The sequence below is a fragment of the Phaseolus vulgaris genome, chromosome 5 (assembly GCF_000499845.2).
Source record: "Phaseolus vulgaris cultivar G19833 chromosome 5, P. vulgaris v2.0, whole genome shotgun sequence".
NCBI lineage: Eukaryota > Viridiplantae > Streptophyta > Magnoliopsida > Fabales > Fabaceae > Phaseolus > Phaseolus vulgaris.
Genome location: NC_023755.2, coordinates 236,317 through 376,863, shown reverse-complemented (window position 1 = coordinate 376,863; position 140,547 = coordinate 236,317). Strand labels below are relative to the sequence as shown.

Below are 140,547 nucleotides of genomic sequence, written 5' to 3'. Positions count from 1 at the left end.
CAATAATTTTTTTATTCATCACTGCCAGGACCGAAAGGAAGGTTCGTTTGTGTGCGAAACTGTTTGATTTTTTTCGTTGGCTAATACTCATCCGTTTGACCTGAAATTTGTCTCGTTTTGTCCCAAATTCGGTGGAGATTCTTACGTGGAATTTCAGGAAAAAACTATTTCGGGAGAATTTTTCAGAAATTTTGTGCAAACCAAGGCTATCCTCTACCAAAACTCGTGAAATTTCGCCCTACTTTCTGAAATTTTATTCTGGGTCCGTATTGCGCTGAAAAAATTCAGACAAGTACTTTCATATGTTGTTTGCACCCAGGTAAGGAGGCACGTCCATAAACAAATCACAAGAAGAAGATACGGGGGAGAAAAGCCAGGACGTTTTGTTTTCGGAAAACCAGTTTTGTTCACTCCGGGTCTGGGACTTAGTGCGCCTTACTCCTTGGGTATTTTGATGTCAAATTTTTACCAGACATTCCTTACTGTGTCTATTTAGTTTTGGCTTAGATTTCAGCTGCAAATTCATCCCACATGATTTGCAATAAATTTTTTATTCATCACTGCCAGGGCCGAAAGGAAGGTTCGTTAGTGTGTGAAATTGTTTTATTTTTTCCTGGATGAATAATAATCCGTTTCACCTGAAATTTGTTGCGTTTTTTCCCAAATTCAGTCGAGATTCTTACGTGGAGTTTCTGGAAAAATCTTCTTCGGTATAATTTTTCAGAAATTTTATTGAAAACGAAGGCTATCTCTACCGAAACTCGTGAAATTTCGCTCCACTTTCTGCAATTTTATTCTTGGTCCGTATTGCATTGAAAAAATTCGCACAAATACTTACATATGTTGTTTGTACCTAGGTAAGGAGGCACGTCCAAAAACAGACAACAAAAAGAAGATACGGGGAAGAAAAACCTGGACGTTTTGTTTTCGGTAAACGAGGTTTGTTCACTCCCGGTCTAGGACTTACTGCGCCTTACTCCTTTGGTATTTCGGTGTCAAATTTTTACCAGACATTCTTCACTTTGTCTATTATGTTTTGGCTGAGATTTCAGCCCCAAATTCGTTCCACAGGATTTGAAATAAATTTTTTATTTATCACTGTCAGGGCCAAAATGAATGTTCGTTTGTGAGTGAAACTGTTTGATTTTTTTCCTAGGTGAATACTCATCTGTTTGACCTGAAATTTGTTGCGTTTTGTCCCAAATTCAGTCGATATTCCTACGTGGAATTTCAGGAAAAAACTATTTCGGGAGAATTTTTCAAAAATTTTATTGAAAACCAAGGCTATCTCTACCGAAACTCGTGAAATTTCGCTCCACTTTCTGCAATTTTATTTTGGGTCTGTATTGCGTTGAAAAAATTTGCACAAGTACTTTCATATGTTGTTTGAACCCAGGTAAGGAGGCACGTCCATAAATATACGACAAAAAGAAGATACGGGGAAGAAAAGCCAGGACGTTTTGTTTTCGGAAAACCAGTTTTGTTCACTCCCGGTTTGGGACTTACTGCGCCTTACTTCTTGGGTATTTCGGTCTCAAATTTTTACCAAACATTCTTCATTGTGTCTATTGAGTTTTGGCTAAGATTTCAGTCCCAAATTCAACCCACAGGATTTGCAATAAATTTTTTATTCATCATTGCCAGGGCCGAAAGAAAGGTTTGTTTGTGAGTGAAACTGTTTGATTTTTTTCCTAGGTTAATACTCATCTGTTTGACCTGAAATTTGTTGCGTATTGTCCCAAATTCAGGTGAGATTCTTACATGATATTTCAGGAAAAGACAATATCGGGAGAATTTTTCAGAAATTTTATTGAAAACCAAGGCTATCATTTACCGAAACTCGTGAAATTTCGCCCTACTTTCTGCAATTTTATTCTTGGTCCGTATTGCATTGAAAAAATTCACACAAGTACTTTCATATGTTGTTTGCACCCGGCTAAGGAGGCACGTCCATAACAAATCACAAAAGGAGATATAGGGAAGAAAAGTCAGGACGTTTTGTTGTAGAAAACCAGTTTCGTTCTCTCTCGGTCTGGGACTTACAACGCCTTATTCCTTGGGTCCTTTGGTCTGAAATTTTTACCAGACACGTTATTGTGTGTATCTCAAATACAAATCCATATTTTTGGATTTTAAGTCCAATCCATTTAATTGGATTTGAATTAGATATAGATTAGATACATTTTTGGATTATCCAAAATGGATTTTAGGTTGGATTTTGAGTCGGTCGGACCCCAGGTTGAGCCGAGTTAACCCATATCCATTTCGAACTTAGTTGGCCCGAGTCCAGGTCTAGCTAAGTCGACCCGCACCTAGGTAGAGTCGAATCGGTCCAGCCCAGGTCGAGCAAAGATGACACAAAACCATGTCGTGTCAAGTTGACCAGTCCTAGGTCAAGCTGAGTCTATCCATACCATATTGATTCTATTCGACCCGGACCCAAATCGAACCGAGTCGAGCTTGGACGCAGGTCAGGCTGAGTCGACCTTCCAAATTTTACAATTCAGAAGTCATTTCTAAATCCAGGAAATGGTTTCCAAATTATAAAATTTGGAAGTCAACTTTGTATTCCAAATTCTACAATTTAAAATACAAAATTGACTTACGAATACTACAATTTAAAAGTCATTTCAAAAAAAATCAAAAATCAACCTTAATTCTATAATTCAGAAGTCAATAAAATCCATTTTGAATTCTATAATTCAGAATCCAAATTTGCATTTCAAATTATAGAATTGGGAAATCATGTAAAGTGTCTATTGCGCATTGCTTGGGCTTTTTTCTGTCAAAATTCATAATAGTTTTTTTTTTTCTCTTTTTCCTTGTAATTTGCTATCTCTCCTAGTTCATACTTTAAACATTTTACATAAATGTTTTCTTCCACAAGTTCTCCCACAATGTAGTTCATGGTTGTTCCCATTCAACGAAGAAGTTTATTGGAGTGCAAGAACTTAAGAATCATTTTTTATTTTCAATAAGGGTAAAATAGACTTTTACTTAAAGTATGGAGGTTTAGGCAAAAATGATAGAGGTGCAGGAAGAACCTCCCTTGGAAGAAAACTTACACAAGTCATAAAATAATGGCTCCCAACACATGCATGAACATGAAGTTTTACAGATAAAAAAACTTATTGTCATAGTAATAGGAGACAATTATGCATAATCTCATCAATGTTGTTGAAAAAGAATAGAGACTTTAAAATTTACAATTCTAAATTCAAATTTTAAATTCATTAAAATAAATAGATTCTAAACTCGTGTCTTGTGTACCACAAAGCAGCCTAAGAAGAAATTAATAAAAAGAGAAAAAAAAAATACAGACAAATGAACTTGGATCCTTTTTAAAAAGTAAAAAATCTTAATTTTTATCTCTAAATCCTAACTAGAAACTATTTCAAAAGGGGAAAAAATAGTACATAAAGTAAAGTTGGTTTAAACTTTTTTTAGCAGCAAATTTATCTGTATATTTAATAAATTTGATTTAGTTTATCAAATATTATGAAGATAGAATTATACTATAAGGTAATTATAAGTTAGTAGCTAATTTAGTAGTATTATTAAATACATTGAAAAATTTCTATTTAGCTACATTTAAAAAAAATAGAAAAGGCACCTAAAATTATAATATCAATAGAGATAAATAATTTAAAAAAATGAGTGAAAAATATGAGGAGTTAATATTTGCTGAAAAACAAGCTAAACTTGAGAAGTAATTGAAATTAATTAATTTTAAAATATAAATAGTTGAAATTCAAATATAAAATAAAAGGTTTGAAGTAATTAAAATTGAGCTAGTTGGAGAAAAAATATATTACTTTAGATCTTTTTGTCGACAGTCATATATTTGCATTGATGATTGATTTGACTTTTTATTTATAAATATTAACCAAACCAGATTAGCAGCCATTATCAAATAATAAAGCTTTAAATACATTATCATATTCACTAATTAATACTAAACACATATCCAAAGTACATTAGCAAATAATTATAAAAACCAGAGATTAATTATAATAACCAGTATTTTATTCAGGCTCAATTTCTTGAGCAGCAATTCTGGAAAATCAAATGCCTTAGAAAATTCAAATCAAAATATGTTTCAGCTTGTTGACAAAATAGCTTCTGCATGTTCTCTACTTCAATATTCTACCTTTTCATGTGAACATGTTTACACATATGTATGTGTATAAATGTGCCTGAATAATGAAACACACCAAAGGTAGAGAAGAAAACATGCAGATGAGTTATCTAGCAGTGTTTCTGATACTGCTTCTTCCAATCTCATGTGCAGCTTCTACCTTGGTTGAGAAGAAGTTCAAGGAATGCTTGATAACCCAACTTGATGAGAATTCTGAATCCATTGAAAAAATAATCTTCACCAAATCCTCCTCCCAATATCCCCAAGTGTTGGAAGCATTGGAACAAAATCCTAGATGGGTGAATTCATCGAGGAAGCCTCTTCTCATTCTAACACCTTTCCATGAATCAGAAATTCAAGCAGCCATTCAATGCAGCAAAGAACATGGGTTGCAGCTCAGAGTCAGAAGTGGTGGCCATGATTATGAAGGGCTATCATACCTTACTAAGGCTCCATTTGTCATGGTTGAACTTATCAACATCCGTTCCATTGAAGTTAACCTTGCTGATGAAACAGCTTGGGTTCAGGCTGGGGCATCATTAGGTGAACTTTACTACAAAATTTCAAAGGAAAGCAAAGTGCATGGATTCCCTGCAGGCACCTGTCCAAGTATAGGGATAGGTGGGCATATCAGTGGAGGGGGACAAGGTACCATAATGAGGAAGCATGGCCTGGCAGCAGACCATGTTGTTGATGCTTACCTCATTGATGCAGATGGGAAGATTCATGATAGAAAATCAATGGGAGAAGATGTTTTCTGGGCCATTAGAGGAGGTAGTGCTACTAGTTTTGGAGTCATCCTTGCATGGAAGGTCAGTTTGGTTAGAGTTCCACCTATTGTTACAGTGTTCAACGTTGAAAGAACATTGGAGGAAGGAGCCAACAATCTCATTCACAGGTGGCAATACACAGCACCTGAATTGCATGAGGATCTTTTCATCAGAATAGTTGCTCAAAATAGTGGTGACAAATCAAAGACATTTAAAGCAACCTTCAACTCTCTTCCTTGGAGGAATAGACAAGTTGATTCCACTGATGAATGAGAGTTTCCCTGAACTGGGATTGCAGGCCAAAGACTGCACTGAAATGAACTGGATTCAATCAGTTATGTTCATTGCTGGATTCAACAAAGACGACCCTCTAGAGCTCTTGCTCAACAGAACTACCACATTTAAAAGCTCTTTCAAGGCCAAGTCTGACTTTGTAAAGGAGCCAATACCAAAAACTGGTCTAGAAGGAGCTTGGAAAGTGGTTGTAGAGGAAGATACATTAGCAATGCTGATAATGGAACCATATGGTGGTAGAATGAATGAAATTTCAGAATCTGAAATCCCATTTCCCCACAGAAAGGGAAACTTATACAACATACAGTACTTGGTGAAGTGGGAAGTGAATAGCATGGAAGAATCCAAGAGGCATCTACATTGGGCCAAAATGATTTATAGATACATGACTCCTTATGTCTCAAAATCTCCTAGAGCTGCCTATTTCAACTACAAGGATCTTGATTTGGGAAAAAACAAGCCTCACAACACAAGCTATTTAGAAGCTAGTGTTTGGGGCAAGAAGTACTTTAAGGGAAACTTCAAGAGATTGGCACAAATTAAGACAAAGTTTGACCCCCAAAATTTTTTCAGGAATGAACAGAGTATTCCTCTCCTAAGTTCCGATCATTATTCAAGGGAGTGACATTATGGGAAGCGCCTTAAACATTTTGTAGTGCATCACTGTTATGTTCATTTTTCTGCTTTGTGTCATTGCTAATAACCCAATCTGGAATTGTATGCTGCTTTTGCAAACATTTCAAAGGTAGGGGATGCAAATTCAAAATGGATAAGATGTGTTTTCATAATGGGTGTAGACTTGTGTAATGTCATGAAGTAACAAAATCTCATAAGAATGCAAAATATATATTGCACATGTTTTGCAATGCTTATGAACTCTCTGTCAAAAGGACGGTGTAATTCCTATTATCATATTAATGCTAGACTATGGGCATCAGACTATGGTGCGATATGTTGACAAGCATATTGGAATGATGTTTTGATATATTTTGTATCTTGTTTATGATTTCAGTCTCTAATGTTCATTATTTTACTATGATTGTAAAGCATGAATCAATCCTTAAGAAATTCTTGAGAAAAAAATAGTCTTTTATTGTTTATGAACTTATAATTGATTAAGTTAAGTTGATAATCGATTATCTGAATCAAAACTGAATTTGACTTAGTTCACAAATAATTGATCAGCTTTACTAATAATCCTCTAGTAATAGTCGATTGTGTTGATAATTGAACTCTGTACTTTTTCATGTTTGCATAAACCATTTCTCCCACTAATTAATTCTTTTATTTAATCTTCACCACATGGAAAAAACATTAAGGATATCTTTTATTTAATTTTTGGCTGCAAATAAATTATCTGCTTTCAAGGCTCCCTGCTAAGGTTTTAGATCCATTTGAATAATGCAGCAGGGATGATGATGGCATGCATGAGCAGTCATCACTTCAGGAATTCATTTATGTATTTGGAGTGATTTGAAATGATGGAAAGGAAGGGCCATTTTTACCCTACACATGTTTATATAAAACTGAAGGTGTCATTCCCACCACTCGGAATGAATATTATATTACTATTCATATTAAAAGTTACCATACTTAGAACTTATAATTGTTTTCATATTGCAACCAAGGAATAAAGGAATGAAGTTATTCTCATTGTACCAACATGAAAATGCCCTACCTTAACATTGGAAGACTTATATGTACATTGTTTGAACATGCAAGCATTATATGTAAATTGTTTGGTGGGTAAACAATTGTCAACTTAACCATTGAGTAAGGTCTTGGATTACCCTTTGCTCGAGATTGTTCTCTATTGATACACACACATACACACATATATACCATCAATTTTGAGTAAAATTCATAAAGCATTTTAATTCCAACCAATTATAGATAGATATATTTTTACTGTCTCACTTTTCACACCTCACCTCAGGAGTCTAGTCTCAAGTTTATTATTCACATCCTACAATTTGGTGTTTGATATTAATAAAGCCAGTTTCAAGAGTTGATTGCACAGAAAACACTAAGGAAAAACTCAGATTTAGTGTATTTCATTCCTCTTTTGAATCATGGAGTCATTCATTGAAAGAACCATTTTCAAATGATATTCATACCAAAAGTCCACATAATCTCCTTCCTGCTATCAAAGAATTAAAACAGCAAGTGTCTTTAACTTGACCTGCTGGTTAATGTTGTATCTATCTTTGTCCAAAAACACATGATGCCAACATTCATTCAAAATGTTCATCATCCTTAACATGTCGACCTGCAAACTTGCTTAGCCTCAGCCAACAGTATCTAAATCAACATCTGCATCTGTCTCGCCATCTATGATTCCAGCCTCGACTTCGGCTTCTGCTTCCAATTGGCCTGCTTCCTGTCCTACATCAGTGTCTGAGCTATGCTTATGAAGTTCTTCAGGTGTTGGGGTTCCACCTTGAGTACCAGGGACACTGGCACCATCAAATTCCATAGGTGTTGCTGTGGTATCTGTTCGAATGCCATCCCCATCCAACTCAGTAGCAGTTGTGGCAATCTATTATTTTAAGAGAGAACAAAAGATATGAGCTAAAGTGATTTCAGGAACTCATTTTAAGCATTGGATTCGTCACTACAGATGCAAAATAAAGACAAAACGAGAAGAATTGAGACTACAAAATGATGTGTTACAATGTTTTGGTGTATTTGATATGTTAATAAAACAGAACACTGACCCTTATTTATTATACTAATTATGATCCTAACTAAATAAGGAAACAAATCCTAAAGAATAATGTAAGATACAATAATTTCTCTTTTATATTTTCATATATTCTAACACTCCTCCTGAACTTTAAGCTTGTTACAAATAAAACCTTTTAAATAAAAGCAATCAAACAGTATATTCGTTCTTAGTTTCTCTCTTCTCAACATGATGTTAGAGCAGTACCATCCTCCAGGACATGTTTTGTCACTAGTCCTTTCAAAAAGGCTTTTATGTGACACAAGAAAATCAACAGCTTAGAATATGCTTAATTCCTAATGCATTAATCCCAATTGCCAGCTCACCTTAAATATATTAGTTGAACTAGAAAGAAATACAGCAACACAACCAACGAGCAACAATTGGAACTACCAAATTCTACAGTACTCTATAAAAAGGCTCTTGAGCTGATGTAATAAATAAAGAAAAATAGAAGGTGGATCTTAATCAAGAAACCTGATTTTCCTCAACTTGATGCGCAGAGCCTTTTGTTTCTTCCTTTTTGCTACGTTTACTTCTGTCATTTGGTTTAGCTTGGTACTTAGATCGAACATCAGGTGGCAAAAGCTCTAGTGGGACAACCCCTTCAATGCCATGATCAGTAAACTGCAACCAAAATCAATTAACTTTCACACAGTCTAAAAATAATAAACATACTAAATTGCAGATTAGAAAAATCGCTATTATGTTACCTTAGAAAACCCCTCCAAGTCTTGTCGTGCTGCAAGCCGAAGACCTTTCCAACAATAAACCTGAATTGAAAAGAAAAATAGATTTTAAGATGTATATCTTCAAGTTGAAGGCTAAAGCCATCAGACAATAAATGTGCACCAACAAAATTTGAAAGAATTCTTCTGTTCAAATTTTATTCTGTTGTATGCAGATGTTTTGAGACTTTTGTTACAAAATCTTAAGAAATGGACTTTAAACTTTAGTCAACCTTACAAAACCGGCTTGTAAAGTGAGGTTTGCACCCACTTGCATACTATGTATTGACCTTATCTCTAGTCGACGTGAGATTTCCAACACAACAAAATACCCATATTTTTTAATGAAAAATGTTTCTTTTCAGACTCACTATAACATAGGGATGCTGTTGCGGTGCCCCTCTTGTGATCAAAGGGAGTTTCACAAGGATGACTTTAATCTTTGAAGGTTTTAATTTCCTGTTTTTCCATTGGCTTTTCTTTACTCTTTCTTCGATATTCTTTTACCAGAGAGCACTCCTTACTCTGTTTATTTGCATTTTTTTAATGCTTTCCAAGCAATACAACTTAACAGAACGAATATGACTAATGTAAACGATTTGCAACTGGGTCCAAGTTACTTTACAGATGAAAATTTGAAGAGATATTTAAAAACCTTTGAAGCAATGAATAGCAACCAAACATGTCTTTTGTAAAATAAGTATTAAGTAGTTTTGAACAGGCTTATTTTTTGCTGTCATCTATTCTGCCCATGTCTGTTTCAATTGTCAATGGACTTTTCATCTCTAAAATGGAGAAAAAGGCAGTCTAGCAGCATTATTAATCTCCTTGTTCTTTGTCACTTTTTATTGTTGAAGTTTTTCAGGATATCTAATTCTCAAATTTCTACTTTCTTTCTTTTTCTTAAATAAAACTTCTTTTTCCATCCAAAATAAAATTTTAATTAGAGGATTACCCTGTTATTCTTGTGATGATATTCAGCTTCTATTCCAGCAGAGGGGTCCATCTGTAATTTCAAAAATGCAAAAGAATTTTAATATTCAGTAAAATGGTAAGGGGTGGAGGGGAGGATAGGAACTAAACATCATTATGGGGAAAATTCATAACAACTAGTCAGGAAATAACAGGGGTCTTGAAGGAAGGAAGGGAAAATCAAGATGCTCATTGCAGAAGAATATGCAAGCTTACATCATCAGCCAAGGGTTTCCAGTACTCCATAATTGAAGGTGTTTGAACACGTTGAGGATCAGTTAAAGCATTCTGGTAATTCAAAAGTTTGATAATAGAAAAGAATCAGTCAATATAATATGAGCAATGGAATGGAAATAAAGAAATGTCTTTTCACCATGAAAAAGAAAACCAAGTAAAACATAAATTCAAAGACAAAAGCTAATTCACTTTATGATTTTCATTTTACTTGGAATGACCAAAGTATATCATAACAACCCAGTCCCAGGCTAGCAAATTTAATATAAAATGCTCAAAATTATAGCTTCTTGAGATGAGACATAAAGCATGTCTAACAAATCAATTTAAGTACAAAACAATGTTAATCCATAGATAATCTAATAATAGTTGCTATAATTATAGAAATAAAAGGTTTATCTATATAAAAGGAATGTTGTTATAATTATAGAAACAAAGAGTTGACTCTATATAATCAGGGATACAAGATTTTATATGCATTATTGTAACTTCAAATATATGATACTACAAATGCTTCATTTCCATCAGCTAGATTTGACTTGAATGAATTATCATTAGAAAAGGGGAATATCTATACAGATTGTGATGGACTGACCAATTCAAAACATACTACCAGGGGCAAGGCCACTTTAATTTTAATGTACAGAATATCATGACAATATCTAAAGAACCCTAGCGTTTAGCATCCACAATCATCAACTTCCACAGAAAGGCATTGCATGCTAGAACTAGTCACAATTTCTGTAAAGAATAACCTACTGGATTTTGATCTGCCCATTTCCACAACTGAGATAGTTCTTTATTACCCAGTCTCCATCTTGGCCTACTGAAAATAGCAAGACAGAACAAGGTAAGCAAGACAATCATAGCATTGTGAAAAGAATCAGCATAAATTAGTAACATAATAATAATAATTAATAAATAAATCTGCAGTGGCTTATGGTCAGATTTTTGTTTCTAAATAAAAAGAATCTCACATGCCTGCCATTTTAGCCTAGTTGTATCCTGTGTCCACTTGTCACCCCTACCCAGAAGTGGTTTTCTTTGTTGTGAGCAATATATATTTATTTATCCTCTACCCAGAAGTATATTATATTGTAAACTGACATGTACATTGCCCTATGTTTCTAAACTACGGCCTTTAAAGATTTACAGAGTTCAGTTCCATGGCAGCTCTAAAGTAAACGTTGACGGGTGTTTTTTCCCACAAAAAAAAGTGTTATGGACTTCTTTCATTCAACTAGCAACATTGAAAATGCCATCAGTAGTGGGAGTGTATATTGCATGTAATCGCCGAGCCAAACAGAGTTACACTGCCATTCAATTGGTTGTTTACTGCAACGTCCATGTATAGATAACAAATATTTAATTCATAAACAATGATCTTAAGAAAATAAGGAAATATTTTTTCTTATATTCTTCAAGATTCTAAAATATTTATATTCTATAATCTTAAAGCATTATCACATGCCAAACATTTTTTGTCCACAGCCATACCGCTTCTTGGATCCCTCCGGTACTGCTTTCTTCTCTATAGGTTGCTTTTCATATGGGAGGCAGCCATCACGTTTCCACCACACCTAAAAAGTACAGAATGGGATTATATTAAGCTAAATACTAAACATAATCTTCAGGTTTAGTGATAAAAGGCACATGTTTATACAGAGGAGGAGTTAAAGGAAGATGCTTACCCAATTCTTTTCTCGTTCCAATATATGCTCAATTTTGTGAAGAAACTCTGACCCTTTTGGTGGTGTCAGTTCAAGAAGTTTTTTAACCCGTTCCTCGCATGATGTGATCTCTTCTTTCTGAATTAAATGAGAAAACATGTAGTCCAAGGTTATATTACACGTAAACAATTTGGCTTCAATCAAAACGTCAGTTTCTATCAACACATTTAACAGGAGACAAGCAGTTTAAACAAATAACAAGCTAAAAGAAAGTTCCTCCTCCCAAGATTGTTTGTTTGACAGACAACTCTATATCTAATAACATGCGGGAGGATACTAATGTCCAAAAGAAATTGAAACATAAGTAATGCTAACTGCATCTCGATACAGCTACTTTCAAAGAAAACTACGTATTGAGCTTGAATACAAAATGGCAAACTAATACGAACTTGAAACCTAAATATAAAGAGAAAATGAAAATAAACTCAGCATGGTTAAGCTAATCACATCCTGATCATGATTCTATAATAAAATTTTGTTCAGTTATCTTTTGATTTTCTTTCACTTTCTAAGGTGAACATGTTATTCAAGCTTTAAAATGCTAGTTCAAAGATCTAAAGGGAGTTTTGGAACCATTACTGTGTCTATAAACATTTATAGATATTTATAATATGCATAGGGATTGGATTTTCCCTTTTTCAAATTAATAATTTTCTCTTTTTGTTTCCCTTTTAGTACACTTTAATAGCACACAGACGATTCAAATGCTCCTATTTTGTGTTTTTTCTTACTTGATAAAGAATCCAAGTTAAAGAAAAGAAAAACTGTGAAATGTATAGCCAGTAGGATTCTAGCAAGGAAGGACAAACCTTAAATTATAAAAGCAAGAAATAAATCTAGATATAATCCGTTATGGTAATTTATGAGGAACAGTATAAATCATGTCTAGCAACAAGGCAATGATAGCAAATACACAACTGTGTATATTCCATAATCTAAAGAAATCAAGGTAGGCAGCACTGACCATGTTTTCAGATGGCAAATCCTTGTCACCTTTTCCAGGGGCCTAAATGCAAATGAAGTTTAAACCATAAACTAATATAGGTTGTGTTTGATACATCACAAAGAAATTAATCTGTTAAAAAGTATTACCTTCAAGTAATCAAACAATATAAGACACTGTACAAGAACGTGACGTCGAAAACTTGGATCCTTTAACTATTAAGCATTCCACCAACAAAAAGAAACAAAAAAAAAAGATGTGATGATGAGTCAAAACAAGAACATGTTAACTAAAATTGAACAGTCAAACTGCTTACCTCTAGACCCATTAGTTTGCTGCTTGTAAGATATTTTATACTAAAATTAACTGCCTCTTCCTCCAAATTATTAGCATCTCCTTCTTCATCACTCAAAGGTTGTGCTTCAAATGTATTTAATACAACCTTTTATCCAACAAAGTAAAAAAGCAAGAACTGCAGCAATATCATATTCAAGAAAAAATTGCATATACACATACACAAACAATAAAATACGAAACAAATCCTTACCGACAAACTAGATGTGAATTTCTGCCACTTTACCGGAGCATGACTAATGGAAGTAGGGTTAGAAAAAAATTCCTACATCAAAGAAAATAAGACTGGTCAAACATACATGTTTTAAGCTTTTTTCCAAAATAAAAAGTACTCAAAACGGTATACTCAGGCTTTAATATGAGAACTATTCGTTAGAAATTTTGCCATTTAAAGATCATGAGGAAACAATGTGTTTCATCCACTTGTTTCACTTTTCAAAATAGATTTCAAGCTACTAATTATATGATTGTCTAAAATACTATCGAAGTACTTTCCCAAAGAAGTAACCATTTTGTATGTTTTACAGAAACAAGGACCATCGGGAATTTCAGATTTTGTCAAGATAAAAGAATTTTTTGAAGAAACTAACAAAAACAAAAAAAATAAGAACAGGAATTCTCCTACCAGCAATAATACAAAAAAATGTATGCATATCCAGTCCCTTTCAATGTGCAACAAATACCCATTACAGATGACACAAAGGGATAAGTATCAAAATATGGTACGAAGAGTGCATATGAATTAAAGGTCTCCTCTCAACGATTAGATAGAAGGAAGTTGTAAATGCAGTTTATAAGTTGATGATTTAACTTTATTTATGATAAAACATATTATAAATATGATATTGCAAAACAAGTAGAATAATTGTGAAATAGCGAGACAAGCTTCAATGCAGGAAAATGAAAAGGGTCAGTTTTCCAACTTCAAGAACTAAAATTTCAATGAAGACCTACCTGAAGACCCCAAAAAGTCTGATAAAAATTGAAATCTATGCATATGCCTGGAAAGTGAGGAAAAATAAATTATTAGCTGGAAAGAAAAATCAACCTTGTATTAATAAGGTATTAAAATTGTCAATGACATGTACCTTCCAAGGGTTCTTTCTCAAATTTTGTTTCATTTGATGTGTTAAAAACACCTTTGATATTTAAAGCTGCAAATGTTTATCAAAAACATCAAAGTGACAAAGGACTCAAGAAAAGGAAATTGGCACCAAAAGTGAATATAGGCTTACATTAGGTTTGTCGAAAACCAACAAAACCTATGTACACCCCTAGCTTATATAATTATACCTGATCGCTCCGATAACGGAAAGAAATGAGCTAAAAACATGAGAATTCTTCCACAAAAGACCACGTCATTTGCCTATAACATAAAAAAAAAAAAAAAAAAAAAAAAAAAAAAAACACATCTAATTCATAATAAGAAAAACCAAATACAGTCATTCCTTCACACAGATATATAGATCCTCTGCAAACCTTATTTAAAACAATACTTATTCAATACTATAAAGCCAAGAAATGAACAGTTTATCCTATAGCGACAGCTTACAATAATGAGAAATAAAGAACCTTGGACACGTCAATACATCAACTGTCCAAGAGGCAAGAAACATACAGCATGTAATTTTGTTCCTTAACTTGAAAGCAAACAAATAAACCTTTGCAACAAAATCATCTCGTTAATTGACTATGCAAAATATCCTGTCAGAAGAAGGGTAATTATGAATATTATCAAAAAGCAAGGAAGCTGGAGAGAAAAGAAAAGGAAGCAGGGAAACCAAACTTCAAGCATAACTTTACTTTCAACACAACGTGTTGAAATCCCACTTGAACCACTTCATAGCTGGAATAAATGGTTACAAATGAATAAGGTTTATATTCGCATGACCTCCCCAAACCCTGTTTTGGAGGGAGCCTCGGTCTAGAACCGATTAGCAATATTCAATTTTTAAAGAATCCAATGGGTTAATGGTTAACAACTAACTGATTTAATAACCTGGTATAGAGGTTAACTAACAGTTTCCAAAATAGATATTTCTTTTTTCCAAGACACCCTGTTTTAATTTTTTTTCCAAAATGATCATCCTATTCCTTTGCTTGCAAGGATTTAAATTGCATACTGCATATGATGGTATGAATATAACAAATTCATCAAGCAAATGTCCTCATATACCCCCAAATATGCATACAATACATGTCACCGTTCACTCTGAGGTGAGAACATAAACGACAAACAAGAAAGCAAGCAGGAAGATAGGAGAGACAATAAGCACACTTGATGTCGAAATATAAATCTAAAAGAAGCAGGACTAATAAAATCCATTTGTTACAGCTTTTTTACTAAAAAACACTTTTTTTTTTAAAAATACTCACTTTTAAAGGTTCTTCACACGTTTGTTTAAGTTTTCCCAAAACAATTAGAAGTTGAAAAGAATCTATAATCTAACTAAAATGATTCTCATAAAACTCACCAATTCTTTTAAGTGATTTTTATGATGGTAAACAACAATAAATTAGCTTCTACTCTTTTGTTAAAATCTCCAAAACCTAATCACTAAATTATTTTACATCAAAATACTTTTTTTTATCTGTAACAAAGAGCTCACAATTTACTACAGCTATTTTTTTATTAGACCATGTACATGTGCTAAATGTACCTTTGATAGACGACGAAGAAGTTGATTGCAGGTTCTCAGCATCACGAGTTTTCCTCGAGCAAAAAGTTCTTGCTGTAAGTCACACAACAGTTCCAAAGTAATACAGATCATGATATGGTACTTATGCAATAAATAATTAATACACAAGCACAAAGGGCTAAAAACGACTGAGAAATATACTTTGCCTAATATATCTTGTTTACTCTCTATATAGCCAAAAACATCTTTGCAGTTTTTCATTGTAGACATTTCTGTCAAGTCTTCCAACAGCTGAAAAATCATTCCACCTTCAATGTGTTCTTTCTCACACAGATATAGTACAATATCTGAAAAGTGAACACACAGCATGAGTAGGAGAGGAACACATAACTTTGCATACAATTAAAACATAACTGAAACTCATTAAGCATTTCTGGAAAGACCAAACTAACAGGTTCTCAACGATACAGAGCTGGTTAGAGGGTGAGAAATCCACAACAGAAATGGGAAAGATAAAAAGAAAGACAAAGAAAGGAAACCCCTAAAACTAGTTAATTTTGCAGCTTTCCCAGTCTCGTTGCAAATTAAAATAATGAAACCCTTAAATAAACATGTGTGAACACCAAAGAGAAACAAATTTTGTCTCCATTTAACTTCAAAATGACATAAACCTGCCCTTAAAACATATATCATCTCTAATTCTAGAAAGAAAAAAACTTAAAAGCGCAAAAGAGTACATATAAAGTTGGCATTAACATGTGCTATAATTTAAAATATTAATTTGATGTTGTTATAAAGGATGCCAATCACAAAGATTACCATGGCAAACATTTAATGCTAAGCTCCAGATGGCAAACTACCACTCTGCACAAAATAACTACTTGAATAAACAATCAAACAAATTGTCTTCTTTTTTTTTCTCAAATTATTTTAGCATGAAATTCATTAATATTGTTGAATGTGTCTGTCTGTGTGGAAATAATAGTCTCATGCTTTACATATACGTAATTGTATACATGTAACACAACAAATAATATGCTTAGTCCTAAGTTTTCTTTCCTGGTTTATGGCCATAATTTCTACATATAATTTTCTTTCATTTTTACTTTCCCAATATTTATATTGCATATGTGCTTTACAAATTCCTATAAATGCTCCAGTCAAAGAATAAAACTTCTTGTACAAGAGCAAAATACACACTACATCAAAATTATAAGAACAATTGAATGTAAAGAACTGGAAAAGAATGTTTTCTGAAAAGTGAAATGGTGCACATACCAAGAAGGCGAGGAATGTGGCCCTGAGTAGTTTCGTTAGAATCAATGGATTGCCCAAATTGCATTATTTTCTCAGCAGATACTGCCGCGGACTGAAGCATAGGTAAAAGAAAAATAATTCAGATCATAAACAGACATAACCAAGGCAATAATGATACAGAGAAAGGAAAAGAAACAAGAGCAGCATTAGATAGACCCAATTCTTGAATTATATTTCTTACAAGGAATTCGTTTTTGTAGAATTAGATTGTTGTTATACATTCAACAAAGACAAAAAAGATATATGATGAATTATGAATAAGGCCAACAGTTAGACATACCACAAACTCCTGAAGCAGCATGCGCAAGATATTTTCTAGGAATTGGTTCTCATCTTGGGCCAATTTCGTTTGTTTCTGTTGCACACAAATGAATCAGCGGCTAGCAAAATCACATGAAAACTACCACAAAGGCAACCTCAGGCCAGCATTATCAATCAGTCACCATGCAAACGTCATGGAAATGGAATATAAGATAGACAATGTAAGTCAACATAGAGCTGATTTTGAACTAGAGGGAGAGATAAGATCTACACCATGAAGAATGAGTTCTTCTAGAAGAACTCTCAAGTTCTCCAAAATAATAAAAAATGTTATATTTTAAATTCTTTTGTGTTACAAAAAATTTCATTATAGGACCTAAAAGAAACTTACTTCAGATTTTAAACTGAGTCTACAGATAGCACATAACCTAAAACCCTTCTGCAATCAACATGGAGTAGTTAATAGTAAGTACACTATCATGGTATCGTACTCATCCCAGAATGACCCCACTCCTCGAAGCTGAGTCACACTGTGCCTGTCTATGATGGTAGAGAGCATGATTAAATGATGCCATCCGGGCTGTTTGTGGCCTTCTATTTTCAATTAGCCTCTACCTGAGAGTTGTTTCAAGCTTGGCCAGGGAGCAGGGGAATTGACAATGGAAAATCACATAAGTTCTTTAAGTTGACCTTTTCCAGTTCCCCTTACATTAGCTCACACATCCCTCCAACTGCAAGCATAGTCACCGTTGAACACTTACTCCTCAACCAATTTCCATCACTGCTCACCACATTCCATGCAACTCATTTCCGGCTAATATCTAGTATATTCAGGCTCTATTCTAACCAGTTTACAGAGATCCATCTCTTCTCCAACGAATTTACAGCTGTTTAACCACTTTTGTGGCCTACCCACTGCCATTTCAACCAAGTATCTACTTCTTTCTTCTCTGCTCTGTCTCCAATCTCTCTAAAACGTTGGAACAACAATAACTTCTCTTTAACTTTGGGTATTTCTTTGTTTATTTTTCAGCATATATTACATGATTAGTGTAAATCTGTGTTTTAGGTTCACAGTTCAAAATAGTGGTCATACCACTATCCCACTATAGCATTTTTAGGGTTGGTTGCTCCATGTCATTATTTGGGGTTGACTACTATGAATCAACAGTCGTTCCACTCTTTTCCTTAAATTCAAAGCTTATGTACCTTTCAGGCATCACCCCACCTAACCACTATCACTGCCCTCCCGGAGAGAACCCAAAGAAGCAATAATCAGACTAATAGACGCATACAAATTCTAATAACTAACCACCACCACCTCCAAGGTAACTCCAAGAATAAAGAGCTAAAAGCACTATCATATCTAAACTTTTACAAAACAAGTTCCACAATTCTCATTACGAAGTACGAGATATGAGTTAAATTTCAAAAGAGTACACATACCTGAGGCTTTATTACTTCTTGGACTGTCTTCAAAGCAAAATTCTCAGGTGGCCCTGGTTGTAGTATGGCCCTTTTGAATACCTCCTAAGAACAGCAACAAAAGCAGAAAAGACACAACCAATGAAATTGAAAACAAAGAGAAACAAAACAACTATTGGGGAAAAAACAAAAACCTAACAACATTAAAAAATTTAAAAACTCAACAGAAGTGTAGCTCAGTCATAATTTCTTTCTAGTTTGATACAATAACTATGAGATTCAATAAATAAAACACCCAGTTGCATTACACGATCGAGCAACTAAAAAAAAATACACAGAGCACAATTTAAACCATAGAAACATATTGGATGTAACGAATTCATCATGCCCTTCGAGAACCAAACACCCGGAACACAAAAAGGGGTGCACAGATTTGACTTCTACCCTTTAAAGATTGCACCTTTGTGAGAAACACAAAAACAAAAGCTTACCATGATGAAGTTTGAACACAAGTCTCCTTTATTTTTCTACTGAACCACCAAACTTCAACAATAACTGGGAAAAGAAAAGGAAAATTACAGGAACACGACACCCCTATTGTGATTCTGCAGAAAATGTAACATAAAAAATAGAATAAATAAACAAAAATACCATTCAAATAAAACTTGGAAAATCGAACGAGGAAGGTGGAAGCACTCACTCACATAAAGAGTATAACTGCAAAACCAATTTCACACAAAACCTCTGAATTTGAAAAATGAATTCTTTGTGAGATGTCGTTCGGATTTAGTCACAAGCGAAGTGACCCAAGTTCTTCCTACCAAGGTAGAATCACAACACACAAGTAAAAACCCTTAACATGGGTCTGGTTCTCACCCAAAGGGCTGAATCTCAAACTTCAAATTAAGTTTATATTTGGATAAGAAAATTTAAATTTTGAGTCATTTTTATTTTTCATATATTTTGAATCATTTTTCAGTGATTTAATTCAACATAGTGAATTGGGATTGAGAAAAAAAAAGATAAATTTTCATATGATTGTATAAATTGGTCTATACTTATTCAATTATTTCTTCAAAAAGTTCATCCACAAATCATCAAATGAAATTTAGATCATCTAATATAAAATCTATTATTATTTATAAAATTTTGTACTAAAGAAAGAGTACAAGGGCTCTTAAGATTTCTAGAAAAAAAATGTTATATTTTAAATTCTTTTCTATTAAAAAAAATTCATTTTAAGACATACAAAAAAATACTTAAAACCTTAAAGTAAAAATTATTATTAGAAAAAAAAATTGAATAAAATGTTATATTTATTGGAATACCCTACCTAAAAGTAGCATAAAATCTTCAAATAACATGTTATGTTAAAGATGTTCTTAAAAACTCATTCAACATATATATTTAAAATTATCAAATAATGTTTTCTTAAAAATATTATCATCATGTGTAGATCGTACCCACGTGTATTTAGATAAATATTAGAAATAGATATTATAACAATACTAATTTTAAAAATAATAAAAAAATATTAATATTAACTAGGTTGATATTAATTTAACTAAATATTACAATAGAAAAAAACTAGTTAAATCAGTGTTAATCTACTCTAATTAAAAATTATTTGAAAACTTGATAACTGATTAATGTGGATTTTTAAGTTTGAATGTGATTGTTTTTCATGCACCTTCTTTGTTTTCTAGTTTTTTTCTTATGAAAAGAAATTAATGATTAAAATTGTCTAAAACTCTGATAGTAACATCAATCAAGAATATTATATGAGCTCAAACTTTGCTCTTCCTCCAAAAGTTCAAACATTTTATTATCCCTTTTTCTTCTTCATAGCGAGTCATAAAATAATTTTTTTTTGTTTAAATTATACAAAATTATAATTTTGCAATTATTTATTAAATAATATTTTTATTGTTTAAATTATGTAAATCGTATATTTTAAGATAGTATAAAAATTTAATCAAATTTCTAAGCTCTTAAGTTTGAAAGTAAAATTGAGTCTAAACATTTATTTATTTATTTATTTATTTATTTATTTATTTATTTATTTATTTAGTCATCTTTTCCATTCAGGAATAAAACATAAGTATTTGACTAACTATTATTGTATCAATGATTTTTTTTTTATACTTAAATGATTTTGGAATGTGAAAGGTGAGAGGGTTGACCATTAGGGTGTAGTGAAAAATATTTTATATAAGATTTTGAATTTGTAACAAATTAGACTTTGTCATAGTAATGACTTGGATATATGATTATGTAGATTTGTTGCTAACTTTAAATAATATAATAACATTATTTAGAAATCTATAATTAAGAGGGTGTACTTATCAACAAGATATTTTTTGGATATTTTTTTACTATTTTGGATTAACCTTTAATCTTATTTTAACTTTTGATCTTGCAAAATTAATACTTATATCAAGTATTTTATCCGGTAGAAATAAATAAATAAATAAAAAACTTCTCAATGCAATAAGATTATATATCCATCAATTTCATTTTCTAAAATTGATTTGATTTTTTCACAAACTTTAGGCAAGGTTCATTAGAGAAGAGTTCAATTTTGACGACTCTTTATCACAATTATTGAATTAATATAGATGATGAAAAGTTTGGTTATGAGAAAATAATATAAGTCATTGTATAGTTATTCAAGGTTTAAAATACATTTTAATGTAATACATATGATAAGTAAGTTATAGAATCTTAATATTTTTCATCTTTGTACTAAGAGTAAAATTTGTCTAATTATTTTTCATATATGAAGAGACAGAGAGATGGTTAAATAATTAATTTATTTATTTTGGTCTGACTTTGTTTTATTTCTTTGTTCTTATTCTCTATTTCGACTCTTCGTCGTGAAGGCATCTGTGAAATGTGCTCCAATATTCAAGTAAGAATTTGATATTTGGTGTAATAAATGTATAATGATGACATACATTTATCTTGATTGTTGTACCTATTTATACCATTGTGATGAACCATGTTACTATTGGGTCGATATTAGTATGTGAATTGTGATTAAAGACATATTACTTCATTTTTCATACGACTTAAGCTTGTTAATAATTCTTTAATCTTAATGCATTTAGGCATGTCAGTCGATTAATACTGAATATCGAGATATCCGAAAACCATCCAATTTCGACTGGTACAATTATTGACTAGTTTTGATTTATTCCTACACCTCCATGCTTTCTTCATGTACCTCCATAAAAGACGTGAAATGACAACTTTATCTTTTTCATCATCTTCTTCATTGATCTCTCTTCTCCCTTTTCCAAATTCTAAAATTTTGAACTCTATAATTCATAATACAAAATTTTGTATTCCAAATTTTAGAATTTCAAATATATTTTTTAAATTTTAAAATATATTCTAAACTCTATAACATAAAATACTATTCCTAATCAATAGTTATGAACATAATTTAATCCTAATGTATTATTTAGTGGGACATAGTATAGAATTCATAATATATGCTTAATGAATATTTTATGGTTATGAATATAGTTTAATCATACTCTATTGTTTAGTGGAACGTAGTTATTCTAGAAGGAGGGGATTTGAAACAAATTATGTCACTAGTTTAAAGAGGTTAAAGGTAATATTTAACTATAATTTTTTTTGGATATTTATTATCATACTACAAAGTTTTACAACTTACTAATAATATGAAACTTAATAATAATCTCTCTAATGGACCAATTTGCAACAAAAAAATATCAGTGAATCAGTTTTAAAATTTGCAAGTTTTTGAATAATATTCAACAAAAATATCTCATCTATTTTGTTTTTTTATTATTATTTGATTGATTCTGTTTATCCTAATAGAGTTGAAAATTAACATTATTTTTATTTTAAAGAAAAAGTTATTATAGCTCCTAGTTTGAAGAATATTCTTAAATACTTTTGTCTAATTATAATGATTTAAGTAGTACAAATTATGCCACAAATATTATTTATTAAGATATTTGAAATTTTTTTAATATATTTTAAAGTTTTTATTAGTTACATTTTAATTTTTTAATATTATTAATTTAATTACTTATTTTATAATTGCGTGTTATATATCATTTTATTTATTTAAATTTTTTTTACCCTGCAAGATAAGGGTATCAATCTAATAAATTAATAAAAAAAGTAAATAAGAAAAATAAGATATTAATACCCTTCATTGCTCATTAAGTTTAAGGTAAAGTTGAAGTGTTTAGAATTTAGATAATCTCTTTCCAAATTCTGAATCAATTAAAAAAGAGAAACTATGAGAGGTATATTAATATTTAAGTGTTTATTTTATTTTATTGCTTAGTTTAATTTCAAAATGTCTTTTTTCCTTATTATATTATCATCATTATCAACCACGTACACAATCTTATAATATTCTTATAACATTATCACAGAAGAAACTAAAAACAAAAATGTTTACAAGTTATAAGAACCAAAACAAAATATTACGAGGCATAAAAACAAAAATTGACTCAATTAGAGGGCTTAAAAAATATTCCTATACAATTACAAACTGTCTCATTTAAATGTTAAAATAATTAAGCTTAATTTTAAAAATTAGGTTTATTTATATTTTTGTTACCAGTTATTTCGGTTCGTCCAATATACTCTCACATCACCTAGAAAGATACATCCAATATAGTCTTACATCGTTTATAAATCAAAACAGATATATCTAATGTAGTTTCATATCGCTTAGAAATTGAAATCAATGACAATTTATATACATCTTCTTTTTTAATTTTTCAATACATTTTTTTTAAAACAAAATCGTGACAAAATTTCAAACTTTAAAGCGAACAATACATCAAATACAGTAATTGACTCTACCAAACAAACTTAAAGTCAGAACACTGATATTTAAAATAAACTTGCTTTCATTCTTCAAATGTAAAATTAACTCTTTTTATTTCAGTAACTAGAAAATAAACATGATTTAATTATATGCACAAACATAAAATAGTTTTATTATAATACAAAATGAAAATAAACTGTTATATAAATAGCTTAGAATTCGTTAACAATGAAAGTGAAATTTTGAATGATATTTAAAATAAACGGAGTAAAACAACTCCTTCTAGATTACAAGAACTAAATTAATTAATTTTAAATTCAAAAAACTAAAATTCAACTTACCAAAATTTGTCAAAGAGTAATAAAACACATTTAAATCAAAATAATAGATCCAAACAGACCCTATCTTGAGTCATTGGAAACTTTCGTTATTGCGTGCAATTTTAAAATCATTGACATTTTATATTGATTTTTGCTTACTTTTTAATCCTATTTTTCAAGTATATATCTTTGAATTTTTTATAAATACTTTTTAATGATTTAATTTTAAAGGTTTTAATTGTATTTATATTTTGCTTCTTCAGCAGCCATTGTGGAAAAAACAACAAAGTCAAACTCAACAACTGTTTCAGCTTGTTCACAAAATAACTTCAGCATTATCTGTTTCAATATTCTATCTTTTCATATGAACATGTACTACACATAAATATTTGTGCTTATAAATGTCTGTGAATTATGAAACATAACTCAATCAACCAAAGGTACAGAACAAAACATGCAGATGAGTTATCTAGCAGTGTTTCTGCTACTGCTTCTTCCAATCCCATTTGCAGCTTCTACCTTGGTTGAGAAGAAGTTCAAGCAATGCTTGATGACTCAACTTGATGAGAATTCTGAATCCATTGAGAAAATCATCTTCACCAGATCCTCCTCCCAATATCCTCAAGTGTTGGAAGCATTGGAGCAAAATCCTAGATGGGTGAATTCATCATCATGGAAGCCTCTTCTCATTCTGACACCTTTCCATGAATCAGAAATTCAAGCTGCTATTAGATGCAGCAAAGAACTTGGTTTGCAGATTAGAGTGAGAAGTGGTGGCCATGATTATGAAGGGCTGTCATATCTTTGTAGGGTACCCTTTGTCATGGTTGACCTCATCAACCTCCGTTCCATTGAAGTTGACCTTGCTGATGAAACAGCCTGGGTTAAGGCTGGAGCATCAGCAGGGGAACTTTACTACAAAATTTCAAAGGAAAGCAAAGTGCATGGATTCCCTGCAGGAACCTGTCCTAGTATAGGGATAGGAGGGCATATCAGTGGAGGGGGGCAGGGCACCATGTTGAGGAAGCATGGCCTTGCAGCTGACCATGTTGTTGATGCTTACATCATTGATGCAGATGGGAAGATTCATGATAGAAAGTCAATGGGAGAAGATGTTTTCTGGGCCATCAGAGGAGGTAGTGCTACTAGTTTTGGAGTGATCCTTGCATGGAAGATCAGGTTGGTGAGAGTTCCACCTATTGTTACAGGGTTCAATGTTCACAGAACAGTGGATGAAGGAGTCAAAAATCTCATTCACAGGTGGCAATACATTGCACATGAGCTGCATGAGGATGTTGTCCTTAGAGTGATAGCTCAAAATAGTGGTGACAAGTCAAAACCATTCAGAGCAACCTTCAACTCTCTCTTCCTTGGAGGAGTAGACAGGTTGATTCCACTGATGAATGAGAGTTTCCCTGAACTGGGATTGCAGGCCAAAGACTGCACTGAAATGAACTGGATTCAATCAGTTATGTTCATTGCTGGATTCAACATAGACGCTCCTCTAGAACTCTTGCTCAACAGAACCACCACACCTAAAAGCTCTTTCAAGGCCAAGTCTGACTTTGTGAAGGAGCCAATACCAAAATCTGGTCTAGAAGGAGCTTGGAAAAGGCTTCTAGAGGAGGAAAAACTGGCCACAATGATCTTTGAACCCTATGGTGGTAGAATGGATGAAATTTCAGAATCTGAAACCCCTTTTCCCCACAGGAAGGGCAACTTGTACAACATCCAATACTTGGTCAATTGGGAAGGGAATAGCAAGGAAGCATCCAAGGGACCTCTAGAATGGGCTAAAATGATTTACAGATACATGACTCCTTATGTGTCAAAATCTCCAAGAGCTGCCTATTTCAACTACAAGGATCTTGATTTAGGCAAAAACCTGCATGACAACACAAGCTACTCAGAGGCTAGTGTTTGGGGCAAGAAGTACTTCAAGGGAAACTTCAGAAGATTGGCACAAATTAAGACAAAGTTTGACCCCCAAAATTTTTTCAGGAATGAACAAAGTATTCCTCTTCTAAATTCCCATCCTTATTAAAATAAAGTGCATACATCATGACATTATTGGGAGAACCTAGAACAATTGTGTTGTACTTCAATATCATGCTGATCTCTGCTTTGTATGATTGTTATATACCCAAAACCTTAAATGGTAGCCTGTTTTTGCAGGCATTTAAGAGAAAGGGATACAAATCCAAAATGGATATGATCATATGATGTATTTTCATAATGGGAATGAAGGTGTAACACATCACATCAGAACTAACAAAATTTTTAAAAAAAAGTTACCTAAATTTCTATCATGTTAGTCTAAATTCCCTTAGTAAGATGTGTGTTTTCAGGGTTTAGTTCCTTTCTTATATCTTCATTTCCTTTTTCTTGCTCATTACCTGCATAAAACTCCACACCAAAGATAAGCTACTACGTTCACATTCTGATACAATAAAACTATAAATCACATTGAAACTGAGGTAGGAAAATTTTATAAGGAAATCACTAAGGTTATACAAGAAATAAAAAATACAAAACTGGGCATTCTAATGTGTAATCATCGTATTTGAGATATTGTCTGCTTTAAAGTTTGAGATTTATTTTATCCTTGAAAGGTCATATGATTAATAGAGAAAGATGCATTTAAAGTTGGATCAAGGACCATTTAAATACACCATCTCTTATTAATCCTATGATATCTTTTTTACAAATAAAATCGTCATCCTTCCAAGGTGTCTTCGAGAATTAATGGAAAAATATATATTTAAAGTCAAGATAAAAAATAATTTAAATATATTATCTTTCATTAACCTTCTAAAATATTTTTTAAAAATAAAATCATAATAAAATCGTGATAAGAATCTGATAAAAATACCTAATACCAGATGTGGTGGTTTGATCTTAATGTGGTGGTTTGATCCTAATAACATTATAATGAGGTTGAAACTCAAATAATGTATCTTCTTACTACAAATAATACAAATAATGTATGTAGAATCACTAGATTTAGATGAAACACACTCTAATTATTTATCATTTTACCCTTTTTTTTATCATTTTACCCTTTTTTTTCTTTATTTAAGTGTTAAAAATAAATTAATTTATTAAAATCATTAGATCAGAAATAAATAATACGAAGAAAAAAGCCTAAGTTATTTTTAAAATAGTTTGATTCCTTTTAACATTTTTTTTCCAATACTATAATATACTACAAGAATTCTTTTACATGGTGTGGGGTATTTTTTTCTTATTTTTCTCCATCAATAACATATTCATGTTAAATATATACATCACTCTATTTCATATTATTTTTCACCAATTAACTTTATCACATTCTTGACAAATAATGCATACTTTTTTTATTCAATTAACTAGAAAAATGCAACATATTTCTTAACATTGTATGTTTTTTTAACAAAAGAAAATAAAAAAAGTAAGTATACATAAAAAAATGCAATGTTTCAAATCCCATGTGGAGATTAACAAATATCTATTATATTACCCATCTCTCTAACCCTAGGTTACCAAAACTATTAGCATATATATATATATATAGAGAGAGAGAGAGAGAGAGAGAGAGATAAGAGTGATAAAAAATAATTAAATTACTTAATAGAAAAAATTATTTTAAACAAGTGATAAACTTATATATTAAAAGGGTTTATTTTAGAAAATGAGTAGGTTTGTTTATAAAAAAAATTCTATTCATTTATGTTAATTATTTTATTTAATGAAATGTAAACTAACAAATAAAAGGTTTAAATTGAATGAAGGATCCTTTGTTTTAGAGCAATCACAATACATGAACCATTCTGCATAATTTACACCAGAACTGTCACAAAGCTACTCTTCTAAGTTTCTCTGTAGAATGATAAGAAAATTAACTAAAACACAGACAAATGCAAAGAAAAATGGTAGTCAACAAGACTATAAGCATTACATAGAACACAGCCTATTGAGCATTTGGAGTTGAATTGTTGGATTTGTACTCCATCAGTTCAGTTCTATATCTTTCCTTATCTTTCACCCCTTTCTCTTGATAAACCTGCATCAAATTCACACACACAAAGAAAAAAGCATGAGAAAATCTAGGAATAGATAACACCTAAGTATGATTAATACAAAACCTTTTTTCTGACTATTACTACAACAAATATGGTCCTTTTCTTAACATCTTCACTGACCTATATCAGTATTCAGTTTACACCTTAATTTAATCTGTTGATAACCCTTTATATAACTCAGCTCTTAATGAAAGCACTAACTGTTAGGTCTCAAGCATAAGAGGAGAATCAAATCCAAAATATTAGTCTATTAAGTGAGAGAACCTCAAAGCTTAAGCATCTATCCCTTATAGATTCCTCAAGCATATAGAAAAACAGTTGGCTATATAATATAGAGGGATGGTATATTGACAACCATGCACCAGATTACAACTGGAAAGAGAAACAATTTTATACTGAAATGGAATAATATTGAAATTGTATTGGTCAAATCACAGTTGTAAACTAGTGCATTTCAATTTGCAGTTGTCAAAGTAGCATTTTCCTATAATATAACACTTTTGGGGAACATTTTCTCAAATGTAGAATTGATCTTAGTTATATGTTGGAATATGAAATAGCTAAGCATCTAGTCATGTGTACAAAAAAGAGAAAAGAAACTGTTTTGAGACCTAACACATCCAGATTAGGAACCCTTTCAGTAATAGGTACATTAAATACAAATACAACAAGAAACAAAGTATGTAGCATCAAGGTAAGATTGCATGGAGATTCTAAAGTAGAAAAGGTCATTAATATTCTTAATCTTAAAGCAGAAGTCAATGCAACATTTGCCTGGTTAGTAAGAGATAAATGGAGGCAAAAAGAAGGAAAATAATCATGTCCCTGAAAAACTAGTCCAGATAGATATAACTTTTCCATTTCTTTCTCTCCCTCTTCATTATGCATGTCATTGCAAAAGGGAGTGCTTCTGTACCTGTCTTTCTGCTTCTGAGAGATTGTTCCACAGAAACCCAATCCTCTTACTAATTGCTCTCTCTTGCCCATGATAAGAGGGCTTCAGCATGGCATAATTCTCAGCAAAGAAAAAGTTGTAACCACTCCTGTTTGATTTCGGCCGGAATGGATCACGTGGTGTATATTTCGCTCTCTTTCGACTCTGTGACCCGGATGTGCCTTCACCATGATTCTGTGAACTAGGCCTGCCTTCGGTATGAGAACTCTGGGACATGTTATCAGGAACATGAAACAGGACACCTTTCAGCTCCTCGGAACCCACAGTCACTGTGACTATGTATCCACCGGCAAATTTCAGATCAATTGTTCCAGAAACCACACCATCATATCCATGCACTGGAGTAGCTGCATATAAGAAAGCAAATTCATGTCACAATTATGCATGAAAAGTATTTTAACCACATAGATTAGATGAACATAAAGCTACAAACCAAGTAATGTGAAAATTGAAGAAACAAATTGTCTAAGAATGGTAATTTGTTCCATAACTTACAATTTCAAAAGAACAGAAGCAGATATTTGCTAATATTATTTGCAGGACAACAACAAGTATATGAATTTTAACAGCACATTAAAATATTCCATAGATAACTATATGTAGGTGTTATCTTCAACTTGCTTATAGTTGACAACAAACACTAATCTAACATTATTAGTGCTATCAGTCATGAAGTAAAGTTAGCATGGTGTACCAGTCTGGTAGAAAAAGTACCTAATTTTTAAAGTACAATACGTTCTCACAAAACAAAATGCATTAACTTTTATTTTGGTAATTTCAAAACCAAAGCTATTAAACATCATACCCTCCAAACAAACCATTTTACAAATTACTTAAGGTTAGACAGAGGACTCTACCTACTAAAAGAAGTGTTTTCAAAATTGATAAATTCTATTAAAAAGTGATTTTTAATAAATTTCTTAGTAATTTGGAGATTATGACTCTGTGTTATTAAGAGCTGTTTTAAAATAACAAATATATAGATTCAAATGAAGATATGAAGCATCAAAGTAGTAATCAGATTTAAATGTTGACTTACCCTGAAGAGGTGAATCATTCACATCAGCAACCTCCAGAATGGTTGGGGAGCTATTGGGAAGGCCTGGTTGGCCTCTAATCATAATATCTGGATATTTGAAAGTACTAATTGGTCAAAGATGAAAAAAATCATAACATAATTAAAGAGGTCTTAGAATTTGGATTCAGTCAAAAAACAACCCCCAAAAGCTAATTAGAGAGTTGTAACCAGCTGAAGAAATGTGAGTTATCTTTCTCTTATACATTCTATTTTGGTTATATTATTAGTTAATATGAGATTTCCAACACCCTTCTAGCACTAAGATTGGACATCTCAACTCTAGAGATCCAACAACAATCACCGGAAGGAACAGATTCTTGTACTATTTTAGAATTTAAATTTGAACCTAATTCAAGGCAAAGACATGCTAAAGAGTGAGAGTTGTCCCTAACTTATATCCTCCATTTTGGTTATATTACTACTTGAGGTGAGATTTCTAACAAGAATGGGAAAAAGAAATTCATATTCCATACCAGGTGTTTGGGAAGGAAAGCCTTGCTTCCCAAGATAATACACTTGCTCAAAGTGATAAAGCATTGATAGATAGGATTTGCGCACCACAAATGATGCACTCGTTATGGTATCTTTGAAGTTGAAGGTCAGAATCACTTCCTTCCACTTACGATCAACAATCACCTATATGAATTTAAGAACTAACTTAGAAGAATCATTTTTAAACAGCTAATTCAAAGAGATAAATGACTACAACAAAAATTAAGATCTCAGATAAATTGCAATCTTAAAACTCTACAATCAGCACCATCTCTACTGAAAGAAAACCAAAATCAAATCATAAAAAAGGGATGAAATATAAACAAAAGAAAACAAAACACATATGTTTCATGACATAAAGGGACTGATTTTCAACAATTAATAGAGAATGATGTATGCACATGATACCTTTTCGATCCCACCACGAGATGTAACTTCCAGAAAAAGGCGATGTAGATCAAGTGACTTTCCTCCCACAATGACAACCCTACACAAACAAAAAGGGAAAAGTACCATCAATTTCAATTCCATTACATCCCTGAATCATCCACACACACTCCATGTGCACCTAAGAGCAAATAAATAGACAGCAGAAAACAACATATGTGCTATAAAACCAATAAGAATGATTGAAGGAAGTATCAAACACATTAAAACCAACCAACCAAACCTTCAAAAAAATCAATTAACCACAACTTTCCCAATTGTCCAACCAACAGAGCAAGTCAAGGGAAATTCTAACAAGCATGGCAAACAGTTAACTTAACCAAGATGCTAATTTCCATTATCATTAACAAAACACGCAAGCTTTAGAACTCTAAGCTCAGTAACAAAAGAAAAAGAAGCCATTTTTATTATTTCATTTTTCACCAGAGCTAAAAATGATAGCTGGGCAAGTGGGAAAACAAGACACCAAAAGCACACAACTTTACACACCCCATAATCTCATAAACCAACCCCACAAAGGCAAAAACTAAAATCTGTAGGAAAAACCACACTAAAAGAGGGCAATTGAAAAAGGGTACTCCTTACTTAAATTTGGTGCCAAGTGATTGGTGAAAAGCTTGAAGCTTTTCCCAGAAGAGGTTTTCATCACGAACAATGTCCTGGTAGCTAGCTGTTGGTGCAGGATAAGGCTTAGAGGGTGGGTGTGTAGATGAACCCTCCCACCCATTACTGTGTTGGTGTTGAAACTGTGACTGAAACCCATTTGTGGAACCATCTGGGTTTGGCTTATTTGTAACATTCATGTCTCTGTCTTTGTCCTAAATCCTAATCTATGTATGCATTCACACCTTAGCTTTAGATTATTGTAAAATCATAGGTTATAAAACAACCTTTATATACAGCATAACCTTCTTCTGTGCAATTTTTTGTATTAAGGTTGTGCCAATATTTAACTTTAGTATATTATAAATAAATTAATGCACTGAATGCTGGTGAAAAAAAATAAAATAATATAATATTAATACTAATATATATATTAATAATCTGAACAAATCTCTTCCGTTACCCAAAAGAATCTGAACGATTGTTTAAGAATGATAACTTTCTGGATTTATTTGCTTTTGTGGTAAATAAAATTGTACATTCTTTTTTCTTTATTTGGGATTTATAGTATTAAATGAAATATTTGTTTGGGGTGTGGATAATGTGTTGTATGCTAATTATTAATTCTGTTTATTATGCTTTGTTTTCTCTCTATTCATTTTTAAACTTTTGTTAATTGATATACATGGTTGGCATTCATTGGGATGGATTTCTTTTCCAAAAAATGAGATTATTTTCAGTCTAAAAAAATTGAGAAAATTATTTTAATCAATATTAATTAATGATATTTTGTTACTGAATTAATTTAATAAAGCAAGAAATATTGTAAAATTCAGTTTTTTTTCTAATTTAGATGGGATGATTTTGAAAATAATATTATTAAAATTTTAAATTTAAGTACATAAATGAAAATTTAATTATTTAATTATTAATTTAAAAATAATTAATTTTTTTTTTAAAGTTTTTGAATTTAATTGTTATTTTTTTTCATTAAATTTCACTGTCTAAGAGCACTAGATTTCTCTCTTATTTTTTTTATTTTATTTTTGTCTTTTTGATTCTATTGGTTCTAATTTTTGTTGATTGGTCGAGTTTCTCGTGATGGCATTAGTTAATTGGTTAAACAAATAATTTAGGGTTTCTCAATATTTTAAAAGTTTATAGTACTTCCTCTTAATTGGAGTTATTGTTGCTTAGAAATCAAGCAAATATTAGGGAAGGGGAACACAACTATTCTTAAAAGTTACTTTATTATATGGTATAATATGAATTTATACTTTTTGATTGTTAGATGTTTAATTGTTGGTTTGAATTTGAATGGTATAATTGTTGTTTAATTGGATTGTGTTGTTTTCAGTTGAATTTGAGTGTCCATGAACATTGTTTTTTTTATTAATTGTTTGTGTTATTAATAAAACTCCGGAAATATTAATGTGTGGTGTAAACATTAAGTCATAGCTCTTGTAATGATAAATTGAGTTAAATAGATAAATGTATTATTTGATGAATAAGAATTATTATGATATAAGACGTTATTAGATGAGGTTTACACTGAAAATTGTATATTTTTATAGAAATTAAGTATTGTAATAAGTATTAGTTTATATGTATTTCTTAATATTAATCATTTGAAAACAATTAATGAGTTACAATGATTATTATTTCGGTTTGTAGTCATTTTTGGATAACTCATACGAGTGTTATGTTGAAATGTTATCACTTATGATTGATCCATCGAGTATTATTTGACACTTAGTCATTCAGCTAAAAACTCGAATATTATTTCAAAACAAAGTCACTTTTGTCTAACCGGTTGAGTATTCTTTCATATCATAATCAATCTTGCTTAATGTCATCAAGTATTCTTTTGAAACGTAGTTACTCTTGGTTAACCCGTAAAAGTATTGTTTCGAAATATAGTCACTCTTGATTAACTAAAAGAGAATTTTATTTTTTAACAAACGACTTCTTACAGCTAAGACAAATATTATAGATGTTATCTACATATAATGATTTTTGCTTGCTATATGGGATTGCATCTTTAACAATTATAAGGTTAAACTCCCTTTTCTAGTTTGCTAATGAACATAAAAAGTTTTTTCAAACAAGTTTTTAGGGTACAATTTTTTTAATAGTTTTCAACACTTTTTGCACCTTGTGTATTTTTTATGAATGACTTTTAAATAGGTTCTAGAGAATATAGTTGTGGCAAATATTTTTATGTTCGTTTGACAAATCTCGATAGTTGAATGTATTTGTCTCTCCCAAGACATAGTGTCTTTACTCGAATTTATGTAAAACGCAAAGTCGTAAAAGTAGATAAACTTTTCTAGGTTTGACAATACAAGCGTCACTGAGTTGTTGTTGCATTAAAACAACTTTAGTTCTTCGTCTAAAAGATCAATAATGTGACTTGAGTTGGAATGGATCTTTTTGGTAAACAAATGAAACAAAATTTTCTTACAACATAGAATAAGCATATAGATATTCGTGGAGTATAATGTTAACTTAAAATTATATCTATTTTGTTTGAGCACACGAAACAAAGCTTGTCAGACGTAAAACAAAACAATATAGTATTGCATTGTATGACAGATGAAATATCTTACACAATCTTGGACAAAGACTTTCGCCTTTCATGTTTTATACTTTATTATTTTTAGCACTTAATCAAAATATGATGTTGTTAAACTTTTTTCAAATAATAACCAATATAGAAAAAATCAATAATTAAGAAAAAAATAAAAGAAATTCATAACCAACGAAAAAATAAAATAAAATTTATATTTAACCAATATTAAATTGAAACCTTTGTGAATATATATATTTTGCTAGTTTTATGTATAAAATATCTTACTATTTCATAACAACCTATAAATACTTGCATATGTCTCATAATTTTTTTAGCGTACAACTCTTAAAAAAACACTTTAATTTGTTAATATTGTGTATTTTTAATATACTTTTTAACTTTAGAAAAAAAAATCATAATACGGCTAGGCAGAATATTTAACTTTAATATATATATATATATATATATATTAGTAAAATAAGAATATTATAAAATTGTAATTAATGTAAGAAATCAATTTCTTAATTAATGGATATAAAGTAAAACAAAAAAAAAATGAGATATCATTAAAATGATTTGAATTCAATAAAATTTAATAAGTTTAAACTTATTTGAAAATTAGCTTTACCTGACATAACTAGTAAAGCAATGCAATAATATAACCCAAATTAGCTTTATTGTATTAAAATATATATTTTATTTTGAATTAATTTCTTAATTTGTATGGATACATTCAAGATATGTAATTCAAATGAAATTTCATATAATTTGAAATTAATTAAAACCAATTTTTCTTTTATAGACATTAATTATTATTTATAATTTACATCCCGACTAATATTATCTTATATACTAAATACTTTTTTTGTGATTTTTTATTCAATATCCATTAGCTAAGAAATTAATTTTGTTTTATCAATCATAAATTCTGTGATATATTTATTTTACTAAAATAATTATAGTGTATTAAAATGAATCTCAATAGTTTTTTTAAAAGAAACTATTAGTGGTTAAAAATAATATTATTTATAGTAGAGAAACTATTTTCATTGAAGTATAGTTTAAATGAATATTATAATATAGAAATTTGTTGATTTTTTATTATTTACAGTAAACTAATTTTTTTATTATAAATATTTTGATTTCAAGTCTTGATATAATATCATTAGTTATAATATCAGGAATTAACGGAAAAAGATATATTTAAACTGATATAACTCTAAAACAGATGGTGTCAATGTTTCGATTTCAAATAAAAAAAATTATATCACTATAATTAATTACTGCATCCGATGGAGGTTAGGGGAATAATAAATAACTTTTTTTCTATAAATAAAAGAAAATCTAAAATTTGTATTAAAAAAAGCAAAAAATCAATTTAATATTAAATTGGAGGGAAAAAACATATTTAACTTTAGAGCCAAATTCTCACAAACAGATCAAATTGTGCTTATTTTCCCCTTTCAGCGAAAATCGTGCCCTAACCTCAACATTTGGTATTTTTGAGCTTCATATCGGAGTTGAATCGAAGAACGGGAAGGTTCGTTGACAATCGCGAGTGAAGGGCGGTGAGAAAGTGATTTTGAATTTCGTTTTACCTTCAATCCTCAATCTACATGCATTCTCACTGTATTCCATGTAATCCATAATTCAAGCATAATAATCATTCATCAAATTGTTTCTGTAAACTCATTTTATCTATTTCTTAATACCCTCAGATTTTACTTAGGAGTTTAGTTATTTCAACTGTGTGAATTTACAATGCAATAGTAAGGTATGTCATCTAACATTTTATTAGTTGTCTTTGATGTCATGTTTTGGTTGCTTGCTGGTTGGATTTGTAGTTATATATATATTACCAATATTGAAGCTATTTTTTGTAATCAAAGTCACTAAAATTTTGAGTAGTAGACTCATTTTTTAATCATTACATTATTATACCTAGTATAATTACTCATTTTTCATTTTTATGTTCCAGCTTTTGACTGTTCATGCTTAATTATTTCCAATTAAATGTGCTTTTGTCAATTTTATTGTTTTCTGTTTTCAGGGCTGTCTATTGGAGGTTTGAACTTTGAACATGTATGGGAGAACAGCTTGCCAACTTGTGAAAGAATTTGCAAGTGGAGATAAGGGCCAGCTTGTGTCATTCAATGTAAGTCCAGTTCTTCATTTTAATTGGTTGTTCTTATTTTTATTTTCTACAATTGTTGGGTTATGTTGGAACTGCCTTGTATAATGGAATATCAACTGGTATGTTGGGAAGCAGATTTGATTGCAAACACCCCTATCCGCCTTAGTTGGGTTATGTTTGAATGTTCTTTATGGGTGCTTTAATTGCAGTCTCAAAGGTGGGGTCTAGTTTCATAGACTAGAGATATGGCTTAAGAGCTTGTTTGGGTAAACTTGTGTCTAGAAGTACTTAACTGGCCATACATAGAGCTCATAAAGCTTGGGTAGTTTTCACATTACTAACTAGTTTTGTGAGATCAAGTTTGACCTTAGGTTCAAATTCTGAAATTGGTACTCTTGTGTGAGTGATATATTTTCTTATTAAGTCTTGAAATAAATTTGGAAAAGCTTGGATGAACCATGCTTGAATTTTATGCATCTGGGGATTTCTAATTGTATCTAATGGCGGCCAATGTTACTGGTGCGTGGTGATGGTAATTTGTGTTATGAAAATCTGTCACTGTAACCTAACTGAGGATGCTTTAATTCTTCTTAAATGCCCCCTTTGCCTGTTTACCATGACCTTTATCCTCAACTACAATACTGGAACTGTATCTGGATCTATACTACTTTCTTTGGATTAACTGGATATGATTCTTTGCTGCTTCAAAAGGTTCAAGTTAGTGAGTGTAATCCGACTCTGTATGTTATGGCAAGTCAACAACCTTTAAAAGTTGTTTGTGAGATGAAATTTGAAATTGTTTGCATGGATAATGTCTTTTTAATTTGATTCAGGATTCTTGTTGCTATTTCACATATGAAATCTTTTTTCTTAAATTCATTAACTGTTTGTCTGTTTAGGTCTGTTTTAAATTTCTCAATCATTTATATCATTTTCATACATCCCCCACTCTGAAGTGGAAAAAAAAGCTTCGAGAAGCTACCCTAATTGCAGTCAGAACTTATCATGGTCCATCGGGGTTCATCATGTTTTAGTTTATGGTATCACCATCCTAGATGGTGAAGTAATTTTTATGTATGATACTGCTATTTAATTCTTTTATTTTCTTTACTCTTATTTTTTATCTGCTATTACCTTTTCCCATGGATTTGTAACTCAGTATCCACTCTTTATATTGGTATGCTACGTGCATACTTTGGTTGATTATTTTGACTATAATCTTGTAGAGTGACTTGTTTCAACAAGTAGTAGCAGAATGCAGTCAACATCACCTTGAACTTCAGTCCTTGATAAGGTAACATTAGTGTGCTTCCTGCTTCTTTTTTGTGTCCCCCTTTTCTACATTGGAGTGTGCTATTTCATATATTTTGAATGCGAGCTTGTGTGTGATGAAACTGTATTACAAACTTAAGTGATGGATCATAAAGTCGCATACGTATTTTCCTTGAACATCACTTTTCATAGCAGTATCCTATCCCATTTGAGCATGTGCTGTTCTGTGTAAACAGGAAGATACAGGAAGAAGGTTTGGATATCCAAACAGCAAGAAATGCAGATCACTACGGAGCCCTTATCCACCATCTTGCTTTAGTTCGTAATAAACGTTGCCTAATGGCCTATGTGTAAGTATCTCTTTGAAATGCTATGTACCATTAAGCATAGTTATTGTTGTTATTACTGTATTTTGTAATCTATCTGCATTCTGAAATTCTCTAACATGTCTCTCTGTAGGTATAATCGAGCAGAAATAATACGTAACTTATTATGGAAGATAGGGCATGTGCTTCCTCAAGAAATTGAAGAGAAGCTTTCTCATGCGGAGGAAGAACATTTCCGGAAGCATTCTACAGCATTGAAATCTTATATGTCGAAAGTGATGGTTGATCTTACTGTGGTAACTTCTCCCTCTCCTTCCCCCATTTCCTTCCTTTTCTCCCACCACACGAACACACATGCACATGTATACACACATAAAGAGATATACAGAGTTCAGTTACACATGTGCATCGTCATAGTTTCCAAGATGTTCTGTCTGTAATTAATGCCTTGTTAAGTAATTTCAGTCTAGGTGCTTGTGATTATTGATTGATAAGGAACTTCTTTTCGTTGTGCTATAAAACTATCTCTAGTTTTAATTCCATGTTTGTGGCGAAAACTTCTATGAATCTAGTTATTGCTCTAATAATATAAGCAAGGGTTCATCATGGAGATACTTGTTTGGGTGCACCTTAAGATCTTTTGCAGAATGAATAGGAGAAATTGGTTCATAGTAATCTTGGTGGTTAAGAATCATGCTTCTAATGACTTCACTATACATGAATGAATTCAAATGTAATTTTGTATCATTGTTCAATGATTCTTTTAGTTCTTACTTTTCACCAATTTTCATGAAAAAAATTGAGGTCACAAGACCTTAAATTTTTAAGTGAAAAGAAATTCTTCTTATTTGATTATTCCACCTGCATTTGTCACTCGATCATTCAATGCATGTACTCTATTCATGTTATGTTTCTATTTTTCTAAAATAAAGACTCCACAAACTTACATATAAACTACCAGTTTTGTTTTGTATGATTTCTACTAAAGTTGTTTCATCAATTTCCAGTTTAAATTGTTACATCGAAAACTGCATATCATCTATATGTTATATTTAAAGTGATTTTTCATTGTATTTGAATCTTATAATTCAGTACACAATTATGATTTCCTATTCAAAACTGTTCAACGATTCATGAATCTGGATTCTAACCTTGCAGTAAAGTACTATGTTTTCACTCATAAAATCTGCATTTTAATAGGATATGGTACCACCAAAAGATCCTTACATCAAAGTAAGGGTTCTTGATGACATTGGAGACGGCATTATGCTCAGTGATGATAAGACTGCAAATTTTGCCTGCCATTCAATGCATCTTCTGAAGAGAACTGATGCTGAGCAATTTGTCTCACGGGTTAAGTGTCTTGCACCTAAAGATTTAGATTGCATTATGGTTTGAAATGCGATCTAATTTTTCCTGTTTTCTGAAATATGAACAGGGCCAAATGGAGGAACTCACGGGTTGAGCTTGTAGGCTTTTTACCTAGAGGATATGTATATGTAATATTTTCCAAAACTTTTAATGACATTCTTTTCAATTTCGCTCATGTTGCATTTAGAACAAGGACTAAAACTTCATTTATTTGTGATTTGGAATACGAGATTCAAAAATGTATTCTGGATTACTTAATCCAGAACATGTTTTTAGATTACGAAATTCAAAAACACATATTAGGTTACGATTTGAAATGTTTATGATTTCCAAAAACACATATTAGGGTACAATTTGAAATGTTTATGATTTCCAAAAGATTGTTTCTTCTTCCACTTCCATATTTTTGTCATACACATTTATCTCTTAAAATTATTTAAGAGATGAATACATATTTAAAATTGTTTAAGACAAACACACGTGAAAGTTTGTCAGCAAAAAAGAAAATAAACATAACATCAAAATTTTTGCTTTTATGTGCTTCCATATGCACATTTAGAGATAACTCAAGAGTATGTTGCATGAGTTTGCTCATATATCTAATACATTCATAACTCCAAAGTATGTTGTATTGAGTTTGCTCATGTTATCACATAGGCATTGATTAACACAAGACTAAACTATTAAAATAAACTATCATGATTCATACATTATATGTTTATATAACTAAATACTGAAATACATAATCTCTATTCATCATACGCATACACACATTCATAAGGATGTCTTTTGTAAAATTTAGGCCTTTTGCTGTTTCAATAAATGGAACCTCAATAAAATAATGGTTTAAATAACCTTAGTTTGTATACTTTCTACACTTTTTCTTTTAGTTCTTTCTTATGTATACAAGTTCTATATGTATGTCACTAAAAAAACAATAATTTGTTTTTGTTTTTTTTAAACCCAAGTTCGTTGGGATAATATCACTAAGGCCAATAATTGTATTTAAGTATTATTTATTTTGAAGTTTGGAGTTTCATCACGATTTTATTCTTAAAATACATTTCAGAGAAAATTAAGAAAAAAATGTGTATTTAAATTATCCCGATGACAAAAGTAATCGAACTGATGTGATCGGTTAATCCTGTTGAGAGTTAGTGATCGAAAGACTTTCAGGGACAAAGAAGACAGAAAGTCAAGAGATTGTCCTACTTTAAAGAATACAACACCTCGAACTGAGTGAAGAAAGGGTAACCATAAATCCTACCGTGAACCTTAAACGCTAAGTCATAAACCTTGAACGATGTAAGAATATTAAAAATAACATAACAATTCTCATATAAACATTTTTTTCCTATATTAATTTGTTGTTTGTTAAGTAATTTTGTTAACTTTAAGTGCTATAACATAATCACAATATAAATTGAGAAAATCATAAATAAATAAATTATACTTATAAAGAATATTTTAAACTCTTTTAAAAGCACACAATTTATAAGCATTAAAAGATAAAAAATATTAATTGTGGAGAGACTAAATAGTAGGGTTTTTGTGTGTAGAACTACAATATAAAAGGGTGTGCAAGTATGAATTAACTAACTAAATAAACCTAAGATTATTTTTTTTTTAAATCAAAATATTAAAATACTTTATAATAAAACTGGTTTTTCGAAAACAAAACGTCTTGACTTTTCTCCTCCGTATCTTCTTTTTGTGATTTGTTTATGGATGTGCCTTCTTACCTGGGTGCAAACAACATATGAAAATACTTGTCTGAATTTTTTCAGCGCAATACGGACCTAGAATAAAATTTCAAAAAGTAGGGCGAAATTTCACAAGTTTTGGTAGAGCATAACCTTGGTTTGCATAAAATTTCTGAAAAATTCTCCGGAAATAGTTTTTTCCTGAAATTCCACGTAACAATGTCCACCGAATTTGGGACAAAACGCGACAAATTTCAGGTCAAACGGATGAGTATTCACCCACGAAAAAAATCAAACAGTTTCACACACAAACGAACTTTCCTTTCGTCCCTGACAGTGATGAATAAAAAAATTATTGTCAATCTTGTGGGACGAATCTGGGGCTCAAATCTCAGCCAAAACTCAGTAGACACGGTGAAGAACGTTTGGTAAAAATTTCAGACCAAAATACCCAAGGAGTAAGGCGTAGTAAGTCCCAGACCGAGAGTGAACAAAACTAGTTTTCTAAAAACTAAACGTCCTGACTTTCCTCCCCGTATCTTCTTTTTGTGATTTGTTTATGGACGTGCCTCCTTACCTGAGTGCAAAAAACATATGAAAGTACTTGTCAGAATTTTTTCATCGTAATACAATCCTAGAATAAAATTTTAGAAAGTACGTAGAAATTTCACAAGTTTTGGTAAAGGATAGCCTTGTTTTGCACAAAATTTGTGAAAAATTCTCCCCAAATTAGTTTTTTCCTAAAATTCCATGTAAGAATCTCCACTTAATTTGGGGCAAAACGCGACAAATTTCAGGTCAAACGAATGAGTATTCACCCATGAAAAAAATCAAACAGTTTCACACACAAACGAACCTTCCTTTCGGCCCTGGCAGTGATGAATAAAAAATTTATTCCCAATCTTGTGGGACAAATATGGGGATAAAATCTCAGCCAAAACTCAGTAGACACAGTGAAGAATGTCTGGTAAAAATGTCAGACCAAAATACCTAAGGAGTAAGGCGTAGTAAGTCCCAGACCGAGAGTGAACAAAACTGGTTTCCGAAAACAAAACGTCCTAACTTTTCTCCCCCGTATCTTCTTTTTGTAATTTTTTTATAGACGTGCCTCCTTACCTGGGTGCAAACAACATAGGAAAGCACTCGTCTCAATTTTTTTCAGCGTAATACGGACCCAAAATATAATTTCAGAAAGTAGGGCAAAATTTCAAGAGTTTTGGAAAAGGATAGCCTTCGTTTGCACAAAATTTCTGAAAAATTCTTCCAAAATGGTTTTTTCCCGAAATTTCGCATAAGAATCTCCACTGAATTTGGGACAAAACGCGACAAATTTCAGGTCAAACGGATGAGTATTCACCCAGGAAAAAAATCAAACAGTTTCACACACGAATGAACCTTCCTTTCAGCCCGGGCAGTGATGAATAAAAAGTTTATTGCGAATGTTTTGGGACGAGTCTGGGGTTCAAATCTCGGCCGAAACTCAATAGACACAATGACGAATGTCTGGTAAAATTTTCAGACCAAGATACCCAAGGAGTAAGGCGCAGTAAGTCCCAGACCGAGAGTGAACAAAACTGGTTTTTCGAAAACAAAACGTCTGGGCTTTTTTCTCGCGTATCTTATTTTTGTGATTCGTTTATGGACGTGCCTCCTTACCTTGGTACAAACAACATAAGAAAGTACTTGTCTGAATTTTTTTCAGCAGAATACGAACCCAGAATAAGATTTCAGAAAGTAGGGCGAAATTTCACAAGTTTTGGTATATCGCCTTGGTTTGCACAAAATTTATGAAAAATTCTCCCGAAATAGTTTTTTCCTGAAATTCCACGTAAGAATATCCTCTGAATTTGGGACACAACGCGACAAATTTCAGGCCAAATGGACGAGTATTCACCTACGAAAAAAATCAAACAGTTTCACACACAAACGAACCTTCCTTTCGGCTTGACAATGATGAATAAAAAATTTATTGCCAATCTTGTGGGACGAATCTGTGGCTCAAATCTCAGCCAAAACATAGTAGACATAGTCACGAACGTCTGGTAAAAATTTCTGACCAAAATACAAAAGGAGTAAGGCGTAGTAAGTCCCAGACCGAGAGCGAACAAAACTGGTTTTCCGAAAACAAAACGTCTTGGCTTTTCTCCCCCGTATCTTCTTTTTGTGATTTGTTTATGGACGTGCCTCCTTACCTGGGTGCAAAAAACATATGAAAGTACTTGTCTGAATTTTTTTCAGGGCAATACGGACTTAAAATACAATTTCAGAAAGTAGGGCAAAATTTCACGAGTTTTGGTAGAGGATAGCTTTGGTTTGCACAAAAATTCTGAAAAATTCTCCACAAATAGATTTTTTCTGAAATTCCACCTAAGAATCTTCACTGAATTTGGGACATAATGCGACAAATTTTAGGTCAAACGGATGAGTATTCACCCACGAAAAAAATCAAACAGTTTCGCACACAAACGAACCTTCCTTTTAGCCCGGGCAGTAATGAATAAAAAATTTATTACGAATCTTGTGGGACGATTCTGGGGCTCAAATCTCAGGCGAAACTCAATAGACACAATGACGAATGTCTGGTAAAAATTTCAGACCAAAATACCCAAGGAGGAAGGCGCAGTAAGTCCCAGACCGAGAGTGAACAAAACCGGTTTTCTGAAAACAAAACGTCCTGGCTTTTCTTCACCGTATCTTCCTTCTGTGATTTGTTTATGGACGTGCATCCTTACCTGGGTGCAGACAACATACGAAAGTACTTGTGTGAATTTTTTCAGCGCATTACGGACCCGGAAAAAAATTGCAGAAATTAGGGTGAAATTTCACAAGTTTTGCTAAAGGATAGCCTTGGTTTGCACAAAATTTTTGAAAAATTCTCCCAAAATGGTTTTTTCCCGAAATTCAGCGTAAGAGTCTTCACTGAATTTGGGGCAAAACGCGACAGATTTCAGGTCAAACGGATGAGTAATCACCCAGGAAAAAAATCAAACAGTTTCACACACGAACGAACCTTCCTTTCAGCTCGGGCAGTGATGAATAAAAAATTCATTGCGAATCTTGTGGGACGATTCTGGGGCTCAAATCTCAGTTGAAACTCAAAAGACACAATGACGAATGTCTGGTAAAAATTTCAGACCAAAATACCCAAGGAGTAAGGCGCACTGAGTCCCAGACCGAGAGTGAACAAAATCGGTTTTCCGATAACAAAACGTCCTGGTTTTTCTTCACCGTATCTTCCTTCTGTCATTTGTTTATGGACGTGCATCCTTACCTGGGTGCAAACAACATACAAAAGTACTTGTGTGAATTTTTTTAGCGAATTACGGACCCGGAAAAAAATTGCAGAAATTAGGGTGAAATTTCACAAGTTTTGCTAGAGGATAGCCTTGGTTTGCACAAAATTTATGAAAAATTCTTCTGAAATGGTTTTTTCCCGAAATTCCGCGTAAGAGTCTCCACTAAATTTGGGACAAAACGCGACTGATTTCAGGTCAAACGGATGAGTATTCACCCAGGAAAAAAATCAAACAGTTTCACACACGAACGAACCTTCCTTTCATCCCGGGCAGTCATGAATAAAGAATTTATTGCGAATCTTGTGGGACGAGTCTGGGGCTCAAATCTCAGCCGACACTCAATAGACACAATGACAAATGTCTGGTAAAAATTTCAGACCAAAATACCCAAGGAGTAAGGCGCAGTAAGTCTCAGACCGAGAGTGAACAAAACCGGTTTTCCGAAAACAAAACGTTCTGGCTTTTTTTCCCCGTATCTTCCTTCTGTGATTTGTTTATGGATGTGCCTCCTTACCTGCGTGCAGACAACATACGAAAGTACTTGTTTGAATTTTTTCAGCGCATTACGAACCCGGAAAAAAATTGCAGAAATTAGGGTGAAATTTCACAAGTTTTGCTAGAGGATAGCCTTGGTTTGCACAAAATTTCTGAAAAATTCTCCCGAAATGGTTTTTTCTCGAAATTCAGCGTAAGAGTCGCCACTGAATTTGGGACAAAACGCGACAGAGTTCAGGTCAAACGGATGAGTATTCACCCAGGAAAAAAATCAAACAGTTTCAGACAATAACGAACCTTCCTTTCAGCCCGGGCAGTGATGAATAAAAAATTTATTGTCAATCTTGTGGGACGAGTCTGGGGCTCAAATCTCAGCCGAAACTCAATAGACACAATGAAGAATGTCTGGTAAAAATTTCAGACCAAAATACCCAAGGAGTAAGGCGCAGTAAGTCCCAGATCGAGAGTGAACAAAACCGGTTTTCCGAAAACAAAACGTCCTGGCTTTTCTTCCCCGTATCTTCCTTCTGTGATTTGTTTATGGACGTGCATCCTTACCTGGGTGCAGACAACATACGAAAGTACTTGTGTGAATTTTTTCAGCGCATTACGGACCCGAAAAAAAATTGTAGAAATTAGGACGAAATTTCACAAGTTTTGCTAGAGAATAGCCTTTGTTTGCACAAAATTTCTGAAAAATTCTTCCGAAATGGTTTTTTCCCGAAATTTTCCGCGTAAGAGTCTCCACTGAATTTGGGATAAAGCGCGACTGATTTCAGGTCAAACGGATGAGTATTCACCCAGGAAAAAAATCAAACAGTTTCACACACGAACGAACCTTCCTTTCAGCTCGGGCAGTGATGAATAAAAAATTCATTGCGAATCTTGTGGGACGATTCTGGGGCTCAAATCTCAGTTGAAACTCAAAAGACACAATGACGAATGTCTGGTAAAAATTTCAGACCAAAATACCCAAGGAGTAAGGCGCACTGAGTCCCAGACCGAGAGTGAACAAAATCGGTTTTCCGATAACAAAACGTCCTGGCTTTTCTTCACCGTATCTTCCTTCTGTCATTTGTTTATGGACGTGCATCCTTACCTGGGTGCAAACAACATACAAAAGTACTTGTGTGAATTTTTTTAGCGAATTACGGACCCGGAAAAAAATTGCAGAAATTAGGGTGAAATTTCACAAGTTTTGCTAGAGGATAGCCTTGGTTTGCACAAAATTTATGAAAAATTCTTCTGAAATGGTTTTTTCCCGAAATTCCGCATAAGAGTCTCCACTAAATTTGGGACAAAACGCGACTGATTTCAGGTCAAACGGATGAGTATTCACCCAGGAAAAAAATCAAACAGTTTCACACACGAACGAACCTTCCTTTCAGCCCGGGCAGTCATGAATAAAGAATTTATTGTGAATCTTGTGGGACGAGTCTGGGGCTCAAATCTCAGCCGACACTCAATAGACACAATGACAAATCTCTGGTAAAAATTTCAGACCAAAATACCCAAGGAGTAAGGCGCAGTAAGTCTCAGACCGAGAGTGAACAAAACCGGTTTTCCGAAAACAAAACGTTCTGGCTTTTTTTCCCCGTATCTTCCTTCTGTGATTTGTTTATGGATGTGCCTCCTTACCTGCGTGCAGACAACATACGAAAGTACTTGTTTGAATTTTTTCAGCGCATTACGGACCCGGAAAAAAATTGCAGAAATTAGGGTGAAATTTCACAAGTTTTGCTAGAGGATAGCCTTGGTTTGCACAAAATTTCTGAAAAATTCTCCCGAAATGGTTTTTCCCGAAATTCCGCGTAAGAGTCTCCACTGAATTTGGGACAAAACGCGACTGATTTCAGGTCAAACGGATGAGTATTCACCCAGGAAAAAAATCAAACAGTTTCACACACGACCGAACCTTCTTTTCAGCCCGGGCAGTGATGAATAAAAAATTTATTGCGAATCTTGTGGGAAGAGTCTGGGGCTCAAAACTCAGCCAAAACTCAATAGACACAGTGACGAACGTCTGGTAAAAATTTCAAACCAAAATACCCAAGGAGTAAGGTGCAGTAAATCTCAGACCGAGAGTGAAAACTAACAATAAATGTGTATCTGTATTTATTATTTTTATTATCTAAATATGTGAAAATAAATAAAATAATTTTTAAAATTAAAAAATATTTTAATAAGTACTGAAATTACAAAATAATAAAAGTAAAATAATTTACATAAAAAAAAACAATTATAATAAAAAATCTCCTTTATATACACTAGCGGGAACACAGGCACTTACGTGCCTGTGTATCCGCTTTTTTATTTTTATATAATTATATTTAATAGTAAAATTGAATAAACAATATTATTATTCACACATTACATTTATATTATTAGTAAAAGTGAAAAAAAAAATACAAAACAATTATTAGTGTATAGTAATGTTCTTATACCTTTAGAGCAAACATTATTCACCTTTCCTACTCTCTTCTTCAACATTACTTTGTTAATTTTAGAATAGAGTTCCCTTGAACCAAAAGTTTGGTCTTCTCACATTCCTCAACATGATTACAAAATAATAATCTTAGGAACACACAATTCTCAAATTATTATTCATACATTACACTTATATTTATTAAAAAAATTTAAGTGTTTGGAAAAGACTTTAGAGTTTGAAAATTTAAAATTTTTGAAAATATAAAATTTTAAATTTTAAATTTTTAAATTTAAAAAAAATAAGAAATGACACAATGTACATATTAATGAAATAAAATAAATATTGATATAAGAATAAGATACGAATTGAGGAAAGTTAAAGAGTCCCCTTTATATATAGGTATAGATATATTAAAAAAAAATCTCTATAAATATTTTTAAGTATATTTACTTTTTTTCTAATTTAATCTTATATCAATATTTTATTTTATTATTTTTTTGGTATTTTTTTTCTGTAGTTAATAGAGTAGTTATTAGTTTTTTAAGATTTTAATAAAATATCTATAAAAAATAATTGATAGAGTAGTTACATAAAAAAAAATTGAATTCAAATAAATTAATTGATAGGGTAGTTACAGAACAATTTTTTTGAATTTAAACAAAATAATTAAAAAAAACAGTTAATAAGTAATTATGAAACATTTTTTAAAATTTAAATAAAATAATTAAGAGGAGTTGAGAGATAAAAATTTTAAATTTTAAATTTTAAATTTTTAAATTTTAATATAAATTGTAAATTTTAAATTTTAGTATAGATGGGGAAAAAATAGCGTAAATGAAAAATATCTTTTGAAAATATTTTGCAAAATGTGAAAATAAATATATAAAATATGATAATATTTAAAAAAAATTAAAATATCTTTCTTTCAAAGGCTTGAATAAAATCAGAATTAAAAGCATAATTAGATAAAAGAAAATCAACAGAAACAGAAAAAAATGGAAAGAGAGGAACGAAAACTAACATTTTATATTCATATCAGAAGAATAACAATGGAGTAACATTTTATATTCACATCAGAAGAGTAACATTTTTAGTGTTCAGTATATCCTTCTCTCGATTTTCATATTCTACTTTATAATTGAAAAACAACACTTAAAAAACACTTATTGAATGGTTTCGTGGCTTTGGAACGACGAAAGTACAACTTCTGGTAATTTAAATATGAAAATAGAAAGTTTGAGATATAAAATTTAAACTGTTCACAAAATGACAAATAAAATAAGATGAAAAACAACACTTACTCGTGATTCTGGAACGGAAGTGGTTCAAAGTGGTTCTGGAACGGAAGTGGTTCAAAGTTGTTCTGGAACGGAAGTGGTTCGAAGTGGTTCTGGAACAGAAGTGCGATTTCTTCTAGAAAGTTGATGGGATAAAAGTGAAGATGATCGGGAGAAAAAGATGAGAGAAAGTTTGATGGGATAAAAGTGAAGATGATCTGGAGAAAAATATGATAGAAAGTTTGATTGGATAAAAGTGAAGATAAACGGGAGAAAAAGATGCAATTGTACAATGCTCCTGAACAAATCTCACTCTACAAATATTTAGTTTTAAATATAAACTCTTTGAGATATAAAATTTAAATTTTTCACAAAATAACAAATAAAATAAGATATAAAGATAAAGATAAAATTTAAATAAAATAAGATGGTAGTTAAAAAGGGAATCCCCTTTATATATAGATATAGATATAATAAAATAAAAATAAAATATAAATAAATTTGTGTGTATCAAAACAGTTATAAAAGAAAAATCCTTTTATATATAAGCTATAGATAAAAAGATATGTTAATTACCAATAGTATAAATATGAAAAAAAGCAAGAAAATTCATTAGAAAATCCTGAAAACCCAGACAATAACGAAAGTTGATTCTTTTATATTGAAGTAATTCGTTTTTCCCAATTTCGTCCTTTTTCTAGGGTTTATACGAATTTCTCAGCATTCCGAAGAACCCCTTTTCAAATTGGAGTGTCAATTTCCATTATCGTTATGGAATTCCGAAATTTTGACCCAAGACACACCGGGGAGTTAGTGAAGTACATTTTCTTCAACCAACACTTGTTTTGTTCACTATTTTGATTGACTTGAATTGCTCTTAATTTCATGATTCTGCGTTAACAGGCACATGGATAGGAGGAATGAGGTTCTTATGGAAGCATATAGATCGATGTTCCATGAATTAAGAAAACTTCAGGTTTTTATGTTTCCACTGTTTTGATTTTCCCAGTTTTCAATTTGGTTTTTAGGGTTTGCAGTTTTGCATCACTTGACTTGTATTTTTGTTTCTCCACTTTTTTTCTTCTGCTATGCTACCGGTTTAGCAAAAAATAAGTAAAAATTACTTTTTGTTGTTTATTTTTCTTTTGAGACTTGATCCCAATTTGTTTGGAATTGATAGTGGAAGGATGTTGTTTGTTTGTCTGATTAAAAGAATAGAGGGTTTTTGGTAGTAGCAAAGCAATTCCATGTGTGATGTAAAGTGCTTTCAATTGGGAATCTGGTACTAGTTTCTGGTTGTAGTTGTGTATTAATTAACGCGTGATTGTAGCTCATTTGATATCAGTCTCTTGCTCTAAATAAAGAACAATTTATCTTACAGATCCAGTTCACTTGATATCTTGTTTTAATCTCATGTCATTTTTCCCCTAATCCCTTTGTTCATCGATGTTAGCAGCTCTTTATCTGATTTATCTTCTAAATTGTATGTTTATGATACACTTTTTTTATGGTTTTTGCCTACTTTTAAGTTGAATCCTCCACCCCTCATTAGATAGCATGGTGGCTGTCATGTTCACCATCTTTTTCAGCCTGGGGAGAAGGGTGTTAATATTTCAGGACATAATTAACTTCATTTGATCTTTCATTGAAACCATGTTCTTGTGGTCATCTACATCGACATGAATTATGGAATTTTTGGAGTTTGATTTTCAGGTTGAAGAAGAAATGCTTATGCGCAAGATGCATGAAGTTATGTCAAATCATGGTCTCACCACAAGGGTATGTTGATCTGCACATCTCATTATTACTCCATTAAAAGTAATATTCCTTAAGTCTGTCCAAAATATTTAGTTGATAATTTGTATTTCCTTTTTCATGTTTAATAACGATCTTATTGTTGATGGTTTAATAATTTTAGTTCAAAAGGGTGTTAGTTATGGGAACCCATTTCCTATGGTTCTTGAACAGCTTAAAAACATTTGAAGGTTTACACTAGGAGGCCCAAGTTCCTAAAGACCAGCACAAACTTACAGGAATCACTATTAGGGAGAAGTGAGGAGTTAGTTATAGGAGAATGAAAGGAGATGCAATCTGATATATAGGGTAAGAGGGAATAAATGGGGGGTGGATATGATTTGAGATTATTGTGATTGGATTGGATTGGATCCAAGAGGCGTGTGTGGCTTGGGGTCTTGGCTCTTATTTTCTTGTAATCCCTTCCTTGTTAGTAAACAATAATACAATTCCATTTCAGATAGGAATAGTTTATTTTATTTGTTGCTTTCTTTGAGAGTCAAATTCAAGTGCTTCTGACATGCAGGTAGATGAAAAAGAACCAGTTGCTCCTGAAGCAATACTAGCAACTACAGAAGAGCAGCGAAATGGAAAGACAATTTCTGAGTGGCTCATCCGTTGGAAAGCTCAACCAGTGGAGAAGGCAACTTGGGAGGCAGCAGAGACTATCAAAGAGAAGTTCCCTTCTTTCTGCCTCGAGGACAAGGCCGAAACTAGCGAGGGCGGTCTTGATGGTAACTCATTGCCTATAGTTCTTGCACAACCTACAAGTGAGAAACCTCTTTTGGTCTACTCTAGGAGGTCCAAGGCCCATGTGCCTGAGACTAGCACAACCTTCCAGGAATCACTATTGGGGTAAGGGGGGAGTTACTTATAGAAAGGGGAAATAAAAGATAATTTTGTATACAGGGAGGGAGAAAAAGAGGAGCTTGGCCCTTATTTTTTTGTAATTTCTTCGAATTCTATTTACAGTAATACAATTCCATTTCAGATAGGAATAGTTCCTTTCATTGGCCATAGATGGAAGGAAATAGAGGTACTGTTATGAGTTATACACAAAGGAAGTTGGGAAAAAGGCATACAGCTTTGTTTTGAATTCTAAGATGTGACTGAGGAGTTCTCTAAATGTTAGTTTCCTTTCGTGTTGTTTCTGAATTCCCAAGGGAAGACTTGTATCTGTTGTTGCCTTGTAGTTTGGGATTTCAATTAATTAAACCATTAGCAATTTCTATTTAATTCTTGGTGTTTGTAATTGAGTCTCATCAATTTTTTTATTGTAGGTGGACGAGGAATTACTTTTAAGTAAGCAGTTAAGAACAAATGGCCTCTGTCTTTTTGTGTAAGCTATTTTTCACCAAATTCTAGCAATATTTCAATCAACAGCTTTTGATGCATAAAATTCCCATTAAATCTTTTCAACAAGTTTTATAACCAGACTCCAAGGATAATAAATTGAAATACTACCAAAAAGGTGAATGCATTTTTTTAAGTATTTGCATTTCATTTTTTTGTTAGTGCTGAATACAATTAGTTGATCCATGTCATAGCCAACCCCACCTAAAAGGAAAAGCTGGTTATTTTTTTGTTTTCTGATCACTCAATAATTCCCCTTAGTAAGTGCAAAGTATTTTATTGGTCTAGGAATAAATGAAACATGATTTGTGAGGTGGTTATGGCACTTGTTTTTAGTTTGGGTAATTCTACTAGTAGTTTATTGGTTTCTCAAGAGGTTGAGTCATGATAAGTTGAATTGATTTTGCACTTACAGAATAAATCCTTAGCAAATACCACAGTGAAACCTCAATGACAAACTGCATTTGGCTCTGCAACTGGGGTTTGAAGAGTATTTGAATGATGCTCTGATATCTATTTTGATTTTTGATTCTTGTGCAGAATAATCGCAATCCTAGAGCTTATAATAGTGGAACGTATTAACCCATCCCAATTTGAAGCTAAAGAGGAACAGTGAAGGAGACATCAAGTGTATAAAGTCAACATACTCTTTTTTTGTTCAACAAAATTATCCTTTGTATATTTAGTTTCCAATTGTTATAACCCAATAACCAGAAGATAAATAAATGGTGCTTTCACTGTACAGAATACCCAATTTCAAGTTCAAAACTAATTTTCTCACCAGTGATCGATCTTCTCAGCCAAAATACGCTTATTATAGTAGATTGTTCACCCATGCATGTACCAATTAAGCTTTTTAAACGGTTTATGACTTATTTCAACTGCAACTTCGAGGTTTTTGGGTAAACTGTAACCATAATTATGATTGTTTTAATTCACAATATCAAGAACATCACCAAATTGCATGCAAGGTTTTAAAAATATGGTTTACAACTGTTTATTCTAGTGCAACTTCAAGGTTTTTGGGGGGCATCTGCAACCATAATTGTGATAATATTTGTTCACAATTTCTCACAGCATAAAAGAATATGACCAATATGACATGGCGACATCTGTAATTTAGAACATTAGCATAAACAAAACAAGAACACTTGGTAGTCAATTAGTAAATTGTGAAGTCAAGATTCAAAAGAAGTATGTCCACAAAATACTTTATGAATAAAATTGACATCAACAAATGATCACTGAACCTTATGAGATAATTTCTGAATGCATAATTGCACAGACGACCACATAGAAAAAGAAGAATTGACACAGCAGACCAGAATTAAGAGAGTTCAAATTCAACATATTTAGAGAAGTCCCATTTTTCATTAATCATAGCAAACCAAATTAGAATATGCTGAAGTTGTTGGCATCTTAGAGAGAACCTATACATCATGACATTACAATACTACTACCAAGAAAAATGATAAAGGGAAAAGGGAACAAGCACTTTGGAACATGATGGTGATCAACCAAAGAATGCAGGGTCATAGCCATTGCTAGTGGTGGCCAAGATATAGTAAGCAACAACATGGCCTATGGAACCCCAAGCCAAGACATCAACTATGTTGAATCCAACAGGGTCATTGGATTTGAGGAGACTGACATACTCCTTGGCACGTGAGTCACCAGCCTCAAAGTGTGTGAGCCCGTTCTGCTCAGGGACTTGCTTTGCCACGTTCTCCCTTTGGAAGTTGAAGAACACAAACCTCCCCAAGAAGAGGGAGAGGCCAGTGCTGAGGCTTATCACAAGGGCTGAGTTGAGTTCAGCCTTCACAACACCACTACCACGAGGGACCCTTTTGGAGGTGCTCACTCTGGCTGAGGCTGTGGACCTTGTGAGGGGTCTCAGACCCTGAAAGCACACGTTGGAGGGCTTCACATGATGCTGCTTTTGGATGGTGGCAGATAAGGCTGCAGAAGTTGATATCATGGATGAAGCTGAGGCTGCCATTTTGATGATTTAGGTGTGGACTTGAAGGTAACAAAGATAAGAGAATTGTGCAGAATGGAGGAGTAGGTGGATAGAAGCATATATGAGAAGGGATCATATACCATGAAAAGGGTTGGTTGGAGAGACAGATAAGATGCATTTTGATTGTAAGCCATGGAATAAAGATTTGCCTCATGACATGGCTTGGTTTTATTGGCTAGTTTTGGATCACAGATATTTTATTGCTTTATCTTTATTGTTTTAATTGGCTAGCTTCTATTCCCAGTTGAATCAGTACTATAATTGCTTGCTAGTCACCACAGATGTAATTAATGTTTGCATACTTACATAAAACTAAAATAGGACTGTTAATTTAATTAACATCACATTTATTTTATTAAAGCTTTTTATTAAAACTTTTATATTAGACATCACGCAAACGCAATATCTTAAATAACAACAATCGATTACATGGAAAAAAAATATTATTAAAAAATAAAGAGAATAAAAAAAAAATATAAGAAAACTAAATATTATTAAAAAATAAAGAAAATATAAAAAAAACTATACTAAAATCCATATATTAAAAAAATATACATAAATAAACTATATATATTCTAAAAAATTAAGAACATATTAGATAGAATGAAGGAACACTTTCCATAAAAAGACTAAATTTATTATTGATCATACTAACAAATTGTTGATTAATTAATACAATATGGACTTGAAAAAAGAAATTTTATTTGTATTTCGAAAGGCCTAAATTTTTATTCGGATAAATTAATTACAAAAAGGTAGAGTTAACCAGTATTGCACCCAAAATTAAACATTTTTTTTACCCACATAGCTCTTACCTTTACCAAAATAATGTTCTCAAGTTTCGATTGGAGAAGCAAAATTTTAATAGCTGTTGCCATTTAACAATGGTACATGTCAATAAATCCACAATCTTCAGCCGTACTTCTATTGTTACCTTGGAATAAAAATCACTTTTTATGGCTCAAAGGTGACAGATTATAATCCAAATACTACACAAAATTATAAACTTTGCTTCAACAAGTAACCAGTTTTACCACACAAAACTCATTGGCCATATCGTGGCATCACCTCCTCAGATGGACAAGAGGGGCACACAAACAAAAGGAAAAAAAAGGGGAAATGAGATAAAATATCTGATAAAATATCTACTTTTTCTGACTTCCAAACCCACCACTTTTTAGTTATCTGTTATAATTTCTACGCGAAAAACTAAAAGCTGTATCCTCAGAGGAAAATCCATTATTTTCCCTTCAAAAATTTACTCTTGCACTAAAACATTAAGAGGACAGGTGAGAGTGGCAAGAAGCAAAGAACATCATGAATTATATGCTCAATATAATCTGCCTCCACAGACAGAAGCTTTTTAAAGTAAATACTGATATTCTCAGCATCACAAAGCAGCCACATACAACATATTTTACTTTCCATCCCATTTTCACTAACATCACCTTCTAGTCTCCTGTACATCCCCTCCCTTTCCACACACTGATAACAACACATCCTACCACTACTGTATAGAGAACATTAGCAGGATACTTAATTTATACATAAAACCAACTCAGCACAATCAGAAACTAAAGTAAGTTGTCATTTATTGCTCCTTGAATATTGAAGTTAAATTAGTGCATCAAGGTATGTATAATTTCGACGCCGGCTATACTCAAGAAGGCTACCATAAGTGCGATCCCAGACCCCAATAAACAAGGACTCGGTGTCTGGACTGAAAGATAGGCCTGATATCTCACCAAAGAAATCAATTTCCTGTTCCTTCTCATACCCACTTTTTACATCATAGACATGTACAAAATCTGCAGGCTCTGCCACAGCCACATACTTGCCATCTGAGGAATACCTGATTGAACGGATGGCTCCAAGGTTGCTCTTCAGCACAGCCACTGACTTGGATAAATTCCGCATGTCCCAAATTCGGCAGGTTTTATCCTGGTTTCCAGTGGCAAAGGTCATGCCATCGGGATGCCATGATGATGCGAATGAGTAATCAAAGTGCCCAGATAGGTTAACGACTGTCTGCAAAACAAAAAATATCATACTAAAAAAAATTTCCATCATAAGCTCCCTTGGGGTACAACATCGGTTGTTGGACAAAAAGGGAGTTACCTTTCCACTTTGGGAGTCCACCAACACACCTTCAGGATTGTCTCCAACAATTAGTAGTAGTTTACCATTTGGACTGAGAGAAGTGTGCTGCAGTAAATGGAGACACAGGGAAAATAAATTAGAGAGCAAGGGAATGGTAGAAAACCACTAACATGTATGATCCAAAAGAAAGATTATCCACATTACTACTGGCTTGTTACATGATCATATTCCAAAGGCAGAGTCATTGACACTCCCATTCTCCTGTTATTCTAAAAATTGTTTAAAGATTTCCAGATAATAGTTAGAGGGGTGCGCGAATGCACAACAGATACTGCCAATTGCCCATTCCATATTGCCAATGTAGGCAACATATCCTATTAGAAAATTGCTCCTTAATGCAAGACAATGTAATCTGATGCAAACAAATGGAAATGCAATTTCCAAAGGAACAGAACTAAAGTATCCATCTATCAGTATTGGGAGGGGAGAGGGAAATGAAGAGAAAAAATTGTCAGGACTCACATTCACAGGCCAGGGAAAACGAAAATGGTTAGAAAGCTGAAATTTCTCCATGTCAAAGTCTCTGACTCCAGAATCGTTATTTGCGGCTGTGAAATGAACTGCACCACTAAAAATCATAAAACAAGTACATTAAACTTGGCGCCTATATCCATAATTCATATGGAAAAACCACTGGAAGAAGAAAAACTATATACCTAGGAGAAGTATAAATCTCAATGGCATTGGTGATAGCATTATCATCAAATGTTGTTCTTGTGCAAAAGCTAACACCAGGTCGATCTAGGTGCTGCATTCCAGTAACAAAGGATATAAAATCTTGATATCTGTTGATGGTTCTAAAACCAAGAACAATTCCTATGAGGGACAAGTTAGCAGCATCTGGCAGAGTAACTATAAAACATAAGCATGTACAGTCTAATCTATGGATATATACATTTGCAAATGCCTAATAGACAATGAATGAATGAAAAGATTATCCAACCAATGCTTGTGAAGAGAAGCTGAAAAATTAAAGACTAGGATGCATAATGAAGAAGAAAGAAGTATCAAATCAACAGTAAAGTACTCCACCAATATCAAATACGAATAACAGGTTTGATGACATGAAAGCCTGGAAGATATGGTTCAACTCGTAGGATCCTATGATTGTATTATTTAACCATGATCCTAACAACAATGGCTTAAATACCATATTAAGAACAAACTGGACCTAACCAAAATGTATCTAACTAAAATGTTGATTTGATAAGGTCAGTTGTATAACTAAAATGTTGAACATCATAACATGTTTCATAAAATGCCCAGAGATCCAGGAGCACAATTTACACTTACAAGTTACAAGTTACAAATGTATCTACCACAGATTACAAAAGTAAACATGCCTAAAACAAGCATATCATCAAATTACCTTACAAATAAGTTCACCCTGAAATCCACCGGCAACTAGAAGCTTCTCTCTCACTGCAAGAGTACTGACTTGAGTGTGAGTAAATCCTTCTAACAGACTTTCAGGATGTTTCTGACAATAAAAAAGTGATAACTTGGAAGATTAAGATTGTGATTGATCAATTTTATCATAAATTTATGCAATGAACAATCACACGTCTATGATGTTCATTTGTACAAGGGATATTAACCTCTGATGGTGCAACGTGCCCTGAAACATTAAGAACTTCTGAACTTTTGCAAGTCATAGAGGACCAGTGCATTATCGAAAACTGAGACATAAGGTATACATCATGCTTTGATGTAGCCCATACTAAATTCCTTAACTGAAAAATCATTTAAAAATTAAATAATGTTAGTCAACTGTCAACAAAACTGTGCAGCAGCTACACTATCTGTATTGTTTTTAGCTAATTTTGAATCCGTTCTAACATTTTAAGAAATTTGGCTAATTTCAACATAAGGTGCATTAGGCACCAAAATAGGTAGTTATAGTACTGGTATGCTCATGTTCCGTCTCAGTCATATCAGCAGGCTTTCATTGGAGGGAGAGTGTTGTAGACTTAAGAGTACTTCTGCAAACTTTGATTATATACTTGAATGCTTTTTTTTTCTTTTTCTTACAATAACAAGTTCTTAACAACTTCATAGAAATAGAATAAACAGAGCCAACATGCAGCAAGATGTCACGGTGTACCCTAAAACTTAAAGCATGCTACTTGATAGAAACCAGAATAGAAACAGCTACCTGAAAATGAAGAATAGTTGACTTTACTGATCTTGTATTTTTTTTGAAGTCATAAAATGAGCATCCTTTTCTGGTATTCTTACAATCCTGCACGTGATAATAGACAGGTTAAATGGTGTTATATTGTTGTGCTTCTGAAAAAACGACCTTGACTAGAGAGAAAATCAATCAAAGTGTCTTCTCTAAAGATATCAATTGTTACCTTCCCCGATAGGTCTCCCGAACCAAGGATATTTTCATAATTCTTGTACTGCTCAAGCCTAGTTCGCCGATATCGTTCTCTGGTGATGCTAAGGTTATCCCAAGGAATTCCCTGAATGTCTTGCCCTCTTCTAGCCTGAGCAGCTGTAGTGTCTACTACCTTGTCACTCTGTACCAAAACCACAACATTAGTCCTAGAAATCTAAGGATAACTCTGTATACATAGTTGACATTTGCTTGATGAATCATTGAAGTAGGAGGAAGGTAATTTGACATCACCAATGACTGAAAATGATTAATCATTATAGGAAACATACTCATCAACATTGTCTTCATAAAACAGCACAACCAGTAATTTACTAACCGAGTAATCAAATTCATCTGCATCAGATTCTACACCACCCCTTTCTCCTTCACCAATAGATTCATCGTCCACATCATCTTCCACATCCTCCATTTCACATTCATCCGCCATGTATTCAGCATCACCCTCGTGGTGATGGGACATTTTCTGCCCAAGTAATTAGAATTTAGAACCTGTAACAATAAGAATGATGAAAAAAATTAGAAAATCACCGGCAAACAATAGTCCAGTAACCACAACTGGGTCCAAAAGTTACATGTATAAGTAAACAAATAAATGAACAAAAACAAAAAAAAATAATAGTCCAGTAACCACAATTTCTATGAACCCATTAACAGAAAATAATAATCTTTACACAGCCCAGAAATTAGGGTTCGGATAAAATACCCTCCAAAATCACACAAATAAAATCAAGGGCATTTTTACAAAAAAAAATGATAAATTTAACAGTTTTTTTCCAAATTCATTTAAAACTTAATAACCAATATCAACCCAGACCTGGGGTTTTGACATAATATAGCCCAAAATTACATTACAAGCAAATTAAGGCCATTTTATTTAGATAATTTCTCAATATTCATCTAGAAATTGACGATATTTGCGTAAAATTATTACAACAAACAACAAACCTCGTTCTGGGAAATTAATATATCAAAAGTAAAATTGAAAAAAAATAAAGAAAATTGGAAGAAAGAATAATTGAGCTGAAAACAAAAAGAAAGGAATTGAAAAACGGAAAGGATTGAAGAAAAAAAGAGATTTGAGAGATTGATGCGAACCCTTGTTGGAAGGAGCTGTCTCGATCTCAGCACTCAGAAATGCAAATTAACGAATGAATATAAATAAACAAATTATCTCAAAACTATAATAAATAAATAAATAAAATTATTAATTTAATTTTCTGTTTCTTTTTTTTACTGCATATGAAGTTTTAAATTTTAATTATTCTGTTATTCTCTAATACCAAAATTAACCATCTGGTAAATGATATCTTAATATCGAGAAATGAAATGTTAAATTATATGAACTAAAAATACTTTTTTATAGATATAAACTATTATAATAGGTATATTATAAAAATTATTTACTTGTTTAAACCTTTAGAAAACTACATTATTTTAAAACTTATGTTAAAAAAAGTCGTGTTTATATAAAATAACTAAAAGTAAATTACATTACAGTACACTTGAATTTTATATTATTACTATCAAATATTCAAACATTTTTGTAATATTCAGAAGAAGAAAGTTTACAAAAAAAAATAACAAAAAACATATAATGTAGACACTAAAAACAAATTTTAAATTTTAAATTATTCATATTTTATTTAAAAAATTAGAAAAAGTTGTTTGTATATTAATTTTACAAATTTTGTTTTTGAAAATATTTTATTTTTAAATTTATATTAAGAATAAATAGAACAAGAAAAAAAAGACATTTCTTAAAATAATTTCAACAAAAACATTTATACAATTGTTTATTTTTCAAATACATTTATTTAAATGAAATACAAAATAATTTAAAGCAATAATATGAATACTAAATTATTGATTTAAAAAAATATATAGATAAATTAAAGTTTAAATAAGTAATGATTACTCTAATATATATAGATAAACTTTTTCACTTTAAATTAAAAATAAGACACAAACATCAACTACTTTAACTTAAATCATAAATATTTTTTATGGTTCGGATTTTTAGATAGTCACTTTAAAAAGTTCCTTCTTAGTTACAAAATATTATTAATCCAGTATAGGCTATATGAGTCCCTAATAGTTTATCGGATAAATTGATAAGTTGGACATTCTCAACCCACCGAGCAAAATCGGTAATTTCTTGGTCACGACCAGTTAAAGTTAAAGTTCCATTAAAGAACATTTCTTCGTGGTAGATCCACACATAGATACCTTCGTTTAAGATAATAATTTTGGTGTAGAAAGTCTCAAATTCAAGATAAGTAAAATTGTTCAGAAAAAATCTCTTTATAAATCAACTACATAACTATGTGGAGATTGTGAACAAACTCTCCATAGAACAAGAGGATGATGATATTATCACTCTACAACAAATCATGCAAATAGCGGATGACTTGAGGCAACAAACAATGAAAGTTGACAAAATGTCAAAGAGACTCACCAAGAATAGAAGCAACTTCATAAATATAATGAAGAGTTGCAACAAACATTTCATCAAAAGGTTCAAGGAAGAATGTCGAATTTCAAGTTTGAGACCATCATTACATGGTTTAGAAGATTGATTAAATTTTCAATTTGTTTAATTCAAAATGCATTTTCAGACTTAAAGATGTTTTACGAATTACACATCCAAAAATATATCTTTAACTACATCATTCAATGTATTTTTCACATTTGAAAATGTATTTCGAATTATAAAAAAAAAAATTATCATAAATTGCATAATTTAAATTTCATAATTATATTTTAGGATTAGCATCACTATTTTTCTACATCCACTTTATAACTCTCAATAATACTTTAAATTTTTTACATCATTTAATTATAAATTTATTTTTTATTGTTAAAACTGTCACATCAAAAATTATATATAAGTGAAGGAGTTGTTAAAATATAATTTTTCATTCTATTATCTAAAAGTTAAAATTATATAATATCAAATTTGTCTGGTGTTTTAAATTATACATCCATCCATTGTAATCATGGATTGCATGATCCAAAATGCAGTTGACTTAAATAATATAATTTACAATTTTATTTAACATGAAATTATTCTTCTAAATTATTCAAATTAAAATACTTTTGAATTGTATAGTTGAAAAGTAACTAAGAAATCACTACCACCTGTATAATTCCTATATTCTTTAAAAAAAGTTGAAAATTTTAAGTAATTTCAACTCTTACATAATCTTCACCTCCAATAATATTTTTTACGGGATTTAATGTGAATAATAAGAACTCAAAAAGTAAAGACACCAAAGACAATATCAAATGTTTTAAAACTTAAATGAATTATTAAAAAAAAAGAATAAAATTGACATTTAAAATAAAAAATAAAAAAATAAAATATATAAAATAGAGAAACTATATATACTTTATCAACCGTTTTTAGACCTACGATATGTAGCAGAGAAACTGACACAGACACGAATACGAAGATATGATCATCTCTATAATGTAGACACTGACATAGACACCGACACAGAGATATGATAATCTCTACAATGTAGGATACATGGACACAAATTTATATATTATATAATTATAAATTATATAAATTGACAATAAAGATTTGTGTGCACAAGTATGTTTTATATATTTTTTAGCAGAAAAATGTTTTTCATGATTGGTTCTAAAGGATTTGTTCCTTATTCTTATAATCATAATAAAAATTTGTACAATAGATTTAAGTTTTGAGAAAATTAATATATTTTTCTCTTTTAAAATTGTGTTAGAACCGTGTCAGAATTGTTAGAAATCAAATAAATATTTTTTAAATTGGAGATTTCACTTATACACGTCCTACAAGTGTATGAGTTTCGGTGTTCGATAAGTGCATTCGGCACAAACACGTCATATAAGAAAAATGTCCGAAACTACAAATAAACCATAATCCCATATCAATAAAAAGAATAAGAAAAATACATCAAATTATTTAAATCAAAGAGTTTTTTTTTCTTCTGTAACAGAAAATTTAAAAATTCGTCTAAGAAGTAAAATATAAATCAGTAACAAATTTGGTATTGTAGACTGCAAACAAATTTTCTCAATTCTCTGACCTAATTAAAAAGTCTTATCTATACATAAATACGTATTTTGTGTTTTTAAATAAGTTCTTTAATTAGGGTTTAATTTTTCAGTAAAATTAGATTTGAAAAATTTATGATGAAAAGTAATAGGTAGTTGGAAAAGAAGAATCTAGAGAGATTATATTATTGTTGTATAAAAATGAAAAATTTAAGATAAGAATGGTAAAACAAAAAACATGTGTATGGTGTTTTTTTGTTAGGATCGCATGGTCAGAATTCAGACAGAACAGGACAGAACAGAACAGAACAGAACAGAGGGGATTGGGTGTGTTGGTGTGATTGGTAGGTAAGCTCAGTTCATTCTTCTCAGCATGTCGATGCTGCTGAGGAAGGCTTGGGAAATGGTGTTGTGGAGATCTGATTCATCAACATCAGCATCAGCATCATCATCAACAACAACAACTACAACAAGATTTTCACTGGAAGTGCCACGTTCTGACATGGGTGAATTGGAGCAGCTACCCAGTGACATCTTGATGCAAATTCTGAAGCTTTTGGGTCCAAAAGCGGTTGCAAAATTGAGTGTGGTTTGCAAGAGTTTGAGATCCATTGTCTCTTATAACAGACTTTGGATTTACTTCATTCAGACCCATCAGGCTGAACCTTCTGGGGATTCTGTCTTCTTTGCTGAGACCACCTTGAGTTCTGGCTACCCTCTTCCGTGAGTACTACCGTTGATCTTCCTTCTTCACTTTTTCATGGATTCATTTTTTGTGCCTTGATGGGTGTTGCTAGTCAATTTGCTGGTTTCTGATTGAATTTTTGTTTTTTTATGGGTGGTGCTGGTGAATTGTGTTTGGATGAGTGCTAGTGAATTTGTTGATTGTGATTGAAAAATTGTGGTTTGATGGGTGGTGTAAGTTTTTGCTGTGATGGGTCATGCTCGTGGATTGATTGTTGGGTCTGGCTGGTGAGTTTGATGGATTGTGTGGTGATAGAGATTGGAATTTTAAGTTTTAGTGGTTGTTGGTGTGTTAGAGATTCAAATTTTGTGCTTTGACCGGTCAAATTTTGTCTACTTCATAGAGATTGAAATTTTGTGATTATATGGCTTATGCATGTAATTGGTATTGTATTTTGTGCTCAATTTGATGGGTTGTGCATCTGATTGATGTTCTATGCTTTTATAGATCTTATAGGGGAAAGTGATTGATACTTTGTGATCTTGAATGGTTCAATTTCCCTAAATTACAGAGCTTACGTTGGTCACTGGCCCCAGCTATCATTCAAGCATATTTATGGCCAGAGAGCACAAGTTCCTGGTTCTATTATTATTGATGGTTAGTCTAGCAGTTTTGTACTGTGAGCTTATGTTTCTCTTATTCGTGATGATTATATTTTCTCTTACTTTTCTTTTTGTCCATTAATCTTTCTAGGTGGTTCTGGCTACTGCAAATTTGGCTGGAGCAAATACGAATGCCCATCTGGTCGATCAGCAACATTTTTGGTAATGATTTTGATTATAAATTAGCACTAACTGAAGCTTGCTTGCACATTGTCAGTTTACCTTATTCTCATTTTGATTTTGATCTAGTGGAGCCTTGGAATAGAAGAAAACATGTATGCAGATAGTAAGCATTGTTTTCTCTGTTTTTCAGTTTATTCTGACTTGGCTGCATATTTTCTTTCCTGTTTGATGGGCAGGAGTTTGGCAACATTGAGTCTCCAATGTATACTAGGCTTCGACATTTTTTCGCAACTATTTATAACAGGTATTGGGCCTTTCTGATTCTCCTTTCTTGTTGGGTGAATGGTTAATGATCTTTTAAGTGAATGATTAATTAAAAAGATTATACGATATATCTGCTGCGGAAGTAGGTCAACATTTCTATTGGCAAATAAGGGGTTTCCTAGTACATGCCCAAGTACTTATTACTTCTTGAGTTGTAATTGCTATCTTATTGGTTTCAGCCTTTCTAGTTATTCGAAATCTGCAAACCATTCCCGCTTTCGGTCAGAATTTCTGTGAATATGTTCTTGAATTCATTCGAGACGTGAGCAATGTAAATCCTTATTGGTCTCTCGCATTGCACTTTAGCATATCTATGTACATATTTAGATGAATTGTGCCAGAGCAATCACTCTGTTGAGAGGGCATTATTTTTAATTATTATTTAAATTTTATCACTAGAGAAATATTCATACTTATCGTGAATAAAGGCATAATTGTTTTGTTGAAAATATGAGAGCATTTTCAATGTTGTTCCTCATCCCAAATAGCCTAGATACTTTCTATTGCTAGGTTCAATCTCTTGTAAAATGTAATTGCCAATGGTTATGTTTGTAATACTTATGAATATTGTTGAAATTTGTTCCTTTTTCCTTTATTTCAGTTATTAGTATCATTGCCTTGTTACTGTTTTATCTTTACATTCGATCTAAGATTGCATCATCCCTACAATCAAGGGATTCTTCTCTTATTTGTATTCCTTTCTGATTTATGTAAATAAAGAGAACGAGGATTGTTTTTCCTCAAGGCTTCACCATACCTAATCTTGTACTCCAATTGGTATCAAATATAAATGGATCATTCAATTGAGTGGTGATTCTCACTCAAGCACTTCAGAAAAGCTTTGTTCTAATTTACATATGTCTTATGTTGTGGGCAGGATGCAGGTGAAACCAAATAAACAACCAGTTATTGTTTCAGTACCAATATGTCATTATGAAGGTCAGTTTCATTTTATGATACACTCAAGTGGTTGGCTAAAGAAAAGAAAAAGGAGTACTATAAGAACGTTAACACAATTGTTACAGTAGTTCAGTTTTAAATTCAGGTGTCATTTATTTATTTTCTTTGTTATACATAGTTCTTCGTTGGTTTTTCTGTATCAGAAAAGCCCATAATTTGTGACTTGACCTGACACTATTCACTGTGGTATTCCCTAAAATTGGAACTATTTTGGTTGGAATGTTCTGTTACAGTCCTATCATTTTCAGGCTGGGTAATTGGTCTCCAATCCATAATCTAAGGTATAAACCATCAAGGTGAGGGCACAAACTGTCTCAGAAATGTTTGATCAAGTGCCCCTCTGGCTTGTCACCTGGGGCTTTATCATGTGCCTTAACCGGCACCCTATCATGTGAACGTGTGTAGCTCACCCTGTCATGTGCTTTGTTTGCTACCTTCCCATGTCTCTTAGGATCCTATCTATTGCACTCATCTGTGTTCAGGGGTCAATTCTGACATGCTTTCTATCTATTCATCAAGCTTGACATGTTTGGGCTGTTTCTTGGTGTTTTTTGTGGTGTTAATCTCTGGTTATTCATTTTTTGGGATCCTGTGTGATTTTTGCCAAATGGTAGGCATAGCATCGAGGGGATCTTGTTCTATCTCTCAGAAGCAGTGTTCATTCTATTCTAGACACGAGGCCACACTCTTTGTCTTGGACACAGTCTTGACTTGCTATTTCCACTCCTATAATTTCAACAAATAATACATAGTTTTTCTTCCAATATGATTTTCAGCTCTACAATGTTAATCTATTTCCTCATTCCAGATACTCAATCAGCAAAAGCTTCAAGACAACAGCTTAAAGACGCAATTTACGCCTCCTTGTTTGACATGAATGTTCCTGCTGTTTGTGCTGTCAACCAGGTAATTCATGTTTATGTTTCCTTGTTTGTTTGACATGAATGTTGTTTTACAGTTAATATGTTTTTGCTATCAAGTATATTGAGTCACTTGTAAATTAGGATTTGACTGCCATCTTCTATTATTCGGTTTTTCTGCTGAAGTTGTAAGAAAGTGAGAGCGCAAAGCACTTGATTAAGTGCAGTAGAATTGTTATTCTCTGTCAACTTACGAGCCTAAACCTTGGAGAATAGAACCTTGTTTACAAATATTCAAATCATTATCTATTGAAAGTAATTGTGCATGGTTTTTTACCTAATGAATTTTGTGTTTCTGTTATTTCTCGTTAATTTCATGTGTATTTACTGTCTATGTTGTAAAATGTAGGCCACTCTAGCTCTGTACGCTGCAAAACGAACTTCTGGAATAGTTGTTAATATAGGTTTTCAAGTCACTTCTGTAGTTCCAAGTATGCTCTGTTTCTTTTTCTCTTACCTTTCTGTCTTCATATAATTCTTAATTTATTTATGCCTAACAGCAAATTTTTTTGCGTCAAATTAATTGTTCTTGAAATTCAAATGGCCTTTGGGAAAGACTCATAGTGCTTAAATGTCACCACTTTGTTCTGATACGCAAACAGTATTTTGTATGTTAGAAGCTAATGAACATTTTTCTACTTTTCCTTCTGTTGCAATTGTGACCAGCCTTATCTTTTCACAGTTTTAAATGGTAAAGTAATGCGCAAGGTGGGTGTGGAAGTTGTGGGGCTGGGAGCACTGAAACTTACCGGATTTCTCAGGGAGAAGATGCAATTGAACAACTTAACTTTTCAATCTTTGTACACTGTTCGCACACTGAAAGAGGTACTGATATTCATCTTTGTGCTCTGAAATATTTACAGAGTGGAGATTTACTCTGATGTAAATCAGGTCAAATGTGGTACCACAGTACATCTAAGAGGACAGTATAGGACCCTCCATTACTTATGAAATACAATCTACTTATATACATTTACTTCTATTTATTTTCTTCTAGCTTTATCGAATTGGATTAGATTTTTGGAATTCAAAATATTTGACATTTTTATAAGCTAGCTCATTGTATTGATAAAGATATGATATTCTAGTCATCTCTCTTTTTTTTCTCTCCTACAATACAACATGTATGTTCTTTAAAACTGCCCTACAAATCTTGATTCCTGGTATTAGCTGACCAATATTTAACTATTTTGCCAGCTTTTAGAAAAATAGTTATTAAGTAGTTAAAACATTAGAAGAGAGGCTCTAAGAACCTGGTCGTTGAAGAGAAGACGGGCCTCTGATCTCCTTCAGCTAGAGGAAGATTTTTCTATCTGATGATAATGGGAAAAGATTGGGTTTAACTTTACCTTGTTGGATAGAAATTGATTCTTTTAATTGTTGTTAGAATTTGCTGAAATCAATCATCATCTTCATGGAAACTTTTCCCTGTATAAGCACAAGGAAAAGGAGAGTCTTTCTGGTCTCTAACGGCTTTAATTCTAGAGGCAGATTTGTAAAAATCACACAATAAGTTATTCCTATAATTGTGAATATCCTTATTAAATTAGGAAACAAATCAAAATATAAAAGAAGAATAAATCCTAAGAGATCATCAGAGATACTCCAAAATATTCTGAGATAATATCTTCAGATATTTCTTATGTCTTATATTTCTAAATTCTAGCAAGAATCAACCTAGAGAACACATTAAATAATAAATGACACCTAAGTAAAGGAGTAAAGTTTGGTAGATCTGTGTATTTCCATGCTTCAAGTCTAAAGGATTCTTGCATGAAGGGGAAACTCAGAAATATAATAGAAAAACGTTCGTGTGTCTTCACCCAATACCTTAAATTTTTGAAATAGCCAGTTCATAACATAGCCTTGTAATGTGGTGGGGTCGGTCAGCTACTTGAACTAAGACTGGAGATGGAAAACACTTAGTTGTTGTGGTTCAATAATTGCACTACAAGAAAATCATTAAATATAAATCAAATTTAGAGACAAAAAATAATTAGTCACTATATTAACTAAATTAGATACTAATTTAGAGACTAAAAAATTATTCATATCTAAAGTGGTTTATATTATTATCAAAAATTTATAAAATGGTTTCTAAATTGGTATCTAAATTAGCTACCCAGGTTTAGCTATTAATATTTTAGATTCTAAAAGACTAATTTAGAATATAAAGTAGTAAGTAGTTAAAATCTTGATAGCTAATGGTTAGATGCCAATTTAGAAACTATTTTATAAGTTTTTATTAATAATAAAAACTAGTTTAGATACCAATGATTTTTTGAAGTTTATAAAAAGATCTCTAATTTAGTCAAATAGTAACTAATTATTTTGGTCTCTAGAACTAGTTTCTATTTAATGATTTTCTTGTAGTGTTGGAATAGAATCTTGTACATTACTTAGTAAATAAGACATGTTAATCTTTACTAGAAGTGACCGACCAGTCCTATTGTGGACATGATTCATCTGAGACCAACATTGTTATGTTTCAAAGATAACTATATTCCTTAAACACGTGATCAGATGTTCGACCCTCAAGTTCATGTGTGTGGAATAATATTCATCGAGAAAAGTCAGTCCTTTAAATGTAATCTCAGTATCTTGAAGGATTGTTTCTTGATTCTCAGCTGGGAGATGACCTGGGATTACTGTTTGAACAAATCCCTCGTTATATGTTTGTAATTGCCTTTATATGTTTTTATCTCTTTTACTTTTTTCCCTTTTGCACTGAAGTTTGGTGGGAATGACTGGTATTGTAGATACCTTTTACTTCTCACAGAACTTGTTTGGTAATTTGTTATTTTCATGGCGACAGAAGCTATGCTATGTTGCACATGATTATGAAGCTGAGCTATCAAAAGATACAAAAGCATCATATGAAGCTGCAGGAGAAGGATGGTTTACCCTCTCAAAAGAGAGGTTTCAGACACCAGAGATCTTATTCCAGCCTCATTTTGCTGGAGTGTGAGTTTTTAAATTTATTGCCATACTGCTATGACAGATTAATCATGCATATTTGCTTCAATCATAGAAATACTCTACCATGATTATGACCATTCATAAAGTAGCATGTGATAGGATTGCTTGCAAAAGTGCATTTAACTTGAAAATAAATAAAATTCATTTTTCTTTTTTCACTCCAACCCCAACAAACTTAGGGTTCCCATTGGCATTGTTTGGGCTAATTTGTCAATAATAATAATAGTTAAACTATGCTTTTTTAATAGGTAGACTCAAAAACACAAGAAACGAGGAGGATGTTTTGTTAAAATGAAAATGATTGGCATAACTTTATAAAGATATCTCTTCTTATGAACTGACTTCACCTATTTGTTATATTTTCCCAACTTTGAATCAAATTTCAATAATTAATGGCTTGTTTAATTGAGCAAAAAAACTTATTTTGTAGGTTGATGTTACCAATTTTTCATCTTTAAAGCACGCACTAAATTGCATCTTCTACCAGCTTTTACCGGATAAAATTGAAATCATGTTTTTAGGTGAAGTTAAACTCCATTCTGTTTACTTCCATGCTTGAACTGTGCATTTCATAAAGGGTTATCCATGGTAAGATATCCTCGACATAAGAAAGTTTATGTAATTTGAGAAAAAGGAAAAAAGTGAAGGTAACATAGAAGATATTCAAGGGAATGAGTGGGAGGAGAAATATAATATTCTTATCTTTTGTCAGGCTAGTAATTGTGCAACTCAGAAATCTTTGTCTAAAGTTTGAGGGGGGACCAGTTGGCAATGTGTATCAAACTTGGAAGATTTTGTAACCAATCGATATGCAAATCTAATTACACTGCATTATGTCATGGGACATAATATGTCACTACAAGAAAATCATTAAATAGAAACTAATTTTAGAAAAAAATAATAATTAGTTGTTATATTGACTAAATTAGATACTATTTTAGAGACTAAAAAAATTATTAGTTTCTATTATTGATAAATAGTTTCTAAATTGGTATCTAATTAGCTACCAAGATTTTTGCTACCAAATTTAGAATCTAAATAACTGGTAGTTAAAATCTTGATAGTTAATTAGATACCAATTTAGAAAGTGTTTATCAATAATAGAAACTAATTTAAAAACCAATGACTTTTTTAGTCTCTGAAATAATATCTAATTTAGTTAATATAACAACTAATTAATTTTAGTCTCTAAAATTGGTTTCTATTTAATGATTTTCTAGTAGTGTGTGTTACAACTTAGAATATCGACTCTTTCTTTTTGTTAGTTTGTTTTATATATTCCCTGAAGCTTATGTTGCATTCACTTGTTGGTTTAGGCAAGCCATGGGTCTGCACCAAGCAATAGCACTTTGTGTGGAACATTGCCATTCTGCAGATTTACCAGGTGACAACGATTGGTACAAGACTATAGTTTTATCAGGGGGAACTGCATGCCTACCTGGTTTGGCAGGTAAACTTTTGAGACAATTTATGTCTTTGCATAAAGATGAAATGAAACTAAACACCTCTATTGGGCCATGTCATTGTTCTGACTATGCTACTTTTGGAACCATTCTGGCACAGAAAGGGTAGAGAAGGAACTCCATGCCTTACTTCCTCCCTACATGTTCAAAGGAATTAGAGTCATTCCTCCTCCATATGGTGCTGATACACCATGGTTTGGAGCTAAGATTATTAGCAATGTGAGTTATCTACCACCTCTGATAAACAACAGATTTAGTTTACTCTGATCAATGTGATGAACAGACTCTGATTCAAGGGTAACTGTCTTTGAATTGTATACAGTTGAGCACCTTTCCTGGTCATTGGTGTGTCACAAAAAAGCAGTTCCGTCAGAAGCCTAGACTCAGCCTCATATGGTGATTATTTTGATATATAATTTATTTTACCAATTGAGCCTCCTTATCCTAAGAGGCAAGAACAGAAGATGAGAATTATAGCAACTCTCTAGCATGTACAAATACTAAGCCTGTTAAGAATAATGTAATAAGGTTGAAGAAGTCTACACTGCAAGTGTCAAGAAACTGTTGTAGTTGAAGAGCAAAAGCACCACATGAGAGGTTTGGTGTAATTTGAAAAATGCTTTAAGATTGGAATGTAAATGTATTTCTGGTTCTCCCTTTAACTTTTATTGTTGAATTGAGATGTACCCTTTAAGAATCATATGAACTTCTAAGATGAATTGCTCCTCAAATTGTAATTACGGCTTGAAAGTGATTCTGTTTTAGTTTGTGTTGCATTTACTGTTAGGACTAGTGTACCGTGGATGTTTCGTAATCGATGAAATATTTGTCTTAATTAATGTAGCAAAATTAGATTTAGGTTTACTCATTTTTCGTGAAGGGAATGCGTGTGCTAATAAGTTGGGTTAATTTATGATTTAATTATAGAGAATTATTTCATTGGTATAATATGTTTCTTTCTAGTCTGTTTTTAGAATTATTTATGAATAGATATAGTCTACCTATCTACCGTTAACATATGGGTTTTGATCTAATTTTTCCATATTTTTTTGGATTTTCTTTCTTTTAACTTGAGGTGTCTGCATAACTCCTAACTAAGATGTCAAGTTGCATAATAATGTCGAACATGAAAACTTTATAAAAAAAATTATAATTTTTCACTTGAGTTTGATTTTTTGTTGTTCTGCAATCATGACAACTTTTTTAAGCAGTGAAAACATTCTATGTCTGCAATGGTTTTCCAACTGAACCATGGCCACGTCCACAAAAAGTAAGGTAATTTAATAGAAACTATTAAACATGCAGTTCTTCATTATTATAATCTTTAATACATCTTTTATGCAGTGAAATGGAAAACAGATGGTTAACTGGTTGATGAAGATGGAAAATCATCACTTTTCAAAATTTACTAGTTTTAATTCAATTTATATTGGTTTTAAAATTTAATGGTAAAATTTAGATAACTTATTTTGTAAGAAAGATTTTATAAGCTCTACTTTATTTACTGGTTTATTTTCAAGATAGAAATATATTATGTCAGATTAGTCCAATGAATAAAAATGACCTTATATTAATAAATTGTTATAGTAGTTATATAATATATAAAATAATATTAAAAAAATTTGATACCATAATTTATAACAATAAAGCTAAAATAAAAAGGATAATTTTATAAGTTCTTAACAATTAAATTATATATAAAAGTTCAAATAAAATATATTATAATATTTAAGTTGAATTTCTGTGATTTAAAACAATTATTTTTTTTAATAATAAGTTCGCATGTAAAAAATAATAATAACAATTATTTTAGGTTTACTTTTTTTTTTATAAGAAAAAAACTAATGTTGTATTAAATATTTTTCTTCAGTTCATAACTACAATTCACACAAATGCTACAGTTATTTTCATAATTGTCTCAGTTAGTGCAATAAGTAAATTGAAACAACGATTTAGATTATGGAACAATATGATGGAAGTTCGCTTATATATATATATATATATATATATATATATATATATATATATATATATATATATATATATATATATATATAATAAGTTTGTTAAATATTTTCAGTGATCATCTTAATAATCATATTGAAGTTATTTGTTTACTAAATCATACTTAAAGTTATTTGTGATTAAATCAAATTATATTTATATAATTTCACTACCTATTACACAATCAATAATTGAATTATAATTTATAACCTTGTTTAAGTCATTTTTTGACAAAATAGAAGAATAACAAAAAGAAAACTCAAATAATTTCATATTAAATAAATATTAATTAAAAAGAAAATCAATATAATGTCAATTTTTAGCTAAATAAATAAAGATATTAAAAACTTTAAGTCAATACAAATTTTATATGCATATTCAATCTAAAAATGGTCTTTTTTGTATAAAACATAATTCAATTAAAAGTTATTAAACATTGAATAAGAACAATGTTTTGTTAATATGGTCATTTGTAAATTTTGGTCTAATCATTTCATATTTTTTTTTATATTTTTTATATTTTTTTTAATAACATTTTTTTGGTGTACAATTAAAGACAACAAGTCATATGCTTGTTTTTCTATAGATCTTTGTGCAATAAGTTACATGAATGAAGCATTTCATCCAAACAAAAGCAAAGCATATGATTCAGCAGCAAGAAGATAGTTTCACTTGGCACAACTAATTTTTTTCAATACATAAATTGGTTAATATGATCCTCAAACTACAGGCACATGGCCATTTTTTGGCTCAAAAAGTAATTCACACACAACATACAAAAAATGGCAATGCATCAATATAGTGCAAGAAAAAGAATGAAAGTTGGTATACAACTATATATATCAGAATAACAAAATTAAGAAGCAGGTTGTGAGCATGAGCAACAGAGATGGACAGTGTACAACTTGATTTGAAGTGTCATCTTCAGATGCTGATGGTGACAATGCAGGACATTCAAGACCAAGCTTCCCTTCACGACACTCATTGGAAAAGAGACCAGGAGGGTATTTTCCATAGAGATTGATGTAACTAAACATGGTTGTTGCACACTCATTTGTTAGATCATTTATAACATCTGCATAAGGGCAAGCAAACTCTTTAAATGAATTACAACATTCTTTGGGAGGGTAATGGGGCCCTTTGCACTTGCTTGTGATTATTGTGTAGTTTAGAAACTCAAAGTTCACAGAACAACCTGTAAAAGCAAGGTGAAAAACAGTATCATCAGAATACTATTTGGAGGGTTTGAAACCACATATTTTCAATTCATATCCCCACACCTCAACCAACTGAAATGAAATGTCTTAAAGAGTCAAAATTTGTATGTAGGTCTTAAGTGTTCAAGCGATTGGTATGCAGCAGCTAGTTGTAACAAACCACTCAACCTCTTACAAACAAACCAACACACAAGTTGTAACAGAGGTGATGGAAGATGTAGTTGGTTGGTACATGAGTCACTTGCTCTGAACTTTTGATGAAGTTGATATAACCTACTACTTCTCTATTTTGCAGATACATACAAAAACCAGTTCGGATATTATGCAGTAAGGCATGTTGCATAGCAAAAATCATATGAAACATAGAAGACAATTTACATTGCATTAATCTAGTAGCCTTTCTTTGTTTATCAGTTACAAAATGAATGTACCTAGTTTCTTTTAATCTCAAAATAAAATGATACAAACAGAAAATCCATAATAATAAAGACAACATAAGGAGACCACCATAAATATATCAAATAGAAAGATTTGATAATGTCAAACAATTAGAAGTCAACATAGATATGACTTTTAAGACAATTATGGTAAAAATTACCAAATTTAACATGGATGATAATGTAAACTACAAACACTATTTTCCCTTGAAACTTTCACCATATAACTTTCATAATAAGGCCTTTGATCCCAGATGGGACTACCTTGTATCCCTACAAGTTTGGATCAGCTATGCAACTAATTCTTTAGGTCAATCATATTTCATATCTCCTAGCCCCTCCCAAAGAACTTGTTATATACCAACCAAACTTGAATGTTACAAAGTATACAAACAAAAAGATAATTTTTGTTTGTATTTATAGAGAACAAAAAAGTGAATGAACTTAAAATAGAGGCTAAATCAGTTCACAAGACAAACAAGAACATAATATTATGCATTGTAGTTTTTCTATTCCTTTTTCTAAAAGCTCAATAAGGGTAGATCCAAAAGCATAAGCATAGAACAAGAAACGAAACCAAAATAGAAAATGCCAAACCTTTTTTCGCCTGAAGGAGGTTCCGACCAGTAAGTGCTTGAGAATCGAAAACGTGGTCTGCAAAGAACAAGAAAAACCCCAAATGTCAACTAACACAGAAACTTGTCAGAAAACGTTACAGTTCTCCAAAACAGAGAAAAAAATCAACACCAACAACAAAATCCAGCTTAAAGTAAGAACCTTTACCAGAAAGGAAAGTGGGTGTGAGAGAAGAAACAGAGAGGACCCAGAAGAGGAGGAGAAACGAGGAAGAAACCCAGAAGCGTTGGTGGGGAGAAAACACCATGACTGGTTCAAAACTGAGAGAAAAAAGGGTAGATCCGATGGTAGAAACAGAAGAAGAGGTTGTTCTTGTGGTAGCTGTTGTTGATCTTGATTTGTTCTGAGACAAGAGTAATGTATCTGATTTGAGTAACGGGTAAAGAGAAGATTTTAACGCAAAGAGAAGCAAAGAAAGAAGATGAAAATTGGGTAGAATTAGAGAAGAAGATTGAACTAAGAAATCTTGGTTTGGTTTGGTATGTGTGAGTGTAAAATGATAAAGAAATGAGAGAGAAAACGAGTGACAGCACAAATACGCGCAAACATGTTCTTATGAGCTGTCTTTTTTCCACACAACAAAACTGAGGAACAACATAAATATTATTTTTTGTTTTAATTAATAAAGTTAGTTCATATTATTGTGTTAATCTTATTTTTAAATTGTATGTAAAAAATATCATTAATAATAAAATCTTTGAGAGAATGTTTCAATGATTAAGACGAGTATTGTTTATGAATTATTTTTTAACTCTAATGTAATTTTTATGTTAATAAAAAAAGTTAGGTAATATCTCTTAATATTAGTTAATAAAATTTTAACCTATGTTTATGTTATTATTAGTTTATGAGTTAATAAAAATCCATTCGATCTAATTTTAAGTAAACTTAATTTATGTTAATTAAGTGCTTAAAAAGTTGGATGATGTGGAAGTAATTGAAGAATTATTCCATGAAATTCATGTGATATCAATTAATAAACATTTATATATACTTGAGAAATTTTCCTTTAAAGCTACAAATAAATAACAAGAGAGCTTCAACCTACTTAAATAAACTACTTAAATTATTCTAGTTGTTGCTTCTCATTTAAAAATCTTACTAATTTAAAAATCTTACTAGTGTCTGATTTTTTATACTCAAATTTTCATCTTAAAATTATTAAAATGAAACAATTTACAAAAATTGATAAATTGTATCACATTCACAACGTTGTATAAAGAATGTCTTGTTAAACATCACTTCAAATTAAACTAGAAATTAAGAATAGATAGAAAGCAACTTTGGTTGCAAAATTATGAATGAAAAAGACAACTTCTGCAAAATTAATCAACAGAAATAGTGTGTGGTGTGATAGTGACAACTTTTGTTGATTAATTTTTGTCGTTGAATAATTTTGCATTGAATTTGTGCTTGTCTAATACTATTTTCATAATGAAATTACTAGAAGACGAATTTTAAAAAAAAAATTATAACAATGGGTAAGTTGTGTTTGGAATTTACAATTTGTATTGAAAAAATCATATATACAAAATTAATTTTAACTTTAATTTTTGAAATCACACAAAAGTTGACAAAAATGATCTTGATTTCTTTTTCTTACACATAAGTCATGACGACTACAACTTAATTAATTTTTTTCTAATATGTTAAAGTCGTGTATGAAGAAAATGATTTTCACTTTTTTTAAACTAAATTTATTTTCTAACTCAAGTCGTTCATAGTAAACACAATTTCAGTTAATTTTTTTAAAATAAAATTCAATTAAATCACGATTTCAGTCCAAAAAAATTGGAAACCTTAATTTTAGAAGAAAAAAAATAAACAAAATCGTCTTTGTCATGTATGAAAAAATTGAAAGCATGTTTCGTAAACACGTTCCTCAATTTCTTCCTGCACCTCCATATCTTCTGACAAACATGAAAATACATTTTTATCCTTCTTGTGCCACCCCCATAGAATAACTTCCGGATTATGTAATCCGAAAACGCATTTGAAAAAAGACTTCCGGATTACATAATCCAGAAGTTAAAAAAGACTTCCGGATTATGTAATCCAGAAAGTAATCATGCATATGAAAAAAGACTTCCAAATTATATAATCCGGAAGTTAATTACAAATTTGAAAAATGACTTCCAGATTATGTAATCCAGAATATTACAGAGGGGCATTTTTGGAAATACGAAAATCTATGGAGGTGAGAGAAGAAGGTATGGAGGTGCAGGAAGAAGCAGCCTCCTCAATATAAAGTCATGGATCTCATACACAACTTATCTATTGTTGTATTTTTTTTTCTAAATCTACCCATTCTCATAATTTCTTTTAGAAATTACACCAAATTGGTAAAAAAAACTTTTAATATAAGTTTATATTATTGATAAATTAGAATTTATTGTAAATATGACTCATAATAATGGTATCAGATTATTTACACATTTAGAACATAATGTTTACTCTAACTTCCAAAATTTCTCACACGATATCATTGTAATTTTAAATGTTTGTTATTTATAAACGATAATACATTAGCTACACTCTTTAATTAATATTAAATTCCTTATTCATTAATTTCTTTAGGTGTTTAAGGCTTTTATACAAAAGCAAGTGAGATATAAAGAAGATATTTCAAATGGGTTGACTAAACTTTCTGCAGTATAAACTTTTCCATTTTCTTTCTATTCTCTCAAAAGTGTCTAAAACTTAAGAGAATATCCATGCATAATTACACTTTTATATCTATTTACCACCAAAAATTACAAAGAAGATTTGAAAGGAAATCTATATTATATATATTATTATAATTATACTTATAAAAAGAAAGTGTTTTGTGTACCATCCTGGTTCCTGGTGTTTCTATGTATGGTCTACTGAAACTTATTAGCCTTGAAATGTTGGTCCAATCTAGGTGTGAGCTTGCACTATGTCTTCTCTTTCTCTTTGATGGAAATGTTTTTGGTTATGCCAAGGACCTCTGTTGCTGAACTTTTAGATGATTCAATTTCAACAGAATGGCCTTCTTTGCTGCAAGAATAATCCTTGTTAAAAGGGGTTCTGAAAATATTCTGTGTTACTGTAATTTATGATGCCATGTTTCAGTTATGTTTCAATTGACAATTGCTAGCTCAGTAATCCAAAGAAGTAGAAATCTCTATTAAATAGAAACTAATTTTAAAGACTAAAATAGTTACTATTTGAGATCATTTTATAAACTAAAATAACTGATGATATCTAAAGTAGTTTCTATTATTAATAAAAATTTATAAAATGGTTTCTAAATTGGTGGTATCTAACCATTAGCTACCAAGGTTTTAGCTACTTACTACTTTATATCCTAAATTAGTCTCTATTAATCTTTCAGAGACTAATTTAGGATCTAAAATATTAGTCGCTAAAACTTAGGTAGCTAATTTAGATACAAATTTATAAATTTTTATTAATAATAGAAATCACTTTAGATATGAATATTTTTTTAGTCTCTAAATTAGTATCTAATTTAGTTAATATAGTGACTAATTATTTTTTTCTTTAAATTTGGTTACTATTTAATGATTTTCTTGCAGTTCATGTTCATTCAGATAACATAGTTCATTAGTGTCAACTTACTCTGCACTTTGTTTTCTTCAAGTTCTCCAGCAATTCAGCAATCTCAAGCTGCTTAATCACTGTAGCATGTAGTACCTGCAGTAAAAGCACAAAGTTTAACCACCATCCTATAAGAACAGCACAATCAAAAGTTCTATATATGACTGGGAAATATAGATCAATACCCTCTTGGTCTTTTCAAGGTCAAACTCAACAGATTTTATCCTATCCATGGAATCCATAAGCATTTTCTCCTTCTCCTGAGGCATACCATCAGGTTTGTTGTTAAGTTCCTCAAAGATTTTTTCTATTCTCTGAAGACGTTGAATACACGGAAGAGTATATTCTCTTTCAGAAGCTGCTTCAACAGGTGCTGAATGGTAATTAATGTTATGTTCCATGGTAATCGATGGGTGAACATTGTTCTGTGTTCTCCAAAATTCGAATGTTAAATGACGGAGGAGTGTAACTAGTTTTTCAGTGAAATATGTCAGTATTCTTGCCACATATAAGGCATTTATTTTCTCTACTTTTTCCTTAACAATGCTGAACCAACTGCTGCCAGAAGTACCTGAAAAAAAACGAGTTCATTGCATAAGGACACTTCTGAAATAATTGCCAAGTAAATCAGTTCTAACAAGGTATATCTGCAACTTGGGTTCTAAACAGCATATAAATATAATTTTTTTGAACAATCTCATGACAATACCTCCTGAATCTGTTCTACAAGCAACATTCCCTACATAACTAGTTTGCATTGGCTGCTCTCGATTACGGCGAAAATGATCGCTTTCAATCACTTTCTCCGCTGCTAGAGAACTATCATCACAACTGTAGTAGCCATTGAGATCTGGTGCTTTAACCTACAGAAGATATGGCGTTAGGTATGACAAAAGTTCAAGACAAAACTACAAATATGATGCATATAGGTAAAGACAACAATGAGGAATCTCAGATAAATGATTCAAAGGTTCCAAACTGTACTTCTTCGCAAACTGGGGCTAAATAAGGATAAGGACAGCTCCTGTATCTGTTGGGAGAGGAGTACTCATTCATATCAGACCCCGATTCGGCTGTTGATGTATCACTGCATCGTTCCTGAGAGACGAGAAAAAACATTTAGAAGTCAAATATCTAAAGTAAACACTTGCGAAGTCCCGACGTCTAAATGCCAAGAAGACCAAGACTTGCCTTCAATGGGTGGTGCATTTGAAAGAAGTCAAATTTTTGTTGCCCGTCGGGTACTTTGATGATTTGCCTCACAAATTTTGTCTCCTCATTATTTACCAGCTAAAGATCAGAATATCCAACATTAGTTAAACATGTGTATTAGTTTGTTGGATAAGGCAATTCCAAGTTGTATATACTTTCAAAATCTGGCACATGTAAATACTAAGAAACAAGATATACAAAGAAATATTACCTTCATGATGTCAGGATCATTCCATGGGCCCTTGTTAGACCGAAGACATCCACCTTCTGAAGCACATGTACAACAACCACCCAGAAAGTCTGGCAACTGACTGTATAGATTCATTTACAAAATCCAAATTAATCAATGAATTGCATAGAAATGCAGTATGGTGAAGACATGGATGTATACCTAGAGTCAATGACTTCCAGTAGTTTATACAAAGACTTAGGTTCAACAATCTGGAAATTTGGGAAATGAATGTAAAGTCAGTGGCACCACAGAAATAGATCTTATGAAATATGAGTTGAAGCTAAAAGGTTGAATTATTCACCTGTATCTTAGCAACAGTTTTGGAATCAAGAAACTTCTGTGCAGCAGGCCAAAGCATCTTCTTAAACCCAGAACCAGCATTGACGATATACATTTGATGCAATGTCTGTAGATATACACTATGAAGTTTTATAAAAAAAAATGGAGGGACATAAAGAAGTTAATTTGGGAAAGGATGGGACAAAAACCTCAGGATAGTAATTGCTATCTATATTTGCCATAGCAGACAAGAGACTAGCTGCAGTCCGTGAGAAATTTTTCATCCCCTGCATCACACATATCAAATGCCAGATAAAATTTTAGCAGAAAAGCTTTTCAAGAACTTAAACTAAGGAAACTCCTGTCCAAAAATTGAGAAGCACCCAATCAGGGCAACTCCCTCAGTAAATACAACGGACTTTAAATATTTTAGGAAGACATCGTATTCGAAAAATGCATAAAGGATAAGTATGTAAATAATCTACAACCAAAAGACATAAAATAATTGTGTAATGCAACATACCAGGCCCTGTACATCCAATATCGTTGTTGTTGAAGAAATCCGTCTCTTTGCTGCAATGGAACATGCTGGAAATTTCTCATGAAGAGCCCTCTCAAACTCCTGGACATGATATTTCAAATATCGATCTATTGTGGTGATGCGCATTAGGCGGCTCGGATGTGCTTTCCCAAGTCTCTCAATGTAAACTGGCCTACCTTCCCTGTCAATCCCGTGGTACCCTTGAGGATAATACTGCAATACTTCTTCCAGCTCTCCAAATTCAAAATCCTTTAAATATCATTATCACATTCACATCAAAGTCAGATAGAGTGTGTATGAAGTATCTTCTACAGTAGATTTATGCTGATGCAAGCAAATAACTCTGTTCTATCAAGGACCAACTCTCCTAAAAGCTTAAAGTCAATGAATATGAATGGTTAAATATCTAGCATGTCCCCTCACATGGACTACTTGTGCTTGATGCATGGACAGAATTGGGTTAGTAGCACAAATCAGGCTCTTGAGCACATCATCATAGAGACTCTAACATTGTCAAAGCCCAGCTCTCCTAAAAGCTTAAGCTATAGGGTGGAAGGCTGGAAGCCCACCACTGGTTTTATTTATATCTAGCATGCCTCACTTGAAGTGAAGAAAATTCAAATTTGGCCTTGCAAAGTTATGTGGGAGGAAGGTTCATGGATGGTTTTATGTCTAACTTGTTCAAACTACAGAACAAACAGTTTCAATTCATAATCTACATAATCAGATACTTCAAGTAATTGATTATGTGCTTATATACACTGAGAACTATGCAGTCTAATGCAGATTATATATCTTTCATGGCTGTGACAAATTATCATTACCTCAAGGATAGTATCAGTTCCATATTCCTTTCGCCACGCAAGCATTTCTTCCCACATCTGAACTGTCTTCTCAATGTTGAACTCCCTAGCTTTAAGAAACCTAACAAGAAGCAGAGAGCACCATAGCAAGAGTGAGCCAAAAGACAACATCAGATATTTGTATGTGAACCTCTGGAATTGATCATATACCTTAACAATGTATGGTAGTCATCATGCCTAGGAGGCAAAGATCCCCTTTCAACAAGTTTTTGGCGCAATTCATGAACAGCAGTCTCCTCCCCAGCATCTCTTACATCCTCAATGGACACAGAGGGAACCCTGTAATCAATTTTCCTTTTCCCTCTTTTCTTAAGAGAATGAGTGAATCTGGAGGAAGCACTCATGGCCTTCTTTTTCAAGGTCCCAATTCTCGACCACCGTCTCTCATCTTCCGAGTTCTCAACATCAGACCTCCTCTCTCTACTCTCCTCATGACTACATTGTCCTTCAAACCCTTCAACACCACATTCCATCAACAACCAGTGAAACAAAAACATCATCAGCAATTCAATCCACTCACACACACTCAAACACCAATCAATCATCACAACATACACAGAAAACAGAGCAGAAAATACCTGATATAGACATCTCAGTACCACACAAAACCAATCACAGTTGATTGAATCAGCGAATCAAGTTCACGCCAAACTCCTTCATATCACAAATTACTGCTCCAAAAACACACCAAACCAAAAATTATACAAAAAAAAGAAAAAATCAATAAAAGGAAATGCATCAAAACACAGAATTACTACCTAATTGTATTTCACTGAATAGTAAGGTGCAAAAACTCATAAAATTAAAATTCAAAATCAAATGTAAAATGCAGATTCATGAGACTAAATCAGATGAAATCAAACAATCTAGCTGTTTCATTCTCAACCAAAATCAAAAGCACAAAAACCATTAAAGACAAAAAGAACAAAACAAAACTCAGAATCCCAGAAGGCCTTTTCGCAGAGAGAGAATTGCCCAAGATTGCAGTGTGTGCTAAGAAGTTGAGAAAGAAGAAAGATTACATTTTTATTTTGTTATTTATTTATATTTAAATTAAGAGGTGGTTCTTAATGAAGTGAGAGATGTGAAGTTGGTGATGAAAGGGGTTATACACATGAACCAACACAAATAATTAATGCCATGGAACTTCACCCTAAAATAAACTCTTTTTTTATATCAATTCAATTTCACATCAATAAATATTATCATTATTTCATTATGAACTTAATTTGAAAAATTAAAATAGAAAATTAGTGTAAATATATGAGAAGATAGAAAGATAAGTGAGGCATATGCATAATTCATACCTTTTAGGGTTTGAGAATGGAGAGAGAAGAAGAAGAGAATGGTGTGGAATGTAGATTCTTCTTCTTCTTTCTACTATCCTTCTCTTTTTCTTTTTATTTTCTTTTTTTATTTTTCTCTCTTTTTGCTTTTCAATAATTCAGGCATCATTTTATTAGTAAAAAACTTGCTAAAATTAAATTAATGGTAAAAAATGTAATTAAGTAATTAAAATTGTTAATTTCTAGTTTAGAAATTAATTTGATAGCACCACTTTAATTTTTTTAGGACAAACTACTTTAATCTTAAACTATGAACAAATTTAGATTTAATTTATACATACCATTGGTTGAAAATAATTACACCACAATTTATTTGTTTTATTATTTTTTTATTAATATTGTGATAAATTTCTATGTAATTAATTACTTTACATATAAACTAAAGTTCAATTTTGCAATATACTGTGTCAAAGCATTTTTTTAGTTAGATGTACCTACCCTTTTTTTATAGGTGACATGATAAAATATATAAAAAATAGTAAAGGTGGTTTAATTATATATATATATATATATATATATATATATATTAGAAGTATAATAATTAATAATCAATAAACTCATTTAAAAAATGTAAATTTATCCTATTACTTCATTTCAAGAATAAGATATCTTGTTGTGTGTATCTGTTTTTAACTTTTCTTTTTGCTAACATTTGAACAAACATGTGATTCACTGGTTTTAGTTTCTTTTAGTGATCTAAGTTGTCTTTCTTTTCATGTGCACATTATCACTTTTCAATTTTCTAATCTTATATAATCTTAACTCATCTTATTGATATTAGTTGTTGTTACGTTTCTGTGATGTCATATTTAGCTTTATTTAATAAATTTTATACATGTCATATTTCATAAAATAATAATAATATTAAAAAGGGAAATTTAAGTCTAATATAACATTATAAAATGTCTTATAAAATGAGGTTTGCACTTATCAAATATTTTTATTTCTAGTTGATATGAGATCAAATATTTTTATCTCTAGTTGATATGAGATCTTCAACACATTTCCGACGCGATTGTCAACTCAATCATGAAACTATTGAGTAGAGATGGATATTTCATAGTATTTAAGTGGGTGCAAACCTCACTTTATAAACCAATTTTATAAAATCAAATTAGGCCTATTTCGTTATATGACATTAGAGTCATTTAAGTTCTATCCTAACAAGAGTTTGTTAGCTTATTAGGTCACTCACTATCGACCATCCATAAATATTTAGTGACAAGTACGGATTGAAAGATCTCCCTAAAAGAAATAAGTATTGAAAATCCAACTTGACTAGAAATAAAAATATTTTATAATATATAAATAATATAAATCTTATATTATAAATCAATATTATTAATTTGAGTTGAGTTTAAACTTATATACGAATTTTTACTTTTATATGAAAAGTTTAATTTGTTGAAGCATAATGCAATAAATAAATAAAAAATAGAAGAGAGTGAATAAAGATGAATGAGCATTGGTGACCAGATATTGGTGTGATGCCATCTTTAATCGGTGCTTTATATTATTATATGATTTTTTTATTATTTGTGGAAAAGCGTGTTTCCACTTTCGGTCTCTTTCTAAATGTGATGTTCTTACGTGTTATATTATCTTACTACACTCTTCTTCTTTTTTTCTTTTACTTACTATCTTCTCCTTCACATATATTATTCACATTATTATTACTTTGATTATGTGAAGTAGGATTTTAATTTTTAAGTACACAAAATAAGTATATATTTATATAATTTGAGTTTATAATAAATAAATAACTTAAGTACATAAATCTTATTTTAATTTAAAATAGACTACTTTTATATTTCATTATTGATTTTTAAATATTAAATTTAAATAAGAAATTTAAAATAAATAAGTTAAAAGAAAATCTCTTAAAGTGATTTTTATTGAATCCTTGAATTATAAATCTTAGTAATGTTATTGCTTAATATATTTAATTTAATTTATCCATAAAAAACAATGTAACATGGTTTAATTCATTTGGTCATCGGCAATAGTTAGGTGTGCTAGTTAATTTTATGTGAGGTGTGATAGTTGTATAGAAAAAATAATACAAAAATAGAAGATGCATTTACCAAAATTTTAAACTTAGGAAATAAAAGAAGATTTAGGAATACGGTAGATCTTGGTATTCTAAAATTGTTTTTTTAAGATAGATTGCATAATTTTACTTTGTAAGTTAATTAAATTTTATTTATATTTATATTTATAAGTAATTTATAAATACTTTGTGTTTCTTTTTAAAAAGTAAATTGCATGTCTTTTTAAGTGATGTGATGAAAATTAAATATTATATATAGGAAAGATCATTTATTTCTAATTTTATATTTGTTCTTTGTTTTTCATTTTATTAATGATTCGTTTTTAATTATACATTTGTTATTTGTTCTTCAACTCATTTAATGTGATCACTCTTAAACTTAATTCAATTTTAGGTGTACAACAAACTAGTATCATAACCACTTCAATCTCTGTTTACATCTATTGATGGTAAAATTTTGTAAAAAGAAAGATATCACTTCAAAAATTTAGAACTTTAATAAGAAACTTGTGGAAAACCAAGATAAAAAGAGAAACATGTATGAACACTATTTTCAGGAAGTATGTCACAGATAGAAAAGCATATTTAGTAGAGAAGCTCTTCATAACGAAATTAATTTATAAGAAATTGTTGTTGAAGAAACAAATATTTGAATTATGTATACTTTGAGCATAACAAGGATTACATTATACTTAAAAGAGGTTAAGTTTAGTCTCTACACAAAGAAACAATGTCTTGAAGCATCTGTGAATCATCTTCTAGGTTTGTTGTCTTTAAAAGGAACAAGAAGTTCAAGCAACAAAGGAAGAAGGTTGATCTCAAAGAAACAAATATCTTATCTGAGAAAGACTTGTATTGATATCTAAAAACCATCTGATTGTTTTTTTAGTATATGTTCTCAAAGGGTATGATTTGTCATCTTATAATATATTATCAAATTGTGTGCAATATGAAGTGTATTAATAGTGGATTTATATTCCAAAAAGTATTTTCCAAATCTAGAAACATATAAAAGATGGGGTTGCAGAATTGAGTGCCTATTATTCAAAGTAAAGTTTTAGTTCACTAAATGAAGCTTAGACTATAAAATGAAGACATTTGACCACTTGCATCTTTTCTTTCAAATGATGCAAGTTTCTAAGTGTCAAATCTTAGATTAAACCAAGTGCAGCAAATGTGAGGAGGAAGAAGATGTTGAGAATGAAAGAAAGTAACAAGGTAGTAATTAGTTTTAGTAAAAGAATGGAAGAAAGAGAAAAAAGGTATTTTGAGAAATTTAAAATCTACATTAGATACTACAAAATGTGAGCCATACACGCATTGAAGTAGATATTATCTGCCTCACAATCTATCATGACATAACCTTCCTCACAATTCCAAAACCATATCAAAACTGTCATTGCAAGCTTAAATATAAACCCACATATAATAATATATAGACAGATTTGGTGAATATCTAACCAAATCGCCTAACCGACACTAAAAAAAATCACCAAACTCAATTGGACTTTCACTACGTGCTACCATCTTTAAACCTCCCCCAAACTCAATGTAAACACACTGCACATAGAACAAGTTAGAACTGGCACTATGGTGCCAGTGCCCCGATGGCAATTCAGGGCATTCATTCACAGCACCACCACTCATGCATGGTAAACTGCTCATGTAGAAAATTAACACAAGCTCCAAAAGCCCTCTCACCCTCTAGGACGGTTTACCCCCTGGTCTTCGCCCTCTTCATACCAAGGCTGTTTTGGAAGGGTGAAACAGAACCTGACATGGGAGAGCCCTCCTCACGAAGAGTGCCATTCAACAGTGCTAGTTCCCGTAGCTGCTGCTTCTTGTAGAAATCCTGAGATTCATCCTGAAAGATGAAACTTCAAACAATTAGAACAAACAACGTCGCGATAAAGCTGTGTATCACCACCAATATCAATTGAATTCACATGAACATACCACCGGTTTGAGCAAATCTTCAAGTATGTCACGTGCCTGCAACAAGCGTGCATCAACTATTTCAACTGGTAATTCTGCCTCAACTAGAATGTGGAGAGGTTCGTTCAGATGTTCATACCCAGGTTTCCCTCTCATCATTTCCTCCTACAAATATATGATTAAAACTCATCAATGGAAGACGATTGCAACCAGAAGAAAGTCAGATCTTTAGATAAAATAAATAGTACTACATTAATCAGATGTAGGAGTAAACACTATGATTTGATATATGACATGATAAAATATTTTCTCAACAGATTTCAATTTTTCATCGTAGTGCAGTAATTTTATCAGGGTACAATAATCATGTTAGACTTGGAACCCGTAATGAAATGTTCATTCTTACCCTAGTTGGATCCTTAATGCTACCTCGGCCCCTGATCAAGACACGACAGTCAGTACTTGCTTCTACACGCTTTAGAGAGTTGCCTCTAGGGCCTAGAAGGCGACCAACAAAGTTAAACTGCAATAAACTAAAGTCAATAGTAGATCTTTCAACAAAATAAAATTTAACATAAATTGGGGCAGAGATAAGATCCTCCATACATTAGGAAATGTGTCCACGGGTATATCCACTCTGACTGTCTTTTTAACAATTAAACCGGATGAGCTACCTTGTGGACTCAGCCAGTTTGGTGTTGGTGAGGACTGTAACATGCTGGGTCTCTGCATGTTTTAATTCTAATGTCAATTACAAAAAAGAGACATGGAGGTCTATTTACTGGCATGCAGATGAAATTACTGCTGTATCAGAGGCCACCGATAGATCACCAAAAAGGGACAATACTAGCTGCTCAGAATTAAAAATAAGTTGAAAACACATAACGGAAAATAAAAACAAGCAAAGAGTATCTATGAGATGACAAAAATAAAGACAAAAATGCACACATGTCCTGACTATGATTATCAAGAAGAACTAGTGTGTCCGAATGAAATTTCAAATTATAGCTGAAGTCAGACTATTAAGGCATTAAGATAATTACAAGCAATTTTGGCAACTTAGCTAATAATTCATTAAACCTAATTAAACTTAACAGTTTCACTTTTCTTAAAAAGGCTGATGTTAGTATTCTACCATAATTCATGTTAATATACACAGATTTATCCAGATGCAAATATTCACCAGAGCAGTGATTTGGGAGAAAATTGTAAAGGCGGCTAAGTATTGACATGAAATTTATCTTGACATAAAGAAGATGAGATCCACTAACAGGATTTAGAAACAGAATCTAAGCTATAGAATAATTGTCAGATCTTGATGTTAGCTTTGCATTGCCTTTCACAAACAATTAGAACTACAATAACTAGAACAAATGTCATGAGTTAGCATGAGATGTAAAATTGAGTCAGAAATACTTCTAAAATACAGAATTAGATGAAAATGAATTAATGAAGTTATGTTAATGGTTAGTATCCATACTTCTGATTGAAATCGTGATGCCCATCCGTTCACATTGGCACCTCCGTTTGAAAATATTCCTCCAGTAGCCAGGGGGCTAGCTTGTTCAAGCCCACTTTGACCTAAAACTGATGCATTCCCCATCAGCGATGTTACACGCAAAATTTCTGCTCCAAAAATGTCAATTTTCAAGAAGAAGATTTACCAATCAGCATTTGTTAACATGTTAGCAGTCACTACATAATCGATGCAACACGGATGTTTCCTCAGTCAGTAAAAACTAATGCTATCCTTATGAGATATATTATAGCTTTTTATGGTAGTACTCTAAATGGTAAGGGGGGGAATGCACTTAATTGTCATATAATATTTAAAGAAAATAATATTACAAACTTAAATTGAAACTAGAAAACCTTTAAAGTCATTTAGTAAACCATTGAAACTGGTATTTCCAACATAAAAATATAATTTCAAAACATCTTTTAAAAATTGAACAATATTTAAGAATTTGTTTTGACAGAAACAATTCAAGGGTTTAAACAATATCTTGTAAGCACATACTATTAGGATAACGTAAAGCAGTAATCACATATACCAGCTGGAAAATTTTCTTTTTCTGCTTTCTCAGATGGAAAACAATTAGTAATAACACATCAGAGCCCATAAGGTATACACACTAAACTCTGCTAAAACCAAGCTAATTGAACCCCTAGTACCTCATTCAGATAAGTAAAAGATTAATGACATCTAATTTTATCAATTACTAAACAACCAAGACATCAACTCAAGAAATACCTTTCATACCCATTAAATGAGTATTTAAAAATAATTTAATTAATAAAGCATATATAATTAACATCTGATCCAATTTGGGTTCATTTAGGAACGAAGGAGAAGAGGATGAAAGGAAGGTGAAAAAAAGGGGAAAAAAATCAAGGGTTAAGTAATAATTATTCTTTCCCTTGGTGGACCTTTAAAATCGTCCAAATTAAAGGAAATCTCAAATGTCCGTAGAAATTTATAAGTGAGAATTTTGTGAGGTTACTTGATCCTCTCCACATTTTAGAAACTCCCAACGGAGAATATTTTCCCAAATCCTCCTTTTTCCCTCACATCTCATTTATTTAAACATACTCGTAATAATGGAAAAGGGATGATTTGTTATGAGGTGCATGAGAAGGCTTGCCATGATGTTTAAGAGCCTAAATTCCTGCATTTACTGAATCGTTCATGAAGAATTCTCCCAGCATTTCATGTCAGTAACAAGTAACTAAAACTGTGTAGGTACAGCACCCTAGACTTTCAATTGAAATCATACAGATTTCCTGCAACTAGTTTTGCCAAAAGCCAATTAAAAAATCTTGTGACTTACAGAAATCTAGCCTAGTGAGATGAAAGGTAAGGATACAAGGTGTGCAACAGGCCCTCTAAAAGGAGCAAACAAGTAGTCTTTCCATCAATTAAATCAGGAAATTAGATTGGAAACTTTTTAAAGGGTTCCCAACCAAGAGTTCCCAGTTAGAATGTTATTCCATTTACAATATGTCATTTCTAACTAATTACGTGTAGTTGAAGCTGCTATCACTGTTTCCACTGTCATGTGAAGGAAACTACAAGTTAACCGAAAATCCATCTGTGGCAATTCTAGGAAGAACACCTCACAAGAGAAGAAAAACAGTAACAATAGATCAGGTGAGGGAGGGATAGAGTGGAAACTCAGGAAATATATATCTGGTTGGAAGAAAGGTGAAACAAGGAGAGAACTCCTTCACCAGAATAGCCCCTTTCACAATCTATTAATGGTAGATAGGCTTAGTAACACAAATCCCCCTTATCTATTAACTGTCACCACCCCCAACTGTCAAACCCATTGGCAGCTCTGACTGACTAACTGACTAGTCAGCTGACTAACTACTAACTATTTTTTTCTTCTGCTTCTTCTCTAGTACACCTTCCAGATCCTCTCTTCACTTTCAATGTGCAGGGGTCAGGGGTCTGATACCATCCAAACCCATCCCTCATTAAAAAAATTGGTGATATTAGTTAAAACTAAAATAACAGTGGACCAAAAAGTATTAAACCTGTCAATCCTTTTCATTAAATTCTTCACATTGAACTCTTTCATACCATTGCTTCATATTCATTCATGCTACATTCTTAAACTTGTGCACTCCCAAACTTCCCCAATCTCAACAAACTTAAAAAGGTTTTTCAACAAATGCAACAATTAACTATAAAAGAATAAAATATACACACATGTGCACATAAATCGTATAATTCTCCTCACAGTTAAAGTGCAATTTTCTAGCACAGCATGGAAAAATGTACATTTATCCTTCTCTATTATGACCCTTTGTACTTTATGGTATCTTGAAATACAACGAATGTCATGAGCTTTCACACAATTTGTTGGCACACAATCTTCAGTTCCCAGAATAATTTATCATTCAACAGAAAATCTTTACACTTAACTTATCATAAACACTTTATTGGCTTCCCAAATTGTGTCCAAACTATGGTAAAACTGGAGAGAGAAACAATTGATATACGCCTGACTTAGCTTTCATCAAGAAAAGGCAAGTTACTAAAGTACAGCCATCAATGAAAGAAATTGACCATTTATAACTAGAAATGCTAGAAATAGTGGCTGGGCCCCAAAGCATCGGGCTGAAGAAGACCAAAAGGAGAACCATTTTTATTAGAGCTGGAAAGGAAGTACGTGTTTGTTCTTTTAACAAATTATTGAGTGACAAACATGAAAAAGAAAGGGCATAACAACTTATTGTATAATAAATACCAAAACATTGATATTAATGGAGTAAAAGGAAGCCAGGGAAGATAGTTATGCCAAAGCCAAACTATGGCATCAGTTGCAGTAATTGTCATGCTTCCTCTGTTTCTTTCTGGTTTATTCTCCTTCAGAAGTTTCACATCAGTTCATCAGTTTCAAGCTCTCTCATCACTGTCGTGCTCAAATCATCCACCACAATCTGACACCATTCGTGGAATATGCCAGCTCACCTTCTTTTGTCTCTGCCGCCTCAAAATCGTCCTCCATTGTACTCAACTGTGCTCTCACCACATCCTACAAAGCTCTCAATTTTCTGTCCTCTAATTTCCTCTCCATTGCCAGAGGCTCAGGGTTTTCTCATGAGAGAGAATTTGGGTTTAATTAAGGAACCACCATAATAGGTGCAGCTCAGGCTATAGTCCGAAAAAAGGGCATTCAATAAAAAAAAAGCAGGTACACAAAAAGTTGTATGATGGCTGGGAAGATGGCCATGGAGCACACACGCAAGCAAGGGGAAGTGGCACGTGACGAACATGTGGAAGTCTCCAACAACAGGGCTTCACGCAAGATGGTACATGTCGCTCATATGCCCGAAGGAGAACTGGCATGTGAGGGAAAATGTGGAGGTTTCCAGCAACAGGGCCTCAGAGATGACCAGGTCCACTGGACTCTGGAGGTCCTGCGGCAGTATTAGATTAGGTTCTGGAGATGTGGCAGATGGGACAGGACAGGCAGTGTTATGGAAATGGTGTGTTGATGGAAACTGTCAATCTTTCCTAATTTACAATAATTAGGGCATATGCGACACCAAGTTATATATATATATATATACATACATACATCATAGCATGAATCTACCAAAACACATTTCATATCTCTGTATATAACCAAGCAAATTAGCACGTACTTGCCTATATTGGGTGCTACGCAAAATAAATTATTTTTTATGCAACCTTAATGCAACATAAGTCCGACAACTACATTAATCCCCATAGTTCACGTTTCCTTGGGACTACAAAACATTAATGCAAATAATCAATCATTATTAGTTTAAGAATAATTAAACAGTTCAATGAAATTTACATACAGGTCTACAACATTAAAATGAAAAGTATTGAATTTAGTTATTGGCACAAACTTGTTCAGTTTGCTAAAGCACAGGTGTGCTCCCATAATCTACCATGGACTGAACATTTTTAATCATGGAATAAAATATGAAACATCACATAAATTTGAGTTCTGACTTATGCCAAAGTTAATAGACAACTGATTAAGCAGCTTCGCAATTGATAGATGCTTTGATATCCTATCCCTAGACAATAAGCGACTAGGAAGGAAGTAAAGTGATGTTATGATAAAGATAACTAAAGCACAGAGCGAGATGCAGTGGGAGGGAGGGGGGGGGGGGGCTTCATGCTTATTTTTACCACTAATTTGAGGGACGAATCTCACCTTGGTTTAATAATCGAAAGCACTGGGGAAGCACGGCCATGAACGGACTAAGCTTGTTGCGCTCTCCCAATAACTCAGATAGATATCTGAAAAGCAAGCAAAAAACCACACAATGAGAGTAGGACGATGTAGCCATTACAAAACACAAAACAAAAGTACAGTGTAATAAACACTTCAAGGACGAAGGGTCCATGACAATTTTTTTGCTAGGTAGTAAACCATGAACTAAAAAAACCATGAATAAAAAGTACAACAAAGAAACAAATGACAGCACTTTCACACATGCAAAGGCAGTACCAACAATGCAAAGTCATCTTCAGCAACAAACAACAACAAAGCCTTCTCCCACTAGGTCAAACAGGTCAAGTAAAAGGATCACACAACAACATAAACCCAATCAAAGAAAAACCAACTTATTTCCGATGAACTAAGCGCAAAGCAAAGTCATCTACAGCAAGATCAACTAATTTGCGACAAAGATCACCCTCCACGAAAGCAATCAGCGAAGCCAAAACAACAATCCATCCCAACAAAACTCAGTTCACAAACACGGAATCAAATCCACCATCCACTGTCCACAACCATTTTCCATCAACCAACTGCAGCAAAAGCGGCAGATCAGGCCACGAAAACCACCATCCAAACCATCCACCACGAAATCCAGCCACAAAAACAAAAGAAACAATCAACAATTGAAGTAAACACAGTGCGACTCCCCTTTGACCATTCCCGATAAACAACACCAAAACCCTATCCCCCTTCCCAGCCCGCAAAAAAACCCTCAGCCGAAGTCCGAATCAGTTAAACAAACACCATCGCAAGCGACACGAAAACTAGAGAAACAATCTCATCACCAGAATTTTTTAACACAGCAAGTAACAATCAATCCAAAGATCCAAGCAATCCACAAACACACATACACATGTACTGCGATAGTAATAAACAGAAACAGATATAGATATAGATATAGATATACTTGTCCTGCTCAGCTAGAGCGGAGGAGCGAAGAGCGGATAGGTGCGGCGAGGGAGGAGCGGATGGCGACGGCGGAAAGGCCATGTACCTGCCGGCGCCGGAGGAGGACATCATGTCTCGGCAAGCGAATCGGCAGCGCGGCTCACACAACAACCACGCTTGGCGACTGAGTGTGGTTGGTGAGAGAAAGAGGAGAAAGAGAGAGAGAAGAAAAAGGGTTTGTGCTGCTGTGCGTTTTATGGAAGGGACTGAGGGAGGTGGGACCCACACCCACCCACACTCTTCGTCGGTGCAATTATTACTGCTTCCAACACGTTTCGCAACAAATTCACTCGTTAATTATCAAAATAAATCAATTTTTCAAAAATTATCAAAATAAATAAATAAAAAATGACAAAATTTCATCTTAACCTAATATAATTTATTTTAACATATTTAAATTAAAATCGTGTCATATAATTTTACCTTAAATTATATTGTTTTTACAGATTTATTCTAAATTTTAAATCCTATGATTTTTTACAATTTTATTAATTTAGATAAAAAAAAAATGGTTTTTTTATTATTTTTTAATGATATTGATGATCTACGTTTTTTATTAAGATAAGTTTTTTTATATTTTTACTGTGATGATAGTGTTTTTTTTATTTTATTTAAAAATCAAAAAAATAAAAAATATATAAAACTAAAAAAAAATATCGCGAAATGTGAATTCAACGAATAACTCTTCATCGAAAATGTAACAATTACCATTGGTATATTATTTTTAAATCTTCATTAAAATAGTTTTTTAAAAAATAATAGAATGCAGTAAAAATAAATAAATGAAAATTCATAATAATAATAATAATAATAATTTTTTGCATTATTAATTTTGTGTGCCAACCAACACACTGTGCACACCCATCATTCTATATCTACCCCTCTCACACTTCAATTTAATGCAATTCTCCAAATTCATAAATTTTAATTTTTTTCTTTTTTTTTTTCTTTTTCAATGTGATTAATTTTTATTTTTATTATGGTTTATTTATTAATACTATCTTAATCCCCTCTACATTGGAACTTATAATTAACATTCTCATATTTAATTTTATTTCCTTATTATTATTATTATTATGACAATTATTAAATAAACTACCAACTAGTCTTTATTATAAATATAGAATGAGATTACACTATTTTTGGCATGAAGAAGTTGAAATAAATAAAAAATTAAAATCTATTTGTTTTCCTAACAAAATAATTTAAATACACTTACAATATCAAGAATGTGTATAATGTTATCTAATTATAAATCTACCTATATTCATAAATTAAACTTGAAAACTGATTTTATAGGTAACATTTAGAATTATTAATGAACCAGTACTTGTGAAAATTTATAAATGAATGGTTATTTTTTTGTATGTTATGTTTATTAAATATTTATTAAATATAGAATGTACTTAATTATGCTAATTTCATTCAATGTTTATTTTATTGAAGGTGAAATATTTATTGAATTTAATTAATGTACCATTTTTTTAACAAATGCGTTATAAATAAAAAAAAGTAAGAAAATAATACCTAACCTATTGGACTTTTGTTTCATGTAGTATTAGTATTACATTTACTACATAAAATATTTAATTAAGCATTTAATACTATATCTTAAATTAAATATTTAATTTATGTTTACTATTATTCCATATATATTTAATATTATTTTCTAAAATGTTTAATTTGATTAAAATTAGAGTAAATTGTGTAACTTTATTTGAGACTTTATAATATTATTTTTTATTTTTTTTATTTTTGTACTAATTCTCTCAATTTTTTAAAACGCAGCACATTATTATCTCTCATATATTATATTAATGATTATTTCTAAGATATCGCATCATGTGTTCCTCTTATAATAAAACATATAAAAAAACATGATAAATTTATGCATTTCTAACAAATACGTATAGTATAATTTATTCTTAAAATTATTTATTTAACTTTATATTTATAGTATTTATTAAATATATAATATATTGAGTTTAATATTATCATTAAACGTTATTTTAGTGAATATGAAATTTTTTTGTAATTTATTATATATATATATATATATATATATATGTGTAGAATATATTATTAAATGAGAAATAAACATGAAAAGTTATAAATCAAGATAAATGATTTTTTTAAACTTAATTTAAATTAGAAAATGTTTTACATAGTATTGATTATGATAAAATAGTCAACCAAATTAAAATGAAAATAAGTTATAATTATTTAATCACAAAACATTTATTAAATTATCTGATTTCCATTCTAATTATTCTGAAAGTCATCAATAATAACCTCTAATTAATTAATAGTATAAGTTTTTTTACTGTTATAATACAAGACAACTGAAATAATTAACTATTGCATTTATTATATATATTAATTAAATATTTAATAGATGTAACATATAGTTGAATATTTATTTAAAAACGTTTCATTAAAATTAATCGTATAATTGAATATTTCATTTTAAAAATATTTATTAAATACAAAACTTTCCATACCAATATTCACATGAAAAAAAAAATATCACAAATTTAATAGCTAACATTTTTCCTTATCACTTCATATATATTTGTAGATTGAAGGAATCCATTATACTGTAAAAAAAATAACTTGTATCGTTATATTAGAAAAAAAAAAACGATTAAAAATGAGATTTTTTCAAAAATTATTATTGAAATTGTTCCTTTTTCTAATATATATATATATATATATATATATATATATATATATATATAAATTCTATAAAGAGATGTTTTCCTGTTTTTATTGTTGTATAAAATTAATCTATAAATATATTTTTCTTAAGTTAAATATGTATGTTTATATGTAAGACTTTAACTCAAATATTAGAATAACAATTATGATATTAATATTTTTTTAAAATATATTAATAATTTTCATGACATTAATTTTTATACTCATTCACAAAATATATGATTAATTTACCTAATTTTGTTAGTGAAATATAATATATTTATTAATTTTCAAATTAATACATATAATATAGAATATATGGTGAAAATATATCATATAATGTATATGAAGGTAGGATTGAAATGTATATTTAAATTTTTTTAAATTTTCATAATAATTTAAAACTTTTTATTTTATTAGTGTGAAGCGATAATATACAATTAAAAACATATAAAAGGAAATAAAAATATATGTTTAGATTGTTATACTAGTCCATCTAACAATATTCATTATTATGTAGATTATCATTGTAAGTTACATGACTATTTCAGTCATTACTAGCTAATATTTCTGAAAATATTAATATGATTCAAAATAAATTTAATTATATTATTACGGTTACTTTTATGTATTCTAGGTAGTTGTGATTTAAAATAAAAGCAAGTTACATTAACTTGTTTTTATTATGATTTAAAATAAAAGCAAGTTAATATCACTTATGGTATACAACAATTAGTAAAACAACAATATGAAAAATGATTGATAACGCTTCTAAAATACAATAATCCCCATAAAGAGATCAAATAAATTTTAGATTCAACAATTCATAATTGAAAAAAAAATTGGGTTTCATATAGAAAAAAAAAATTAATTATAAATTTAGAAGTCAACAAATTATTATTGGATTATTAAATTGATATGTGTAGAATTTAGAAGTGAAAAAATTAATTATGAATTATGCGATTTTATATTTATTTGGAAGTTAAAGTGTAATTTTGCATGATGTAGTTTGAAATGTTGTTTTAGATTACACAATTCAAAATACAACACTTATTTTTTATTTTTTAATTATATAATTTGAATTTTTTTTATGATTCAATTTGAAATCTTGTATAAAACTGCATGAAGGGATATTTTTGACATTTCTTACTATGTATTGAGATGTGGGAAAAACATGGAGGTGCAGAATGGAATTACCCTAATCATATCATGCTACAGTTGCATTGTACACTTTTCTTTTTGGGCTTAGGCCCACACTTCAACCAATGATATTTGGGCTTTCCAATGCTATTTAGGTTATCAAAGTGTAAAAATTGTTTTTCACATTTTCACTTTCACTAATATATCTCTTTTTTAAAATTTGGCTACAATTAAAGTTCTTAGATTTTTAATTTTACAAATTTTGCTTAGTGATTAATTCACACGTATTTTTCATTTAAAACACTTGTCCAAAGAATTTGACTTATTTAACAACCAAAACTCACTGATTTTAATTAAATGAATTTTGCTCAGTAAATATATGACTTGTTATACGACATGTTTTATGCATAAGATAACATGAATCTAATGTATTTCAATCTATTTTCTACTTATCATTGAATAAAACACTTATAACTAACCACAACTCGAACCTATTATTCTTGTCTAGTATTCTAACATAAAATTGATAAAAGTACACACCAATTCAAATTCATTCAAGAATCAACAAGTTCAAATCAAACCATCACACAAACCTTCCAAAATACAGCCCTGTGACCATGTCACATTCACATCAAAGTTATTTACCCTAAAGTACTGTTAAAAGTTAAAACCAATTTCCCTTTTATTTTTAGTTTACTCAACACCAGACCAAAAGTTCAAATTCTACAAAACTCACAAGAAGTTAATTATGTACGTAGAAAGATCTAATAAATTATATAAACACACTCTTATGATTCTTGACTAGCAAATATTCATCCTAACTCTAAAAAGACTACATGCAACATAATTTTCTATATAAAATATTTTTCAAAACTATCTAAAAAAAATGATAAAGAAAAACTTATTCTAAAATATAAACTAATAAGATATTTTTCACTAAGATTTCTATAACAAATAAAATTAGATTTAAAAATAAAAATAAAAATTAATGACTCTTATAAAATAAAACTTGAATAACAAACTTTTATTTTATAAAGTTTTGTTAAAAATATTATCGACAAGTATTAAAAAGAGAGTGTACTTACAAATGTTTTAAAAAAAAGAAATGTTTATTAATGATAACAATAGTTTAAAAAAACACAATTTTAGTGTTATTAGCTAAGTTAATACCTTTTCACTTGAGTAAATTAAATAATTGAGTTTTATGATAGTAACATTTTAGTAAAAAAAAAAAAGTACTAAATCCACTATTTTTTTCTGAATCTAGAATAAGTTTTGACAAAGTATTTAAAAAATGATTAATTGAAAATAATTTAAAATCATGACCAGATTCATTCGAATAAAACAAATGATAAAATAGTTAAAGTTGAAATTATTATTAAAGTTTCGAATGAAATGAATAATAAATATGAGTCATTGGCAGCTTCAAAGTAAAACCAAAGAGCACAAAACATTGCATGTTAGATTCACACATTACACGGTTTGTGCCCGTGGCATTTTCGTCTTTCTTCCTTTCTCTCACTGTTCTTCTTCCTTCTTTCTTCTCTTTCTCTCACTTCTCTTATGAATCAATCTCTCATCCCCAACAACCACACATGCATCACCATCAGGTATGTTCATTCCGTGTTTTTAATTTTGGACAAGTTTTAGATTCTCAAAAACACTTAATCGGACTCATGCAAAAGAAAAAAAAAAATTATACTGATTGGAATTAGTTCTAGTTCAGCTTGATTTGTGACCCCATTTGCGGGTAAAGCAAAAGGGTAGTCTTGTTATTGTTGTTATTGTTGTAAAAATTTAATCTTGCTTGTGTTGTGGATCTTTGACTTCAGTTGAAGATTTTTAATTTTTTTTCCTTACCCTCTTTTCAGCTGTTGTTCTGAGTGAATGCTGCTACCCTTTAAGGTATTAAATCTGTCTCTGTCAAAATAGATTTGAAGTTTCTCTCTCTTTTTTTGGATTATTGATGGAGCAGATTTTGTGATCTGGGGATTTGGTTATCTTTTTCGGTTCAAATATTTAATGGGGTTAGGTTATCTGAGAATTTAAGATGGGTTATGTTTTGTTTTTTTATTTGCATGTTGGTTAATGTTATTGCTTTACCGACAGTTATTCTTTGAATGATGGAATATTTGTGTTTGTTCATGTGACTAATCAGTTGCTCAAGGCTTGTTTTGGTTTTCCCTACAGGTTTTTGACTGTATAGGTGGACAGTATCTTGCACTTTTCTTGGCTTTTGCCTCTTTCCTCGAGGGTTTATAGGGTTCTTCCTTTGCTAAATCTGGTTTGCTTAGGTTCTTCAGTTGGAATGAAACATTAAGACTTCGGTTTGATTTCGCAGTATAGGGATATCGGTGTTCAGCTAAGTCAAGTTAGCATTGAGATTCAGAATAAAGAGAAGAAAAATTGGTGTAACTTTTCTGATTTGTTGGCCTGGTATTGCGAAGGAGTTTGGTTGCAATCTGACTAGGGATATTGTTTACTGATTTTACGATGGATTCAATTCAGAATAAGGTTTATTACTGTTGTGTTTCTAAGGGTAACACTGTCCTATATGTCTATAGTGGTGGAGACCCGGAAGCTGAGAATGTTGCAGCCTTGTGTTTGGAGAGTGCTCCTCCTTTCCACAGGTGGTATTTTGAGACAATAGGTAAAAGGACTTATGGTTTTTTTATGGAAGATGGGTATGTTTACTTCACAATTATTGATAAAGGTCTTGGTAACTCGGTAGTTCTTCGGTTTCTGGAGCATGTTAGAGATGAATTCAAAAAGCTGGCTAAGAAAGGTTCAAGAGGAATTTTGCCAAACATGAACTCAAATCACTTTCAGGAAAAACTGGTTCCTGTCATTCGCAGTCTGATCACTTCATTGGAGAGTGTTTCTCATGGTAGTAGTAATTGGAGAGATGGCACTTGCATGTCTTATCAAGTGGATCTGTCTCCATCACCAAGTAGTTTGAATGGACAAATTGAGGGTGCTAGCTCAACAAAAGCCCCATTATTGGGAAAATCTAACAAGCCAGATAAGAAGAAAGTCAAGGATCATGTGATTGCCATGAGAGATGTTGAGTTGGAGGAGCATAGAAAATCTACAGATAGAGGAGCAAGGGCTGATTCAGGCAATCTGGATGGTGTAAGCCAAGGTGGTGCAGGTTCGTCGGTCTCTTTGCAAAAGGACATGGGTTCAATGAGGATAAGATCAGCCCCTCAAAACATCCGTAAGAAATGGTGGCGCCAAGTACGCATTGTTTTAGCTATTGATGCAGCTGTGTGTATAATATTATTTGTCATCTGGTTAGTAATATGTCATGGTGTATCCTGCATACGATAGAATTTGAAGTTCCTGTGACTGAATTTGAATCACTATCATATGGAACTTGACTTTTTCCCAATATGATTTGATCGACAACAGAAATTGGTTTCATCAACAGGGCACGCAGATGGAAGTTACACATTGGTCATGTTGATTAGATCTATAATATTGTTTGCAGGCATGTGCTTCTTGTCACCCATGTGTAGGCATTTTAATCTGTCGAGTCTACTGTACAGTTTCATCACTTTTAGTCATCTGTACTTGTATATGAATTTTGCAAAGATTTTAAAAGGGTCTTGATTGGCCTGTTTCTATAGATTTTTTTCTCTAAATAGATAACTCATTTCTAATATATAGACGACCAATATTCTGAAATCACAAGTTGTATATGCAGAATAACTATGCCTCCAAAATTCTTTAGATATGTTTAGACCACCTTTTATTGCTTAGATAATGTTGCTCACTGCTCATAAAATATATTCTTTTAAGGTATATGTCTAAATAAGTAATGGAGTTTGGAGAACCGCAAGCCATAAAGTAGTAGTTAAAGAAAGTGTATAGAATTATAGATCATTAAGTATGTCACAGAAATTTAGCTGATGTTGTATTCAAGATAGCTTGTTTCACTTCAGTTAGTGGGTTCTATGTAAGTTTTGCCTAATAGTGGAAAAGTGTCTTTGAAAGTGGATTGGGAAGTGCCTTTAAATCCAGGGTAGGTTTGCAATGGAAAAAGTAAGTTTGAGTTTAATCTTAGAATTCTTGCTGTTGATGCAAATCTCTACATCATGCATCATGAAACGAAAAATTAAATAAATGGACAAATTGGTTTGGCACACTCATACAAAATTGAGTGATAACTTGCAAAATAATGCTGTTTTTTTCCCTTTTTTCTTAACTCATACATTTGTAGCCCCTTTGTTGTAGATGAAGTGGATCAACTTGCTTGTGCAGTTGAGAAATTTGTTAAATTTTCCCCTGAGCTAAGCCTTATTGATAAAGTTAACTTCCTGTTTGTGCCATTACCCTTTCATTTGATTGTTTCTTGAAGATAATAACATAGCATGGCTGGCTCTTGATTTGAAACTCTTTGGATTTTATCACAGCAAAAATCCAACTTAAGGACCTACTTGTTGCTGTGGAAATGTTTCTTTATTTCTTCTGATCTTGACATGGTTTTTCTCACCTCTTACTGCACTGAAGCAAAACGTTTCCATGTAAAAATAAATCAATGAAGTTGCCATCAATTCCAGGAATAGCTCATAGATAAAAAAAATTAACACATAAATTTGAAGGATTTGACTGGTATTGTCCATTACCCTTTTGTTTAACAATCTTAGCAAAGTTGGTTATGTTATGCCTATGAAGAAGTCACGATTACTTGTGAGCTTTGACTACAAGTTAAAACAATTTTTTAGTGTTTTTTATGGCTTGTTATGTCACATAAGAATGATTCAAAGATTCAGAAATTTCAAGTCTGTGACTAGTCAGAGAATCAGTATTATCTTTTTCATTATCATGACATCAATAAATTGACTTGGTTCATAAAAGCTCAAGGTTGGTATCATGCACTAAGTTGAGGTGTCCAACTAAAATTTACTTTTCATTTCAAAGGTTTAGTTTATCTTGTTTCAATTACCTTTTTTGTATCATAAAACTCAAGTCCAAAATCTAGAATCACCCTTAAGGGGAAATTTACTCAGAAGTAAACTCAGTAAAATGTTGCATGGATGTTGTAGAAGCAGAGCTAGGAATACAATGTTACACTCCTTTTTTTTTGTTAAAAAGTTCTTCTGCAATGTTTGACAACTCTTATAATTGTACACAATTCTACAACTCTAAGTCTTCGAGATGATGAGTTTAGAAATAAATATATATAATAAAAGATAAATTTTTAATTAAATGATATATGTGATGAGTTTAGAAATAAATATATATTATAAAAGATAAATTTGTGATTAAATGATATAAAAAATATTAAAATAATAGCATTGAGAAATGTAACATTACCCTTCTGGTATATCTGATTACCCTTCATAACATTACCCTTCTGGTATATCTGATGTCTGTGCTGTCCATATTTGATACCCTTCTGCTATATCTGATGTTTGTGCTGTCCATATTTGATTATATTTTATATTTTTTATAATCTTTGAAATATTCTTTTCTGTTTTTAATGAGTTGGATGAAACGTCTTTAGAAAATTTATTCTGTTGACTGGTTCAAAGATGAAGTCAAATTGCAGAAATTGGTTTCATGGCTGGTGTTGTGCTTATTGGTTGTACCATTTCCTTGTCACATTTAATAAATTAGGTATCCAATGCTGGTGAGATTATTTATGCATAATACTTCTACTATTCATCTGGCTAAGGATCAATATTTGTTATTAGTTTATATAAAGTAAAAAAATTATAAGGTTCATAGCTTGGATTGGATTTGGCCAAATTTATCATCTAACTTCATCAAAATTACAGCCAAACTAGTGAAACATGCATTGGTTTCCCATTTATGCATGTTAAGACTTTTAAGAAATTTCTCCATAACAATCTTCTACAGCAGTTTTTAATGATATTTATTTCAAGATTTTTTTCTTCACATGAAGTCAAGCCTATTATGGCAATTTGCTTCTTCTTGAGAAACTTTCTCTCTTTCATCTTTTCCAACAACTCAAACATAATTAATCACAACTAGGTTTTTACCATTCATATTTTCTCCTTATTGATTTATATGAAATGTTCGACTATATATCTATGGATGGTCCGATAGCGATTTGATAACGAGTAACATAATATGTCGAACAAACTTTCAATAGGATAGACGATAAATAGGTATGATATATCATATTAGGAAGTGAATTTTAAGCATAACTCAACCTTGTAAAATCATATGAGATTTTCAACTTATATACTTATAAAATGTTATTATCTCTAGATGTAAAATCTCCAACATAATATATTATATATTGTATAATGTCATTTTTTCGAGTATGAGATCTCCAACATAATACATTAAGTCTTCTTGGTATAATATTATAATGGTTATTTCATACAAATTTCTTTTTCAACCAATATTTATACATAAGGTTTCAAATGAATGAAATGATTTGCTTTTAGAACATATTTCAATTACAATGCATAGGATTTGTACATACTATAATTCTTTGGTAGCATCTTGAATAATATTAATGTCAAAAGTTGCATCCACAAAGCTATCTTCCCTTCACTTTTACTTTAAGTACTTATAATGTAATTTTTATTGAGACAGATTAACTTTAAAATCAATATAAAATATTTCATTGCAAAATATGCTATTTGTTAATGGGAAAATGTCAAAATTTAAAATTTTTCTTTTTAAACAAGACTTTTATTTAACAAAAGCTATATTACTATCATGAATATTACACACTTGTATTATCAATGATGCAATATAGTAATATTTAATAAGATACATTTATTTTATACTACTCTTAATTAATATAATATACTATATGTAATATGTAATGTTAATATAATCCAGTTAAAAGTTTATTTTTTATCAAACAAAAAGGAATCAAAGTCTGAAAACACATAGTATAGTAATTATATTAAATATTTTTATAAAAATACTTAAATAAAATTGTTCCGATATCGTCAATATAGTCTCACATTATTCAGAATCGAGTCAATGGTAGTTTATATACTCCTTCAATCCATCAAGACGTCTTTTAAAGAAATTCGTGACAGAACACCAACATTCGTAACAGACAATATCTTAAATGCAATGATATTTATGTCTTAAATTTGATGAGGTTGAAAAAAACTATTTTCAGAAAACCAAAAAAGAAATTAAGGATTGAGTGTGAATGATGGACCTTGAATCCATTTTCATGCCATAATAATTTATTAATTTTATATGTTTTATCAAAGCAAATTGACAAGTACATATTATGTCTTTCCGACAAATTTGATAATAATTAGAAAAAAGAACTTTTGATTTGAAGATAATCATATGAGTCTCACATCAGACACAACTCAGAGATGAATTTGAAAAAAAGCTGCACTGTTCATTTACCAGCGTGAAGAAGAGCTTTGTGCACAAAAATAACGTTGTCAACATCAACTTTTAAATAAATATGAACAAAAAAAAAAAATCAGTTTATTTGTCAAATTTTATTATAGATGTATATAGGTTTTTGGATATATTACATAGATGAGACTGCTATCATTTTACTCAATTTCTTCCTCAACCTCCATCCTAGTTTTTTTTTAAAATTATATAATTTGTAAATTTTACAAATTCTAGAATTTAAAATACAAAATTGTATTTCAAATTTTATTGTGTGAAAATTATTTTTTGGGTTTAAAAATATATTCTGAATTTTAAATTTGAAATACAATTTTATATTTTTAATTCTAGAGTTTAAAAGGTATATTTTAGGTTAAAAATACTTTCAAAATTTTGGAATTTAGAATACAATTTTATATTTTGAATTTTAAAATATGAAATTCTAGAATCTGAAGGGGAAGAAAGGTGTCAATGTAAAAAAATGAATTTTTTTTTATCATTTTACATTTTTTATGGAGATAAAAGAAGAAATTGTCTATCATTTTATTATATTATGTTTTTAGTACATATTTTATCAACAAAAACTTTCTTTTTATCTATATCTTAAAAAAACTTAAAAAATTATTTTTTTAAATATAATAAATCCCTTTCATTAGTTTAAGAAGAGGACATTTTGTTAAAAAATTCACTTCAAAACCTAATTGTCCATTCAGCTAATATTCTATTTATATATTAGAAATGATTTTACTATCATGTTTTAACATATATATGTTGGTTTTGTTAAAAAAAAAATATTTAGTAGAATTGCTAGAAGTATATAATTCTTAACATCTTGAAAAATTAAAGATGATTTAACACACATACTAATTTGATTATATTTAATATAATTTAACTATATTTTTATTTATTGATTTGTTAACCTACCTCCAAACCCACTTGTTATTTAATGGAAAAAATGGTTTTTTTTTGTCAAGTTTATCCATAGAAACTAGGTACACCAATGTTAATTAAGAGGTAGTAGAAAAAGTTGTGACATTATAATTAGCAGACTAAATTGTTGAGCATGCAAAGTGAAAAGCATATTGAAAAAGAACATTGAATTAGGTTTTAATTTGTGGTTGAATGAGGTAATAAAAGGTTGGCACTTTGTCTTGTGTTGTTGGAGGGAGTTGTTGAGATGAAGAGGGTTGAAATGAAAGAGAAGACAAGAGTGAGACATGAACTTGGTCCCCTCCAAATAAGTAATGAGAAATGAGACTTCCAAATTCCATAACTCTCACACATGGAAGATAGCTCTTACTAATTTTCATCACAATTTATACATAAATAAATAATCTTGTAGTGTCATCTCTTGTTTACAAGATGCTTTACCTCACTCAATCATGGAGACACCATCTATGTATATATATAATGCACATCACACTAGGGTTGTTATATATTATATTCAATTTCATAGTTCAATTGTGTATAAGTTAATAGGGTTAAATTTTTTTTAATATAACACGAAATTGTTTTTTGTTTTTATAGTCCAAACTTTAGATCTTCTAGGTACTTGTAATAAAAAAACTATTGAAGTTGATCATGATCAGTTTTTTTTTTTACGATAAACGATTTTTTAACGTAGATTATATCATAATATTATAATATTCACGTCAACAATTAGTCAACATGAAATATTCTAACATTACAGTCCACACTGAAAATTCGTTTTTCAAGTAAAAAAAACTAGTATGAACCGACCTATTCCAATAGTTTTCTTACTACAAATATCCAAAAGGTTTAAAGTTTAAAGTAAGAAAAAACCGAACTTCGTATATTAGAAATTACAGATAAATAAAACATATTTAACCTCAACTAATATTATCACCACTTATTATGAGAATGTATCTCCTTGGTTCATGTATAACCAAACTAGGTTTCTAGTCACCATCTCACATTTTATGAAATTGAAGACAAAATCATCAAATTAGGTTTTGGCAATTACTATTACATCTCAACATATATTAGTTATTGATAATAAAGCTGTTGAATATGTAACATTTGATATACTATAATAAAACTACCATAAAATTGTTACTTATACTATAATTACTTAAAACTATATATTAGTTGAAAAAAAAACTATTTATTTTAAATATTATCTTAAAAAAGGTAATCATTGCGTCAAATGAGGATGAATGTTAGATCATGAAATATAATTAAGACCACCTCATCCATTTCCATGGATGATGATGAGCACAACATGCATGTTCATATAACTTTCTTTTTTTAATTCTTCCATCTTTATCTTCTTCTTTTTTTTTATAAAAAGAAAAAAGTTTCTTTGTGTTATTTGGTGTGGTTGGTCTTATTTACTACCAATTCATCATTATTACACATTCAAGTAAAAGCATATAAAGGGTTTTTTTTTTCTTACTTTGGCATCATGGTCCCAAAGTTTATGCACTTCTTCACAATGCAACAAGTGGCAAAAAAGGCTAAAATTTTGGTAATTAAATTGGAGTGTGTTGTGACCTTTACATCACATGCACTACTCTTTTTCCATTAATGAACTTTATTTCTAGGGTTTATACTATAATCTTTCCACATGAACATGGTAGCTATTGGAGTTTGAATTCCACGTGAAAACTTTCATAATTAATTAATGCATTTTTTAACACATTGGTGGATAAATAGAGATTCATTACAAAAATTATATTACTATCACTAAAAAATATAATTAAATAAAAACTAATTTTAGAGATAAAAAATATTTAATTGTTATATTGAATAAATTATATACTATTTTAGAGACTGAAAAAATTATTGGTATCTAAATTTGTTTCTATTATTGATAAATAGTTTTTAAATTGATATTTAATTAGCTACTAAGGTTTTAGTTATCAACTTTAAAATTTAGATAGTTGGTAGCTAAAATTTTGGTAGTAATTAGATATCAATTTAGAAACTATTTATCAATAATAAAAACTAATTTAGATACAAATAATTTTGTAGTCTTTAAAATAGTATCTAATTTAGTCAATATAACGACTAATTATTTTTTGTTTCTAAAATTGATTTCTATTTAATGATTTTCTAGTAATATATGGTTGATTGTTATTAATCAATTTATAATATAAGCTCGTTGGAGATTATGATCACGTGTTTCTGGATTTTGGTTGCCACAAGTGCAAATTACTAAGGAATCTAAGTTCTATAGACAATTTGTGGTTTTAATTTTTTTTGTTAGTTGTTGCATCAATACATGATGTTTTGGGCTTCTAGTTAGGTTTGTTTGGTTAAACCATTTCATTCACAGACTAGTACGTAACATATATATAGGTTTTTGAGATGATATATTGCTGGGTTGTAATGAGTTCTGACTTGGAGACTTTTAATTTTTTTATATGGATTGTGACATTCCTTCATTGTCCAATTTTATTTAATGTAATTAGTTCATTGTAGATAAAAAAAAAATTATTAAAAATTACAATGCATATACAAAATAAGATTAGGTACGAGTAAAATCAAATCCCATAAGATATATACATAAACTATAACAATTTTTTTGTGAATTATAACACTCCAAAAATATTATTTGCTTATGATAAGTCATGTTTTTTTTTACTATAAACATGATAGAATATAGTTGATAAATTTGTAGTCATGTTTTTTTTCTAAATATGTGATTGAAATTTGGATTTATATATATATAAAAGAATATTTGTTGAGTAAAGTAAAGTTTTGAACAGGTGAGAAAAAAAAAGGAGAAAAAGAAAGATGTGTTTGGTAAAAGAAAGTGATGCAATTGCTCCCTATATTGAAACAAGCCATGCAAATTTGTTCATCTCAATTGTGAAGTTTTATCAGAAAAGAATTTTCAGAAAACACTTGATCCACCACTTCATATAAATGGAACACCAAAACCTACTAGGTCAAACATAAAGGGACCATATATATATATATATATATATATATATATATATATATATATTTATATAAGTTTTAGATTTTGTTATGTGTTTTTTAAAAAGTGTCTCCTCATCAAATAAATTATATAAGTTCATTTTAGTGGATAAAAAGATTTGTTTGATATTTTTCTTTATGTTTTTAAATTAAAAGTATTGTAAAAGAAAATCTCTAAAGATATTTTTAGTGACAATATTAAGTTAATTTTGGTGTTTTATTATAAAAATTACCTTCTCACCAAGCAAATTCATATACATTTCTTTTAGTTAATAAAATACTTTATTTTATTTTCTTTATATTTCTTTATTAAAGTTCTATATAAACACTGCTGCAAAACTAATTTTAGAGAAAAATAATAATTAGTTACTATATTAAATAAATTTAATACTATTTTATAGACTTAAAAATATTGATATCTAAAGTGGTTTATATTCTAAATAAAAATTTATAAACAAATTTTTAAATTGGTATTTAGTTAGTTACGAAAATTTTAATTACTAATTTTAAAATATAAAGTAATTGATACTGATTAGATACTAATTTATAATTTTTTATTAATAATAAAGTTACTTTAGATATCAATAATTTTTTAGTTTATAAAATATATTTAGTTTATTGAATATATATTTTACTTTTGTGTATGAGTATTTATTAAAAAAAAAAATTTATGTTTTTTATTTTATTTACATTTGAATGTTGGATGCTGACCAACCTGAATGTGGTCCTTGGTCAACCTCATTTAAATAGTTTAACATTTTTAAAGGTTTTTCAAATTCTTTATAAATATTTTCAAATAATTTCTATAGTAAACACATTTATGTATTTCTATCAGTTAAATATGGTTACTAAAAATGATTTTTTTTTTAATAATTTTTGTGTGTGAAGATGAAAATATTGAATAAAGAAAATATTCTTAATATACTTAAAAAAGTATTCTTAATAAATAAATAAACTAATTGGTGGTTTTATTTAAAAGAAATATTTTATTACATACTTTTCCCATACTCAAATTTCATCAATATAAACTAATTTTATTAACGTAGACTAATTTCAATTTATTCATATATCCCGTATATCAATTATTTGAAATTTAATAAATACAAATTCTCTTAAATTCAGATAAATTATTTTAAACTATAATGCTTATGTTGATTGAATTAAAACATAGTTTTATAGATGATATAAATAAGTTGTTTGATTTTAATACAATAAAGTTTTAAATAATTTTATTTGGATCAATTTCATTAACATGAAATATTTTTTTACTTATAACTTTTTTTTATTCTAACTTATTTATAGTTCAGACTCATTAACATTTGTTAATTTCTCGTTTATTTCTTATCTTCTAAAAAAATTAGTTAACAATAAATTTTTTATTATTATATTATTCTAACCATGATTGCATGTTGCATATTAGTATTTTTTTTATTACCACTTATTTTTTATTCATTATTTACTAATTTCAATCAATTAATCTAAACATTACAAAAAGTGCCAATAAAAAATATGTATTTTTATTTGACAATTTTATTATTTAATAAAATGACACATTATAACATCTAATTAACTAATTTTATCTTTTGTTAAATAAAAATATACAATTGCATAACTATTCTTCCAATATGATTATATAACTTTCCACTTAAAATAATTAATAAATATATTTATTTCTTTTTCTCCTTTTTTTTCACTTTTCAATTCAAACAAAAACTAAAAGGTACAATATCATAAAAAAATGAAGTCAAAATATTTAGCTACATTATAATTTTTTAATAAAAAACTTTATAGAAAAACTTTCCAACTAAACACATTTAATAATTTATTATTAGTTAAATAAGCTAAATATCTAACTCACTAGTCCAAATCAAATCCACAGAAGAGAGGCAAGATTTGACCTAATTATTTTATGATTTGTTTGTTTGTTAGTGGAAAAAGTTGAAGCATTTATGATATGATTACAGTTCACAAATTTAGGAAAAAAATTAAAAAGTGGTCCCATCCAACTTCTTATGTAATGCACAACAAACCCTAACCCTACCTTACAACTTTAGGACACTATGCCCCTAACTCTCTCTACCTTTCCATAAATACTCACAATTTTTCATTTTTCTTTCAAAGATTACAATCAATTTAACTAATATACCCTTAACTTTTTCATATATAATTATTTTAACAATATTTTTTTATAGATATTATTGTTATTTGAGGTGTGAGTTTAGTTTAATTAAGATGTAAAATTTTATGATAATAGATAAAAGTTTTTATTATTATATATATATATATATATATTCTTAAATTTTTTCAATTATGTTTTTAAAATTTTACAAAAATTAGTCACTAAATGTGCTGAAAATGTATTAATTATTTATTTATTGTAGTTGAGTTAAAATGTTTAATTATGATGTTAAGAACTAATTTTAGATTCATTTATATTGTGTTAGAACCAATTAATTCATATTTGATAGAAGGATTAGATTAAATTTGTTAATCTTTCAAATACTAAATTATTATTAATTAATTTATACATTTCACTGATCAAGTTAGTAACTTATCCTTAAATTAATTGGTAAAAGTTTTTTTTTTTCAATTGAGATTTATTCTTAGAAAGAGACCTTAATCATCACCAAACCTAGTTTTACACCAATAACATAATTTTTAAAGTAAAAAATATAATTATGCTAGTCTAAAAAGTGTAATTTACACACTCAATCATATCTCAAAAATATAGAAACAAAATTAATAAACAAAATCTTAAAAATGTAATTTATTTATTATTTTACATATTCCATTAAATTATATAATTGATTATAATTATACATAATTGATTATAATTATACATAATTGATTGTTGGGGTAATAATTCATATAACTTATATAATATTTTACAAAATTATACATGCAATTAAAATAATTGACAATTATTTTATAAAATAACACTTAATCATAAGTCCGAGTTTAAAACAGAACAAATGAAAAACATTTTAATATTTAATTAGAACGACACTTTGGTTACTTGTGTAAATCTTACAACTTACATATATTTTATTATCTGAATTAAATTATGTATTTTTCTTTCTTCTCATTTATATTTTTTTTCAGTCTTATTTTATTAATTTAAACTTTAATTTTTTTTTCATTGTTTACATATTTATTTCTAATCAAATAAATTTAGAATAAATAGTTAGTTAAATACAAAAAAATATTAATATAACAAGAAGAAAAATTATAATTTTAAATTTAAAAACTTTAAAAAAATAAGAATTCTTTTATTCGTTTATTTTGATTATTTTGATTCTTTTATTCGTTTCTTAATTTATCTCCAGAGTTCTTTCTTATCAGGCTTTAAAATTCTATGTTATATGATTAATCTAAATTTGATGTTTTTATTTATTTATAAGTTTTGGCCTAATTTTTCATATTTGTTTTTTTTTAATAATATTTTTTTATATAATGGTAGAAATGTCTAATTTATAAAAAAAAATTAGTTTCTTTAATTTTGTATAAACTTATAATTGAATATATGTTTAATTTTTAGTAGTTTTTTTTGTTAATAAACATATATGATAATTACTAAATATTAAATATACATAAAATTATTGTAATCATTAATAGAGTTTAAGTAAAACTAGTAAAATTATAATTTTTGATTATATTAAGAACAAAATATTTCTATAATAATAATAATTAATTAGCATAGGTTTATAATAAGAAGCATTGGTTACATGCAGATATTAAAATGAAGGTAGGAGAAGGAGATAGGAAGAGAATAACACATAGCGTTTGGTATGGTTTGAATGAGTTACTAGTGTGTGCATAATGTATGTATGTGTCTCTGCAACACAACACCATGTGTTAATGTTGTCTACACCACACACAAAAGGTAACATAAATCATAGTAAATGTTTTTTTTTGTTTTGTTTTTGTTTTGCAGCATTAGATTGCAGAGAAAATGAAGGAGTTGTAGCAGTAGGTGGTAGGAGGTGTAGTTAATAGCAATAGGAACAGCAAATGTTGCCACTGTCACACTGCTCTTTCTGCCTCTCACCCTTCTCGTGATTACCCTTTCTACCTTTTCTGTTTTCTCTTTCCTCTTTCACCATATTCACCCTTTTGCCTTTTCCTTCTCTCTCCCTCTCTCATCTTTCAACTTCAAACATCATACATCAAACCCTAGCCATACCATTAGCATGCTCTCCTCTTTCACTTGCTTTTCATGTGTTACGCTTTTGGGCTCTTTCAATTCCCCTCCACACACCTCTTTCTGGGGTTTTGGAGCTCTTTCAGGTAATGTTTTGTTTCTTTATTTGTTGTTTCTTTCGTTAATTGATTGTTGGCATGGTTTTTTGTTCCAGATTTTGCTTTTGTTTTCTGGGTGGTTGGATTATGTTTGCTTGATTTTGCAATAGGCCTTTTTTTTTTGTTCCCTTGGATGATGATGGTTTTGCAATTTGATTGTGATTGTTTCATGTAATGGTTTAACTTTTTTTGTTTGGTGTTTTAGCTCCTCTTTTAATTTTGATCCACGAGGAGGATAATTGGTTAATGTATTTATGCTTCTTTGTTTCATGCATTTTACTTTTATCTTCTTTGTTGAATTCTCTCTTTGATTGAGCTTCCTTGTTGTCCTCCTTGCCTTTGAATCCAAGGTTTTTTTTAGCTCTAATTATGGTACTAATTCCATGTTTTGGGTTGTGAGCCTTGATCTTTCCTTTTTCCCCTGATATCAAATCTCACATCTCTTCACATAATCAAGAAATGTATCCCACTTCCAAATTCACATCTTCAAATACCAAATCTGAACAAAGAGGTGCTCCATGCTTGCTCTCCTCCATCAGGGATGTAAATGCCTGTGGTGGCCCAAGATGGGAGTGGAGGAAGAAATGTATTGTCACCTTTTACAGTTCAGTAATAAAAATGTTCAAATTGCAAGGATGGCTTAGGATGAGGTGAATATCCACTTCAGTTTGTCTGACAACTTGGTGTTCGAATGCATTATGCACGTGTCTGTTATTTTTCCCTGCCTATGTAGCTAAATACATTGTTTTCCAAACTTGTCTTGACCTATCTGCAATATCAATGTTAAATTTCAGGTTTGGATGTTGAGAGGTATGACTGAAGAGAAATGTGGTGGTGCCCTTTGCGGTTTTGTACTTCTGTGCAATCCTCTGTGACTTATCTTTGAAACTGGGCTAAAGCTGAGTTTCCTTTTTTTGTCAGTCAACTTATAATCTATCGAATATGGATACCTCTGGTAGTACATGTGAGATAGTGGAATCAAGGGAAGAAATAATTTCTATGGTTGACAAACCTGAGAGTAGTTGTGCTCACAAATCAGGAAAAAAGTATTCGATTGAGGATGATATTAATCAGCTTTTTCAGGCTATTGATATTAAAAGTTCAAGAGGTCATAGTTCATCACGGTTACAAAAGAATGCTCTTAAAAGGCCAATAAAAGTCACTTCATCTCAGGCATCAGGAATTGGCATCTCAGAGCCGGTAAGTTTAAAGCAGGCACTTAGAGGGTTGTGCATCTCTCAGGCCTCAGAAATGGCTGCTTTGAAAAGATTGTCTAAGCCATGCAGTTCATCTAGAGTATCAGAGGCTGGCACCATCAAAAGGTTGTACACAGCGGTGGTAGACGAGGGGAAAGGGAATTTGGTTGAAATTTCCCTAGTGCCAGAGATATCTACTGCACCTTCTAATAAATTACCCGGTGTAACTATATCAAGTTCGATTGATCATCGTCCTAGTCCTTTGGTTGATGCTACAAAACCAAAAGAAATGATGATTGGGTTTTCATCCCAAGATCAGATTGTTCCTCTGCCATTAGAGGTTGAGGGTGACAAACCAATAATGGACATTGGAAAACCAGTACTTGCACATTTGTCACCAGTTGCCTCTGCTAGTGAAGTGGTGCCAGAGGATAGAAGGGATCCTGTTTCCTTAAGCAAAGCTTCTCTTAGTTCTTCAATGCCAGTTAAGGGGAAGGAAGCAAATTTACTTCCTGCATCTTGTCCACCTAGCTCTGGCACTGGTAATGGAGGGGATAAATCCACAAGCAGCAATACATGTTTGTCAAAGCCAATATTCAATAACTTGAACTTTCTTAAGAAAAAGGTAAAGCAGGATTTAAGTTCTATCTCAAGCTGCTCCACTCCATGTACAAGTAATGTGGACAAGGAGGTTGGAAATTCTGATTTGAAGCATGGAGTGAAAGAAAATGGGAAATTGTCTCCAAGCAGTTCAAATCATAGCATTGAAGTTAACTCAGTTAATGTTGGTACGGATTCAAGCAAACCTGGTTTCAGCTTGAACTGCAATAAGAGAACTAAGTTTCTGGTGACAAAAGTTGATGAGAAATCAAGATCAAAGGAAAAGGGCGAGTTCTCTCAAAGTTCAAAAAGTAGCATTGGTGAGTATAGTAGTAGCACAAGCATCAGTGAGGAAAGCAGTCTTAGTGGTTCCAGCCGTGGTGGCCACAGACCTCACATGTCGAAACACATGAGATGGGAAGCTATCCGTGCTGTTCAGCAGCAACATGGTAATTTAAATTTGAAGCACTTTAAGTTGCAAAAGAGACTTGGTAGTGGGGACATTGGAACTGTTTACCTTGCGGAACTAATTGGTACAAGCTGCCTTTTTGCACTCAAAGTGATGGACAATGAATTTTTGTCAAGTCGGAAGAAAATGTTCAGGGCCCAAACTGAAAGAGAGATCCTTCAGATGCTAGATCATCCATTTCTTCCTACGCTGTATTCTCATATTGGAACAGATAAGCTCTCTTGCTTGGTTATGGAGTATTGTCCCGGAGGAGATCTGCATGTGCTGCGACAGAGGCAGTCATACAAGAGTTTCTCGGAACAAGCAACTAGGTAGGAGTTGTGGACTTCTCCATTCCTTTGTGACTAGAAAATATATTTTGAAATTCAATCGTGCCTGGATTTCTATATTTCTGTTTTGAAATTCAATTGTTGTCTCGGTAGAGTATGTTCATATTTTTTTAACCCAAGATAATTTTTATGTTCAAGTCCAGAGACCTTTTTGGTAATTTATTCATTGCAGCATTCATTTCTAAGCCCAGCTAGCATTTTATGTTTGATGCTATGCACTGAACTAGAAAACCTAGTGTAAATTTTTGGAGAATGTAAGTGAGGTAACCTTGATGAATGAAATTTAAACAGAACAGACACACTTGTGCGCACAAATTGGTTGGATGGTTTAGTGGAAAACTATAGGAATCCCCAAGAGAATTTAATCAAAGGGCAGTGTTTGAAATTATCTTGATTGATGTACCAAAAAAGTCTTGTTTAGACTGCAACTGAGAAAGATGCAGATTAAGTGTGAATGTTGTATTGTCTCATTTTCACTTTACCAGAAACAGATTCCTGTGTGACAATGCATGGCAAGTTGATAAGTTTTTCACCCAGTTCTTCACTATAGTCATGCCATCACATTTGCAGGTTTTATGTTGCTGAGGTTCTTCTCGCCCTGGAGTATTTGCACATGCTGGGAGTTGTATATCGAGATCTAAAGCCGGAAAATATCCTAGTACGAGAAGATGGACATATTATGCTGACAGATTTTGATTTGTCACTCAGGTGTTCTGTCAATCCAATGTTAGTCAAGTCATCTTCACCTAACACAGATGCCGCGAAGAAGACCTCCAGTCCCTGTTCTGAAGCTAGCTGCATACACCCTTTCTGTCTCCAACCAGATTGGCAAGTTTCCTGCTTTACTCCCATTCTATTATCTGCTGGAGCAAAATCCCGAAAGATGAAGTCTGACATAGCTTCTCAGGTTGGTCCACTGCCACAGCTTGTGGTGGAGCCTACCAGTGCGCGGTCTAACTCGTTTGTTGGAACCTATGAATATCTTGCACCGGAGATCATCAAGGGTGAGGGTCATGGGAGTGCAGTAGATTGGTGGACTTTTGGTATACTTTTGTTTGAGCTTTTATATGGTAAGACTCCCTTCAAGGGCCAATCAAATGAGGACACATTAGCCAATGTTGTGTCACAATGCCTTAAGTTCCCGGGTGCTCCAATAGTCAGTTTTCATGCCAGAGATTTGATCAGAGGGTTGTTGATAAAGGATCCTGAAAATCGATTAGGTTCTGTAAAAGGTGCTGCTGAAATAAAGCAGCACCCCTTCTTTGAAGGCCTCAACTGGGCTCTAATACGGTGTGCAGCACCACCAGAGCTCCCCAAGTTTCGGGATTTTGGAAGTAGTGCTCCATCTATGGCTGCAAATAAGGAGAATGCAAATGATTTAGAGGATATAGAAGACTGTGAAGAGTTTGAGCTGTTTTAGTTACTCTGCCCTTTCCAACCCTGGTTTTCTTTTTCATTTCTTTTTGTGAGGGGTAGGAAATTGAATTGAACTTGACTTGGTTTCAAAACCCAATCTCATCCATATAACACTTAGTATAGCCTATAGCATAAATGTAATCCAAACCATGTAACAAATAGATAGATTAGTATATGTTTATACTGTACTAGAAGTTGCAAATCGATAAAGGAAACACAAGGATTTCTTTGGTTTGTCTGCCTCTATATGATATTATCAATGGATATTTCATTCCCTTTTCTCGTTTTCCTCCATGGTTGACACCTTCCCAAAATCCTTTATTTCTAGTTTTTTTTAAACTCTCTGGTCATTTGCATAGTTTTACATTATAAAGGAAAGCCATTCAAGTTTGTTACTGGCATTTACAATTATGCAATTCCGTGAGATACGTTTCATTTCTGGGCCAATGCAGAAATGCAAATAAGCATAACAGTGGTAAGGCTGGTTTTCTTATGTTGGTGATTTTGAAACAGTTCTATATGTAATCTGTAGTACTATACCTTTATGAACTGGTTAGAACTGGTTGTCTTATTCTTGTTGTATGCAGTGGTGGTGGGTGTTTTCTTGGTTTAAAGCACAGATTGGAGATGTTGGCATTCAATACATGCAAATTTAAAGGGTCAGTATATGAAGTTTATCAGCTTTGGACTAAATTTTATATCTAGGGTCTGATTGGATAAATTTCTCCATAAATGTCTTTAGGAGAAAAAAGTAAGAAAATATAATATAAACTTCTCCATAAGCTAAAACTAGCTTATGGTAAGCTAATTCGTATAAACTTCTTCATTTAACTATACCAAATTAAATATTTAATTTATGCATAGAGTGGTTTTAACTTATGGGGAAATTTATTTTACATTTTATTTCCTATTCTCTTCTAGAAGTTCGAATGAAGAAGCTTAACTAAACATGCCCCTAGTCTGATGTGAATACTGATGATACAGGATAACTGATATGCCCATGACCATGCCAAAGTCCATAATTGTTACTGGTCAGGATGATGGATAGCACAGGTTTGCAAAAGGTAAACTATAATCATTGGTTAGTTCAACTTGTGGATAAAAGCAGAATATTTTTACCATGATGTGCATGAACTAGAGTTGGAATGCTCTGTGCAAGTCATGAGCTGCTAAAGGTATATTTGGTTTATCAAATTATTTGTTAAGATTGTCATGTATTGACTTGTACAATGTAATTTCCTGAGACTGAAATTACATGCAAAACAAAATCATTGTCATTTAAGCAATTTATACACAGTTCCTCCATTGATTTTACTTTTCCTTTGTTTTGTGACTAAAGTAATTTTCCTGTAATTGTATTACATATATCTATGCACGTATGTGAGACCAAGATCATTTTCATGGTTTTAAACTCTTCTAACTTGACTCCCTGAATGACACTTGATCTTAGCCAAAAGGCTGAAAAAGGTATTTTATTACTTCCTGAATCAAGTGGAGCATCACCTGATATTCTTTTGCTTCCTGTCTTTTCTTGTAATGTTTTGAATCTTTGGTACCTTATTATGTGCTCCTGTGGTGATGAACTTGCAGATACCAGAGGATCATTGTTGAATAGTACCTACTGTCAGTGAATGAACATATAGGGAAGGAATCTTAATCACTTAAAAATCCAGAAGATCTAATTCTGCTGGGGCAAATAATATCAAAACACTTCCATTAGAGGTAAAAAAATCACAGGTACACATAGTGTGGTACTTTTGTAGAATGGACTAGTAAAAGTGGGCAACTTTATTTGACCCTTTCTCTCTTTTTAGTCACTTTGAATGATGGAACGTCTCAGAATATTTTACTGAATATCTCAGTTTGGAAGCTATGCATATTTTATTTTGACCTGTTACCTCCATTGTACCTTCTGTGTGCTTTGTTGTCATGCAAATGTTACATCACTTGTTTTAGGACGTAACTGGTGTTTTCATTACAGACTAAGAACTCATGTGACACTGTGAAGTTGATTCTGTGTTGTTGGTGTCACACTGCCATTCTGAGTTCCAATTAATCAATAGTTTACGAGAAAGAAGAGCATGGATGCAAGTTGTTCAAGTAATTTAGCTGCAGATTTCCACCCAAATTAAACCATTACTTGAGTTTGTGTTCAATTTGTCGAAGAATATCACATAACATTCTTCTTATTTGTATCCATAGATTCATTTCATTGAATTTTGTCAAATCAATTCAGTAATATTCCCATGCATGGAAATGATAGTGCAAGAAGTGGTTTCATCCACTAGGACAGAACACATCCAACTGACATGCATATGCTTAGAAATGTGCTTATATAATTTAGATCAAACAACAAATGTATTGGAATATATATATATATATATATATATATATATATATATATATATATATATTTATACATGTATATTTATACTTTCAGTCAAATGTGATCAAATTCTGCTAATATTAGTTAAGTGGTAAGGACCTGTAGTCAAATATTGGCAATTTTTACTTCCACCAAAACAATTTTAAATTGCATCCTATCATTTTTAAAAATTTTCAAAACTACCTTTATTCCGGATTTGAAAATCCAAAATAATAAATATAATTCAAAACTAAAAAAAAAATTCTGAAAAAAAAAAATCAAAACACAATTGCAAATGCATTTTGGATAAAAAATTTTGGAATTCAAAAATATGTTCTGGAAATTTAAATTTGGAATATTTTTGGATAAAGGGTTTTGGAAGTAATTTTTTTATCTACATCCTCCATTTATTTAAAGTTATTTTCGTTATTTTGAAAGAATATTTTTGTCTCAAATATATGTGATATCATTTTTAGTATGAAATAAGTTGTAGTAAAAGCCTTTGTACTTTTATGTTAATAAATTGCATCATTTAACTTTTTAAAAATTATAGATTTAGTCTCTTCTAGTTTTTTTTAAATTAAAAAAATACTAAAAACTAATTTAAATTCACAATTTTAATTTATTAGTATAAGAATCAAATTCATTTGTACAGAAATATTAGACCTTAAGCATATCTTACCAAAACTTTTAAATATGTTTAAAATTTCTAAAAGTATTATCCTGTTTTCTTTTGTTTTCACAATTTCTTTTTGCTTTTAAGTTCCCGACATTTCCTTACTAATATTTTTCTACTTTTTATTATTAATTATAATTAATTTTTTTTAAGAATAATAACTTTTTTTTAATGAAAGATGACGTGTAAAATATCAGTGTGGTGCCAACACATCTAATTTAACTTGACACTTCTAACCCACTTATCATATGTAATTTTAAAATTAAGATGATTAAATTATTTCTAAGTATATAATTAATTAAGCAATATAGTTATTGTTTTATAAATAAGATATTTTTTGCTTAATTGTATAAACCTCTTACAATTTCTTAAATAAGATACATATAACAATCTAACATCATATAATAGATGTAATAATTAACTCCCTTACTTCATTAAAACTATCTACAATTTTCTTAACACTTATTTAAAAATTTAAAACCAAAACAATCCATATATATTATCACTAAATTAAACATTTTAAAAAACTCTTTAACTCCTATTTAGTCTAATAACACAACAAGAGTTAGAATATTATTTTATTTAAAAAGAATCCAAATAAAAAAGTTTAAGAAAGATAAATTTATTTTCATAATTATAATTTTTAATTTTTGATTTAGAAAATTTAAATTTCAAATATATGTGTATACGGTATCATATGTATCGAGTTAAAATTTAATAAATATATTATATTTCACAATGCATTGTTTAATAATACTATTAAATTAATTATACATTTCAATGAATATAATAATAACATTTTAAATGAAAATTATTAATATATTTAGAATAAATTATTAATATCTGAATTATTATTCTAATATTTGAGTTCAAGTTACTCTCTCTGTCACCAACCACACTCCGTCGCAAAGCGTGGTTGTTGTGTGAGGCGCGTTCAATTCACTCGCCGAGACACGATGTCCTCATCCGGCGCCGGCAGGTACATGGCCTTTCCGCCGTCGCCCTCCGCTCCTCCTCCTCTTTCTCTTTATCACTCTCTCTCTATATATATATACATATGTGTGTGATTGCAATGCAAGTGTAGCATGATTTGATTTGATTGGTTGGTTTGTTGTTTCATTACTAAGGTAAGGTTTCTTCTTTTGTTTTTTTGTTTTGTTCATTAATCATTCTTATAGTAATCAAATTAATACTATTTGTTTTATTCTTCTACTTTGATTGATTAGTCAAAATCTCAGGTTGCTATATTCTCAGTAACCAATTGTTAGTAATACAGAATGAGTGCAAGCTTCTTGGTAGCAGAGACGATATGGAAGGAAATCGAGTCTACACACAAAGGTGAGTAGCTTCATTACTTTCTATACTATCAATCAAGGTTTTAAATCGTTGCTGCAGTTTAGCAATCCTTGATATTACAGAAAATTGTGTATAATGATGTCTCAATATGGTGGTGAAATCCCAATAAACCTTGCCCTTGTGGTTACATAACAATTGTGGTTGGGGTTGGGGTAGTGGTTTTGTAGCAATCCTTGATGTGATAGAAAATTGAGGAGAAATGCTGCTAATGCAGCCACAATTGTAGTCACAATCTTGTCACCTGTTATGGGGGTTTCCCCTAATATGAGTGTTTATCAATTGGTATTAGGATTGGTTGTCACTGTTTTGGAAAGGGCTATCTACAGAGAGAGGGTTTCTACCAACGAGGAAATGGAAGGAAGTGTAACTTTGTAAATGTTTTACGGTGAAAGTTATCGAAACCTTGACTCTTAGGCGTGAAAATCTGATGGGGAATTGGGTATTATGAGATGTCTAAGTCCTGTATTGACAAGTACGAGATGCTTGTGGAATTTTTAAGCACTTAGTTCTCCTATCTTAATAACTAGTTGCTGATAAAAAAAAAAAATCTTAATAACTAGTTTTTAAGAGTGGGTACCCAGATGCTTGGGTGTTTATCAATTGTGGCTGTAAATTTTCAATTATGGTTGTGGACGGTTTTTTAAAACCTTACTTTGTAGTATTGACTTGTGACCCAAGACCCTCTTATTTTCATGTTGCAGTGAATGATGATCAACTTTGGACGTTAGTCAATTGCTTCCCATTCCCTTGTGTTCTTTTCAAATCATTATTGTCCTGCATTGTGTTTCTATTGAAGTTGTGTTTTGTTCTTTATGCAACGTAAAACCAGTTTGCATTTCTTGTTTGGCAAGAACTTCGAGGGAGCCACTAGAATTGTTGACCAAAGAGGTGTCAGCAAGATATCTGCTCACCCCAGTGGAAGGTTTATCTTTCAGGTTTCACCTTCCCACCTCTCTTCTATTGCATTGGATGGGTCAAATTTTGCTTAATATTCAGATATAAGATTTAAAAAATAAGTATTTTCACACCCCACAGACTAGTAGGAAAGAAAGAGAAAAAAGGGATAAATCTGATGAGTGATGTTATTATAAGGGAAGATAGAAATATAAAAAGATGTAAGGTGGTTGTAACATTTGAGATGTGAAAAAATAGAGTTCAGATGATTGGATAAGCTTTAAGTTGCCAAAACAATATATATATATATATATATATATATATATATATATATATATATATATCCCTGACTTTCATATTTTAAATATATGTAAAATTTTAAGTGTTGGAATGACAATATTGAGACTTAATGGGAAAACGGTTGTTGTACAACTAAAGTGGCACAACATTGTTGTCCTCTTTGATTCTTTGAGAATATTTTTGAGATACATGTATGTGAAAAAGATAAGAAGTAAAAGATAGAGAATGGATGGATTCAATTATTTCATGTCAAATAATGAATGTTTTGACTTTTGTGAATCTAAAGAACCATTCATTTGTTTGATATCGATCATGCATTCTTTCTCCCCTTGTTTAGGTTGCAGGAGAATCCCGAAGAAAAGAACAATATCTCTGTTTTGCTGAGAACTTTTGTGCTTGTTATTCTTTCTTCTATGATGTTGTCAACAGAGGGGAACAGCTCTGTGTAAGGCCATATACATTTTTCATCATCTTCAGTTGATTATAAACATTAGTATTATTCTAGTGCTCAAATATACAATGTGCATTGTGTGTGTGTTCCAGTGTAAACATCAATTAGCTGCAAGACTCGCTGCATCTCTGGGATCATATGCTGAAGTTAAAGTGTCTGATGAGGAGCTAGCTCTGCTACTATCCAGAATATAGTTCTTGCTTTGTAGATTAATATTTTATAATTTATTTAATATTGATTTTATGGAGCAAGGAACATATCATTTTTAGATTTAGTTAATAGTGATGGATCTCAGGAGCCTGATTGGTTGGCTTTTTCTTAGATAAGGAACATCTTATCCGTAAAAAAGTGTATTTAGATGGGCAAAAGTAAGAACAGATGAAGCACTAAAAGCCATTTGTATAGACTTTTTTAACATTTTTTGTTTCTTTTTTATAAAATAACTCATACTAGCTGCCAAAATTTGTTTGAATGAGATTCTAATGAACTAAATAATTTCTGAAGCGAGTATTTTTTACTAAGAGAAACATCTGCAGGTTATTCCAAATTTCCAATGAACTTAATGTTTGCAAGTTTTCTTGGGAAAATTGTTCTGAGTTTAGCCTAAATATAATTAATAATAATAATAATTATGTAAAGGTTAGATTAGTAAAATTAAATAGTTCTGAAAGAGAGTGTGGATCTACCTCGTGCTTGATGCATTTTCTTGGGTATTTGTTGATTAGGAAATCAGTAGAGAAATGCTTGCAGTGCACTCTTTTAAACACATTATCTTCTATTTACTGGAGTTTATTTAAATTCACAAAATGTTGGGGTCTTTAATTATGAGCTCCACTTGCTGGATTTGACCACTCTAAAGTGAGGGAATGTACTGTAGAAGTGAAGGAGATATACTCAAGAGGATAAAGTGAAACAATGTGTATTAATTAGAAAATCAACTATTGATTATAATTAGTTTGAGATATTTTTTTCATTTTATCACAATTTTAAACTATTGATTTTCTGAAATGTTATTGGCCTGTTATCAACTTTGCACATTGTTCATTAAAAGGATCTGATTTTTTAGGTTGGGTGGATGAACATGTCAACATGTTACATGTGATGGCATAAATTTTTTAGGTTCTGTGATGCATTTTGTAACATAAAGCATAGTAAATATATTGGATAAAGTTACATTTTTGTGTCAAAGGGCTATAAATGAACACCACTAACTTCAAAGTCCACTCCAACCTTTTTTGGTTGGTAGACCTCCCTTTGTTGGGTGCAGATAGGATAACATCTACACTTGATAACCAAGTCCTACTTGACCTTCCAATTTAGGTCAATCAAACATTAATGGATACCGGCAAAGTATGCCAAAGGTCCAACAAAAGCACCATTGATGTAAGTTGCAGGCTCAGAATGACTGTAATCACTGCGGTCATCTGGGAATCCATCATTTTGGTTTGGACCTCCAACTACAGCTCCAATCAATATGTTTGGATTAGGGTTCATTGAGTGGAAAAATGGTTGGAAACCTCCATCACAGCCTATGGTTTGTGGATGAGCTGCTATTGAAGGCAAGGAAGATCCTCTGTGGTGAATTCTCTTGGGAAAGTATGGACCATAGCCTACCATGTAGGACAATCTTAATGGGTTTTCACCTAATATGTAGTCTACCTGAAATTTTACCATAAATTTTGTCAACAATGTAATAGGCAAAAGAGAAGTGGATATTGAACTTACAAAGTTTTTTGAAGAGAATTACCTGTCTTTTTGCAATGCTTCTTAAGGTATTTGGAGTGACCAACACACTGCCGCAGTTAAATGTGTGTTTTGTAGCTGACATGTACTTTGAATAGGTAGTAAGCAAAAATGTTATAGACGTCACATACTGGAGGTTGCTTTCAGGAAGCTTGTACATGAGTCCCCCTGCCCACAAAAGTACTTGAGAATTGCATTTTTGAATTTTCTTATATATTAATATTGAATGACTTAGATTGACCTAATTGTGTAACATTACTTCTTTGAAACTCAGTGATGATGTTGCCTTTACCTTGTGTATATTGTGTACTAGAGGAGGGAGAGTTGGGCAGGATCTTGCACATAAAATTCTCAGCTTCTTGCTTGTATTGATCAAAATTCTTATCCCCATTCAGCAATGCTCTCTGCAGTATGAACCCAATAAATCAGATGACATCATACAAACAAGTTGATTCTAGATATTTTTCAATTGCATCAGATGGGCAGTATAATATACCCTGGAGAGAAAAACATGAGCACCGGCATATTTGTTGTCCCAGCTGAAGATATCTGGTTGATCATCAGCTCCCAAGGACTTCACCAAATTGTAGTAGTAAACAGCATTTGTTGCTCTGAAAAGCCATGCAGCACCCCACAACAGTTCATCCTGAAAATAAACAAAGCTTAGTAAGACCACACTATTTTCCAAGTAATTAGTCTTATTATGCACTGTTAGTATACATGTTTTTTTACATTTTCATCCCATCATAAATTTTTATAATGAGTTTGTTAACTTTTTCAATAGCTGTTTTAAATGTAACACCTATGATTTTTTATTGATTGACTATGTAAAATGCTTTAGACTGACACTGAATAGAAATTAAACTCTTATTTTCTCCTAGTAATGCACACCAACCACTCAATTTTGACTGAAAGGAAAAAAATAATAGGAAGGAACACAGAAGCAACTAACTATAAAATGGTTTTACCTTGAAACCAGAATATGAGCAGTAAAATGGGCAAACTGCTGATCCAAGTGAATCACTGTAAGAACCTTGGTACTGCAAAGCAAAGTGGTAGACCTGTTGGGCAGTCCTTAACAACTTCTTAGAGTATGTAGGGTCAACCCTTCTGAAGACAATGGATGCAGCAGCAAGTGCAGCAGCAGTTTCTGCAGCCACATCTGAGCCAGGCTTATTGGGAGAGACCCAATAAACAGTCCTGACAGTGTCCATGTCCTCTGGCCTTTCCCAACATTTGTGGTCCACATTTGGGTCTCCAACCCCAACATAGAGCCTGCCAGGTGTGGATGTGGCACACTTGAGAAGGTAGTCTGTGGCCCAACGAATTGCATCTCTTGCCTCTTTTATTTGGGGTCCCATTCTCTTGCCAAACTCAATTGTGCCCCATGATAGCATGGTGGTGGTATAGGCCATTGGAAAGTTGAACTTCACATTGTCTCCTGCATCATAGTAACCTCCACTTAAATCCACCTGCCATACAAAGTTTAATGTAATTTAAGCATGTTGCTTTTTATAACTTGCTTTGGACTATTACGTTCGATAAGGAGTTTGAAACTTGTAAAACTGAAAGAGTCACGCATTCCAAGGCATGAGTTAAGAGAATGATTGCATTGCATAATGTTTTCAATTAAGAAAAGAAAAAGGAAAAGAATGAATACTCAGTTTTTGGCATCATCAAAAGCTGTTGACTTGTAACGTGATTGGTTCAACTTTTTTAAAGAAAAGTGTCTAAAGAAAATTTGTGTGAAATATGTTTCAAAATAAACAATTTTTTAAAGTAAATCATTATTTTGTAGAGTCCTTTTACTGTGTATTCTTATGCCACAACAGCATAAAGAGTCACGTGAGAAACAAATTCTTCTCAATCAAAATTTAATCCAAGGAAATATTTGACTCTAAACCTGACAGTGATAAAATAGACTCAACTAACTTAGAACCTGCAAAAAAGAAAAGACTAAGGAAACCAGCATCAAAGCATAGTAACAGAGTTCTAAATCAACAAGGAGGTTGAAACCTTCATTAAAGTTTTACTATCGAACACTAATCTTCCTTGTACTCAAACTGTATCTCTTCTTCTGAACTAAAAACAGCAAGACAGACAAATTCATTCTAATACCTGTGTTTTGCCATGCATAAAAGCTTCTATGAATACAAATGCTGCTAATATATCAAAATTTGTTGCCCAAAGAAAAAGGTGTTATGGTGTGATGCTTTGGTTCTAATGAATTTTAGTTATAGTGGCAAGGCAACAATGAAGAGAAAAAGAAACTATAAGAATCCATCTGTGTGATGCTTTGAGCAAAACAAGCAAACACAAAATCAGAACAAAATGCAAAGAAAAATGACAGAAAACAGAGATTGTTACATTGGCAAGGCGACCATCAAAGAGGCCAGAATTGGATCTCCATTTTAGTTGTTGACCAGCAGGAACCCTTCCTGACCTCTGCCCTTGGAAGAACAGCAGTGACTTGGCCAGTGCATCTCTGTAGTCAGGGTTACATTGGACACTGCCCACCAACAAGAATGTGAAAAGGAACAACCCCACCAAGGTATTTCCCATAATCACTTTTTGCTATCTTCTTGGTTGAACCACCAAAAGTGCTTTGCTATGGACTTTGTCTATGACTTGTTGGTTGAAGCAAATGAGTTATGAGCTTCCCCTTTTATAGTATGCTTAGGAGAATCAATCTCTTGGCGTAAATCATGGCTTTTCAATGACCCAACTAAAAAGAGACATAAATATAATGCAGCACACTGTTTTATAGACTTCCTCAACCGTTTCAAGTGGGATTTTGAAATTTTTTTTGCATGCAGATTTCAACACATGCATGCATTATTATTGAAACATTTACTCAGAGACCGTTTAAAACGGTTTTTGTATAGTGATTAACCCTATTTTGTCGTCCTTTGACACGGTTGGTTCATCAATGAGTATATGTTTTCTGAAGTTATCATATAACATAGTTTTCACCATGTTGTCAATTTCCCTTTTGGTGTTGTTTTGTTTCTTTTGGATTCATGAAACAAAGAGAAAGAGGTATTTATTGTAATGATATGCATTCACAAAACAGTGAAGTGGGAGTGCATAAAAATTCAATCTTTATCCTAATTAAAAATTACTTCTTGAATCCATTTCTAACCTATTTTCATTAACTTTCACTTGAGTTTTTGAGTTAATTTAAGGAAACTTTTGTGTTAACACTCAATAAATAATATACCTCTGACACACTCAGTTATAGTAATATAATAATATTTTAAATTGAAAAATGTGAACCTTTCAAAAATTTATAATTACATAAATTTCAAAATAAAATATAAAATAAGTAAGAATGTTTTAAAAATTTAAACAAGAACATGTACATATTCATTTTCATCCTTAATTTGAAAGGTCTAATATTTCTCATACTTATATCCCAACAATTTGTATGAACATCAAGATGATTTTGGATAATATTGTATAAATGAATATTTTAACTTAAACCTTAAATCCTAATTTAAATAAATGAGTTTATATAAAACTAAAATAAAAATGGTAATAGTAACATAGCACTAAGCTATGAGTATGATTTAGAATATATTTTAAAAAGAAAAAAAAGTAGGAAAATGAAGAAATAATTTATATGAAATGCTAAAGATGTTAGGAGCACATGAGTTTGTAGGGTAGTAGGGTTGAAAGTTTGAGGGCACACATGACCTAATCCTCTCATTATGTTCCTAAAACCTCTTTGGGGGAAACAGTTTGAAAAAGTTGATTCAATCACACAAAATTAAAAGAACAAAGTCCCTAATATTCCTCTCATTGCTTAATTCTTAATTCCTTATTCTCTTTTTTCTCAAAACTCACATCAAAAGAAGAGGCGTGAATGGCGCCATTTTTAGGGTTACACCAAAATGGGCCTCCAATTGCGCTAAGCAAACGGCGCCGAATTGTGGATTCAAATTAGGGTTTGGATTAGTTATAATAATAATAATAATAATAATAATAATAATAATAATAATAAATTACATGTTTTATCTGATTTCTTGCTTTTGTGTTTTTGCTTTAATGTGCAATTCTACTTTACTTGGTATCTTCAAAACCCTATCTTATTTCTTCCTATCCTTTTGGACCAAGACTTTGAATATCCTCTTTCCACCATTTATGGGACATGAAATGAAAATAAAGGCAAATCTACCCAAATGTGACGAACTAATGTGTTTGTTTGTGTTTAATAAAAAAAAAATTGTTGTAATTTTAACAAGTATTTCACACACCTATCTTACTTAATAATGTATTGGTCACTAATCCAATATTAGTGGCTTACAAGGAAATAAAGTTTTGTATATAATTAATCAAACTTTGATTTTTTTATTAATTTCAACCAATATTTTGAGATGGTATTAAAAAATAATGACAAGAATAAATGGTGCTAGAACACCTTTGATATATTTTAAATAAAAGAATATTGCTTTATACAATTTTAAAATTGATTAGTTTAAAAAAAAATATCTCTCTAAGTGTAATATGCTAGGGATGACATCAACACTCATTTTAATTTTTTTTTTCAACTTTGGTCAAAATTTCTTTTTTTAATATAAGGATTTCACTTTCCAAGAAATAAGAACAACCCTTCAAATCTCCGCAAAAAATTGTTAAGTAAACCTTCTAGTCAAGTTATGTAGAGCAATGTACACACTTCAATTAAATATAAGCAATTATTTAAGTAAAAAGAGGTTGAAAACATGCACCAAATAGATAAGAAGAACTTAACGTAGTTTTCAAATATAGCTGTGAATTAAAACTGTATTTCATTTATGAAAAGTTTAAAATTAGAGAATATTATTTTACACATTTTTTTTGAAAAGAAAAGAAGATAATAATATAAAGATATAAGTGTACTTATATTTTTCATCCAAATGATTCAAACTCTAGTATTTGCTTAAAGAGATGAAGTGATTATAATTTATAGGTATTTTAAAGTTGTGAAAATGATATAACAAAAACCAGAAGTTTTAATGAGAGTTGAATAGAAGAGATTGGTGTGTGGCATGCAATGCATCTGGGAAAAGAGAGCATGCACAAGAAATTTTGCATGAAGAAAGGCTTTTGAGATTGCTTTGCTTTCATCAGTGTTCTCTACGTTAACACAATCCTAAAAGTAAGTCAAAAATTTATGTTTGAGTGTTTTTTTATTCAAAAGATGCTTCATTGTTTAGTAAGCTAAGCATACCTGCGACACTATAATGATCTTCTGAAAATTTTATACATCAATTATGTTCTTCTGTAGGTGTAAAAAAAATGTTATAATGTAAGTTTGATAGTGTTGGTAACTTGGTATTGTGACAAAGTTTCTTTAGTTTTGAGATTAAGGAGAATCTTTTTCTGCTTTATCTCTTTAACAGGAGAAATATGAACTGATATTATTCATTGGCTTTTAAAAGATTAGCTACTGTTTAAGTATAATTAATGAGTGTTATAATTTGAGAATGTATAATAGAAATAGCTAATAAAAAATGTCACTAGAAATGAAAAAAAAAATCAATTTAAAAAGAAATACTATGGGTTCTACTCATCAAGACTTCTATTCTTTAGACAACCAAAGATTATGGGAAATGCATAAACATCTACTTAATTTAAAACAAACAACCTTTTTCTTTTGTTTTTCTTCTTTTTATCTTCAATCTATCTCAATTTTCACCCCACTTTTTCCCTTTTTTTTCTTTCATTTACCTCTATTTCCTTTCTCTTTCACACCCCTGTCAAATCAAGCCTGGTAGGAGTCAACATGGAATACCTACAATCTAATTTGAACTAATTATTTAGCATTAGAAAGAACCATTTTTATGTAAAAATAATAATTAAGTGATCAACTTGGTGCTGACAAGGGTTTATTTCTCTTGTTATACCATGTTTCTGATAACAAGATCACTTGGGTTTAAATTCATGATGATAGACATTGTGCAGTTCCAGTGTAAATTCTGATTGGACTTGCAGGTTTGTTTGATGTAAATAAACTTCTACTTTGAAAATCCGCAATATAATAGATGCTATTCCTTTATTCATCGTGTACAAAAACCATATGAACTTCAAACTGTCATGAAATTTTGTACAAATACTGTAGTCATCCTATCATTTACTCTATATATATACACTCATGTGTAACATAAACAGAAGTCCTACATACAGGGTGTGTGGGATACAGAATTTGCAGATGATTTCACATCAGACCAAAACTGGACAAAACAATAGTCATTTTGAATCAGTATTATTTCACACATCAAAGAGTATTCAGGAGGCTTGCATCTACAGCAGAGGCTACAATGCAATCGCAGCACTAAATCCATTTTAAAGCGATGCCACAACATAAAAACTCTTCTTCAACAGGTGAAATGATTGTGAGATGAGCTCTATTTATTAGAAAAATCAGCAGAATATCATCTGATTATCCATCCAGATTTACTAGAGGTAAACAAGAGCACCACACTTACAACCATGTCATTTAATGTCACTTTATGGCCATAGCATGGGGAAGGATTATAAGTCTTGTCATCATGGAAGACTTTTGGGAACAATCAGCCTTTACTTTCTGCTTCACTTTTGGGAGTAGTCAATCAGGCTTCGCAGGAGCTACTTCTGGGAGTAATCAGCTCTCACTTTCAGCTTCATTTTAGACAAGGAAATCCTGAACTTCATTTGATGCTGATTGCTTTGCACCAGTAGCATTCAAAATCTTCTTAATCGCTACGGAAATCTGCACGGAAAGGACAAAATGCTGAAGTTTATTTAATTCATTCTAAATTAATGCTTACTAAACATTTTAACAACCACCTTCCAAATACTTCACTATCAATCCCAACCTTGAGTTATTTTGGAACGGTTTAGGAATGAATTATTTGCTACTCCACTCCATCCATTCCGATTTATAAGATTCAATATTTAGATGTTTTGTTAGTAATAAATGCCTGAAGTTTATATTTTTTTCCTCTAAAAAAAGTTGTACCCAAGTACGCACTTAGTTATTTTCAGTAAAAGCAGAGAAGGAAAATTGAGAGAAAAGCAGGAAACAAACCAGACTTTCAATTTGGCTTACATCTTGATTTGTGTCTGCCATTTTTTCTTCCCTGGCAAGAAGAAAATATTGATTAAAACAGTCCCTTTCCTCAGCTAGACCCAGGTCCTTAGAAGCCGATCAAACAAACATCTGATTCAGGCCTAAAAACATTGAAGGGTTTCAAGCAGTGATTTACAGTGTCTGTTGAAGCTCAAACAGTCATAAAGTCATAACATATTGAAGGACATAAAGCAAAGGTCTGACATTGAAATCACCAGAAAACTAGGACACCAGAAAGTCCAAAAATCATTGAAGCAAATTTAAATAGGAAATAATAAAAAATTGTAAGAATGAATCATGACACGAGTAGATAAAGGGAAAAATGGAGAATTGAAACAAACTGGAATCAGGAACTCTAGTAAGCAAGATTAGTTGCTGTGAGCAGGTTCTGTAAAGGTTGAAAAGAAATGGTTCGGTTGGGAAGCTATGGAGGCAGATAAACCAAACTAATGCACAAAATTAAATGTGGATAGAGAAACCAGAGGCTTTCTAAAATTCCACCTATATTTAGGTGGGATTTCAATTTCTTACTACCCTATTAAAGTATTGCATATTTTTTAAAACTTATTGAACCAGTCATCCAAAACAAATTATTTAGGGATGAATTATTTTAAATTCTCTAAAAAACTACTTCCACCCTCAATTTACCTTTTCTGAACACTGCCTATGCTAATTTTAAAACTACAGAACAAATTAATAGGCTCAAACAAGAGAGTGGCAAACTGCATATGAGAAATGATAAATGCAGCAAGTGAAGTGAAAAACTGGATCCAAATTTATGGCATGCAGTAAACCTACTCGTAAGATCTGACACAACTATAATTTATTACAAAGAAAATAACATAGAAAACATGTAATGCCACAAAAAAGAGAGACAGAGACCTGAATCTGTTACTTAGAGTCGTGCATTTGTTCTTCTGCTGTTTAATGGGTCTGCAATACTGGCCAAAGTTAGACTATCTTCACTTGTACTTTTTCGGTAGGTTGCATTTTGATCTGTGGCCTTTGTGCAAAGGTAAGATAATGACTGAAGCCATGAAACCAATATGGGCTTGCGGACAACATCGTCAGAATCAGCCACTTGTGAATATAATTCATTTAAAACAATGTTCTGTGCATCTCGTGGTAACTTGGTGATCAGTTGTGCCAACAGCTTCATCAGGTCGGACAAGACCTAAAATGTAGCAAAAAGATGCTTACATGATCTAGTTTAGAGGCAATATTTAAAGCATGTGGAATGATACAATTCCCAAAACAACAATTTTAAGTACTTAATGGATAACTCTTTATAATGGGTCCCCCAACTTAAGAACATGTATCATTTGCATTTTGCAAGGTCTATATGGCTTAAATTTAAATAATGTGGCAAAGTCACATAATTAGTTAACAACTTACTTGTATATCAACTAGGAAAAGTAAACGTAAAAGCAAATCCATTAATTTCTTGCTTGGTTCTGGCTCTCCCTGCCACTTCTTCCACGCATCAGCCTCGTGAGTGAAGACTTCAGAACAGAGCTTATTGGCTTTTTCAACAAGACTATGAATGCAATAAAAGATGGCAGGGCTTCCAGCAGGAAGATGTTGGACCATTCCTACAACCCCAGAAGCCATACCCTCAAAAGGAGTAATGCCAGGATATCCCTATGTTCACATAAGACAATAACATAAAAATGAATTCCAAATTATCAGTCCCAGAGATTTAGGATTTAGAAATTTTTTAGCAGAATGCAGTACCACCAAGGATCTTTGCATGTAATGGAAAACAAGTAGCTCCTTCAATGAAGCTTTATCGTTCTCTTCAGAATCCTTCCCCATAGTCATAAATGTCATGAACACAGAATGAGAGGCTCGAGCTACTTTATCATTTGGGTGCTCCATATATCTAATTTTGTTAAATAAGGAAGACAACTTTCTGTGCATGATCATGCGGTCAGGGACCCCAAAATATTATTGAATGGATGGTTGAAATTAGCTAATATGTGTTCAAAATAGATCATAAACAAAATACTGTAGAGAGAACATTTGGCAGTAACTATTTTGTGCAAAAACCAAATATATACTTATTTCATATAGGATACAAGAACATAATTGGAGCTACGATGTTTCTGAACACAAGACTGGGCAGACATTCAACGAAAGTTGGAATGACTCGTAGGCAAAACAAAATGCGAGCTGTTTGCACTTCATTCTTGGACCATAAGTAATTGGTTTTCTGGTCTAGAAGACATGTAGAGTCTTGTAAAATGCAAGACAATAACATAAATAAATATAATAGCAATTCAAATGAAAATGCAAACCTGGAATGTTTGTCAAGTCAGAATACGAGGGCATGGAATTCACAAAAGAAGTACAGGCATGCTCATTCTTAACACCTGCAACCACCTTGCGAATGGTCTCCAAATACTCCGGCAACCGGACGTGGCGAAAATACTCCATGCAAGAAAATGAAACCAGTATCTTCAACGAAACATCCATCTGAATTTCTTGGGAAAAACTTGAGTTCAGCTTGTGTTTTGTCACAGCCAAAGCAAATACCACAACCATAAGAAAAGCAGATTCTGCAATTTTTTCCAAACCTTCAAGCAACACATCTTTCTCACCCTTAAGCATCACAGCCAATCGCATGTGTCCAGAGTAGACATCCCCGCAGTATTCCCACATAAGATTCTCAACCACATTCTTACTTTCTTCATCAGCTAAAGCATAGTGACTGCACAACACCCCAGTCACAGCTCCTGCTTCCTTGAACAGTACACCATCCAAATGTTCTCTGATCTCCTTAAGCTCCACACCACCAGACTCACCCGACTTCTCAAACACCGATTGATACAGACGTGGCAATGGAAATATCTCAGACAACAATGCCAAAGCAAGACAAACAAACAAAGACGAATGTCCTGAAAATGCTACAGTCCGAGCCAATCCCAACGACACACACCGAAGCAAAAGCCTGTCTTCCTCAACACCATCACCCTCATTATCATCACCATAACCAAACCTTAACCTCCTCGAAACCAAATCACTAACCAAACCTTCAATCCTACCAACCACACAATCCTTCACCCCCATTCCAGAAACAAGGCCAGCTCCCACTCCTCGTCTCTCCAAAGCCCGAATCACTCCAACCGCAGCCATGAAAACCGCAAACGAAGCATGCTCCTCCTTAAACCTCCCGAAACCTTCTCGAATCAAAACACCCATCTTATCCGAATACCCAAAGCCAATCAAATTCTCCACAACCCAATCAAACAGATAAAGAACCATGAGTCCATGAGCAACACAGCCCTCTCCCTTCCCCCAAATCCTAAACAGGAAACCCAACATCTCCACTGAATGAACAGTCACTGAGGACGACAAAGCGTAACCAATTCCAGCAAGAACACGCGGCATTTCAACAAACAGCTTACTCTTGTTCACCCCCACCAACAGTCCCACCATCATCTCCAAACAAAGCGTCTTGGTTTTCTCCGAAATGGAAGGCGAGGAGGAAAAAGCGCCCAAAAGGAGAAGACTTTGAGGGAAAATGGCATCATCGGAGGGAGTTGAAGAGAGAATTCTGAGTACGGAATCAACGATTGTGGGATTAAGGTTGTGAGATTTTCGAACCCAGACGTAGAGGAGTGTGAGGAGGAGGGGGAAGGAGCGGCGTGAGGTGGGGGATTGCAGAAGGGTGAGGAGGAGCTTGGCTTGGGGTTCTGCCACGTGGAGGGAGGATTGGGAATTGACTAGGGTTTGAAGGGTTTGGTGCAATTGCTGGGGGTCTTCGGTGGAAGGGGATTGGAGAGAGTCGCGGAGCGTGGTCCATGCTTGAACGATGGCTCGCGCGGTGGTTTTAGCGGCGGAAGTGGCGGTGGCGGTAGTGGCGGAGCAGATGGTTAGCCATTTTTCGAGGAACAGCTTGTGGGTTTGGCTTGACATTGAATGCTATCTTACGCCAATTTGATTCTGAAAGAATCACATATTTCATTCTTCACAACACAAAGAACAACTTTTTCTTTTTTAGACACGAAAATACGTATAAAATACAATATCTGTATAAAATACAACATACGAAACATGAAAAAGTTCTTTATTTTCGTAATTATAATAAAAATTTACATTGAGATTTTAAAAAATTAATGTATTTTTTTTTTTAACATTGGATTATAATAGTGTAAAATATCTGAAATCCAACAAATATTTTTTCAATTGAACATTTTAATTATATGTATCGTACGAGTATACAAATGTCGATATCCAATATGTATGCTCGACATACAAATGTCGATATCCGATATGTATAATCGACACACATTATTTAAGAAACGTGTTTGAGCTTCATAGATTTATTTTTTTTATAATAATTAATTTTTATAAAAAGTTATCATTAAATTTATAGAAAAACATGTTTATAAAATATAATTATAAAATAAATAAATAATTTTATAACAAGCAGCTTTTTACAAAAAAAAGAAACAAAATTCATTATTAAATTATAAAAAAGTTTCAAAAAAATAATTATAAAATAAATAATTTTCAGAATTTTATTGTAGGTAATTCTTCAATGTGTAAATAGATTCTTTCTAATCATTACATGAATGGTCTATATTTTCAAATTGGAGGGTCTGAAAATACTTAAAATTTATTATTATTTAAAAAAGTTATAGACAATATTTGCAAAGAAAATGGATTAATTGACAATAAAGCATCCAACACAATTGTCCTATCAACAATAATATTATATTAGAATCAAACTTAGTAATTCACAATATTATTGTTTACATTTTGTTGTGTAATATGAGGGGAGTACAAAAAGTATACAAAGTAAAATGTCACAAAATTTCAAGGTAGTGTGTGACAAGGTATAAAGTTTCAGAGTTTATACATAGGGTGGCCTTCTCTTTGTGGCAAGACTGCCCTTACAAGTTCCCAAGAAAAATAGGGTAGCCCTACCAAAGTATTCACTGAATCAGAGTCTGCAGTTCATGAAGGATACAAGGATCATTCTTTGAACATGACAAAACATTTTAGTTGTCAACCACAACCTGCATTATGCACAACACATGAATCCTAAGGAAGATTAGAATCTGCATGAATCTCATGTCATAACAGTAAAAATATATACACCAGAAGGTAGAGCAATAACCATTACATTTTTACAAATGCTTGACATCATAACCTTAAAGCAATCCAATCAGTGAATGGTTCAAACATATAGCTGCAATGATTATGTTTATGTTAACATAAATTGATTACATAAAATTGGATGCAGAAGGTGCAGGAAAATATCAGAATTATGCACTTTAGAATCTAAATGTGCAGAAGTTTTTTTTTTCTTTTTAAGATGTAAATCTTCAAAATATGTAACCAAAATTGTATATTTTAAGTAAAGTGCTCTAGTTTGCACAGATGCCAATAGACATGAAAATATTGAAGTCTGTGTAAGGATAAGGGCATTAAATATTGGTGCCCCCAAGTAAATAAATACATTAAACCAATACATCATTCAGTATTATGAAATACAAATCTACTTCCCAAATGGCATTTAAATGATCTGTTGAATATCTCACGTCAACCTAGAGATAAAGACATTTCATAGTTTATAAGTAAGTCAAACTTTGTCAAACCAGGTTTATAAGATTGAGTTAGGCTTAAAATTCATGTTATGCAAAACTAACTATAGACATCAGTAACTGTTGTTAGGATACATGAACACAGTTTTAGAACAAAGAAAAAACCTCAATAAGAACTTCATCAGATATTTAGGTGAGAGAGAAAATTGTTTCTGAAAGAGTTTAGATATATTATGATGGAATAGGTAAATGCTAAATATTAAGAGCTTAAATACCCTCGTGATTCGCAGCTATGTTTGGTGCAAAAGCTCGTCTATGGATTCAAATTCTTTGAGATTATTAACTACATGATGAATTTTCGTAGATAGCTTCTCATTGTGCTCTTCAACAACCTTCATAAAGGAAGTCAGCTGTTCTTGATATGTTGCACACAACCGTTTTTTATGCCGAAGTTCTGCTGTTAATTCCTGAATTTTCTTATCCTTCTCATCCTAAATCCAGAAAGCAACAAAAGATGATAAGGAAATGTTAGAAAACATAATTTTGAACAACATAGTACACAAATAGATAAGAAATATGAACCTACCATTGTTTGGCGTGCTTCGCGTGGAGAGACTACTAATGGATGATTATGATCCTTCACAAACTTTGTTATCACCCATTTTCCAGATTTCTCATATTTGATGTGAATCATTGCCTTACACCCTTCCCTTGTGCTGGCCCTAGGTTTACGAACCGATGAAAATTTCCCTCGGATGCTGACGCAGTAACCCTCTTTATTGCACCCAAGCCGGCGGGCGAGAATCCTACCATCCCTTTCTGACCGTCTACATGACATCACACGCATTACAAATCCTACACGTCGGGCATATTCATCATAGAATATCTTAGCAGCATCTTCAGATTCAAACTCCAAGCCTTCATATGGTTCCTGAATAGCATGATCATCATCACAGATACCCAACTCTCCCCCAGAAGAACTCTCTAGTACTCTACACCCCTCATTTGGATCCACTGTCACAAAAATAAATCTCTGAAACCCATCAAAATATTTCCTCATAATGAGAATAAATAAGGCAGGAGATAACACTTCTGTTATTAACTAAGAATGGAATGTCAAGAAAGAAATTCAAATTCAAGTCATTAAATTGCAGAGAAGAAATCAACAATTCTATAGATAATCAGAAGATCTATATGCCACCTGGGATTTGACTCAATTCTCCCCATATAGAACCCTTAACAGTCATATGAATGCACACGCAGAGATAGGCATAAATTTTATTGCTCCATTCCCAATAAAAAGTGAAAAAAAAAAGGAGTCCAGTGGAAGGATGCCATCCAAGCAATCACTTCAAACCATGTGAATCCCTTGCAATGAAGTTCTCAGTGATATGTTTCTTTAAGACAGGAGTAAAATAAAACTGATTTCTTAGGTTTGGTCCTTGAATGAGGTTATGAAAGGGGGTTTGCTCAGAATATTTCTTTGTTTAGGGAGGAGGGTATGGCCAAAAAGCATAGAAAATGCAGCATAAATGAACCACTGAAGTAATGCACATAATATAAGGCATTTGGGAGGGGTTGCATACTGTAGGATTAAGCTATGATGTTGAATAATTAACTAAATCAAAGTCATAACTATTGTAAAGATATAATTTTTACACACCCGAACAATCAACAAAGATTACATAACTAAGTAACATGGAACAAACTATAAATTCGAAGAGTAACTCCAACACTATTGTAAAGTGGGGTTTAAAGGGTAGGTAATTGCTGATACGAACTCTCTCTGATTCATGTGCATTAATTTACTTTCCACATATCATAGTGATATGTGAATATAAATGAGACAAGGATGCAGGGCTTTATATTATCAGTTTTATTCAATCAGAATTCCATATCAAAATCATGTGATTACAATTTACAGTAACATACCTTTATATGTTTCTTGCTCTACCTGAACTTCATATGTACTTAAATCCACATCCCCAGAAACTTCCATGGCATCATTTCTGTCTACTAATTGAGATTCCATGTTGCATAACAACGCAATGCATCAGCAAACCACGAAAATGTATGTAGCCTTAAAAACCCTGTCCAGAATCAACAGATTGATATAAACACAAAGCTTGTGCTTTTGTCTTCAATAAAACAATCAATTTTGTACAAGGAACAGAAACTGATCATGGCCATACTCAAAGCTAAGTGATCAAAACAAAGTTCATTAAGATATTCCCAACAAATTCTAATCAGTGAGGTAAGTTTTCTTTTCTCAGCAGATGAAATACATTATCATCATCATCACTACTGGTATAGCACCCAATTTCCAAGTCTAAGAATTCATCACCTAGTCTTTTTAAAGTCTTCAAATCAAAACTCAGCTTGCTGAATAGTGTAGCATAATTGACATGTATGGTTTTCAAGAAAAAAAAGATAAAAAAAAATTATAACACACTGAAGGGACATTAAGAAGAGGGTTAAAAAGAAAACAAGGAGAATGGGGGGGAGATCCTTTCAAGAACCCTTCTTAGCCATCAACAGTGAACCATTTTGAATCACAAATTGGGCCAAGCTAGTCAATGTTCCTGAAATATACATTACACAAATCCTAAACGCTATCCCACGAAACCCAGAATCAGAAATGCAGAGTGCAAAAACACAATGAACTCACCAACATCACAAAACTTTGATCTTTACCCAATTGTGCAATCCATGGATTAAACAATACAAAGAACAGGCAAAATTAATCAACACAAGATCAATTTTTGAAAAATGGGAACCAGAACAAATTAAAAACAAAACTCAATCCCATATGAGAAATTAAAAAAAAAAATTGAGCAATTGAGCATCGAAATATGAAGAAAACAAACTGAACTTAAAATAAGAATGATGATAAAGCAGTGTGTCCTTGGTGGGTGTGGTTGGAGTGCGGTGTTTGTTCGTCTGAACTTCACTGCCCTAAAGGTACCATTTTTTTTTTCTTGCGCAGTAAAACATTTTTATGGTGTAAAGCATTTTCCACTATGCTATTTTTTTCTCCTATTTTTTCATTAAAAATGCAGTCTTGATCATTTTTACGGGTTTAATTTTAAATTTTGTTCATAATATTTTGTTGTTGCATAAAAACTATTAGGGTTTAATATTTGAGATTAAGATATTTTATAATATATAAATAATTATAAATTTTATTAATTTTTTATAAAATTAAATTATATTTAAAATTTACTTTTAATATAATATTATAGTCATTAGTATGTTGAGTGTTTATTAAACTTATCAGTACATCTATTAAGACGGTTCTCATATCATTCATTAATATATAATTTTAAAATATAAAAAAATATGTTAAAAATTTAATATAAATCATAAATCTTAAATTTGAAATTTAAAATTTGATATAAAATTTATTTTTAATATGATTTTATAGATAAAGAATCATTATTAAAAGTAATCACATAATTATTTTTTAGTCATTAATTTGTTTAACGTGTATATATTTTATATATTATGTTTTAAATATTTAATTTTTAAATAAAAATAAATTTTGGCTGGT

The 140,547-nt window shown here is 31.4% G+C and overlaps 18 protein-coding genes across 42 annotated transcripts; 8 read left to right on the top strand and 10 right to left on the bottom strand.

Moving 5' to 3' along the window:
* The first annotated feature begins 4,096 nt into the window (after positions 1-4,096).
* LOC137834608 (berberine bridge enzyme-like 22) lies at positions 4,097-5,990 on the top strand. The gene is given in 2 exon segments (XM_068642678.1): positions 4,097-5,138; positions 5,140-5,990. Coding segments are annotated over 2 exon segments (1,623 nt in total). The 5' UTR covers positions 4,097-4,203; the 3' UTR covers positions 5,828-5,990.
* Positions 5,991-7,229: 1,239 nt separating this feature from the next.
* On the bottom strand, positions 7,230-19,619 carry LOC137834607 (THO complex subunit 1). Of its 4 annotated transcripts, none has more exons than XM_068642674.1 (22): positions 19,235-19,619; positions 19,022-19,135; positions 18,552-18,635; positions 17,125-17,199; positions 16,806-16,896; positions 15,729-15,874; positions 15,549-15,620; positions 14,182-14,254; positions 13,977-14,042; positions 13,843-13,889; positions 13,082-13,153; positions 12,851-12,976; positions 12,684-12,749; positions 12,556-12,597; positions 11,553-11,669; positions 11,359-11,441; positions 10,621-10,687; positions 9,844-9,915; positions 9,611-9,661; positions 8,641-8,700; positions 8,405-8,554; positions 7,230-7,741 (listed from the first exon to the last, which is right to left on the bottom strand). In XM_068642674.1, the coding sequence occupies exons 2-22, from the start codon at positions 19,022-19,024 to the stop codon at positions 7,490-7,492; spliced, it is 1,815 nt and encodes a 604-aa protein (XP_068498775.1). In that variant the 5' UTR covers positions 19,025-19,135; positions 19,235-19,619; the 3' UTR covers positions 7,230-7,489. The 4 variants fall into 4 exon arrangements, with proteins under 4 accessions (XP_068498775.1, XP_068498774.1, XP_068498776.1 ...); XM_068642673.1 differs by having other exon boundaries at positions 19,231-19,583; XM_068642675.1 differs by having other exon boundaries at positions 19,022-19,085; positions 19,231-19,416.
* Positions 19,620-23,969: 4,350 nt separating this feature from the next.
* Positions 23,970-26,005, top strand: LOC137834605 (berberine bridge enzyme-like 22). Its single transcript, XM_068642672.1, has one exon. The coding sequence runs from the start codon at positions 24,127-24,129 to the stop codon at positions 25,714-25,716; it is 1,590 nt and encodes a 529-aa protein (XP_068498773.1). The 5' UTR covers positions 23,970-24,126; the 3' UTR covers positions 25,717-26,005.
* A 1,407-nt stretch (positions 26,006-27,412) lies between these two features.
* Positions 27,413-31,623, bottom strand: LOC137834594 (high mobility group B protein 10). Its single transcript, XM_068642647.1, has 6 exons — positions 31,291-31,623; positions 30,667-30,745; positions 30,240-30,402; positions 29,728-29,814; positions 28,650-29,035; positions 27,413-27,714 (listed from the first exon to the last, which is right to left on the bottom strand). The coding sequence occupies exons 1-6, from the start codon at positions 31,506-31,508 to the stop codon at positions 27,622-27,624; spliced, it is 1,026 nt and encodes a 341-aa protein (XP_068498748.1). The 5' UTR covers positions 31,509-31,623; the 3' UTR covers positions 27,413-27,621.
* Positions 31,624-35,290: 3,667 nt separating this feature from the next.
* LOC137834593 (uncharacterized) lies at positions 35,291-39,361 on the top strand. 4 transcript variants are annotated; one of them, XM_068642644.1, is made up of 8 exons: positions 35,322-35,448; positions 35,599-35,654; positions 35,931-36,035; positions 37,241-37,308; positions 37,523-37,636; positions 37,746-37,908; positions 38,813-38,965; positions 39,051-39,361. In XM_068642644.1, the coding sequence occupies exons 3-8, from the start codon at positions 35,961-35,963 to the stop codon at positions 39,075-39,077; spliced, it is 600 nt and encodes a 199-aa protein (XP_068498745.1). In that variant the 5' UTR covers positions 35,322-35,448; positions 35,599-35,654; positions 35,931-35,960; the 3' UTR covers positions 39,078-39,361. The 4 variants fall into 4 exon arrangements, with proteins under 4 accessions (XP_068498744.1, XP_068498747.1, XP_068498746.1 ...); XM_068642643.1 differs by lacking the exon at positions 35,599-35,654 and having other exon boundaries at positions 35,291-35,448; XM_068642646.1 differs by lacking the exon at positions 35,599-35,654 and having other exon boundaries at positions 35,304-35,420.
* A 9,396-nt stretch (positions 39,362-48,757) lies between these two features.
* Positions 48,758-53,396, top strand: LOC137834603 (uncharacterized). Of its 4 annotated transcripts, none has more exons than XR_011084928.1 (6): positions 48,758-49,000; positions 49,086-49,158; positions 49,896-49,961; positions 50,503-51,103; positions 51,257-51,315; positions 51,870-53,396. XR_011084928.1 is itself a non-coding variant. In XM_068642670.1 (6 exons), exons 1-5 carry the CDS (start codon positions 48,954-48,956, stop codon positions 51,280-51,282), a joined length of 420 nt encoding a protein of 139 aa, XP_068498771.1. In that variant the 5' UTR covers positions 48,758-48,953; the 3' UTR covers positions 51,283-51,315; positions 51,870-53,396. The 4 variants fall into 4 exon arrangements, 3 of the variants coding, with proteins under 3 accessions (XP_068498771.1, XP_068498769.1, XP_068498770.1); XM_068642670.1 differs by having other exon boundaries at positions 50,503-50,710; XM_068642668.1 differs by having other exon boundaries at positions 50,503-50,831.
* Positions 52,681-53,328, bottom strand: LOC137834604 (photosystem I reaction center subunit V, chloroplastic). Its single transcript, XM_068642671.1, has one exon. The coding sequence runs from the start codon at positions 53,326-53,328 to the stop codon at positions 52,843-52,845; it is 486 nt and encodes a 161-aa protein (XP_068498772.1). The 3' UTR covers positions 52,681-52,842.
* A 1,249-nt stretch (positions 53,397-54,645) lies between the features above and the next one.
* On the bottom strand, positions 54,646-59,080 carry LOC137834592 (uncharacterized WD repeat-containing protein C2A9.03-like). 2 transcript variants are annotated; one of them, XM_068642641.1, is made up of 10 exons: positions 59,009-59,080; positions 58,230-58,402; positions 57,867-58,034; positions 57,665-57,751; positions 57,108-57,242; positions 56,879-56,989; positions 56,166-56,257; positions 55,972-56,077; positions 55,468-55,554; positions 54,646-55,377 (listed from the first exon to the last, which is right to left on the bottom strand). In XM_068642641.1, the coding sequence occupies exons 2-10, from the start codon at positions 58,371-58,373 to the stop codon at positions 54,964-54,966; spliced, it is 1,344 nt and encodes a 447-aa protein (XP_068498742.1). In that variant the 5' UTR covers positions 58,374-58,402; positions 59,009-59,080; the 3' UTR covers positions 54,646-54,963. The 2 variants fall into 2 exon arrangements, with proteins under 2 accessions (XP_068498742.1, XP_068498743.1); XM_068642642.1 differs by having other exon boundaries at positions 58,859-59,015.
* A 2,985-nt stretch (positions 59,081-62,065) lies between these two features.
* On the top strand, positions 62,066-70,834 carry LOC137834591 (actin-related protein 8). The gene is made up of 12 exons (XM_068642640.1): positions 62,066-62,677; positions 63,211-63,296; positions 63,393-63,463; positions 63,661-63,728; positions 64,626-64,687; positions 65,517-65,614; positions 65,978-66,059; positions 66,311-66,453; positions 68,444-68,592; positions 69,924-70,057; positions 70,171-70,289; positions 70,393-70,834. Exons 1-12 carry the CDS (start codon positions 62,328-62,330, stop codon positions 70,468-70,470), a joined length of 1,440 nt encoding a protein of 479 aa, XP_068498741.1. The 5' UTR covers positions 62,066-62,327; the 3' UTR covers positions 70,471-70,834.
* Positions 70,835-72,746: 1,912 nt separating this feature from the next.
* LOC137834602 (GPI-anchored protein LLG1) lies at positions 72,747-74,934 on the bottom strand. Its single transcript, XM_068642667.1, has 3 exons — positions 74,512-74,934; positions 74,326-74,382; positions 72,747-73,269 (listed from the first exon to the last, which is right to left on the bottom strand). The coding sequence occupies exons 1-3, from the start codon at positions 74,609-74,611 to the stop codon at positions 72,917-72,919; spliced, it is 510 nt and encodes a 169-aa protein (XP_068498768.1). The 5' UTR covers positions 74,612-74,934; the 3' UTR covers positions 72,747-72,916.
* Positions 74,935-77,008: 2,074 nt separating this feature from the next.
* On the bottom strand, positions 77,009-82,484 carry LOC137834600 (phosphatidylinositol/phosphatidylcholine transfer protein SFH13-like). 3 transcript variants are annotated; one of them, XM_068642662.1, is made up of 15 exons: positions 82,381-82,484; positions 81,652-81,744; positions 81,224-81,527; positions 81,035-81,134; positions 80,193-80,459; positions 79,879-79,956; positions 79,692-79,796; positions 79,550-79,599; positions 79,370-79,469; positions 79,138-79,236; positions 78,931-79,044; positions 78,656-78,809; positions 78,132-78,517; positions 77,968-78,042; positions 77,009-77,385 (listed from the first exon to the last, which is right to left on the bottom strand). In XM_068642662.1, the coding sequence occupies exons 2-15, from the start codon at positions 81,662-81,664 to the stop codon at positions 77,365-77,367; spliced, it is 1,866 nt and encodes a 621-aa protein (XP_068498763.1). In that variant the 5' UTR covers positions 81,665-81,744; positions 82,381-82,484; the 3' UTR covers positions 77,009-77,364. The 3 variants fall into 3 exon arrangements, with proteins under 3 accessions (XP_068498763.1, XP_068498764.1, XP_068498762.1); XM_068642663.1 differs by lacking the exon at positions 82,381-82,484 and adding an exon at positions 82,096-82,210; XM_068642661.1 differs by lacking the exon at positions 82,381-82,484 and adding an exon at positions 82,010-82,171.
* Positions 82,485-85,734: 3,250 nt separating this feature from the next.
* Positions 85,735-93,387, bottom strand: LOC137834601 (KH domain-containing protein At5g56140-like). Of its 2 annotated transcripts, none has more exons than XM_068642664.1 (7): positions 93,083-93,387; positions 92,107-92,192; positions 87,885-88,030; positions 87,011-87,130; positions 86,811-86,927; positions 86,426-86,569; positions 85,735-86,333 (listed from the first exon to the last, which is right to left on the bottom strand). In XM_068642664.1, exons 1-7 carry the CDS (start codon positions 93,193-93,195, stop codon positions 86,184-86,186), a joined length of 876 nt encoding a protein of 291 aa, XP_068498765.1. In that variant the 5' UTR covers positions 93,196-93,387; the 3' UTR covers positions 85,735-86,183. The 2 variants fall into 2 exon arrangements, with proteins under 2 accessions (XP_068498765.1, XP_068498767.1); XM_068642666.1 differs by having other exon boundaries at positions 87,885-87,991; positions 93,083-93,301.
* A 5,005-nt stretch (positions 93,388-98,392) lies between these two features.
* LOC137834599 (phytolongin Phyl1.1) lies at positions 98,393-100,588 on the top strand. 3 transcript variants are annotated; one of them, XM_068642659.1, is made up of 4 exons: positions 98,393-98,570; positions 98,832-98,865; positions 99,151-99,223; positions 99,302-100,588. In XM_068642659.1, exon 4 carries the CDS (start codon positions 99,454-99,456, stop codon positions 100,288-100,290), a length of 837 nt encoding a protein of 278 aa, XP_068498760.1. In that variant the 5' UTR covers positions 98,393-98,570; positions 98,832-98,865; positions 99,151-99,223; positions 99,302-99,453; the 3' UTR covers positions 100,291-100,588. The 3 variants fall into 3 exon arrangements, with proteins under 3 accessions (XP_068498760.1, XP_068498761.1, XP_068498759.1); XM_068642660.1 differs by having other exon boundaries at positions 99,128-99,223; XM_068642658.1 differs by having other exon boundaries at positions 99,151-100,588.
* Positions 100,589-111,962: 11,374 nt separating this feature from the next.
* On the top strand, positions 111,963-116,850 carry LOC137834598 (serine/threonine-protein kinase D6PKL1-like). 2 transcript variants are annotated; one of them, XM_068642656.1, is made up of 3 exons: positions 111,963-112,545; positions 113,352-115,133; positions 115,722-116,850. In XM_068642656.1, the coding sequence occupies exons 2-3, from the start codon at positions 113,500-113,502 to the stop codon at positions 116,569-116,571; spliced, it is 2,484 nt and encodes an 827-aa protein (XP_068498757.1). In that variant the 5' UTR covers positions 111,963-112,545; positions 113,352-113,499; the 3' UTR covers positions 116,572-116,850. The 2 variants fall into 2 exon arrangements, with proteins under 2 accessions (XP_068498757.1, XP_068498758.1); XM_068642657.1 differs by having other exon boundaries at positions 112,031-113,207.
* A 3,595-nt stretch (positions 116,851-120,445) lies between these two features.
* On the top strand, positions 120,446-123,071 carry LOC137834597 (uncharacterized). Of its 5 annotated transcripts, none has more exons than XM_068642651.1 (6): positions 120,446-120,587; positions 120,885-120,946; positions 121,666-121,687; positions 121,794-121,899; positions 122,496-122,603; positions 122,702-123,071. In XM_068642651.1, the coding sequence occupies exons 1-6, from the start codon at positions 120,565-120,567 to the stop codon at positions 122,801-122,803; spliced, it is 423 nt and encodes a 140-aa protein (XP_068498752.1). In that variant the 5' UTR covers positions 120,446-120,564; the 3' UTR covers positions 122,804-123,071. The 5 variants fall into 5 exon arrangements, with proteins under 5 accessions (XP_068498752.1, XP_068498753.1, XP_068498755.1 ...); XM_068642652.1 differs by having other exon boundaries at positions 120,459-120,587; positions 120,847-120,946; XM_068642653.1 differs by having other exon boundaries at positions 120,498-120,587; positions 120,835-120,946.
* A 670-nt stretch (positions 123,072-123,741) lies between these two features.
* Positions 123,742-127,007, bottom strand: LOC137834596 (endoglucanase 9). Its single transcript, XM_068642650.1, has 6 exons — positions 126,720-127,007; positions 125,321-125,824; positions 124,849-124,998; positions 124,645-124,756; positions 124,357-124,520; positions 123,742-124,268 (listed from the first exon to the last, which is right to left on the bottom strand). Exons 1-6 carry the CDS (start codon positions 126,912-126,914, stop codon positions 123,942-123,944), a joined length of 1,452 nt encoding a protein of 483 aa, XP_068498751.1. The 5' UTR covers positions 126,915-127,007; the 3' UTR covers positions 123,742-123,941.
* Positions 127,008-130,372: 3,365 nt separating this feature from the next.
* LOC137834595 (uncharacterized) lies at positions 130,373-135,434 on the bottom strand. 2 transcript variants are annotated; one of them, XM_068642649.1, is made up of 7 exons: positions 133,743-135,434; positions 133,524-133,662; positions 133,180-133,327; positions 132,841-133,086; positions 132,328-132,619; positions 131,425-131,586; positions 130,373-131,085 (listed from the first exon to the last, which is right to left on the bottom strand). In XM_068642649.1, the coding sequence occupies exons 1-5, from the start codon at positions 135,361-135,363 to the stop codon at positions 132,341-132,343; spliced, it is 2,433 nt and encodes an 810-aa protein (XP_068498750.1). In that variant the 5' UTR covers positions 135,364-135,434; the 3' UTR covers positions 130,373-131,085; positions 131,425-131,586; positions 132,328-132,340. The 2 variants fall into 2 exon arrangements, with proteins under 2 accessions (XP_068498750.1, XP_068498749.1); XM_068642648.1 differs by having other exon boundaries at positions 131,425-131,546.
* Positions 135,435-136,142: 708 nt separating this feature from the next.
* Positions 136,143-140,007, bottom strand: LOC137834590 (protein FAR1-RELATED SEQUENCE 5-like). Of its 4 annotated transcripts, none has more exons than XR_011084927.1 (6): positions 139,870-140,007; positions 138,930-139,087; positions 137,584-138,011; positions 137,273-137,488; positions 136,577-136,642; positions 136,143-136,469 (listed from the first exon to the last, which is right to left on the bottom strand). XR_011084927.1 is itself a non-coding variant. In XM_068642638.1 (5 exons), exons 2-4 carry the CDS (start codon positions 139,027-139,029, stop codon positions 137,288-137,290), a joined length of 729 nt encoding a protein of 242 aa, XP_068498739.1. In that variant the 5' UTR covers positions 139,030-139,087; positions 139,870-140,007; the 3' UTR covers positions 136,143-136,469; positions 137,273-137,287. The 4 variants fall into 4 exon arrangements, 2 of the variants coding, with proteins under 2 accessions (XP_068498739.1, XP_068498738.1); XR_011084926.1 differs by having other exon boundaries at positions 139,666-139,965; XM_068642638.1 differs by lacking the exon at positions 136,577-136,642.
* Between the last annotated feature and the right edge of the window lie 540 nt (positions 140,008-140,547).

Bases quoted from the DNA above. Each gene is read 5' to 3' on its own strand.
- LOC137834607 (XM_068642674.1), bottom strand. The intron at 15,621-15,728 runs GTATATTTCTCA...TGTGACTTACAG, and splicing joins AACAAGATATATTAGGCAAA to CAAGAACTTTTTGCTCGAGG. The intron at 12,977-13,081 runs GTAAGGATTTGT...GTTGGATAAAAG, and splicing joins AATTCACATCTAGTTTGTCG to GTTGTATTAAATACATTTGA.
- LOC137834605 (XM_068642672.1), top strand. From the start codon at position 24,127: ATGCAGATGAGTTATCTAGCAGTGTTTCTGCTACTGCTTCTTCCAATC.
- LOC137834594 (XM_068642647.1), bottom strand. From the start codon at position 31,508: ATGAATGTTACAAATAAGCCAAACCCAGATGGTTCCACAAATGGGTTT. The intron at 30,746-31,290 runs GTAAGGAGTACC...TTGTTTGTGTAG, and splicing joins TCACTTGGCACCAAATTTAA to GGTTGTCATTGTGGGAGGAA. The intron at 29,815-30,239 runs GTATGGAATATG...TCAAATATCCAG, and splicing joins CTTTCCTTCCCAAACACCTG to ATATTATGATTAGAGGCCAA.
- LOC137834593 (XM_068642643.1), top strand. From the start codon at position 35,961: ATGTATGGGAGAACAGCTTGCCAACTTGTGAAAGAATTTGCAAGTGGA. The intron at 36,036-37,240 runs GTAAGTCCAGTT...ATAATCTTGTAG, and splicing joins GCCAGCTTGTGTCATTCAAT to AGTGACTTGTTTCAACAAGT. The intron at 38,966-39,050 runs GTTAAGTGTCTT...AAATATGAACAG, and splicing joins CTGAGCAATTTGTCTCACGG to GGCCAAATGGAGGAACTCAC.
- LOC137834603 (XM_068642668.1), top strand. From the start codon at position 48,954: ATGGAATTCCGAAATTTTGACCCAAGACACACCGGGGAGTTAGTGAA. The intron at 49,962-50,502 runs GTATGTTGATCT...TCTGACATGCAG, and splicing joins ATCATGGTCTCACCACAAGG to GTAGATGAAAAAGAACCAGT. The intron at 50,832-51,256 runs GTAAGGGGGGAG...TTTTTATTGTAG, and splicing joins TTCCAGGAATCACTATTGGG to GTGGACGAGGAATTACTTTT.
- LOC137834604 (XM_068642671.1), bottom strand. From the start codon at position 53,328: ATGGCAGCCTCAGCTTCATCCATGATATCAACTTCTGCAGCCTTATCT.
- LOC137834592 (XM_068642641.1), bottom strand. From the start codon at position 58,373: ATGTCCCATCACCACGAGGGTGATGCTGAATACATGGCGGATGAATGT. The intron at 57,243-57,664 runs GTAGCTGTTTCT...ATGATTTTTCAG, and splicing joins CAACTATTCTTCATTTTCAG to TTAAGGAATTTAGTATGGGC. The intron at 55,555-55,971 runs GTGAGTCCTGAC...CATTTACTGCAG, and splicing joins GTTTTCCCTGGCCTGTGAAT to CACACTTCTCTCAGTCCAAA.
- LOC137834591 (XM_068642640.1), top strand. From the start codon at position 62,328: ATGTCGATGCTGCTGAGGAAGGCTTGGGAAATGGTGTTGTGGAGATCT. The intron at 64,688-65,516 runs GTCAGTTTCATT...TCCTCATTCCAG, and splicing joins ACCAATATGTCATTATGAAG to ATACTCAATCAGCAAAAGCT. The intron at 70,290-70,392 runs GTGAGTTATCTA...AATTGTATACAG, and splicing joins GAGCTAAGATTATTAGCAAT to TTGAGCACCTTTCCTGGTCA.
- LOC137834602 (XM_068642667.1), bottom strand. From the start codon at position 74,611: ATGGTGTTTTCTCCCCACCAACGCTTCTGGGTTTCTTCCTCGTTTCTC. The intron at 74,383-74,511 runs GTAAAGGTTCTT...TGTTCTTTGCAG, and splicing joins CACACCCACTTTCCTTTCTG to ACCACGTTTTCGATTCTCAA. The intron at 73,270-74,325 runs GTTTGGCATTTT...TTGCTTTTACAG, and splicing joins CCTCCTTCAGGCGAAAAAAG to GTTGTTCTGTGAACTTTGAG.
- LOC137834600 (XM_068642662.1), bottom strand. The intron at 79,957-80,192 runs GTATGTTGCATT...TGTGTGATGCAG, and splicing joins TATTGGATGTACAGGGCCTG to GGGATGAAAAATTTCTCACG. The intron at 77,386-77,967 runs GTAAGTTGACAC...TTATTCTTGCAG, and splicing joins TGAAGAAAACAAAGTGCAGA to CAAAGAAGGCCATTCTGTTG.
- LOC137834601 (XM_068642664.1), bottom strand. From the start codon at position 93,195: ATGATGTCCTCCTCCGGCGCCGGCAGGTACATGGCCTTTCCGCCGTCG. The intron at 92,193-93,082 runs GTATATCTATAT...CTTGCTTTTCAG, and splicing joins GCTCTAGCTGAGCAGGACAA to ATATCTATCTGAGTTATTGG. The intron at 86,334-86,425 runs GTATGTTCATGT...TTCATCTTTCAG, and splicing joins AAGATTTGCTCAAACCGGTG to GATGAATCTCAGGATTTCTA.
- LOC137834599 (XM_068642659.1), top strand. From the start codon at position 99,454: ATGGATTCAATTCAGAATAAGGTTTATTACTGTTGTGTTTCTAAGGGT.
- LOC137834598 (XM_068642656.1), top strand. From the start codon at position 113,500: ATGGATACCTCTGGTAGTACATGTGAGATAGTGGAATCAAGGGAAGAA. The intron at 115,134-115,721 runs GTAGGAGTTGTG...TCACATTTGCAG, and splicing joins TTCTCGGAACAAGCAACTAG to GTTTTATGTTGCTGAGGTTC.
- LOC137834597 (XM_068642651.1), top strand. From the start codon at position 120,565: ATGTCCTCATCCGGCGCCGGCAG. The intron at 121,688-121,793 runs GTTAGTCAATTG...ACGTAAAACCAG, and splicing joins AATGATGATCAACTTTGGAC to TTTGCATTTCTTGTTTGGCA. The intron at 122,604-122,701 runs GTAAGGCCATAT...TGTGTGTTCCAG, and splicing joins ACAGAGGGGAACAGCTCTGT to TGTAAACATCAATTAGCTGC.
- LOC137834596 (XM_068642650.1), bottom strand. From the start codon at position 126,914: ATGGGAAATACCTTGGTGGGGTTGTTCCTTTTCACATTCTTGTTGGTG. The intron at 125,825-126,719 runs GTAACAATCTCT...TTTGTATGGCAG, and splicing joins TTGATGGTCGCCTTGCCAAT to GTGGATTTAAGTGGAGGTTA. The intron at 124,999-125,320 runs GTAAAACCATTT...GTTTATTTTCAG, and splicing joins GCTCATATTCTGGTTTCAAG to GATGAACTGTTGTGGGGTGC.
- LOC137834595 (XM_068642649.1), bottom strand. From the start codon at position 135,363: ATGTCAAGCCAAACCCACAAGCTGTTCCTCGAAAAATGGCTAACCATC. The intron at 133,087-133,179 runs GTACTGCATTCT...ATGTGAACATAG, and splicing joins ACATGCAAAGATCCTTGGTG to GGATATCCTGGCATTACTCC. The intron at 132,620-132,840 runs GTAAGTTGTTAA...GCTACATTTTAG, and splicing joins TTTTCCTAGTTGATATACAA to GTCTTGTCCGACCTGATGAA.
- LOC137834590 (XM_068642638.1), bottom strand. From the start codon at position 139,029: ATGGAATCTCAATTAGTAGACAGAAATGATGCCATGGAAGTTTCTGGG. The intron at 138,012-138,929 runs GTATGTTACTGT...TTTTTGTGACAG, and splicing joins AGAGCAAGAAACATATAAAG to TGGATCCAAATGAGGGGTGT. The intron at 137,489-137,583 runs GTAGGTTCATAT...TTCTGGATTTAG, and splicing joins GCGAAGCACGCCAAACAATG to GATGAGAAGGATAAGAAAAT.